The 118,083-nt window shown below is 46.1% G+C and overlaps 3 protein-coding genes, 3 long non-coding RNA genes, 3 other non-coding genes and 1 pseudogene across 9 annotated transcripts; 5 read left to right on the plus strand and 5 right to left on the minus strand.

Annotated features, from left to right (window-relative positions):
• Positions 1 to 14,753: 14,753 nt before the first annotated feature.
• trnal-aag (transfer RNA leucine (anticodon AAG)) lies at positions 14,754 to 14,835 on the minus strand. The gene has a single exon. It is a non-coding gene; the product is annotated as a tRNA-Leu (tRNA).
• A 12,208-nt stretch (positions 14,836 to 27,043) lies between these two features.
• On the minus strand, positions 27,044 to 30,830 carry LOC137302092 (probable G-protein coupled receptor 139). The gene is made up of 2 exons (XM_067971774.1): positions 30,761 to 30,830; positions 27,044 to 27,951 (listed from the first exon to the last, which is right to left on the minus strand). Exons 1-2 carry the CDS (start codon positions 30,828 to 30,830, stop codon positions 27,044 to 27,046), a joined length of 978 nt encoding a protein of 325 aa, XP_067827875.1.
• A 5,227-nt stretch (positions 30,831 to 36,057) lies between these two features.
• Positions 36,058 to 36,958, minus strand: LOC137302093 (uncharacterized). The gene is made up of 3 exons (XR_010958420.1): positions 36,840 to 36,958; positions 36,634 to 36,768; positions 36,058 to 36,546 (listed from the first exon to the last, which is right to left on the minus strand). It is a non-coding gene; the product is annotated as an uncharacterized lncRNA (long non-coding RNA).
• Positions 36,959 to 37,412: 454 nt separating this feature from the next.
• On the minus strand, positions 37,413 to 39,276 carry LOC137302256 (zona pellucida sperm-binding protein 3-like). The gene is made up of 4 exons (XM_067971906.1): positions 38,887 to 39,276; positions 37,877 to 37,992; positions 37,686 to 37,789; positions 37,413 to 37,594 (listed from the first exon to the last, which is right to left on the minus strand). The coding sequence occupies exons 1-4, from the start codon at positions 39,274 to 39,276 to the stop codon at positions 37,413 to 37,415; spliced, it is 792 nt and encodes a 263-aa protein (XP_067828007.1).
• Positions 39,277 to 43,028: 3,752 nt separating this feature from the next.
• trnad-guc (transfer RNA aspartic acid (anticodon GUC)) lies at positions 43,029 to 43,100 on the plus strand. Its single transcript has one exon. It is a non-coding gene; the product is annotated as a tRNA-Asp (tRNA).
• A 9,282-nt stretch (positions 43,101 to 52,382) lies between these two features.
• trnae-uuc (transfer RNA glutamic acid (anticodon UUC)) lies at positions 52,383 to 52,454 on the plus strand. Its single transcript has one exon. It is a non-coding gene; the product is annotated as a tRNA-Glu (tRNA).
• Positions 52,455 to 62,614: 10,160 nt separating this feature from the next.
• Positions 62,615 to 65,067, plus strand: LOC137302258 (zona pellucida sperm-binding protein 3-like; the record flags this gene model as incomplete). The annotated part of the gene is made up of 7 exons (XM_067971907.1): positions 62,615 to 63,014; positions 63,911 to 64,026; positions 64,114 to 64,217; positions 64,309 to 64,486; positions 64,575 to 64,701; positions 64,782 to 64,861; positions 64,944 to 65,067. Coding segments are annotated over exons 1-7 (915 nt in total), but the record flags the coding sequence as incomplete, so codon positions are not given.
• A 75-nt stretch (positions 65,068 to 65,142) lies between these two features.
• Positions 65,143 to 65,523, plus strand: LOC137302094 (uncharacterized). The gene is made up of 2 exons (XR_010958421.1): positions 65,143 to 65,272; positions 65,362 to 65,523. It is a non-coding gene; the product is annotated as an uncharacterized lncRNA (long non-coding RNA).
• A 2,989-nt stretch (positions 65,524 to 68,512) lies between these two features.
• On the plus strand, positions 68,513 to 75,278 carry LOC137302095 (uncharacterized). The gene is made up of 3 exons (XR_010958422.1): positions 68,513 to 69,183; positions 69,282 to 69,472; positions 75,195 to 75,278. It is a non-coding gene; the product is annotated as an uncharacterized lncRNA (long non-coding RNA).
• Positions 75,279 to 88,021: 12,743 nt separating this feature from the next.
• On the minus strand, positions 88,022 to 88,193 carry LOC137302590 (U2 spliceosomal RNA; annotated as a pseudogene).
• Between the last annotated feature and the right edge of the window lie 29,890 nt (positions 88,194 to 118,083).

Raw genomic sequence — 118,083 nt, forward strand, 5'->3', positions numbered from 1 at the left:
ATCTGAATCATAACTTCCACCCTTTGTATTCCAGCCCCTTGAGATGAAGGCTCACATTTCATTAATTATTTTTTGTACCTGTCGCTAGTTTTTAGTGATTTCTGGAGATGGACCCCTGAACCTCTCTGCTCCTCCATAGTTCCTAGTTTCTCGTCATTTAGAAAATACTCTGATTTATCTTTTTAAGTTTCTAAGTGGATTATATCACACTTCCCCACATTGAACTCCATCTGCCACAGTTTTACCCTCTCATTTAATCATCAATGTCCCTTCACTACTTCCTGCTCCCATCTACACTATTTACTGCGCCACCTAACTTGCTCGTTTCAGGGTGAAAACTGCCCTCCGCTTCACTGTAAGTGCAAGAGACAACTTTGTCGATGCCGTGCAGTGGGACAGACCGGCTCGTTGGACCTGCTCGTTTCATCTCATCTCATTTTCAGCAAACCGGAATATTCCTGAAATAGAGGATGGTGAATCACAGCTCGAGAAACCGATCCCCTCGACCAATGGGGACTGCGCCTTCCAACAAATAGGCATTGATGGGGCAAGGTGAGTCTGCTGCTCAGAAATAATACAGCACAGATCATCACTCGTGCAAGCTTCATACCCTTTAGTTTGGAAAAGTAAACTGATGGGAGACAGCTGCTGTCGTGAATGGGTTTCCAAAACTCAAATCAAATGGATTTGTCCTGTGTTGTGAATTACTATTTGTCTGATTCAGGTCATCAGAGCAGTGGGGACTTTTAAAAAAATTATTATTATTCGTTCACGGGATGTGGGCGTCGCTGGCGAGGCCAGCATTTATTGCCCATCCCTAATTGCCCTCGAGAAGGTGGTGGTGAGCCGCCTTCTTGAACCGCTACAGTCCGTGTGGTGACGGTTCTCCCACAGTGCTGTTAGGAAGGGAGTTCCAGGATTTTGACCCAGCGACAATGAAGGAACGGCGATATATTTCCAAGTCGGGATGGTGTGTGACTTGGAGGGGAACGTGCAGGTGGTGTTGTTCCCATGTGCCTGCTGCTCTTGTCCTTCTAGATGGTAGAGGTCGCGGGTTTGGGAGGTGCTGTCGAAGAAGCCTTGGCGAGTTGCTGCAGTGCATCCTGTGGATGGTACACACTGCAGCCACAGTGCGCCGGTGGTGAAGGGAGTGAATGTTTAGTGTGGTGGATGGGGTGCCAATCAAGCGGGCTGCTTTATCTTGGATGGTGTCGAGCTTCTTGAGTGTTGTTGGAGCTGCACTCATCCAAGCAAGTGGAGAGTATTCCATCACACTCCTGACTTGTGCCTTGTAGATGGTGGAAAGGCTTTGGGGAGTCAGGAGGTGAGTCACTCGCCGCAGAATACCCAGCCTCTGACCTGCTCTCGTAGCCACAGTATTTATATGGCTGGTCGAGTTAAGTTTCTGGTCAATGGTAACCCCCAGGATGTTGATGGTGGGGGATTCGGTGATGGTAATGCCGTTGAATGTCACGGGGAGGTGGTTAGACTCTCTCTTGTTGGAGATGGTCATTGCCTGGCACTTATCTGGCGCGAATGTTACTTGCCACTTATGAGCCCAAGCCTGGATGTTGTCCAGGTCTTGCTGCATGCGGGCTCGGACTGCTTCATTATTTGAGGGGTTGCGAATGGAACTGAACACTGTGCAGTCATCAGCGAACATCCCCATTTCTGACCTTATGATGGAGGGAAGGTCATTGATGAAGCAGCTGAAGATGGTTGGGCCTAGGACACTGCCCTGAGGAACTCCTGCAGCAATGTCCTGGGGCTCAGATGATTGGCCTCCAACAACCACTACCATCTTCCTTTTTGCTCGGTATGACTCCAGCCACTGGAGAGTTTTCGCCCTGATTCCCATTGACTTCAATTTTACGAGGGCTCCTTGGTGCCACACTCGGTCAAATGCTGCCTTGATGTCAAGGGCAGTCACTCTCACCTCACTTCTGGAATTCAGCTCTTTTGTCCATGTTTGGACCAACGCTGTAATGAGGTCTGGAGCCGAGTGGTCCTGGCGGAACCCAAACTGAGCATCGGTGAGCAGGTTATTGGTGAGTAAGTGCCGCTTGATAGCACTTTCGATGACACCTTCCATCACTTTGCTGATGATTGAGAGTAGACTGATGGGGCGGTAATTGGCCGGATTGGATTTGTCCAGCTTTTTGTGGACAGGACATACCTGGGCAATTTTCCACATTGTCGGGTAGATGCCAGTGTTGTAGCTGTACTGGAACAGCTTGGCTAGAGGCGCAGCTAGTTCTGGAGCACAAGTCTTCAGCACTACAGCTGGGATGTTGTCGGGGCCCATAGCCTTTGCTGTATCCAGTGCACTCAGCCGTTTCTTGATATCACGTGGAGTGAATCGAATTGGCCGAAGACTGGCTTCTGTAATGGTGGGGATATCGGGAGGAGGCCGAGATGGATCATCCACTCGGCACTTCTGGCTGAAGATGGTTGCAAACACTTCAGCCTTGTCTTTTGCATTTTGGACATTCCGAATGCCAATGCCCTGTCACGTGAGCCTGTCGTTCTGTTCCCGTTCCAAGTCCGCTTTTAAATTTCGATGACTTCCCAGAAATCTGCTTGGAGGACTGTTCGAATCGCAGTCTAGCCCTTCCCACTGTCGCATCCTCTAAATCTCCACCCAGGATTTTCACTGGTGCAACTTTCATCAACTTGGGCTACTTTTTAATTTCAAAAGCAAAGTGCTGCGGATGCTGGAAATCTGAACTATAAACAGAAAATGCTGGATACACTCAGCCGGTCAGGCAGCATCTGTGGAGCGAGTTCTGATGAAAGGTCACCGACCTGAAACATTCCCTCTGTTTCTCTCTCCACAGATGCTGTCTGACCTGCTGAGAGTTCGCAACATTTTCTGTTTCTACTTTTTGATTTGTTCTTCATATCAACTGTGCCGATCCGTTCCTCGACCCACTGCGCGGCATCTGGTGGTTCGGATTCGGGGCTCTCACCGCCGCGGTGTGGGTTCGATTCCCGGTTAATGAAATAATTTTCACAAACAATTATGAACTTTATTAAATGAACACACAAAACTGATGAAACTCTATGAAAGTTGAATAATTGTTGTACTCGCCATTAATGAAGCGATAACTTTCTGCAGACTGACTGACGGAAATACTAACACGGTTACCGAGTGACAGTGACACGTGGGGAAGTTATTGTGTTTTGCATGTGATGAACTTTCATCCATTCTCATTTTAAAGACTGTATTTTAAGAGTGTGGTTAAAATGTTCAGTGTTTATGACACCAGAAATGTGGTTCAGCCGTTGTTAAATTTAAGAGGAAAAGCCAATTATCGCCCCCTTTGTCAAAGGAGAAGAAACTCACCCTGGAGATTCACCTGGAGCAAATTCCCAAATAATGTTCCGACACAGGATCGAACCGGGGACTTTTCATGTGTGTGGCAAACATGACAACCGCCACACTACGGTAACCGCTGCTCAATTTCTGGCATCGTGTGGCTTCTCCGTTAAACAACATCACTTCTGTCCCACACTAAAAGCTCTAAATCCTTCTCTTTCACAAACATTTCACTGATCAAAACTTCAGAAGTCACACAGGAAAAAGTCTTAATTTCCAAATCATTGAACTCCCGAAGGAGCTGCGGGGACAGACTGAGCAAACCTGCGTTCAGTCGGCAAAGGCGGTGTGTGAAGGGTGTGGGTGTGTTGTCATCCTGAGAGACAGCGACAGGCCCGTGACACAGAGCGAAGGCAGGAACTGAGAAATGTGGCCATTCAGGTCCATAAGTTGGCAGACACTTAGTCCCAGTCATTCATTCCGACACACGGTCCGGTAGTTAGTCAGTCAGTCGGGTCGGGAGGCCTGCAGACAGCAAACAAAGAGCCAGAGAATAAAGCAGAGACTCAATCAGACGGATAAACCGGGAGACAGACAGACAGACAGTGAAGCGGGCAGGGACTCAGCCCTGCAGATAAGCAGACTGTATCCTTTGCCTTTGACCCTGATTTGTCAGTAATAATTTAAAACCGCTTCTGGTTCGGTCCCTTCCTTTAATCCTGGACAGCAGCAGTGACAAAAACTTTGTGGATTTGAGGGTTGAGCCGAATCCGAGTCAGTTCCCGGTCCCCGGGAGAAATTCCCTCATTCCTGGGCACTTTGTATCAAGCAGCAGTTAGCAGCAAAAGGTGTTATTAATGGGAGTAGTGGGACTGAGAAATACTTAAACAGCCGACACCCTGTAAAACAGAGCTCCAAGTATCGGTTTAAATAAAGTCCTGCACTGACAGAGCGGAGGGCAGATGAGGATTGAATTAAATCCCAATTCACTGAATCTAAACAAGGTTTAAAGAAGTGAATCTGTCCGGAGTGGGATTCCTGGGCCTGTGTGTGAGCTGCACCTGGATCGGTCCCGTTCAGTAAAGAGAGACCGGCAGGCGGTTCCCAGACACGGCTCAGGCCGGGACCGGCAGCTCTCCGCCGGCAGCGGCTGGATTAGAGAGCGGGGATCCTGAGCTGCTGTTGAGGCGGTCTGGCTGCTGCTGCTTCCGCCTCTCGCCCTCCGAGAGTCCCGGCAGCGGTCGGTACCGATCTCCCTCCTCTGGATCCGAATCCACCTCGTGCCACAACTGACAGCGTCTGATTCCCGATCAGAAAACTGCGAGTTCGAATCAGGTCGGGATCACAGCATTTTCACAGCGGCTCAGGGTCCTGGGACTGGTTTTATATCAGTGTTTGAGGGATGGGCTGTTCAGGTTTTATGCTATAATAATGATCAGAATTAAGTTTGATGGATTAAAATGTTTTTTTTTCTGTTACTTTCTATTTACACACTCACCAGTTTCAGACAGAAACGGGTAACAATGTTTAAGGGATGTGATGTGCAGCCTCATCTCCCATCCTTTAAGTCCAAGCTCGCAGACTTGAACGTCTATGGCGGACAACTGGTTCAGCCATTCATCGCCAGATCTGGCGGGAACACTCAAAGCACCATCAGGTCCTGCTCTCTGCCAAAACTGCTCACTATTCCAGGATCATCCTGGAATGTAAAGATAACCCCCGGCTTCTCTTCACTACAAACCATCTTCTTAAACCACTCTCCCCTGCCCACTCCACCCTCAACTCCAACAAGTGCAAGGAGCTCATGGAATTCTTTGTCACTAAGACTGAGACCATCCGTGCAGCTGCCTCTGCTGCTTCTCTCCCTTCCCCGAGCCCACAAGCCAAACTTCCCCTAAGGTTCCCCCTGCCCTAGCCCTGAACTCACATTTTTCTCTAGTTTCTCTCCTATCCCCGCCTATGCCCTCTCTGAGCTCATCTTCACCATGAGACCCACCCCCTACTCCTTCGACCCGATTCACACTAAACTTTTGACACCCCAACTTCCCTTCTTGGCCAGCATGTCAGCCCAATATTGTTAACGGTTTCCTCTCCTCAGGTGCTGGCCCCCTCCCCTTCAAATCTGGCGTCATTACCCCTTCCTCAAAAAACTCACCCTTGACCCCTCGGTCCTTGCAAACTACTGCCCCCATCCCCAACCTAGTTGAAAAGTGGGATCATTATATCAAATCTAGATACTTATCACATCACCCTCCAAATATTCAAACCACCGTTCAGGAGGAGAACCCCTCTGTTCGCTGACCTACATTGGCTCCCAGTCCACCAACATCTCAAATTTTAAATTCTCATCTTCGTGTTCAAATCCCTCCATGACCTCGCCCCTCCCTATCTCTGTAACCTCCTCCACCCCTCCAACCCTCCGAGATCTCTGAGCTCCTCCAATTCAGGCCTCTTGCGCATCCACGATTTTCATCGCTCCACCATTGGCGGCCGTGCCTTCAACCGACTGGGCCCAAAGCTCTGGATTTCCCTCCCTAAACCTCCCCGCCTCTCTACCTCTCTCTCCTCCCTTAAGACACTTAAAACCTACCTCACCTGTCCCAATATCTCCTTATGTGGCTCCGTGTCACATTTTGTTTGATAATCGCTCCTGTGAAGCGCCTTGGGACGTTTTACTCCGTTAAAGGCGCGATATAAATGCAAGTTTTTGTTGTTGTTGGGGTGGAGAAAGGGTTTTCTTTCTTTTTATGACTCTTTTCTATCTCTCTATTTCTTTCCTTTCTCGGACTCTGTTTTCCGGGTCTGTTTACTGACACACATTACAATCTGTGTCACTCGGTGTCTAACAATGTGAGGCAATGTGTTTTATTCCCGCTGTGTTATCTCTCTGGCGGTTTGCTGATAAATGTTTAACTCGCGGCCTGTTCCCGTAAATGGTCACAAGCAGTAACAGACAGACAGAGCGTGTCTGACCGCCCTGAGATGTGGAAAAGGCATCAGTTTAGGACAAATGCTTCAAATCAAATGTTCATCGGGCACCGAGAGAGACAAAATCCAGAGGGAAAGGCAGAAGGAAATAGCGAAATAAAAGCTAAATACAGACATCCTTGATGTCACTCTATTCCATCCCCAACCGTTCAGTGTCGGGTAAAAATGTCAGTGTAAATAAATGTTCGAGAATCGGACCAAAGAAGAAGAAACAAAATAACCCAAAACTGCCGAAACCCGGGATCTTGAGATCTTCAGTCGAACGCTCTCCCAACTGAGCTATTTCGGCCCCACATCAAACTGGCCTTTGGGTCATCCTGTTGGAATAAAATATAACCCCGGGTGGAATTGCCCCTCCCGCTCATTCCTCACTTCGTGAGAATGAGACCGACCATCAAGGAGAGATTTTCTGATTCTGTCGGTGAATCTCATTTATATTAAACATTCCTTGAACTCTCTGCCGGGGGGCTTCAGAGCTGGGGTTCGCCATGAACCAGCTTCCCCTCAATTCCCAGCTTTATCAGTGAATCGACCAACAAACGCTCGAAGGAGCTCAGGTTATATTAATAATAAAAACAGAAAATGCGGGAAACTCTCAGCAGGTCAGGCAGCATCTCCAGCCTGTACTGAGTGAGCTGATCTCACGAGGTGTGCTACTGAGCCACGGAGCAAGAAAAGCCGAGGCTCAGCCCCGGGCCTGAGCCGAGTGAGCTGACTCAATGTGTTCCTGGTAATTTTCATCAACATCTTTGAATGTGGCAGCACGATTTGTTCAAGCCGTTAAAACAGCATATGTTTCCTTGGCTTAATAATAGAGAAATCGAGTACAAAAGCAAGGAAGTGATGTTAAACGTTTTCAATCATTGTTCAGGCCTCATCTGAAGTATTGTGTCCAATTCTGGGCACGATAATTTATTAACGATGTCAAGGTCTTGGAGAGGATGGAGAGGAGATTTCCCAGAATTATACCAGGGATGGGGTTTAGTTGTGTGGAGAGACTCGAGAACCTGGGATTGTTCTGCTTCGAGCAATGAAGGTTAAGGGTAGAAGTAATCCACGTGTTCAAAATTAAGAGGGGTTTTGATCGAGTGAATAAGGAGAAACTTCACCCACTGGCGGGAGGGTCGGCAACCAACGGACGCAGATTTAAGATAATTAGCAAAAGAACTAGAAGGGAAATAAGGAGATTTTTTTTACACAGCGAATTGTTATGATCTGGAACGCACTGCCTTAAAGGATGGTGGAGCTCGATTCAATCGTAACTTTAAAAGGAGAATTGGATAAATACTTGAGTATCTCCCCACAGATACTACCTGACCTGCTGACTGTTGCCAGCGGTTTCTGGGTTTATTTTTGAGCTTTCACTATCGCAGTTTTCCTGACAACCTGCAACTTGCCTCAAGGGCGCAGCTTCAAGCACAACTTTCTTGTGCTCTTCTCACACACAAGATCGCACTTTACTTTCCTACACACGCGCTTTAAAATCTGCCGTTTCCGCACACAGCGTCCTGCGGCACGAGAATTTGAAAGACCTTTCGCTCATGGCCTGTAATCGCTCCTTTTTGGCCACAGGCGCTCTTTACATTTATCCTCTACTCGATTCAATCGCACGCTTCAATGGAACTATTAAGATCAAGGCGGAACACTTCCGATCTTACTGCACCGCCCCAACTTGTAAATTTGCACCTTTCAACCGCCATTCGCAGCTCTGTCGCGCTGCCCATCGCTCACGCAACTCAACTGCTGAGAGAAAAGAGCCAACAAGCATCAAAACAAAAACCAGTTCTTCAGTTACCATCCCCTGGATCACAAGATTCCCCAAGTAAATTGCGTGAACAATCGGGCGGCTGTCTTTCCAGAGACCAGCCCTGCTTTCGTCGTGTTTGTCTGTCGAGCGGTCACGCAGATCGAAATGTATCGACTGGTTTCACGGCACAAATGAACAATGGGACATGTGCCCAATAGAAACAGCGGTCGGAGCAGAACAAACTTAAAGGCGTGAGATCGTGAAAGTGAATGTTAGAGTCGGCAATGCTGCAGGAAAGTGTCCATGAAATGGGAGGAGGAAAGTAAAGGCGGCCTATTGATTGTGGAAGGAAGAAAAAGCTGGGAGAAGAGGCGGGTTTGAACTGTGGAACATCAAGCACAGGCATGTGAGAGTGCTGGGATTTGATGGAATAAATAGGTTTTCGCCACCAACAAAAAATATTTTTTATGTGTGAAAGATTAATATATTATTACATTATATTTGCAAGCGCGGTCGAGAACAAAAGAAGCAGAGTTCACTATGCCGTGACTCGGATTCGAACCGAGGTTGCTGCGACCACAACGCAGAGTACGAACCACTATACGATCACGGCGCCACACCTCAGCTGTGATAATTACTCCCGAACCGCAGCAATAGCACGCACCGCACTGCTTTATAAAGAAGGATTTTGGTGTCAAGGCCAAAACAAGCAGCGCCTCAAATTGTGTCAGAATAGCGGTCCAGCCCCTCCCACGGCCCATCCTTTAAATATCCACCCAGCAATTTCACCAGTGCTGGTTTCATCAACTTGTGCTTCTTTTTAATTTGTTCTCGGTATTATCTGTCCTGACCCTTTACTTGGCCCACTCGAATCCCAGAATCATAGAAAGGCTGCAGCACGGAAGAGGCCATTCGGCCCATCGAGTCCCCGGCGGCTCCATGCAAGAGCAATCCAGCTGGTCCCACTCCCCCGCCCTGCTCCGGTAGCCCTGCAATTCTTTTCCTTTCAAGTACTTATCCAGTTCCCTTTTGAAGGCCATGATTGAATCTGCCTCCACCAACCCCCTCGGGCAGTGCATTCCAGATCCTAACCACTCACTGTGTAAGAAAGTTTTTCCTCATGTCACCTTTGGTTCTTTTGCCAATCACCTTAAATCTATGTCCTCGGGTGCTTGACCCTTCCCCCAATGGGAACAGTTTCTCTCTATCGAATCTGTCTGGATCCTTCATGATTTTGAATACCTCGATCAAATCTCCTCTCCACCTTCTCTGTTCCAAGGAGAACAGCACCAGCTTTTCCAGTCTGTCCACGTAACGAAAGTCCCTAATCCCTGGAATCATTCTTGTAAATCTCTTCTGCACCCTCTCTAAGGCCATCAGATCTTTCCTAAAGTGCGGTGTCCAGAACTGGACACAATGCTCCAGTTGTGGCCAAACCAGTGTTTTATAAAGGTTCATCATGACTGCCATAATTTTTTCTCGATGCCTCTATTTATAAATTCCAGGATCCCGTATGCTTTTTTATCGGCTTTCTCAACCTGCCTTGTCACCTTTAATGATTTGTGCACATATACCCCTAGATCTCTCTGTTCCTGTACCCTTTTTAGAGTTGTGCCCTCTAGTTTATTTTGCCTCTCCTCGTTCTTCCGACCGAAATGAATCACGTCGCATTTTTCTGGGTTAAATTTCATCTGCCACGTGTCCGCCCATGCCACCAGACTGTCTATATCCCCTTGAAGTCTATCACTATCCTACTCACTGGTCACTCCCTTCCAGCTTTTGTGTCATCTGCAAATTTTGAAATTGTGCTCTGAACACCCAAGTCCAAGTCATTAATATATATCAAGAAAAGCAGTAGTCCCAGCACCGACTACACGGCATCTACAAATTTGTCCAATGGCCCTAGAGTGAAGCGGGATCACTTTTCACTCGTAAACCAGCAACCCTGATGTTAAAATCATCTGCCAGAGAAAGACGTGATTTCAGCGCGGTGACACTGGGCCAGAGTAAAGTTCAGTTAATGTGATTGCCGAGTGGCGAGGGAGTCAAAGGATATGGGGAAAAGGCGGAAAAGTGGAGTTGAGGTAAAAATAAGATCAGCCATGATCTCATTAAATGGTGGAGCAGGCTCGAAGGGCCAAATGGCCGACTCCTGCTCCTATCTCTTATGGTCTTATGAACTTCTGGTGGGGAGAGGGTGGATTTGGAACTCCTGTGCAGCTGCTTTGCGCAGGTAACACGACTTGTTACAAACTAAACCATTAATTCACCGAGCTAAAGTTTGAGGTTGTAGCGACAAGAACCTGATTACATTAATTACAGGAAACTAATGAAACTCTGTAAAAGATGAATAATTGTTGTAATCGCCATTAATCAACCGATAACTTTCTGCTGCAGACTGACAGAAACACTGACATGGACACTGGGTGACAGAGAAACTTTAATCAGTTTCAACAACAACAACTACTAATACAACGTCCATTTATATCACACATTTAACGTCGTGAAACGTCCCAAGGGGCTTCACAGGAGCTTTTTTAAACAAAATTTGACCCCGAGCCACAGAAGGAGATATTAGAAGCAAAATACTGCGGATGCTGGAAATCTGAAATAAGAACAGAAAATGCTGGAAATAGTCAGCAAGTCAGGCAGCGTCTGTGGAGAGAGAAACAGAGTTAACGTTTCAGGTCGATGACCCTTCGTCAGAAATGGAAAAAGTTGAAGATTAAACAGTTTTTCAGCAAGTACAGAGTCAGGAAAATGGATGGGGGAGGAAGGGGAGGGGAGGAAAGAACAAAAGGGAAGGTCTCTGATAGGGTGGAGGGCAGGAGTGATTAAATAACAAAAGGGATGATGGTGCAAGTCAAGGAGGGTGGTAATGGGACAATTAAAGAAACAAAAGATGGGTCTAGAGGAGCTGTAAATGGCAACATTAGAACCATAACCAGCACTTGGTCTCCGAAAAAATGTGAGCAGTGTTTATGTTCTCGAGTTGTTGAAATCAATGTTGACGTCAGAAGGTTGTAAAGAGACTAATCGAAAGATGAGGTGCTGTTTCTCGAGCTTCCGTTGAGCATCATTGGAACAGTGTAAGAGGCCGAGGACAGAGAGGTCAGAGTGGGAGTGGGACGGGGAATTAAAATGGCAAATGACCGGCAGGTCAGGGTCAAGCTTGTGGACTGTGCAGAAGTGTTCAGCAAAGCGATCACCCAATCTGCGTTTGGTCGCCCCAATGTAGAGGAGGCCGCATTGCGAGCAGTGAACACAGTACATTAAATTGAAAGAAGTACAAGTAAATTACTGTTGCATCTGGAAGGAATGTTTGGGGCCCTGGGAGGTGGGAAGGGAGGAGGTGAAAGGGCAGGAGTTGCATGGGAAGGTGCGGTGGGAGGAGAGCGGGTGTTGGGGGTGATGGAAGAGTGGGCCAGGGTGTTGAGGAGGGAGCAGTCGCTTCAGAATGTTGAAAGGGGAATGGAGGGGGTGTTGTGTTTGGTGGTGGCATTCCGCTGGAGGTGGTTGAAATGGGGGAAGATGGTACGTTGAATGTAGAGGCTGGTGGGGTGGAAAGGAAGGACAAGAGGAACCCTGTCATGGTTCTGGGAGGGAGGGGGTGAGGGCAGAAGTGGAGGAAATGGGACGGACACGGTCAAGGGCCCTGTTAACTACAGTGGAGGGGAATCATCGGTTGAGGAGAAAGGAAGACTTATCGGAAGCACTGGTGTGGAAGGCGGCATCGTCAGAACAGATGTGATGGAGACAGAGAAACTGGGAGAAGGGAATAGAGTCCTTACTGGAAGCGGAGTGGGTGGAAGTGTAATCAAGGTAGCTGTGAGGGTCGGTGGGCTTATAATAGATATTGGTTGACAGCCTATCCGCGGAAATGGAGATAGAGAGGTCGAGGAAGGGAAGGGAAGATTCGGAGATGGACCGTGTGAAGGCGAGGGAAGGGTGGAAATTGGAAGCAACCTTGATGACATTTCCCAGTTCAGGGCGGGAGCAGGAAACGGCATCGATACAGTCATCAATGTACCAGAAAAAGAGGTGAGGGAGGGGAGCTGAGTAGGACTGGAACAAAGAATGTTCCACGTATCCCACAAAAAAGGGAGGCATAGCTGGGACCCATAAGGGTTCCCATAGCAACACCTTTTATTTGGAGGAAGTGAGTGGAGTCAAAGGAGAAGTTGTTCAATGTAAGAACAAGTTCAGCCAGGCAGAGGAGGGTGGTGGATGGAGACTGGTTGCGTCTTCGTTCAAGGAAGAGGCAGAGAGCCCGCAGGACGCCCTGGAGGGAGATGGAGGTGTCGACGGACTGGACGTCCACAGAAAAAAAGGAGACAGTTAGGGCTGGGCAACTGGAAACTGTTTAAGTGGCGGAGGATGTCGGAAGAGTCATGGATGTAGGTCGGAATAGACTGGAGGAGGGGAGAGAAAATAGAGTCGAGATAGGAAGAAATTGGTTCCGTGGGACGAGAACAGGCTGAGACGATGGATCTACCAGGGCAGTCCTGTTTGTAGATCTTGGGAAGGAGGTCGAAGTGGGCTGTGCGGGGTTGGGAGACTGTGAGGTTGGAGGCCGTGGGGGGAAGATCTCCAGAGGAGGCGGTCAGTGATGGCTTGATGTTCGGTGGTGGGGTCATGGTCCAGGGGAAGGTAGGAGGAGGTATCGGAGAGTTGGCGTTCAGCCTCCACTCGGTCGAGGTCCATTCACCTCACAACAACAGAGCCGCCCTTGTCAGCAGGTTTAATGACAATGTCAGGATCGGACTCGAGAGAACGGAGTGCTGCGAGTTCAGAGGGAGGGAGGTCAGAGTGAGTGAGGGGAGTAAAGAAATTGAGACGGTCGATGTCACGCTGGCAGTTCCCAATGAAAAGTTCAAGAGAGGGTAAGAGGATAGAGGGAGGGGTTCAGGTGGAACGGGAATTCTGAAGATGGGAGAAAGGGTCCGCTGTGCGGGGGGAAGACTCCTGGCCAAAGAAATGGGCGCGGAGGTGAAGGTGATGGAAGAAGAGCTCAGCATCGAGTCCAGCTCAAAACCCATTGAGGTGGGGGCGTAAGGGGATGACGCTGAGGCTTTTACTGAGGACTGACGTTCGGTGTCAGAGAGGGGAAGGTCTGGGGGAATGGTGAAAACACGACAAAGAGATTGGAGGGAGGGATGGGGTCAGAGGAAAGTGAAGGGGAAGAAGGATCGGGAGAGGTGTTGGTATCTAAGAGATGTTGAAACTTGCGGTCCTTGACACCTGAAAGGAAGGAAAAAAGTTTTTTTCATTAAAGCGCCGGATGAGGCGAAGGATGAAATGGAACTGCGGACCAGGACAGCTCTGAAGTAGAGAGTGTCGGTGCTGCTGAAGAGAGAGTGTTTGATCAGGTTTCTACTAAAACTCACTTTCACAGACACATCTCCTTCCTCAGCAACTGTGTCCGGCTCCGACTTATTCCACGTGGATTCCAACTTAAATCCCACCCTTCATGTTTCGGATCCGCCCATGATTCCAGATATCTCCATGATATTCAGCGTTCCTCCAACCACTGCTCCCGCCGCTTCCTGAGATCCACGCTCAACGCCACGCACCGTCACATGCTCACTCTCGACCTCTCTCTCCACGCATGGTTTTTATCCCATCCGCGATATTATTGCATTTACCGTTTGATGTGTTGGTTCCTTCATTATATTCATCCAGAAGTCCTGGGTTTCAGTCCAATCCGAAGCCACGGTGGATGAATTTTGCATTGCCCGGTGAAGTCTGCTCAAATCAGCAAAGTCCTGATTGGTGCCCGGAGGTGTTGCGAGTGTAAGATGTGAATAACGTGAAGTATCAATCAAAGTGCACAATAACGCCCCGGTAATGCGAGTATCTCTCATCGGACATTACTGCACCGCCCCAACTTGCCAAATGTGCACCTTTCAGCCACCATTCCAAGCTCTGCAGCGCTGCCCGTCGCTCACGCAACTCAACTGCTGAGAGAAAAGAGCCAACAAGCATCAAAACAAAAACCAGTTCTTCAGTTACCATCCCCTGGATCACAAGATTCCCCAAGTGAATTTCGTCAACAATCGGGCGGCTGTCTTTCCAGAGACCAGCCCTGCTTTCGTCGTGTTTGTCTGTCGAGCGGTCACGCAGATCGAAATGTATCGACTGGTTTCAAGGCACAAATGAACATTGGTGCGAATGGGACATGTGCCCAATAGAAACAGCGGTCGTAGCAGAACAAACTTACAGGCGTTAAATTGTAAAAGTGATTGTTCGAGTCGGCAATGCCTCAGGATGTGCCCATGAAATGGAAGGAGGAAAGTAAAGGAGGCCTATTGATTGTGGAAGGAAGAAAAATCTGGGAGAACAGGTGGGTTTGAACTGTGGAACATCAAGTGCAGGCATGTGAGAGTGCTGGGATTTGTCAGAACAAATAGGTTTCCGCCAGCAACAAAAAATATTTCTTTCATGTGCTAAAGATTGATTTCTTGCTGCATTCTATTAGCAAATGTGGCAAAGGATGAAAGACGTAATTGAAACAGAATCGAAACTCGTATTCGAGCCGAAATTACTGCGATCATAACGCAGAGAATGAACCACGATAGGATCACGGCAACAAACATCAGGTGGGGCAGTCGTGCCCGAACAAGAGCAATGTCGCGCACGGTGCTGCTTGGAAAAGAAGGATGTTTGGTCATCTGGTTAAAAAACATGCACTTTAAATTCTGGCAGTGGTGGGATTCGAACCCACGCCCCCGAAGAGACTAGAGCCTTAATCCAGCGCCTTAGACCGCTCGGCCACACTACCACCTAATACTGATGTGTTCAGCATCTGCTATCTGGTGATTGAAATGTGGTTTTCTTGCTTTTTGACCTTTGAATCCAGGATTTTCCATTGAACGAATAAAATAAATGGGCTTTCTGAGCAATGTTCATTCGACGAGGTGGCCGAGTGGTTGAGGTGATGGTCTGTTTATCCATTGTGCTCTGCACGCATGGTTTTGTATCCCATCCGCGCCATTATTGCATTTACCGTTTGATGTGTTGGTTTCTTCCTTATATTCAATCAGAAGTCTTGGGCCTCGGTCCAATCCGAAGCCACGGTGGATGAATTTTGCATTGCTCACTGAACTCCGCTCAAATCAACAAAGTCCTGATTGGCGCCCGGAGGTGTTGCGAGTGTCAGATGTGAATAACGTGAAGTATCAATCAAAGTGCACAATGACGCCCCGGTAAAGCGAGTATCTCCCCATAGATACTGCGATTTATTTATTTATGCAACTGTCATTTGCAAAAGAAACAAATGTATTTTTTGTATATCTTTACAAGTAATGAAAACCCCATTTTGACCAATTCCTTGTCACTGTCGTGCTGAGTATCCCCGCCTTTCCCCTGGGAGACTGGTGTTCCATTCTCTGATGAGGATGTTATTGCTGCCTTGAAAAGTTTCACTTTCATTTATCTGTACTATAGGATGTGGAAAATACAATGAAAAACTGACTCGGCCTTGCCCACTTCCAAAATTTGATTTCACAGCGATTTTCAAATCTGCTCTCTGCCTCACTTTTCAGCTCGATGTGAGAACCACAGTAATAGGCAAGAAATAAAACGGAGAATCGCGCTGTGAACAGACCGGGTCTCAGTCACCAGCCCGAAACAGAGAGAGGCGGACCGACAGAGAGAGGAACGGAGAGAGACAACCATCTTCAGCCAGAAGTGCCGAGTGGATGATCCATCTCGGCCTCCTCACGAGATCCCCACCATCACAGAATCCAGTTTAACATCGAGGTGAAGAGTGACGCAGAGAGCAGATTTTAAAACCGCTGGAACATCAGCAAAATTAAAGTGAGGCAAGTGGGAGTCAACTCTGAGTCAGTTCCACACTGTATTTTCTGCAGATAAACAAAAGTGAAGCTTTCAAATGCGATAAAGTTATCAACTCCTCATCGGGGAATTGAACCCCGGTCTCCCGTGTGACAGGCAGGAGATACTCACCACTATACTAACGAGGAATTGCTATATTGAATGTACACTCATCCCAGATGGTGTTCGACATGCTTCATGTGTCAGTGCATTTCTTTTCACTGTTTATTTGATGACAGTTTGTTTAATTGTCCACGGGCCACTGTTGTAAGAACCTTTCACATTTCCATCTCTTTGTTAGACAACGAACAACTGACTCTGTCTTTCTTCTGTTCTTTCTTTCTCTCTTATCGTGGTGAGTTGCCCTGCCTTCGTCCGGGGTTTAATTCCCCGACAGGGGGGAAGCATTTTTAAGACGCCAACTTTTAATTTTATGTCCTCGGCTGTCTTCTTCTTACAAAACTACAGAGAAAAATAGAACAGAAAAAAAAATAAACAGGTGATTGTCACTATCAGAATATGATTGAACGGAGACGGCTGGATGCACGCTGTGTTACCGAGCGATCACTCATTGCGATTTTAACTGAGCAGTGGTTGAGGTGATAAATTTTAAATCCATCGTTAGATTTGCACCTTCACCGAGTTTAAAATGGGTTCCTCCGTGATATAAATAAACCGATAACAACCCCGAAACCCCAGCGGGTATATTTGTTCCAATACTGAGTGACGGTCTCAATTTCCATTGAAATTTTCAATCAGCAAATCCCAGCGGTCGTTATGAGTTTGACAAACTAATTTATGTACTTGACTTTTTCCTGGAAATGATCAAAATGGGGTTTTCCTTACCCATACAGATATATAAATAAACACATTCGGTCATTTCGCCAATGACAGTTGGATAAATAAATAAATCGCAGTATCTGTGGAGAGATACTTGCTTTCCCGGGGTGTCATTGTGCACTTTGATTGATACTTCACGTTATTCACATCTTACACTCGCAACACCTCAGGACTTTGCAGATTTGAGCAGAGTTCAGCGAGCAATGCAAAGTTCATCCACCGTGGCTTCGGATTGGACCGAGGCCCAGGACTTCTGGATGAATACAAGGAAGGAACCAACACATCAAACGGGAAATGCAATAATGGCGCGGATGGGATAAAAGCCATGCGTGCAGAGCACAATGGATTAGGAATCCATCACCTCAAACACTCGGTCACCTCGTCGCATGAACATTGCTCAGAAAGTCCATTTATTTTATTCGTTCAATGGAAAATCCTCGACTCAAAGGTCAAAAAGCAAGAAAGCCGCATTTCAATCATTAGATAGCAAATTATGAGAAAAAACTATCAAATGGTAGCGTGGCCGAGCGGTCTAAGGCGCTGGATTAAAATCCAGTCTCTGTAGAGATATGGGTTCCGATCCCACCGCTGCCAGAATTTAAAGTGCTTAATACTTTGACCACATCACCAAACATCCTTCTTTTCCATCCAGCACCGTGCGCGACATTGCTGTTGTTCGGGCACGACTGCCGCAGCTGATGTGCGTCGCCGTGATCGTATCCTGGTCCACACTCTGCGTTGTGGTCGCAGGAATCCGAGTTACAGTACAGTTTTGTTTACCGCTTTTGTCCTCTGCCACATTTGTGAATAGAATGCAGCAAGAAATCAATCTTCAGCACATGAAAGAAATTTTTTTTGTTGCTGGTGAAAACCTATCCATTCCTTCAAATCCCAGCACACTCACATGCCTGGACTTGATGTTCCACAGTTCAAAACGGTCTGTTCTCCAGGCTTTTTCTTCCTTCCATAATCAATAGGTCGGCTTTCCTTTCCTCCTGGCATTTCAGGGACACTTTCCTGCGGCATTGCCGACTCTAACATTCACTTTCACGATCTTATTTGTTCTGCTACGACCGCTGTTTCTATCCCATTCTCACAGTTTTTCTTTCTCCGTCGCGTCTGTTCTGACGATGCCACTTTCCACAACACTACTTCTGATATGTCTTCATTTTTCCTCAACAGAGGATTCCCCTCCACTGCAGTTGACTTGGCCTCGACTGTGTCCGTCCTATTTCCTGCACTTCTGTCCTTATCCATTCCACTCCCTCCCAGAACCACGGTAGGTCCCCTTGTCCTTACCTTCCACCCCACCAGCCTCCACATTCAACGTATCATCCTCCGCCACTTCCACCATCACCACAAACATCTTCCCCTCCCCTCCCCTTTCAGCCTTCCGAAGGGACCGCTCCCTCCAGGAAACCCTGGTCCACTCTTCCATCACCCCCAACACTCGCTCTCCTCCCCTCGGCACCTTCCCATGCGAGTGCAGGAGATGCAACACCTGCCCTTTCACCTCCTCCCTTCCCACCTTCCAGGGCCCCAAACATTCCTTCCAGGTGAAACAGCGATTTATTTGTAATAGCTTTGCTGAACACCTCCGCTCAGTCCACAAGCGTGACCCTGAGCTTCCGGTCGCTTGCCATTTTAATTCCCGGTCCCACTCCCACTCTGACCTCTCTGTCCTCGGCCTCTTACTCCGTTCCAATGAAGCTCAACATAAGCTCGAGAAACAGCACCTCATCTTTCGATCAGGCTCTTTACAACCTTCTGAACTCAACATTGATTTCAATAACTTCAGATCATAAACACTGATCACATTTTTTCGGACAGCAAGTGCTGATTGTGGTTCAAATTTTGCCATTTACAGCTCCTCTGGACCCATCTTTTGTTTCTTTACTTGTCCCATTACCACCCTCCTTGCCTTGCACCATCATCCCTTTTGTCATTTAATCACTCCTGCCCTCCACTCTATCAGAGTCCTTCCCTTTTGTTCTTTCCTCCCCTCCCCTTCCTCCCCCATCCCTTTTCCTGACGCTGGACTTGCTTAAAAACTGTTTAATCTTCAACTTTTTCCATTTCTGACCAAGGGTCATCGACCTGAAAAGTTAACTCTGTTTCTCTCTCCACAGACGCTGCTTGACTTGCTGATTATTTACAGCATTTTCTGTTTTTATTTCAAATTTCCAGCATCGGCAGTATTTTGCTTCTGATATCTCCTTCTGTGGCTCGGGGTCAAATTTTGTTTAAAATCTCCTGTGAATCGCCTTGGGACGTTTCGCTACGTTAATGGTGCTATTTAAATAGTTCGGGCAGAGTCTCACCCACTGACATGTGGTGCCGTGATCGTATTGTGGTTTAGTACTCTGCGTTGTGGCCGCAGCAACCTCGGTTCGAATCCGAGTCACCGCATAGTGTGCGCTGCTACTTTTGTTCTCTCCCACGCTTGCGAATATAATGCAACAATATATCAATATTTAATACATGAGAAAAACATTTTTTGTTGGTGGCGAAAACCTATTTATTCCATCAAATCCCAGCACTCTCACATGCCTGTACTTGATGTTCCACAGTTCAAACCCGCCTCTTCTCCCAGCTTTTTCTTCCTTCCACAATCAATAGGCCGCCTTTCCTTTCCTCCTTCCATTTCATGGACACTTTCCTGCTCCATTGCCGACTCTAACATTCACTTTCACGATCTCATGCCTTTGAGTTTGTTCTGCTCCGACCGCTGTTTCTATTGGGCACATGTCCCATTCGCACCAATGTTCATTTGTGCCTTGAAATCAGTCGATACATTTCGATCTGCGTGACCGCTCGACAGACAAACACGACGACAGCAGGGCTGGTCTCTGGAAAGACAGCCGCCCGATTGTTCACGAAATTTACTTGGAGAATCTTGTGATCCAGGGGATGGTAACTGAAGAACTGGTTTTTGTTTTGATGCTTGTTGGCTCTTTTCTCTCAGCAGTTGAGTTGCGTGAGCGACGGGCAGCGCTGCAGAGCTGCGAATGGCGGTTGAAAGGTGCACATTTGGCAAGTTGGGGCGGTGCAGTAAGATCGGAAGTGTTCCGCCTTGATCTTAATAGTTCTGTTGAAGCCTGCCATTGAATCGAGTAGAGAATAAATGTAAAGAGCGCCTGTGGCGAAAAAAAGGGGTGATTACAGGCCATGAGCGGAAGGACTTTTGAATTCTCGTTGCGCAGGACGCTGTGTGCGGAAACGGCAGATTTTATAGCGCGTGTGTCGGAAAGTAAAGTTTGACCTTGTGTGTGAGAAGAGCACAAGAAAGTTGTGCCTTGAAGCTGCGCCCTTGAGGCAAGTTGCAGGTTGTCAGGAAAACTGCTCTTGTGAACGCCCAAAAATAATCCCAGAAATTGCTGGCAACACTCAGCAGGTCAGGAAACATCATTACACGGGCGTCATTGTTCACTTTTATTGATACTGAAGACCCGTACAAGATGGACGGGTTGCACCTCAACGGTGCTGGGACCAATGTCCCCTCAGGGATGTTACCCTTGACTTATCAGCGAGCAATGCCGACCGTAATAGGGCCTTAGCTATTTACAATCTATATTAGTGTAATGTATTGAAGATCTCTGACGATACAAAGCATCTGTGAGGAGGACACAAATAGTCTGCAAAGGTTTATAGACAGGTTAAGTGAATGGGCAAGAAGGTGGAAGATGGAGTATAATGTGGGGAAATGTGAGGTTATTCACTTTAGTAGAAAGAAATAGAAAAACAGAATATTTTTAAAATGATGAGCAACTATTAAATGTTCGTGTTCAGAGAGACTTGAGTGTCCTGGTATAAGAAACACAAAAAGTTAACATGTAGGTACAGCAAGCAATTAGGAAGGCAAATGAAATGTTGGCCTTTACTTCAAGGGTTTGGAATACATGAGTAAGGATTTTGTTGCAATTGTACAGGACTTTGGTGAGACCACAACTGGAATTACAGTTTTGGTCTCTTTATTTAAGAAAGGGTTCTCAGGACGTTTCGCGTTCACCACGGTCTGACGGCCTTGTGTTCGAAGGGGTTACTCCTCAGGAACTTCTACACCTGGGACAGATAGCGGGGAAAGGTCCAGCTCGACGGGACATCCTGCACCTGCTCGGCCAGCACAGCCAGACCCAGCCTTCTCAGTGTGTTGGCCAGGTAGAAACTCAGCACCTAGTGACACTTGGTATCTGCGTACTGGGGCTCTACACATATCCTGAGGCAGCCACACACAAAGGTGGCTGTCAGGATCAGAGCAGCATTGTAGACGCTCTTTCCCCATTTGTCTGGAAGCTTGTACATGGTGACCCTGCGGACACATTCTACCTTGGACCTCCAGGGAAAGTGGAGGATATCTCGGGTGACTGTGACGGCGGAGATTTGGGGAACGGGCCTGTGCTGGGTCATGTAGAGCAACACGGTGAGTACCTCACACCTTATCACCAGGTTCCTGCCGGTTATGGAGAGGGATCGCCCCACCCACATATCAAGCTTCTGTTTGGCCTTAGTGATCCGCTCCTCCCAGTTCTTTCGACCGGCCAGGGGCCCCTTGAACCAGATCCCCAAAACCTTCAGGTAGTCGGATCTGACAGTGAAGGGGACAAAGGACCGGGTCTCCCAACTGCCAAAGAACATGGCCTCACTCTTACTTTGGCTCACCCTGGCCCCCGAGGCCAGCTCGAAATGGATGCAGATGCCCATCAGTGTGTGGACCGACTGCTGGTCGGAGCAGTTGAAGTGAATTTAATAACGAGCGGTCAATCTGCAAGGCCAGTTTTACGCCAGCTCGCCAAGCAGAAAATGTACCCAGAGAGTCTGCAATTATTCGTTCTGGGAACTGAAGTATATAGAAATTCAAGAGAATAACTTTTCTGAATTCAAACATTTCCAGTGACCAGAACCCCGACCACCTCCTGTGGAACAAACGGATTTGTGTTAACATTGCAGAGAATCCATTGGAAATCCACATTTTGAATTGACACATTCAGCATTGTACAAATTACGGATTGGTGTCGGTCATTCAAACATTACCTCAGACACTCGCTTTATTTCATCTTATTCATCTCTCCCCCACCGTGAGATAAATATCTAACCCTCTGACACCAAAATCAATGAGCGACATATGTTTTCATCACGTTCATCGCTAAGAACTAAGAGATCAGCATTAGTACAGCTGATTCAGACACTCTAAGAGGTCTCTTTTGGGCCTCTGTGAATGATCAATAAATGGATTGAAAAGGGCAGGTCAGTTAAAATCTGATTTTTTTCCCGTATTAACAAACAGCCAAGTGATTAGGAGATTCTAATTGCCAGTTTAGTGCAGATACCATGTGATGAGTTCAGCACTCACTCTTAAGCAAACTGAGAGCTGGTCTGTTTCTGGCTCTGTGATATTGGAAGGAGTGACTGGTTGTGTTTCAGAGGTCTGTGCTGTGCTGATGACTGGTGCAGAAAAAAACATCTTTGGGCTGAAATCTACACGTGATTCTTTGATGCCTCGTGCTTTTGAGCCTTTTGAACATCTGCTTTGCTCAGACAGCCTGTCATTGTTCTTTTTAGAGAACCAAATATATGGAAAATATACAATCCTAGAATCTCACAGCATGGAAGGAGGCCATTCGACCCATCGTGCCAGTGCCAGCTCTTTGAAGGAGGTACCCAATTACTCCCATTCCCGTGCTCTATAACCATAAACTCTGCAATTTTTTCCTTTTCAAGTATTTATCGAATTATCCTTTTAAAGTTACGATTAAATCTAGCTCCAGCATCTTTTACGAAAATACGAGTAGGCCATTCGGACCCTCGAGCCTGCTCTGCCATTTGATAAGCTCATGGCGATCTGATTGTGATCTCAACCTTACTTTCCCGTCTACCGACCAGATCCTTTGACTCCCTTGTTAAACAGGAATCTATCTTACTCAGCCTTAAAAATATTCAATGACCCTGCCCCCACCGCTCTCTGGGGAAGGGAGTTCCACAGATTTACGATCCTGTGAGAGAAAAAAATGTGTCCTCATCTCCGTCTTAAATGGAGACTCTTTATTCTTAAACTGAGGGCCCTCGTTCGAGACTCTCCCACAAGGGGAGATATCACCTCAGCATCTACCCCTTCTAGTCCCCTGAGATCACCTCTCGTTCTTCTAAGCGCCAACTCCAACAGGCCCAACTTGTCCAACCTTTCCTCATAAAATAACTCCGTCATCCCAGGAATCAATCGAGTGAACTTTCTTTGAACCGCCTCCAAAGCAATTATTGTCCTTTCTTAAATAAGGAGACCAAAATTGCATACAGCATTCCAGATGTGATCTCACCAATGCTCTGTACAACTGTCGCAAAACATCTCTATTTTTATATTCCATTCCCCTTGCAATAAATGACAACATTCCATTTACCTTCCCAATCACTTGCTGGACCTGCAGTCGAACTTTTTTTGATTCATGTACTAGGACACCCAGATCCCTCTGTACCTCAGAGTTCTGCAATCTCTCTCCATTTAAATAATATACTGCTTTTGAATTCCTCCTGCCAAGTGGGCAAGTTCACATTCTCCCACATTGGACTCCATCTGTCAATTTTTTGCCCACTTACTTAACCTATCTGTATCCTTTTGCAGACCCCTTATGTCCTCTTCACAACTTACTTTCCTATCTACCTTTGTGTCATCAGCAAATTTAGCAATCATACATTTGGTCCCTTCATCCAAGTCATTGATATAGATTGTAAATAGTTGAGTCCCAAGCACTGACCCCTGTGGCACTCCACTCGTTACATCTTGCCAACCTGAAAATGACCCATTTATGCCTGCTCTCTGTTTCCTGTTAGCTAACCAATCCTTTATCCATACTAATATGTTACCCCCTACACCATGAGCTCTTATTTTGTGTGGTAGCCTTTGATATGGCACCTTGTCAAAAGCCTTCTGGAAATTCAAGTACACCACATCCACAGGATCCCCTTTATCCACGTTGCTTGTTACTTCCTCAAAGAACTCTAATTAATTAGTCAAACACGATTTCCCTTTCACAAAGCCGTGTTAACTCTGCCTGATTGCATTGAGATTGTCTAAGTGCCCTGCTATAACCTCCTTAATAACAAATTCTAACATTTTCCCTATGATAGATGTTAAGCTAACTGGCCTGTACTTTCCTGCTTTCTGTCGCCATCCTTTCTTGAATAGAGGAGTTACATTCGCTAATTTCCAATATGATGGGGACTGGAGAAAGGCAGATGTTACTCCTATTGTTAAAAAGGCAGCAAAATTCACTGAGGAAACTACTGAGCAGTGAGTTTAACGTCCATTGTGGGTAAAGTTATGGAAATCCTTATTAAAGGTAAGTTCAAGGAGCTTGTGAATAGAAATATAACCTTAAAAGATAGACAATTTGCATTCATGAAAGGGGAAGTCTTGCCAATCTAGCTCACTAGTTTTCTTTGAATGTGTGGCAAAGGAGCGTGATCTGGGTAAGGTAGTGGATGTGGTGTGCTTGGATTTCAGGAAGGCCTTTGATACAGTTCCTCTCGAAAGGCTGGTACTGAAAACAAAGAAAGCGGAAATCAGTGGAAATGTTTTACAATGGATGTGTAATTTGTTCACCGATAGAATCCAGAGGGCAGTGGTAGAGGGATTGTCATCAGCTTGCAAGAATGTTACCAGTGGGGTTCCACAGTGATCTGTTTTGGACCTCTTTTGTTTAATATCTTCATAAGTGATCTGGAACTAAGCGTAAATTTACAGATGATGCAAAGCTGATGAAGGTGGTAGACTGCAAAACTGAACAGGATAAGCTACAGGAGGATTTAAATACTTGGGCATCGGACAGACAGGTAGCAGATGAAATTTAATGTAGAGAAATGCAAAGTGCTTCACACGGGGACAAAAAAAACCAGGAATGAACTATTGCAACAACAACAAAAACAACGTCCATTTATAGATCACCTTTAACACAATAAAATGCTTCATGTGATGGTTATCAGACAAAATTTGACACCGAGCTACATAATGAGATATTAGGACAGGTGACCAAAAACTTGGTCAAAGAGGTAGGTTTTACGAAGCGTGTTAGATGGGAGGAGAGAGAAGTGGAGAGGTTTAGGGAGGAAGTTCCAGAGCTTAGGGCTGAGACAACTGAAGCCACGGCCACCAATTGTGGTGCAATGGAAATCGGGCTGCACACGAGACCAGAGTTGGATGAACGCAGAGTTCTTGGTGGGCTGTAGGGCTAAAGATAGGAAGGGGCGAGGCCATGGAGGGATTTGAACATAAAGGTGAGAATTTTAAATTTGAGGTGTTGCCGGACCAGGAGCCGATGTAGGACAGCGAGCACAGGGGTGATGAGTGAATGGGAGTTGGTGCGAGTAAGGATATGGGCAGCAGAGTTTTGGATGAGCTCAAAATTACGGAGGGTGGAAGCTGGAAGGACAGCAGTGATAGCATTGGAATAGTGGAGCCCAGATATAACTAAGGCATGGATGAGGATTTAATAGCAGATGAGCTGAGGCAGGGGTGGAGACGGACAATTTTACAGGAGGTGGAAACAGGCGGTCTTGGTGATAGAGAAGATATGTGGTCAGAAGGTCAGCTTAGGGTCAAATAGGACGCCTGGGTTGCTAACAGTCTCGTTCATCCTCAGAGAGTGGCCACGGAGAGAGATGGATTTGGTGGGGAGGAAACGGAGTTTGTGACAGGGACTGAAGATAATGGATTCGGTCTTCCCAATAATTAATTGGAGGAAATTTCTCCTCATCCACTGCTCGATGGTGGACAAGCAATATGACAACTCAGAGGCAGTGGAGGGGTGGAGAGAGGTGATGGTGAGGTAGAGCTGTGTGTCATCAGTGTACATGTAGAATCTGATGTCGTGTTTTAGGATGATGTCGGCGAAGGGCAGCATGTAAATGAAGAATAGGAGGGGGCCAAGCGTAGATCACTGGGGGAATCCATTACTTAACTGGAAAGAAAATAATGTCCATGGCAATGAAAAAGATCGGGGGGAGTAGATTGATAATAAATTGAAGCTGTCGCATCAATGCTCGGCGGCAGTGAGTAAAGCAAATCAGATGCTGAGATGCATTTAAAGGTCAATATTGAGCCGAAATAGTTTGGGAATCCTGCTACTGTAAAATTATAGGTGCAATCGCACTTACAATGCTGTGTACAGTTCTGGTCACCACAGTACAAAAAGCATAATGCAGCTATTGAGAGGACAGAGAAGAGAGCAATCAGAATGATTGAGCGGGTGGAGGGATTGAATTATGTTGAGTGATTATGTAAATTGGGCATGTTCTCACTGGAAACGGGAATGTTTAGAGGTGATACTATTGCTGTTTTTAGGTTTCTAAATCGACTGGATAATGTAGACTGTGACAAAATATTTCACCATGTCCAGAAGAGTAGAACCAGAGGAGACGGCCTGCACTTGAAGCCAGGTAAATTCAAAACTAAGCTCCATAAAGAATATTTCAGTGAGCAAGTGGTCACTCTATAGAACAGGTTCCCCAGGGAGGTGGTGAAAGCAGTTCATATTGAATCATTCAAATGCAAATTAGATAGAATCTTACAGAAAATAACATTTCTCATTTCAGTATATGAGTAATTTGAGACATGACATGTGGTAAGTGTCACATGTTTGGGAGGAACAGGTGCCTTTGGGCCTATGGTTCCCAATGGTCTCGATGACTGGGGGATTCCTGGCCTCGTGTCTGGGTCTGTTGTGGATTCATTGATAGAGATTGATTGCAACGATTAGTCAACAACCCCATTGTCGTTGTATCATGTGACTAACCGGATAGTGGAAGGCGAGCTGGATGGACCTTGGTCTTTTTTCCATCCAGCAATTCTTATGTTTATGGACACACGAGTGTGGCTGTGGGGCGGTGCCCAGTGAGTGGAGAACAATGGGTGGGCACAGTGTGTGCTGCCATTTCAGAGAGTATACTATCCTCAAAATCCAAACCATTCCCAGGGGGGATATTGAAGTCCCTTCATTAAACAGTTAAACTTGATATCCAACAACAGATCAGAGCTCGGACTCTGTCTCCCACATGAATGTGGAGATACTCGAGGGCCCTCGGGGCTGGTGGGAATGCACCAGGCCTGAGTCAGCACCGACAAGAGAACTGGAAACTAACAGAACAGGAAACAACACTGAATTGTGCAATGATGTAGTTTTCCTTATACTTTCGTAAATTTACAGTGGGAAAGGATCTCAGAGTGAGTGACTGTGTATCTGAGAGGGCAGGCAGTGTGTGAGAGGAACGAGAGGAGTATAGGATGGAATATAAGGAACAATTGAGGCTGGATTTTACTATTTTCATTATTTAAATAATTTAACAATTAGAGTCAGTGGATATTTCACCATATTCTTTAACTCGTCTCTGAATTTACTCTGGGTCCCTGCATAAATAAACGGGTTTAGGCAGGAACTCAAAAGCTGAAGCATAAATCCGCTTTCCTCCAGAATAAAATTTGAATCATCGAAATTGGAACCTGAGAAATAACTAACGTTCGCAATTCGCACATAGAGGAAAGTTATAAGAAACAACAACCATAACAGGATGAGACTGCCCGAGATACAGAAGAGCAAAACGATGGATTTCCTCCGGTTCTCCATCTCTGGGTCACTCTGATTCTCAACGTTGCTGCGGACCTGGAGTCTTCTGCGGATTCTAATGGCCGCTAAAATGTGTCTGACGGTCTGAGCATTGAGCAATAAAATCACAATGAATGGGAGACAAGGGGTTAAAATGCGGTGAATCCAGTCAAATGCAGCCCATGCGGGTGAGGTGTAAAATATTAACTTGATGTTGCAGAACCAGGGTATGTTGTTAATTGTATACAAAGGTTCATATATAAAATACCAGAATGTATTTTTTAAACAGCTCAGGACACAGACCGTTCCGATAACCACAGCCGCCGTTTTCTCGGTGCAATATTTTGTTTTCAGCTTCTGGCAGCAAATGGCTACAAATCGATCAAAGGTGAACACGACCGTTACCCAGACAGAACTGTCTCTGATTGCATAAATTAACACAAAACTGAGAGAACAGACCGGAGTGATGGACAGGAAACTGAATGGGAAATAAATACCAACAATGCGGTTTAATATCACAGCCGTGATAATGACCAGGAGATCCGTCACCGCCATGGACACCAGGTAGGAAGTGATACATCTGGAGAGACCGCACCTTCCTCGGGACAGGATCACAATCACCGCCAAGTTAGCTGTAAGAGAGAAGGAGAGAGACAGAGCATGTGTACGTGTGTGAGAGAGAACAGGAGCGTTAATGATCCGACTCCCAGAAAAATAATCCAATTGACAGGATTCTGTGTGAAACTTATAGCTTTGACACTTGATCCTGAGTTGAAAACCGATCCTTACCCTCTGGACACCTGTATCTGTGCTAAAATAATCATCCGCATTGAAATCAGACAGGCCAAAGACTTCAGAATGTAAATGAATATAATAAAACATAATGGGAACAAGAAACCCATTAAAACCAATGCGGGAACGTCAAATAGACAAGAAAAGAAACAAATCTTAAAGAATCAGTAAAATGGTTCATAATAAATGCGAAGATTAGGTGACAGGAAAATAAACGTGTTACAGAAGATTTTTTAAGAGAATAAATAATAAAAGAATTGACAATGAAACTGGAAACAACCAATAACGTACAAAAAACTTGCATTTAAAACCGACCATGTCCTGTCGGAGCCCAAATCGCTCTCATCCGATGAATTCATAGAATCAGAGAAAGTTACTGCACAGAAGGAGGCCATTCGGCCCATCATGTCCGTGACGACTGAAAAAGAGCTATCCAGCTTTATCCCCCTTTCCAGCACTCGGTCTGTAGCCCTGTAGGTTACAGCACTTCAAGTACACATCCAAGGACTTTTTAAATGAGTTGAGGGTTTCTGCCTCTCCCACCCTTTCAGGCACTGAGTTCCAGACTCCCACCACCCTCTGGGTGAAAATAATTTCTCCTCAGCTCCAGTCTAGCCCTTCTACCAATTACCTACAATCCAAGCTGTCAAATTATTCAATGTTGGAAGCACAAACACAGTGCGGTCTAAGTTTGGAGCAAATCCAGATTCATTCATAAAACGGACACTTGTTACATTGTTTATATTTTTGTCAATAATTGGCTGCCCAATAATGTCCCTTCAATCAAGTCAGTTATTAAATTCAGTCGGGAATTATTTAATCACTGAATAATCTCAATCGATAAAGAACTTGTTGAAATTATTCCGTGCTGTAAATAATTATCAAAACGAAGACAAGTAAATGAATCATTTAATAAACCCAGTCAGTAATGAATAAATCCAGAGATTAAATTCAACCAGTAGCTTCACGATTATACAGTTACGTCTGTAATTGGTTGAATTATTAATACATCCAATCAGTATTACATATTTTTGATTTAATTTGCTTTAATTAATGAAACCGTAACTATCAGTGAACCATCCTGTATTGGTGCCTGGAATGCTGGCATCAAACGCAGAGAATTTTCACCCTGATGTTGCTGTTTAGCGGATCGCCAGCGGTTCCACTTCTTATTCATCTGTAGAGGCTCCGATATATCTTCAGGGGCAACTTCACAATTAGAGTGGAAATACACTGAGTAAAAAGGAATGGTCACGGTACCCGAGGGTTGAGAGCGTCTGTAGAACCGAACCCCACCACCAGTCAGTCTGCAGCAAGGAACAAAATAATTTCCTACATATCTTATAATAACGTGATAATACCACTCACAACACAACGGCAGCAATACAATATATTCTCTGATATAACAGAGTACACCTTCCACAGTGCAGCACCAATAAACACAACATAACTACATATACACCGGAATAACAGTGGGATAATTCACCCACAGTAATAATGTTCATAACACAATAGAACTACATCTACACGGTGAGAACAGTGTGACAATTCACTTACAATAACACAATAGACCTACATGTACACCGTGATAACAGATGAAAACATTGTCTTCCTTTCAGCCACAAACTCCATTCCCTCGCCATCGACTCCATCCCTGTTCCTGGCCATTTTCTGAGGCCGAACCAGACTGTTCACAATCTTGGCGTCCTATTTGACTCTGAGTGCAGTTTCGGACCCATATCCTCTCCACCACCAAGGTCACCTCCTTCCACCTCCGTAACTACTGGTCTCTGCCCCTGCCTCAGCTCATCTGCTGCTGAAACCCTCATCCATGCTGTTGTGACCTCTAAACTCAACTCTTCCAATGCTCTCCTGGCTGGCCTCCTGCCTTGCACCCTCCGTAAACTTGAGCGCATCCAAAATTTTGCAGCTGGTATCATAACTCGCAACAAGTCCTGTTCACCCATCACCCCTGGGCTCACTGATCTACATTGGCTCCCTTTCCGACAACACCTCAATTTTAAAATTCTTATCCTTGTACTCAAATACTCAGCCTCGCTCCTCCCTATCTCTGTAGCCTCCTCCAGCCCTACAATCCTCCGAGATCTCTGCACTCCTACAGTAACAGGGCCAATAACACATCAGGTAGTGGTACTGGTAAAGCCGAGAAGCGCACAGTTAAAGGGGAGAAACGAAACAGTTAAAGCAGAGAAATGATACCGTTTAAGGAGAGAAATTATACCATTGAAGGGGAGAAATGATACCATTAAAGGGATAAATTACACCGGTAAAGAGCAGAAATGATATCATTAAAGGTGACACATAAAAGGCAGATATTTATACTGTTGAAGGGGAGAAATTACACAGTCACAGGGGAGAAGTGATAGTAAAAGTGGCGAATTTATACATTTAAAGGGGAGAGATTGCACTATTATAGGGGAGAAATATTGGTAAAGGGGAGAAATTATACAGTTAAAGGAGAGAAATTATACTGTTAAAGAGAAGAAATTATACCGGTAAAGGGGAGAAATTATATAATTAAAGGGGAGAAACGATACAATTAAAAGGGAGAAACGATACCAGTCAACTAGAGCAGTGATACAGTTAAACAACGATTTCCATAACTAATAATTAACTACATTACTTTACCTGGAACACTGATAGCTGCAAGGATGGGATAATAAATGGCAAATAATAGTCCTTTTGGTGAACCGTGCATTTCTATAAGAAGCTCTGCTCTACATTCAAGGGTTGACACTTTTATACCTGATGTCAGCCTCCAGGGAGACAATTCGGTGCTTTGGTCTTTTATATTAATTACAGTAATTGATACAAACAGATTAGTGCAGCCGTTGCCAGGCTCGTGTTTTTGTTTTGATGAAATTGGATCTGACACAGCTCTAAAGTGAAATACCGAGAAACCACAGTATGATCCCGATTACATTTCTTCAGAAAAGATAATGAAAAGCTTGACAGGCAGCTGCCATTGGTGAGGGTGAGCCTTGTACACGAGGAAGACCCCGGGTTTAAACACCTCTTAATGCTGAATTAACAGATCTCAGCACAAGGTATAACTGATCAGAGACACTCTCCTTCTGCAACCGGAAAACGCAGCCAATTTCTCGATCCTGGTCGTACACCCACTTTAACCCACATCTCTGCGTATGATGTGGACAGGTCCAGTTCAGCACGGTTACATTCAGTGTGCAACGTGCCCAATTCAGCCCGAGCCATGTGCATTAACTCTACCTCCACTACCTGTGTGTGGTCAGGATACTTGTCCGACATCCAATCTTGGATGAGCCCCAATTTCCTTCAGTTTAACATTGCGAAGACTGAAGCCATCGTGTTCAGCCCCGCCACCAACGCGTATCCTCACCACCATTTCTATTCCCCTCCCAGCTACTTTCACAGGCTGCATGGAGCTTTGGTCAGACCCCATCTGGAGTACTGCATTCAGTTTTGGGCACCACATCCTCGGAAGGATGTGTTGGCCTTGGAGGTGGTGCAATGCAGATTCACCATAATGATACCCGGGCTGAGAGGGTTAAGTTATGAGGGCAGGTTGCATAAACGTGGCTTGTATTGCGTTGATATAGAAGTTTGAGGGGCGATCTAATTGAGGTGTTTAAAATGTTAAAATTATTTGATAGATTAGATTGAGAATCAATTTCCTCTGATGGCGGAATGAAGAACGAGGAGACATAATTTTATAAATTAGTGCTCAGTCATTCGAACAGATTCGGATGTGACGCCAAATGGTAATCAATGTCTTCTCTTTTAATAGTCAAATCAAACATGTGAAAGTATCCAATATTATAAGACAGTAATAATAGAGTGAAGTCACTTATCATACAGATATTAAAACAATATCACACCGTTTGGTCTCTGGGCAGAGTTTGTAATTAAGTTGGCGGTGTAATCCTCTCAAGTCTTCTGACAGTTTCGAAGTCTTTTTACAGCTTGGTCGATCTCTGGACAGAGGTTGTAGTCTTCTGACAGCTGGGTGAACTTCGCTAATTGCTCTGCACCGTCCTCTCCCCTGAGCTCAAAAGATGTTGGGTTTTTAAAGCTCCGTGGTAGGAGCCTCACAACATATACGGCGTTCTTATTCATAAAACTCTTCTAGATTTATGAGGTTATTTGACCACAAAATATAATGTTGCCAGCTTGACCCATCCGGTCACAAAATCCTCCGAAAGAAAATTTTTTAAAAATAGAATTTAAGTGGTCAGCTTAACTCATCTTGTCACAAAACCCTCTGCAAAATGATTTGTCACAGAGGCCAAGTGACCACTGATTGCTCCTCATACATCGAGCTGCCTGCCCGCATTGTGTTCTTATCACCATCCCTGCTGCTTTTCCTGAGTCATTGTCCATAGCTGTCTTGCCTTACAATGGAAATGGTCAAGGTCAGTTTTTTTTTGTTCGGTCATCGGATGTGGGCGTCGCTGGCGAGGCCGGCATTTATTGCCCATCCCTAATTGCCCTTGAGAAGGTGGTGGTGAGCTGTCTTCTTGAACCGCTGCAGTCCGTGTGGTGAAGGTTCTCCCACAGTGCTGTTAGGAAGGGAGTTCCAGGATTTTGACCCAGCGACAATGAAGGAACGTCGATATATTTCCAAGTCGGGATGGTGTGTGACTTGGAAGGGAACGTGCAGGTGGTGTTGTTCCCATGTGCCTGCTGCCCTTGTCCTTCTAGGTGGTAGAGGTCTCGGGTTTGGGAGGTGCTGTCAAAGAAGCCTTGGCGGGTTGCTGCAGTGCATCCTGTGGATGGTACACACTGCAGCCACTGTGCACCGCTGGTGAAGGGAGTGAATGTTCAGGGTGGTGGATGGGGTGCCAATCAAGCGGGCTGCTTTGTCCTGGATGGTGTCGAGCTTCTTGAGTGTTTTTGGAGCTGCACTCATCCAGGCAAGTGGAGGGTATTCCATCACACTCCTGATTTGTGCCTTGTAGATGGTGGAAAGGTTTTGGGAGTCAGAACGTGAGTCACTCGCCGCAGAATACCCAGCCTCTGACCTGCTCTTGTAGCCACAGTATTTGTATGGCTGGTCCAGTTAAGTTTCTGGTCAATGGTGACCCCCAGGATGTTGATGGTGGGGCTTCGGTGATGGTAATGACGTTGAATGGCAAGGGGAGGTGGTTAGACTCTCTCTTATTGGTGATGGTCATTGCCTGGCACTTGTCTGGCACGAGTGTTACTTGCCACTTATCAGCCCTAGACTGGATGTTGTCCAGGTCTTGCTGCCTGCGGGCTCGGACTGCTTCATTATTTGAGGGGTTGCGAATGGAACTGAACACTGTGCAATCATCAGCGAACATCCCCATTTCTGACCTTATGATAGAGGGAAGGTCATTGATGAAGCAGCTGAAAATGGTTGGGCCGAGGACACTGCCCTGAGGAACTCCTGCAGCAATGTCCTGGGGCTGAAATGATTTGTCTACAACAACCACTACCATCTTCTTTTGTTCTCGGTATGACTCCAGCCACTGGAGCGTTTTCCCCGATTCCCATTGACTTCAATTTTACTAGGGCTCCTTGGTGCCACACTTGGTCAAATGTTGCCTTGATGTCAAGTGCAGTTATTCTCACCTCACCTCAGGAATTCAGCTCTTTTGTCCATGTTTGGACCAAGGCTGCAATGAGGTCTGGAGCCGAGTGGTCCTGGCGGAACCCTAACTGAGCATTGATGAGCAGGTTATTGGTGAGTAAGTACCGCTTGATAGCACTGTCGACGACACCTTCCATCACTTTGCTGATGATTGAGAGTAGACTAATGGGGCAGTAATTGGCTGGATTGGATTTGTCCTGAGACTGTGACCCCTGGTTTTGGGCTCCTCAGCCATGGCGAACATCCTCCCTGCATCTGGTCTGTCCAGTCCTGTTCGAATTTTATATGTTTCACTGAGATCACCTCTCATTATTCTAAACTCGAGTGAATACAGGTCTAGTCAACCCAATCTCTCCTCATAAGTCAGTCCTGCCATCCCAGGAATCAGTCCAGGAAACCTTTGTTGCACTTCCTCCTGGCAAGGACTTCATTCCTCAGATAAGGAGACTAAAACTGCACACAATACTCCAGATGTGGTCTCACCAAGGCCCTGTATAACTGCAGTAAAACATCCCTGCTCCTATACTCAAATCCTCTTGCAATGAAGGCCAACATACCATTCGCCTTCCGAACTGCTTGCTGCACCTGAATGCTCGCTTTCAGCGACTGGTGTGCAAAGACACCCAGGTTTCGTTGCACCTCCCCTTTTCCCAATCTATCACCATTCAGATAATAATCTGATTTTACAATCAAAGTGAATAACTTCACATTTAACCACGTTATACTGCATCTGCCATGTTTTTGCCCACTCACCCAACTTATATAAATCATATTGGAACCTCTTTGTATCCTCCTCACAGCTCACATTTCACCCCAGCTTTGGGTCGTGTACAGGGACCTTGGAACAGAGGAACATTAAAGTGGACGAGGAGCAAGAGGATAGTCACCTGTTTCTGTCCTGTAAGATCCTAAGCTTCATTGAGAATGAATTCATGAAGCATTTCTACATCGTATTTTTTGCAACATTGTAAAATAGCCCAAAGTAGATCTCTTGCCCAGTATATCCAGTTTGTAAAATCTCCCTGAAATATTTACATGTAAATCAAACAGTCAGAAGAGGGTAGGATGGACCTACACTACACTTGAATGTATTGTCATCTATTGGGTTTAAAGTTTCCGAACACTATTTGTCAATAGTGTGAGGAAGCTCAGAGTGAAAGTGAGGAGGGGCCGTCTGACTGCAGTTTCCACTGGAAGAAAATTCACCTTCAGTGTGTACAGTGAGCAGAAATGAATTGCTATTGTTAAAAGTTCCCACTAACTTGTTATTCTACTTTAACAGAACAAGCCTGGATCTCCTGCTATGTTTAAACACTAAACTTCAGTGGTTATAGCTTAAGTAAAATAATACTATGATTTGATTTAAATGGAGGCGTGGTTTCCACCTGCCAAAGAATGTTGTCTGAAGCGAGGGTGTTTACTGCTAACAGCTCCCATCCTGTTTAATAGACCCCCTGAATGTCTGATTTACCAAAAAGAAACCCAGCTTTGTAAAGTTAAACATTCTCATTAATCGGAAGAACATTTTATGAACAAATTTCAGTATTTCATAAGGCAAGGGTGGCCCAGACATGGATTGTACCCAATTCAGTGTAAAGTTATGAAAACCACAGCCAGTTTAGCGACCAGGGGACATAACCTTAAAGTTAGAATTATGACTTTCAGGAGTGAAGTGAAGAGACACTTCGACACGCAAAGAGTGGGAGAAGTTAGGAACACTCTTCCACAAATGGCAGTTGATGCTAGCTCAATTGTTAAATCTATTATCTCAGATTAAAATTGTGACCCAAAAGGTAAGGGATATGACGAAGGCAGGTATATGGAGTTATGTCATGGATCAACCATGATCTCTTTGAATGGTGGACCAGGATCGAGGGGCGAAATGACCTTCTCCTGTTCCTATGATCACTCTTCAAATACAGTGAATGATAATAATGTAAATAGTTCATCCTATTTTCAAATTGCAATAAAATCTTCAGGGCCTGTCGTGAGGGGAAGCTGAAGATGAGAAACTTCTGTCTGCTCACAAGACAGGTGAAATTCAAATCCAACAGAGTTAAGTCACAACCTCTGGGCTCCCCATCCCTCGCCCTCTCACTGTGCCTGTACCCAATAGGCACATCATTGCCCCCTGTGTACATTAACCTTTACACTGAGCATTTGAAATCTACCTGGAGCCCCACCCCCACTAAACAAGAATCTTTACATCAGGGGCAGGGATCTTCAATCTTGGAGGAGAGTTCCAAGTCCACCGACTCTCAATCCGATTGGTGTTTGGACAATTAGCTCCAAAAGGGAGAGTTTAACTGGAGTTTGGAGCACGTGTGGGGATTCGAGTGATCAATGGCTGCGGAGCACCAAGGGAGAGATTGGGCCGTCAACCAGCCGGCACCAGTCCCTCAGGCCAGTCCCACTGTTCCTTCAGAGCTCATTTACCTGCACAATGAGGGCCGGGCAAGCCTTCACCCATTGCTGCAGCCATCCCTGGACTGGGCCTGGATACATTATTACCAGCCAGTCTGCCACGACTTACATGGACCCATTAAAACCCATTTCACTAACAGGAGGAACTGTGGAGGAGTGCAGAGTGTTACGAACAGTATTGAGCACTCATTGCATGCTGATTGGAGCCAGATAATGAAAAATGAGCAACCAGCCATTAGAAGATACAAGTAGTCACTGCTTTATTGGTCATTTGATAACTAGTTGAACTGGGTTTGCTTGTGTTTCCTGTACAGGAACAAGGCGATCAAAGAAGCAGAGATCAGAGAGACAGCGGTCACAGTCAGGGCCAGAATTAGGACCACCTCAGACTCCACACCTAAAAAAATAGAACAAGAAACCAAAGGTCAGAGTGAGTGAAGGAAATACTGAGGGGAAAATGGAAACCAGCAGTCAGCGAACTCACCACCCGGAGACCTCTGCTGCATCCTTTGCTCAACCTCATTAAGGGGCTCAATTGCCAGGTCTGTCACATCAGGATCCAGAATGACTAGGGGTCCAAGTAAGGCCTCACCCTCCCACTTCAATTCAGCATCACTCTCTGCAATATCAAACATTCCAGTTAGAGAGAGTAAAGGGTGACCTCCAACATATAGAGGATCAATGTCCTACCAGGTCCAGATATAAGATCCCTCCTTCCTCTGGAATCAAGTCGGAATTCCCTCGTGGCACTGCAGGTACCCAGATGACAACAGGCACACACGTCATTGTTGGATTCTTCCAATGGGGTCCAGCTAAACCAGAGAATCCGTTTATCAACCAGGTTGTCCATCACCCTTTAATACAACACATCCCTGAGCAAGAGGGGGAACTTACATATTCTGGAAAGTACAAGCTTTGTTCATGGAATCTCTCCGATCCACTGCAGCAACTTTCAGGTGACAGGTGATGAAAATCTGAGGGACACATTCAATACAAGTTGTTATTGAGTGACCTCCTCCCAACATGGGGAACCCCAATGTTTGGCTTCCTCTTACCAAGGAACGGTCATCTCCAAAGAAGCGGAACGCATCCAGGTCAAACTGGAGTTTGTCCAGCTCACGTTCACCTCTTGGCAACACAAAGGTTGAAAAGGAGTCCTCAGCTTTGCTGTCCAGGAGGCAACTGAAGATAGATTAAAAAAGGGACAAAGTGAATTTAGTGAACCCATTGAGACATAACCAGCTGGAGAAAGCAGAGAGCTCCTTACCCATGGTAGTCAATGATGTTGTATCTTGGGGTGGAATCCTTGTCTGGGCTCAATGTAGCTGCACAGCTGTCAATGTAGAGCTTCAAGGGCATGTGGTTGGTCATTGAAACAGAGGCCTCAATGTGAATGAGGTCACCCAGGTAGTAGACAGTCGAGGTGCGCTCTGTAAGCCAGTCATCTGAAGTACAAGAGGACAAGGGTTGGAGACAGTGGGTGAAACTCCCAGTGGGAGACGACAGAAAAGCACTCCCCATCCACCCATCACATACCGTTCATAAGACGCAGTGAGAATGACAGAAGCCCTTCTCCAGACTTGGTCGAGCTGAATGGGATCCAGGTGGGCTTGATAGGATCACTGCTCACATTGCCCTTCCTGGAAGGACAGGAGAGTAATTTCAGGACAACTTCAGAGAACTGCACCTGCTGTAGACCTTATTTGCCACAGAGTAAAGTTTCTTACCTAAAATAATGGCACTCAATGGGAATGATAGCTCCATTCGTTCTCACAATGACAGATCCATGAGCATTTGGGGTGTGGTTCAGATGGGTGGTGTAGACCAGGAAATCTCCAGCCATCTGAAAGACATCAGGTTCAGGAATGAAGAGATGGTCTCATTGGACAAAAGCTATTTCTGGTCATTTTCCTGCCCTGTTAAGCAGCAGTTTGAGGGGTTTCAGCTGTTCCTCAATGACACATGATTGAAGCAGCTCCACCATTGGTTGAAGTTGCCTCGAGCTGCCTCTGTTACTCTGCTCAGTCCACCTTCTGCAACAGGGGACTTCAGGCCTGCAGTCAGAAACCCTGAAATGATTGGCACTGCCAGATTTGATGAGCATTATTTCCCACATAGAATAGAGCTTTCACCTTAAGGGGCTTCAAGTTAACCCTGATATGGAGCACAAAACAACATCACTTAAATCTCATCTGTGTCCGTGGAATCAAGGGGATTGGCAGGAGTAATAACCAAAAGTGGAGTTCCCCTTTAATACATTGTATCCCAATTATTATTCCACTTGTTTCATTTTTCAAGAGAAGTCTCAACAGGAACTTCCACATTGAACATTCATTGACCACAAGTTGAGGCAACAGGCCTGAATATCCACGAGAAGGCAAGGAAAAGATAAATCAATTGAGGCACAAAAGAACAGACTGGTTTGGAGGAATGTCGGTAAAGGTTCAAGGTCAATAGAATTGAATCTCAGAGTTAGAGAGTGGTAATGACCCATTTAAGAAAGATGCAGTCCCTCAGTGACAAGTTGAAGTTCATTTTAAATATAAAGCTAAGATTAACAGGTCAATATAAAGTAGTTGTTTCACACAGGGTGATATTTAACAGTGGGCAAGAATTTATACACTGATTTCATTCAGGGATCTCCTCAGTGGCTGGAGTTTCAGCCGACGTTAATGAATTCAGAGTGGGCAGTAAACTACACAGTGAAATTGGAGCAAGAATTGAAGAATCACATTACCTGCAATCTGCTGCCACATTCATGGAGCCCATAGTCAAAGAGGACAGTGTGGTTCTGAGAGTGGATCCCAGTTGGCCGACAACCTGCTGTCCCCAGGGTCAGGTCAGTAGCTTTAATCAGGTGCCTGGTTCCAAATAAATCCATGTCTACCCTCACCAGCAGGTTCTGCTCTCCACACTGCACCATCACAGTCTGCAGTGGAGACAGACTTCTCCCCTCAGACACACTGAAATGGGAGGCACAGGGAGAGGGACTCTCTGGGGCACAGGGGTGGGTTTTACTCCTCCATGGAAATCTCTGGCCTCTAAACTGTTCCCAAATATCAGAGCAACAAACCACTCCAACGAACACCAACACCGAGAACAAAGCTCTCACTACAAAATCCCCCATGATACCAAACAACTCAACTATTCCTTTACCCACCAACCAACACCTTTTATACACTGCAGTCACCTGACTCCAATTCAATGAGTCGATGTTGTGATACGATTGGATGTCTTTCAGAAAAAAACTCAATATCTTTCTGATCCTGCTTTCATTCAATCACTTCCATTGTCCTATTTCATAAGTTTCTTTCGAAAAATAAGAAAAAAAGAAAAGAAAAAAGACGGAGGGAGAGCGCGGTGCAACTGAGTACAGCGATACAGAGAGACACCAGCAGAGGGAGGTAGAGAGCGGTGTAACTGAGTACAGAGATAAAGAGAGACACCAGCAGAGGGAGGTAGAGAGCGGTGTAACTGGGTACAGAGATACAGAGAGACACCAGCAGAGGGAGGTAGAGAGCGTTGTAACTTAGTACAGCGATACAGAGAGACACCAGCAGAGGGAGGTAGAGAGCGGTGTAACTGTGTACAGAGAGACACCAGCAGAGGGAGGTAGAGAGCGGTGTCACTGGGTCCAGGGATGCAGAGAGACACCAGCAGAGTGTCCAGGAAACCAACCTTTTATCTGAAATCTGAGGCGAGATCTCAACTGCACAGTGTTGAGGAAGCATTATTGTGTATCTAACCCGTGTTGTACCTGCCGTGTGAGTGTTTGATTTGACAGTGTAGAGGGAGCTACATCTGCATATAACCCGTGCTGTACCTTCCCTGGGAGTGTTTGATGTCACAGTGTGGAGGGAGCTTTGCTCCCTATCTGACCTGGAACTGCCCTTCTGCAACTGGAAAGTTTCTCCTTCTTTACTCTTTGAAAACCCTTCACTATTTTGAACACCTCTATCACATCTCCACTTTATGTTCTCTGTTCCAAGGAGAACAGCCCCAGTTTCTCCAGTCTCTCCAGAGAACTGAAGTCCCTCATTCCTGGCACCATTCTAGTAAATCTCCTCTGCATCTTCTCTAAGGCCTTGACATCCTTCCTAATGTTTGGTGCCCAGCATTGAACACAATACTCCAGCTGAGGCCTAACCAGTGTTTTATCAAGATTTTGTATCAATTCCTTCCTTTGTATTCTGTGCCTCAATTAATAAAGCCAAGGGCCCCACTTGCTTTTTTTAACAGCCTTCTCAATTTGTCCTGCCACATTCAAAGATTTGTGTAACTACACCCCCAGGTCTCTCTATTCGTCCACTCCATTTAAAATTGTTCCATTTAGTTTACATTACATCTCCTCATTCTTCCTACCAAAATGTATCGCTTCACAATTCTCTGTATTAAATTTCATCTGCCATGTTTCTACCCATTTCACCAGTCTGCCCATGTCCTCCTGAAGTCTGTTACTATCCTCAACATTGTTTATTACATTTCTGAGTTTTGTGTCATCTGAAAACTTTGAAATTATACCCTGTACACCCAAGTCCCGGTCATTAATATATATCAAAAAGAGCAGTGGTCCTAATACCGAGCCCTGGGGGACACCACTGTATACTTGCCTCCAGTCTGAAAAACAACCGTTCACCACTACTCTCTGTTTACTGCTACTTAGCCAATTTTGTATCCACGCTGCCATTGTCCGTTTAATCCCATGGGCTTCAATTTTGCTGACAAGTCTATTATGTGATACTTTATCCTCCCTTAATCTCTCACTGCATAGAAACTCCCCGACCCATATTCATGGCCACCCCCTCGACCTTGCCATCTCACGTGGCCTCTCTACTCCCATCGTCTCAATCATGGATAAGGCCATCTCCGATCACTTCCTTGTAACCCTCTCCACCCAAATGGATTCATAGAATCATAGCAAGGTTACAGCACGGAAGGAGGCCATTCGGCCCATCGAGTGATTACCGGCTCTATGGAAGATCAATCCATGCAGTCCCACTCCGCCAATGCACATCACAGAATGAACTCAGGAATCCCACCCCACTTTCTATGGGTCGGGGAGTTTCTATGCAGGGAGAGATTACGGGAGGATAAAGTATCACATAATAGACTTGTCAGCAAAACAGGCTGCGGTTATGGTGCAGACTGGGATCCAGGGCTGAGGCTGTGGTCATCAGTTAGTCTGGGAGTGGCACAATCTGGTTCATGACTAGCCGGGTGTGAGAGTAACACCAAGGAGTCAGGCTGGCGTTTAGAAGGGTGTGGATTCCAGCTCCCAGTGTTTCCAGAATGTTCTGTGTGTGTTTCACTGAGACTCGGGCTTTACAGTAAATAATAAAAGGATTGTAGACAAATACTTGGCCATGAGCTGCTGAGTGACCTGTCGGGAGATTGTTGCTTGCTTCCCTTCAGCTTGTGGGACTGTGTTTTTGGTGCATTGTCCCTTTAAGAGCTGTGGTCTGCCTCATTTCTCAGTGTGATTGTGGGACTGACACAGAAGCGAAGGAGGAAGCAGCAGCCATAGCTCGGACTGCAGGCAAATTGGGAGGCTGGGATTAAAAGGCTGTTATTCCTACACCGGGAGTTGAACCCACGCCACCTGCAGGAAAACCAGGAATCCTAACCACCAGACCACATGGGAATGGAAGGAGGAATCAACAGGGCACTGAGACAACACCCAGAAGGTTAAGGCGCGATTTAATGTAGGTGTTCACAATTATGAAAGGTTTTGACAGACGAAATAAGGAGAAACTGTTTCCAGTGATGGGAGGGTTAATAACCAGAGGACACAGATTAAAAATAAATGGGAAAAAAAAGCCACGGGCGGGAGGAATGAGGAGAGATTTTTTTACGCAGCGAGCTTTTATGATCGGGAATGCACTGCCTGAAAGGAAGGTGGAAGCAGGTTCAATAGTAACTTTCGAAAGGGAATTGGTAAATACTTGACCGGAAAAAATTCACAGGGCTGTGGGGAAAGAGCCGGGGAGTGGGACTAACCCACTTCCTTCTGTGTTCATCCCTGGAAAAAACTCTCCCCCCAAGTCACTTACAACGGCACTTTCAAATTCCCAACTGTCCATTCTTTGGCCATTCATCGCCAGATCTGGCTGGACCACATAAAGCACTATCGGGTCCTGTCTCCTCTGACAAAACTGCTCACTATTCCAGGATCATCCTGGAATGTAAAGATAACCCCCGGATTCTCTTCACTGCAAACCATCTTCTTAAACCCCTCTCCCATCCCCTCTCCACCCCCACCTCCAACAACAAGTGCGAGGAGCTCATGGACTTCTTTGTCACTAAGATTGAGACCATCCATTCAACTGCCTCTGCCGTTCCGCTCCCTTCCCCTAGCCCACCAAGTTTCTCTCCTATCTCCCCTCATGCCCTCTCTGAGCTCATCTTGACCATGAGACCCACCTCCTGCTCCCTCGACCCTATTCCCTCCAAACTTCTGAATACACAACCTCCTTTCCTGGCCCCATGTTTGCTGACATTGTTAACGGTCCCCTCTCCTCAGGTACTGCCCCCTCCTCATCAAATCTGCCGTCATCACCCTCCTTCTCAAAAGACCCACCCTTGACCCTCTGTCCTTTCAAAAGACCGCCCCATCTCCCACCTCCCTTTCCTCTCCAAAGTCCTTCAATGTGTTTTTGCCTCCTAAATCCGTGTCCATCTTTCCCACAACACCATGTTTGAATCCCTCCAATCAGGCTTCCACTCCTGCCACAGTACTGAAACGACCCTTGTCAAATTCACAAATTACATCCTCTGTGACTGTGTCGAGGGAGATTTCATCTTGATCGAACCCTTGATCGAACCAGATTCACTGAAATGTGAAGCATCTGTGGTGAATGTACGTTAAAAGCCTGCACCACTTCCTCGTTAGTATAGTGGTGAGTATCCCCGCCTGTCACGCGGGAGACCGGGGTTCAATTCCCCGACGAGGAGGTTATTGCTGCTTTTGAAGCTTCACTTTCATTTATCTGCAATATTGGATGTTGAAAATACAATGAAAAACTGACTCGGCCTTTCCCACTTCTCCAAATTGATTTCACAGCGATTTTAAAAATCTGCTCTCTGCCTCACGCTTCAGCTCGATGTGAGAACCACAATGATGGGCAAGAAATAAAACGCAGAATCGCGCTGTCACCAGCCCGAAACAGAGAGAGACAGGTCTCGGAACAGGCGCAGACATGAAAGATCTCACATACAGCAATGAAAAGGATGCATGTTTCAGTGAATCTATTTTAACGACTTCTATGATGACAGTTTATTTAACTTTCCACATGCCACTGTTGAAAGAAGACTTACTTTCTATCTCTTTGTTAGTCAAGGTCCAGAGAAAAATTATGTGGGGAACAGGGAAAAAGTGACAGAGAGAAAGAAAGAGAGAGACACCCAGAAACGGGTAGAAAAAGTGAGACACACGCAGACATATTCACACATACACAAACACACACATTCATAGCTACATACACACTCACACACAGACACACCGCATGTACACACAAACACACACCCACCAATAACCTGAAAGTAACACAGGACGACTTGCCAAACAGCAGAAGCAGCATGCTGCAGACAGAGCTAAGCGATCCCACAAACAACGGATCTTCTGCAGTCCTGCCACACCCAGTTGTGAATGGTGGTGGATAATTAAACAACTAACGGGAGGAGGCTCTGTGAACATCCCCATCTTCAATGATGGGAAAGCCCAGCACGTGAGTGCAAAAGACAAGGCTGAACTGTGAGCAACCATCTTCAGCCAGAAGTGCCGAGTGGATGATCCATCTCGGCCTCCTCCCGAAATCCCCAACATCACAGAAGCCAGTCTTAGATCGAGGTGAAGAGTGACGCGGAGAGCAGATTTTAAAACCGCTGGAATATCAGTTCATTTAAATTGAGGAAAGTGGGAATCTCCGAGTCAGTTTCACACTGCATTTTCCACATCCAATGTTACAGATAAAAACTTTGACAGGCGGCGAAAATTTAACGTCCTCGTCGGGGAATTGAACCCCGGTCTTCGGGGTGACAGGCGGGGGATACTCACCACTATACTAACGATGAATTACTGCATTGATTCTACACTCACCCTTGTGTTAAAAATGCTTCATGTGTCAGTGAATTTCTTCAACGATTTATTTGATGACAGTTTGTTTAATTTTCCACGGGCCACTGTTGAAAGAACCTTTTACATTTCCTTCTCTTTGTTAGACAACGAACAACTGACTCTGTCTTTCTTTCGTTCTTTCTCTCTATTATCGTGGTGAGCATTTATAAGACGCCAACTTTTAACTTTATGTCTTCGCCGAGCTTCTTCCTAAAAAAAACTACAGAGAAAAATAAACAGCTGATTGTCGCTTTCAGAATATTATTGAACAGAGACTGTTTGGAGACTGGATGCAGAGCGATTGTGATTTTAACTGACTCGTGGTTAAGGTGATCGATTAAAATTTCATTCATTTTTCTCGCACAGGTTCGAATCTGAGAGACTTCAGATCCCGTCATTTATCAACGTGTTCATCTCTGCGTTTCAAAATTCAACAAGTTTCTTGTGGAATTAATAATTCTGAAGTGAATTAAAATTCCACAGCATTGAACACCTCGAGTTTTATGCTCATTGATCTGTGAGATTTCACGAAATCTACGACAGAAATAGAACAAAAATCAGCCAAATTATCCATGTTCTGTCTCTCCATATTTCTGAGTCACTCCATGTGTATGCGTGTCTGTGTCTATCTGTCTGTGTATGTGCGTCATATTTTCTATGTTTTCTTGAGTGGGTCTTTCTCTGTCTCACTCTGTCCCGCGCTCCCCACATCATGATCCAACATGAGACGGAAAAGTGGTCGGTAAATCTTCTTTCAACAGTGGTCCGTGGAAAGTTAAACAAACTGTCATCAAAAGAATAGCTGAAACAGATTTACTGAAACGTGAAGCATCTGTGGTGAACGTACATGCCCTTCCGGCACCAGTTCCTCGTTAGTATCATGGTGAGTATCAGTGTCTATCACCCTGGAGACTGGGGTCAATTCCCCGACGGGAAGGTTTGCCTTTAGAAGCTTCACTTTCATTTATCAGCAACATCGAATGAAGAAAATACGGTGAAAAACTGACTCGGACTTTTTCACTTTCTACGATTTAATTTCACTGATCTCCGAGCAGATTTTAAAATCCTCACCTCGATATCAGAACCACAATAATGAGGAAGAAATAAAACGCAGAATCGCCCTGTGAACAGACCCGGGCTAATTCACCAGCCCTAAACAGAGAGAGACAGAAAACTGCTCATTATTCCAGGATTATCCAGGAATCCAAAGATACCCCCGGTATCTCTTGTCGACCACAAACCGACTTCTTGCACCCCCTGCCTCCTCCACCCTCACCACAAAATTTGCGAGGAGCTCCTGGACTATTTTGTCACAAAGATTGAGACCATCCGTTCAGCTGCCGCTTCAGTGGAAAACTCTCCAGTGGGTGGAGTCAGAAGGAGCACAAAAGAAGATGGTAGTGGTTGTTGGAGGCCAATCATCTCAGCCCCAGGACATTGCTGCAGGAGTTCCTCAGGGCAGTGTGTTTGGCCCAACCATCTTCAGCTGCTTCATCAATGACCTTTCTCCCATCATAAGGTCAGAAATGGGGATTTTTGCTGATGATTGCGCAGTGTTCAGTTCCATTCGCAACCCCACAGATAAGAAGCAGTCCGTGCCCACATGCAGCAAGACCTGGACAATATCCAGGCTTGGGCTCATAAGTGGCAAGTAACATTCATGCCAGACAATTGCCAGGCAATGACAATCTCCAACAAGAGAGAGTCTGACCACCTCCCCTTGACATTCAACGGCACTACCATCGCCGAATCCCCCACCATCAACATCCTGGGGGTCACCATTGACCAGAAACTTAACTGGACCAGCCATATAAATACTGTGGCTACACGAGTAGGCCAGAAGCTGGGTATTCTGTGGTAAGTGACCCACCTCCGGACTCCCCAAAGCCTTTCCACCATCTACAAGGCACAAGTCAGGAGTTTGATAGAATACTCTCCACTTGCCTGGATGAGTGCAGCTCCAACAACACTCAAGAAGCTCGACACCATCCAGGACAAAGTAGCCCACTTGTTCGGCACCCCATCCACCACCCTAAACATTCACTCCCTTCACCACCGGCGCACTGTGGCTGCAGTGTGTACCATCCACAGGATGCACTGCAGCAATTCGCCAAGGCTTCTTCGACAGCACCTCCCAAACCCACGACCTCTAACATCTAGAAGGACAAGGGCAGCAGGCACATGGGAACAACACCACCTGCACGTTCCCCTCCAAGTCACACACCATCCCGACTTGGAAATATATCACCGTTCCTTCATCGTCGCTGGGTCAAAATCCTGGAACTCCCTACCTAACAGCACTGTGGGAGAACCTTCACCACATGGACTGCAACAGTTCAAGAAGGCGGCTCACCACCACCTTCTCAAGGGCAATTAGGGATGGGCAATAAATGGTGGCCTCGCCAGCGACGCCCACATCCCATGAACGATTAAAAAAGGCAGTAATGGCGCGGCTGGGATACAAAACCATGCTGGCAAAGCTCAATGGATTAGCAGTCCATCACCTCAACCACTCAGCCACCTGGTCGCAAGAACAGTGCAAAGAAAGCCCTTTTATTTGATTCTTTCAAGGCAAAAATCTTGGACTCAAAGGTCAGAGTCGGAAAGCCGCTTTTCAATCACCAGTTCCGAGATTCTGGACAACACTCTTGTGAAGCGGTAGCGTGGCCGAGCGGTCCAAGGCGCTGGATTTAGGCTCCAGTCTCTGCGCTGCCATAATCTGAGCTGTTGAACATTTTAGCCTCATCACCAAAATCTTTCTTTTCTCAGCAGTGTCATGCGTGCCATTAATGTTGTTGGGGCACAACTGCCACACCTCATGTGCTGCGTCGTGATCGTTTTGTGGTTAACACTCTGCGTTGTGGTCGCAGTAACATCGGAGCGAATCCGAGTCTCCACAGAGTTTCATTTACCGATTTTTTCCTTTGCCACATATGCTGAGAGGATGCAGCAAGAAATCAATCTTTAGAACATGAAAGGAAAATGTTTTGGTGAAACCTTTCAATTCCGTCAAATCCCACCTCTCGCACATGCCTGTACTTGATGTTCCACAGTTCAAACCCGCCTCTTCTCCCAGCTTTTTCTTCCTTCCACAGTCAAGAGGCCGCCTTTCCTTTCCTCCTTCCATTTCATGGACACTTTCCTGCGGCATTGCCGACTCTAACATTCACATTCACGATCTCACTCCTTTAATTTTGCTCTGCTACGACCGCTGTTTCTATTGGGCACATGTCCCATTCGCACCAATGTTCATTTGTGCCTTGAAATCAGTCGATACATTTCGATCTGCGTGACCGCTCGACAGACAAACACGACGAAAGCAGGGCTGGTCTCTGGAAAGACAGCCGCCCGATTGTTCACGAAATTTACTTGGGGAATCTTGTGATCCAGGGGATGGTAACTGAAGAACTGGTTTTTGTTTTGATGCTTGTTGGCTCTTTTCTCTCAGCAGTTGATGTGCGTGAGAGCTGCGAATGGCGGTTGAAAGGTGCACATTTGGCAAGTTGGGGCGGTGCAGTAAGATCGGAAGTGTTCCGCCTTGATCTTAATAGTTCTGTTGAAACGTGCGATTGAATCGAGTAGAGGATAAATGTAAAGAGCGCCTGTGGGGAAAAAGGAGCGACTACAGGCCATGAGCGAAAGGTCTTTCAAATTCTCGTGCCGCAGGACGCTGTGTGTGGAAACGGCAGATTTTAAAGCGCGTGTGTCAAAAGTAGTGTGACCTTGTGTGTGAGAAGAGCACAAGAAAGTTGTGCATGAAGCTGCGCCCTTGAGGCAAGTTGCAGGTTGTCAGGAAAACTGCGATAGTGAAAGCTCAAAAATAAACCCAGAAACTGCTGGCAACACTCAGCAGGTCAGGTAGTATCTGTGGGGAGATACTCAAGTATTTATCCAATTCTCCTTTTCAAGTTACGATTGAATCGAGCTCCACCATCCTTTAAGGCAGTGCGTTCCAGATCAGAACAATTCGCTGTGTAAAAAAAAATCTCCGTATTTCCCTTCTCGTTCTTTTGCCAATTATCTTAAATCTGCGTCCGTTGGTTGCCGACCCTCCCGCCAGTGGGTGAAGTTTCTCCTTATTGACTCGATCAAAACCCCTCTTAATTTTGAACACGTGGATTACTTCTACCCTGAACCTTCATTGCTCGAAGCAGAACAATCCCAGGTTCTCGAGTCTCTCCACACAACTAAACCCCACCCCTGGTATAATTCTGGGAAATCTCCTCTCCATCCTCTCCAAGACCTTGACCTCCTTAATAAATTATAGTGCCCAGAATTGGACACAATACTTCAGATGAGGCCTGAACAATGATTTATAAACGTTTAACATAACTTCCTTGCTTTTGTGTTCTATTTCTCTATTATTCAGCCAAGGAACCGGATGCTGTTTTAACGGCTTCACCAACTTGTGCTGCCACATTCAAAGATGTTGATGAAAACTGTCGAAACTTAACACTATGCAAATGCATTAACACCCAAACAAGTAGTACAAGGAGAAACTTTATTGAACCCCAATTTGTATACAAGTGGAAGTGCACCTCAAACAATGGTTGAGGGTGCAACTTCGCCGAGTCAATGAAACAGCTCATGTTTATACAATTCATTAGGCAACGCCCACCTGTTACAGAATATGGGCGTACACGTACATTCTTTATTGGCTCAGGTAGTTGGTCAATCAAGTAGTGAGCCAGCCCCCGAACATCCAGAGCCATCACGTCGGCCTGAGCAGATGTCAGCTATTTTCTTTCTCTCTACATTCCTGTTCCTTGTTATCAGTAAGGCTGGAGCCAGTCTCAAGGCTTCATGGCCATTCATCAGCTCTATTATTATTATATTCTGTCCTTATCTCAAGGAAGGCCAGGCTGTGCTAGGCCTAATTATCAACATACCAAGGCTCAAACGCAATTACACAATTGTGCTTACTTTGTGTTTGTGGCTAATCCTATCATGTGAGTTAATAAAGAGTTAATATGGTCAAGTATCCCTTCATGCACTTCCATAAAATTAACAGCAACACATTGGGTGAGAACGGATAACACAGCACAGGCCAGGATGGCGGAGAGAGACAGAGACGCCTGTTGTGATCTGTAACTTTTTATAAACACTTCAGTTTATTTCACTCCGTGTCCAACACCGTGCGATCTCCCCTGGTGTGTCAGCTTTCTGTGTTTATACAGAGTGTAATGTATTGAATTTTCTCTTGGATCACACAGAGTGGTAGACGGGGGTCTGTGTGCGGAGGGTTCGGGGGGTGAGATCTGATTCCCGCCCTCTTCTGGATTGAAAGGAGAAAAGAATGAATGAGAGAGAGAAGCGATGTGGGAGAAGGGATGATGGAAGAATTTGTCCATGAACCTGATTAAAAATGCCAAAAACAAGATAATATTAAGATATCATCAGCAGAACATTAATACAAGCTGTAAAACAAAAGCAAAATACTGCAGATGCTGGAAATCTGAAATAAAAACAGAAAATGCTGGAAATACTCAGCAGGTCAGGCAGCATCTGTGGAGAGAGTTCTGATGAAAGGTCATCGACCTGAAAGGATGTTTCTCTCTCCACAGATGCTGCCTGACCTGCTGAGTGTTTCCCGCATTTTCTGTTTTTATTATTAATATAACCTGAGCTCTGTCGAGCGTTTGTTGGTCGATTCACTGATAAAGCTGGGAATTGAGGGGAAGCTGGTTCATGGCGAACCCCAGCTCTGAATCCCCCCGGCAGAGAGTTCAAGGAATGTTTAATATAAATGAGATTCAACGACAGGATCAGAAAATCTCTCCTTGATGGTCGGTCTCATTCTCCCGAAGTGAGGAATGAGCGGGAGGGGCAATTCCACCCGGGGTTAGATTTCATTCCAAGAGGATGACCCAAAGGTGTGTTTGATGTGGGGCCGAAATAGCTCAGTTGGGAGAGCGTCAGACTGAAGATCTAAAGTTCGATCCCGGGTTTCGGCAGTTTTGGGTTATTTTGTTTCTTCTTTGGGCCGATTCTCGAACATTTATTTGCACTGACATTTTTACCCGACACTGAACGGTTGGGGATGGAATAGAGTGACATCAAGGATGTCTGTATTTAGCTTTTATTTCTCTATTTCCTTCTGCCTTTCTCTCTGGTTTTTGTTTCTCTCGGTGCTCGATGAACATTTGATTTGATGCATTTGTCCTAAACTGATGCCTTTTCCACATCTCAGGGCGGTCAGACACGCTCTGTCTGTCTGTTACTGCTTGTGACCATTAAAGGGAACAGGACGCGAGTTAAACATTTATCAGCAAACCGCCAGAGAGATAACACAGCGGGAATAAAACACATTGCCTCACATTGTTAGACAACGTCCCAAGGCGCTTCACAGGAGCGATTATCAAACAAAATGTGACACGGAGCCACATAAGGAGATATTGGGACAGGTGAGGTAGGTTTTAAGTGTCTTAAGGGAGGAGAGAGAGGTCGAGAGGCGGGAGGTTTAGGGAGGGAAATCCAGAGCTTTGGGCCCAGTCGGTTGAAGGCACGGCCGCCAATGGTGGAGCGATGAAAATCGTGGATGCGCAAGAGGCCTGAATTGGAGGAGCTCAGAGATCTCGGAGGGTTGTCGGGGTGGAGGAGGTTACAGAGATAGGGAGGGGCGAGGTCATGGAGGGATTTGAACACGAGGATGAGAATTTTAAATTTGAGATGTTGGTGGACTGGGAGCCAATGTCGGTCAGCGAGCAGAGGGGTTCTCCTCCTGAACGGTGGTTTGAATGTTTGTGGGGGCGGGGCTGTGATAAATATCGAGATTTAATATAATGATCCCACTTTTCAACTACCCCGAATTATTACAATGCTGACCTGGAACAATCTAGAACATACCGCAAAACAGGACATTAAGATCAATGGTCACTTTAGCAAGGAGTTTAAAAGATTCTTCTAAGAAGGAGAAGGCTCAAGAAACGGACTGTGACCATTTCATGATGGCCGATTTATTTGTGTCCAGGGAGAGGGATGAGACACATGAAATGTTTCACACATTTCAAATCTCCGCGGTCAGACTGGCGATTGTTTATTGATCAGGAAGATGGCTGGTAATAATCTGAGACCCAGTGAAGAGGTGAGAACAGAGCAGCAGGGAATGATCCCAGAACAATAGGAGCCAGCAGCTCACCGTCTGGTCCCTGTGTCAGGGACAATACACAACACCTCAGCTCCAGACCAGGAACAGAGAGCTGCTGTTAACGTTGCCCAGCCCTCGCTAACTGCTGGAACTGTGGGATGGAAATCAGACTTTGGGTCTTGGAGGCTGCTTTAGGGGCTCAGTGGCTCATCGAAAGAATGATTTCTATTAAAGAGCAGGGCTCTGATCCATCACAGACTGATACTGTACAGTACATGGCAGAGTAAAGCTCCCTCTACACTGTGTCATCAAACACTCCGGGGGCAGGTGCATCAAGGGTTAGATCAAGATTAAATCTCCCTCTACACAGTCACAGAAGATGTCATTTGTGACTTTGACAAGGGCCGTTTCAGTACTGTGGCAGGAATGGAAACCTGATTGGAGGGATTCAAACATGGTGTTGTGGGAAAGATGGACACGGATTTGGGAGGCGACAACACTTTGGAGAGGAAAGGGAGGTGGGAGATGGGGTGGTAGTTTGCAAGGACACAGGGGTCAAGGGTGGGTCTTTTATGAAGGAGGGTGATGATGGAAGATTTGATGGGGAGGGGGACAGTACCTGAGGAGAGGAGACCATTAACAATGTCAGCTAACATGGGGCCAGGGAGGGAGGTTGTGTGGTCAGCAGTTTGGTGGGAATAGGGTTGAGGGAGCAGGAGGTGGGTCTCATGGTCAAGAGAGCTCAGAGAGGGCATGAGGGGAGATAGGAGAGAAATTTGGTGGGCTAGGGGAATGGAGGGGAGCGGCAGAGGCAGCTGAATGAATGGTCTCAATCTTAGTCACATCCACCCATGACTGTCTTTCAAATTATCTTAAATCTTTCTCTTCTGGTTCTTAACCCTTCCATCACTGGAAACAATTTCTCCTTACATACTCTGTCAATACCTTTCATAATTGTGAATACCTCATTTGAATCGTCTGTTAACTTTCCGGTTGTAGTCTCAGTGCCCTTCCTGCTAGTCTGTCTTTCAGTTCCCATATGGTCCAGCGGTGAGGATTTCTGGTTTTCATCCAGATGGCTCGGGTTCGACTCCCGGTGTGGGAATAGTAAACTTTTAGTCCCAGCCTCCCAATTTGCCTGCAGTCCGGACTGTGGCTGCTCCTTCTGAATTCGCACCACAATCACACTGAGAAATGAGGCAAACCACAGCACTTGAAGGGACAGTGCACCAAAAACCCAGTCCCACAAGCTGAAGGGAAACAAGCAACAATATCCCGACAGGTCACTCAGCAGCTCATGGCCAAGTGTTTGACTGCAGTCCTTTTATCATTTACTGTAAAACCCGAGTCTGAGTGAAACACGCACAGAACAATCTGGAAACACTCAGCGTGTCGGGCCCCATCTGCGGAGAGAACGGACCAATTAACTGAGAGTCTCAATGAGACGAGGAAAGAGACACGGCCCACTGTGAGAAACAAGGAACTTGCATTTGTATGGCAACTTGCACATCCTCAGGACATCCCAACGCACTTCACTAGAAGTTCAGTCACTATCGTTTTATAAGAGAACGTAGCAGCCAAGTTGTGTACAGCAAGATCCCACAAACAGTGATGAGATATTGAGCAGATCGCCTGTTTGTTGGGTGCTGATGGTTGTGGAAAGAATATTGGCCAGGACACCGGGAGAACTCCCTGTTCTTCACAAATTACCACGGGACATTTAAAACCTCGGAGCAGAAAGAAGGGACCCCCATTAAACACCTCATTCAAAGGACAGCACCTCTCACGATGCAGCTCCCTCTCAGAACGACACAGTCAGTCTGGATCCTGTGTCCCAGTCCTGGAACGGGAGCTGGAACCCACACCCTTCTAAACACCAGCCTGACTCCCTGGAGTTACTCTCACCCTTGGCTGGTCATGAAACAGACTGTGCCACTCCCAGAGTAACTGATGACCACAGCCTCAGCCCTGGGTCCCGGTCTGCACCATAACCGCAGCCTGTTACCGTTCATAGAAAGTGGCGTGGGATTCCTGAGTTCATTCTGTGATGTGCATTGGGGGAGTGGGACCAGCTGGATTGATCTTGCATAGAGCCGGTATGGACTCGATGGGCCAAATGGCCTCCTTCCGTGCTGTAACCTTTCTATGATTCTTTGATTCGATGTGGATGGAGAGGGATACAAGGAAGTGATCAGAGATGGCCTTATCCATGATTGACACAATCGGTAGTCGAGAGGCCACGTGAGATGGCAAGGTCGAGGGGGTGGCCATGAATATGGGTCGGGGAGTTTCTATGCAGGGAGAGATTAAGGGAGGATAAAGTATCACACAATAGACTTTTTGGCAAAATTGAAGCCCATGGGATTAAACGGACAATGGCAGCGTGGATACAAATTTGGCAAAGGAGCAGAAAACAGAGAGTAGTGGTGAACGGTTGTTTTTCAGACTGGAGGCAAGTGTACAGTGGTGTCCCCCAGGGCTCGGTATTAGGACCACTGCTCTTTTTGATATATATTAATAACTGGGACTTGGGAGTACAGGGTTAATTTCAAAGTTTGCAGATGACACGAAACTCGAAAATGTAATAAACAATGTGGAGGATCGTAACAGACTTCAGGAGGACAGAGACAGACTGGTGAAATGGGCAGAAACATGGCAGATGAAATTTAATACAGAGAATTGTGAAGTGATACATTATGGTAGGAAGAATGAGGAGAGACAATATAAACTAAATGGTGCAATTTAAAAGGGAGTGCAGGAATAGAGAGGCCTGGGGGTATAGTTACACAAATCTTTGAAGCTGGCAGGATAAGTTGAGAAGGCTGTTAAAAAAAGCAAATGGGTCCCTTGGCTTTATTAATTGAGGCACAGAATACAAAAGCAAGGAATTGATACTAAACCTTTATAAAACACTGGTTGGGCCTCAGCTGGAGTATTGTGTTCAATTCTGGACACCAAACATTGGGAAGGATGTCAAGGCCTTAGAGAGGGTGCAGAGGAGATTTACTAGAATGGTGCCAGGGATGAGGGACTTCAGTTATGTGGAGAGACTGATGAAAGTTCACTCTGAACTGCCCCATCAAACACTCGCAGGACAGGTACAGCACGGGTTATATGCAGAATGAAGCTCCCTCTGCACTGTCAAATCAAACATTCCCAGGGCAGGTACAACACGGGTTAGATACACAGTAATGCTTCCTCTCCTCTGTGCAGTTTAGATCTTGCCTCAGATTTCAGATAAAAGGTTGCTTTGCTGCACAGTCTGCTGGTGTCTCTCTCTTTCTCTGTACTCAGTTACACCGCTCTCTACCTCCCTCTGCTGGTGTCTCACCTGACGAAGGAGAAAGTCTCCGAAAGCTTGTGATTTTCAAATAAAATTGTTGGACTATAACCTGGTGTTGGAAGATTCTCTGCATTTCTCTGTACTCAGTTACACCGCTCTCTACCTCCCTCTGCTGGTGTCTCTCTGTATCTCTGCACTCAGTTACACCGCTCTCTACCTCCCTCTGCTGGTGTCTCTCTGTATCTCTGGACTCAGTTACACCGCTCAGTCTGTCCCCGCAGCTCCTTCGGGAGTTTAATGATTTTGGAATTAAGTCTTTTTCCTGTGTGACTTGTGAAGTTTTGATCAGTGAAATGTTTGTGAAAGAGAAGGATTGAGAGTTTTTCGTGTGGGACAGAAGTGATGTTGTTTAATGGAGAAGCCACACGATGCGTTATATTGAGCAGCGGTTTCCACATTTACCACACACGCAAAAGGTCCCCGGTTCGATGCCGGGCGGGAACATTATTTGGGAATTTACTCCAGGTGAATCTCCAGTGTGAGTTTCTTCTCCTGTGAAAAGGGGGCGATAATTCCTTTTCCTGTTAAATTTGGCAACGGCTGCACCACATTCCTTCCAGGGAGAAGGGATGATGGAAGAAAGTGCCCATGAACCTGATTAAATGAGGCCAAACACAAGATAATATTAAGATATCATCAGCTGAACATTAACATAACCTGAGCTCCGAGATCTGACCGGGTCCCATTCCCCCAGAGTGAGGAATGAGCGGGAGGGGAAATTCCACTCGGTTTATATTTTTGTCCAAGGTGATGTCACAAAGTTCAATTTCCAGTGGAGCCGAAATAGTTGAGTTTGGAGAGCGTGAGATTGAAGATCTAAAGGTCTCTGGGTTTGATTCTGTGTTCGGTAATTTTTGTTGCTTTGTTCTCGTTCTTTGAGTCGATTCTCGCATTTATTTACACTGAAATTTTAACCGGCACAGAAAGGTTGGGGAAGAAATAGACAATTGTAAACAATTTTACAACACCAAGTTATTTTCATTTCCACACCACTTGAAGAAGGAGGCAGCCTCCGAAAGCTTGTGCAATTAAAAATAAAATTGTTGGACTGTAACTTGGTGTTGCAAAATTGTTTACAATTGTCAACCCCAGTCCATCACCGGCATCTCCACATCAAGAAATAGACAGGCATCAAGAATGGGAAATATTGATAGTGTCTTTATTGAGCTTTTATTTCTCTTTTCTCTTCTGCCTTTTTCTCTGGAATTTGTCTCTCTCGGTGCCGGGAGACCATTTGATTTGAGGCATTTGTCCTAAACTGATGTCTTTTCCACATCTCGGGGCGGTCAGACCCGCTCTGTCTGTTACTACTTGTGACCATTGACGGGAACAGGCCGCGAGTTAAACGTTTATCAGCAAACCGACAGAGAGATAACACAACGGGAATCAAACTCATTGGGCATGATTTTATCGGGGGGGGGGGGGGGGTGTCATGGGAGGTGGTCAGGGGTCATGGGTGGGTCAGTCATCGGGGGCATTGACGGGTCAATCATCGGAGGGAGGGCTCAGTCATCGGGGGTCGGGGGTCATCGCGGGGGTCGGAGATCATGGGGTTCGTAGTTCGTGCAGGGGTGTCGGTGATTTGGAGGGGGTCGGCCGATCGCCTGTGTGGGATCACGGCAGGTTGGCTTGTTGGGCCTGGGGGAAGCACTCCTGCTCCTCCGGGCCCACAAGCTGTGCTATAAAGGCATTTACCTGCTGTTTCGGGCCTTCTCGTCTCCTCTCATGTGGTGTGAAGGAAAAGGCCCAGGAATCCCGGCCCCCAGGAGTTAAAAATAAAAAAGCTGTGAAAATGGAGGCCCACAGCCTCCTTCAAAGCTTTCACTGACCGACCCGCCTCCGTTAAAACCAGGAGTGGGCGGGTTGGGGTCGGGTTTTAGTTATTTTTACTATTTTTACCTTCCCAACCCACCCATTCGTGGGGTTAAAATTTCAGCCCTTTACTCTGTTTCTTTCTCCACAGATGCTGCCTGATTTGCTGAAGGATGTACTTGCCATTGAGGGAGTGTAACGAAGGTTCACCAGACTGATTCCTGGGATGGCGGGATTGTCCTATGAGGAGAGATTGAGTAGACTGGACCTGTATTCTCCAGAGTTTAGAAGAATGAGAGGTGATCTCATTGAAACATACAAAATTCTTACAGGGCTCGACAGGGTAGATGCAGGGAGGATGTTTCCCCTGGCTGGCGAGTCTAGAACCAGGGGTCACAGTCTCAGAATAAGGGGTCGGCCATTGAGACTGAGATGAGGAGAAATTTCTTCACTCAGAGGGTGGTGAATCTTTGGAATTCTCTCCCCCAGAGGGCTGTGGAGGCTCAGTCATTGAGTACATTCAAAACAGAGATCGATAGATTTCTCGATATTAACGACATCAAGGGATATGGGGATAGTGCAGGAAAATGGTGTTGAGGTAGAAGATCAGCCATGATCTTGTTGAATGGCGGAGCAGGTTCCAGGGGCCGGATGGCCCACTCCTGCTCCTATTTCTCATGGTTCTTGCTGAGTATTTCCAGAATTTTCTGGCTTTCTGGGGCGAAGGTATATCAAACATTGTAATGGTTGTTATTGAAAAAAATATTCCCCTTGACTTTCTGTGTGGATTTGTTTGTTTGTAAAGTCTGGTGTTTATTAGCTCCATGCTCTAACCAACTGAGCTAACCGGCCATGTAGCAGATTTATGCTCATGGGTTGGAGCCCTGCGTTAGGCGGTCTGTGTTTTATTTCTCACACTGAGTGACAGAGTTATTGAACAAACCACATCCCGGAAACATTGTTACTTGTTTCTGTATAAAACTGGTGAGGATGTAAATCGAAAGTAACAGATAAAGAGCAAGTTAAGATATCAAATGTAATTATTTGATGAACCCACAACACGCCATAAATTAGGTAGCGGTTTCCGGAGTGTAACGGTTATCACTGTTCGCTTTATGCGCGAAAGATTCCCGGGCGGGAACTTTATTTGGAAATCTCCAGGGTGAGTTTCTTCTCCTGTGAAAAGAATTGGCTTTTCCTGTTAAATTTGACAACGGCTGCACCACATTCCTGGTGTCAAGAACATTTTAACCAGTCTCTGGAAATACAAATGAGAACGGATGAAAGTTCATCACATGCAAAACACAATAACTTCCCCACGTGTCACTGGGTAACCAGGTTAGTATTTCCGTCAGTCAGTCTGCAGAAAGTTATCGCTTCATTAATGACGATTACAACAATTATTCGTCTTTTACAGAGTTTCATGTATTTATTAAATAAAGTTCATAATTGTTTTGGACAAATTATTTCCCTCACCGGGAATCGAACCCACACCGCGGCGGTGAGAGCCCCGAATCCAAACCACCAGATGCCGCGCAGTGGGTCGATTGAAAGATCGGCAGAGTTGGAAAATTAAAAAAATTAAAAAGTAGAAACAGAAAATGTTGCGAACTCTCAGCAGGTCAGACAGCATCTGTGGAGAGAGAAACAGAGGGAATGTTTCAGGTCGATGACCTTTCATCAGAACTCGCTCCACAGATGCTGCCTGACCGGCTGAGTGTATCCAGCATTTTCTGTTTATAGTTCAGATTTCCAGAATCCGCAGCACTTTGCTTGTGAAATTAAAAAGTAGCCCAAGTTGATGAAAGTTGCACCAGTGAAAATCCTGGGTGGAGATTTGGAGGATGCGACAGTGGGAAGGGCTGGACTGCGATTCGAACAGTCCTCCAAGCAAATTCCGGGGAAGTCATCGAAATTTAAAAGAGGACTTGGAACGGGAATAGAACGACAGGCTCACGTGACAGGGCATTGGTATTCGGAATGTACAAAATGCAGTCCCCACTGCTCTGATGACCTGAATCAGACAAATAGTAATTCACAACACAGGACAAATCCATTTGATTTGAGTTTTGGAAACCCATTCACGACAGCAGCTGTCTCCCATCAGTTTACTTTTCCAAACTAAAGGGTGTGAAGCTTGCACGAGTGATGATCTGTGCTGTATTATTTCTGAGCAGCAGACTCACCTTGCCCCATCAATGCCTATTTGTTGGAAGGCGCAGTCCCCATTGGTCGAGGGGATCGGTTTCTCGAGCTGTGATTCACCATCCTCTATTTCAGGAATATTCCGGTTTGCTGTAAATGAGATGAGATGAAACGAGCAGGTCCAACGAGCCGGTCTGCAACACTGCACGGCATCTACAAAGTTGTCTCTTGCACTTACAGTGAAGCGGAGGGCAGTTTTCACCCTTAAACCAACAAGTTAGGTGGCGCAGTAAATAATGTAGATGGGAGCAGGAAGTAGTGAAGGAACATTGATGATTAAATGAGAGGGTAAAACTGTGGCAGATGGAGTTCAATGTGGGGAAGTGAGATATAATCCACTTAGAACATTAAAAAGATAAATCAGAGTATTTTCTAAATGACGAGAAACTAGGAACTATGGAGGAGCAGAGAGGTTCAGGGGTCCATCTCCAGAAATCACTAAAAACTAGTGGACAGGTACAAAAAATAATTAATGGAATGTGAGCCTTCATCTCAAGGGGCTGGAATACAAAGGGTGGAAGTTATGATACAGATGCATGAAGCTCTGGTTAGACCACTTCTGGAGAACTGCGTTCAGTTCTGGACACCGTACCCCAGGAGGGACATATTGGCCTTGACTGGGTGTAGAACAGATTCACCAGAATGATATCGGGGCTAAAAGGGTTAAACTATGAGGACAGGTCTTGCAGACGAGACTTTTATTCCCTTGAGTATAGGAGGTTGAGGGGTGATCTAATTGAGATGTTTAAGAAGATAGGGGGGAGGGGAGTGTAAGAAGATGGTTTGTAGTGGAGAAGAGAAGCCGGGGGTTATCTTTACATTCCAGGATGATCCTGGAATAGTGAGCAGTTTTGTCAGAGGAGAGCAGGACCCGATAGTGCTTCATGTGGTCCAGCCAGATCTGGTGATGAATGGTTAACCAGTTGTCCACCATAAATGTTCAAGTCTGCGCGCCCTTGGGCTCACAGGAGTGAAAATGAGGGCAGTACAAGGAGGATCGACCAGGGTGAGAGAAGAGTAATGGTTTTAATGGGGAGAAGGGCATCAAAGATGGAGGTGAGGGTCTGATCGAGCAGATGGGTGGCTGCAGAAATGTCGTGGTGAATGGAGGGCCAAAGTCCAGACAGTTAGGAATTTGAAAGTGCTGTTGTAAGTGACCTGGGGGAGAGTTTTTTCCAGGGATGAACACAGAAGGAAGTGGGTTAGTCCCACTCCCCTGCTCTTTCCCGATATCTCTCCAAATTTTTTCATGTCAACGAGTCACTCAATTCCCTTTTGAAAGTTACGATTGAACCCACTTCCACCGCCCTTTCAGGCAGTGCGTTCCCGATCATAAAAACTCGCTGCGTAAAAAAATCTCTCCTCATTCCCCCGCCCGTGGCTTTTTTGCCCATTGATCTTAAATCTGTGTCCTCTGGTTATTAACCCTTCCATCACTGGAAACAGTTTCTCCTTATTTACTGTATCAAAACCTGTCATAATCGTCAACCTCCATTAAACCTTCTGGGTGTAGTCTCAGTGCCCTTCCTGCTGACCATCCCTTCAGTTCTCATGTGGTCTGGCGGTTAAGATTCCTGGTTTTTACCCAGGTGGTCCGGGTTCGACTCCCGGTGTGGGCATAACAGCATTTTAGTCCCAGCCTCGCAATTTGCCTGCAGTTCGGGCTGTGGCTGCTGCTTCCTCCCTCGCTTCTGTGTCAGACCCACAATCACACTGAGAAATGAGGCAGACCACAGCTCTTGAAGGGACAGTGCACGAAAAGCAACAATGTCCAGACAGATCACTCAGCAGCTCATGGCCAAGTGTTTGACTACAATCCTTTTATCATTCACTGTAAAACCCGAGGCTCAGTGAAACACTCACAGAATATTCTGGAAAAACTCAGCGAGTCAGGCCGAATCTGTGGAGAGAACAGACCAATTAACTGAGAGTCTCAGTGAGACAAGGAACGAGACACGGCTCTTCACAAATTGTCACGGGATCTTTTACACCTCGGAGCAGAAAGAAGGGACCCCCATTAAACACCTCATTCAAAGGACAGCACCTCTCACGATGCAGCTCCCTCTCAGAACGACACAGTCAGTCTGGATCATGTGTCCCAGTCCTGGAACGGGAGCTGGAACCCACACCCTTCTAAACACCTGCCTGACTCCCTGGTGTTACTCTCACCCCGGCTAGTCATGAACCAGACTGTGCCACTCCCAGAGTAACTGATGACCACAGCCTCAGCCCTGGGTCCCGGTCTGCATCATAACCGCAGCCTGTTACCGCTCATAGAAAGTGGCCTTCGAGACACACGACAACGCAAAATCGTTGAGCAGAAATTGATAGCCAAGTTCCGCACCCATGAGGACGGCCTCAACCGGGATCTTGGGTTCATGTCACGCTACACGTTACCCCACCAGCGAACAAATGTTATCTGTTTTTAATATAATGGGTCATTTGCTGGCTCTCTCTGCCTTCCGGATGTTTCTGCCTCTCTCTGTTTTTTTTCTCTGTTTTTTTTCCCTGTTTGTTTTTTTGTTGAATGTGTATTCGGGGGTTCTGCAGGTGACACCTCTCTGTCTGAACACGGTGATTGCCTTGGGAACGGGCAGTTGCAGGGGCAGTCTGTAAACACCATGTATTGTTCTATATGTATAAATGCGTAGGCTTCAAGGAGCTCCTGAAACATTTACCTGAGGAAGGAGGAAGTCTCCGAAAGCTTGTGAATTTAAAATAAAATTGCTGGACTATAACTTGGTGTTGTAAAATTGTTTACAATTGTCAACCCCAGTCCATCACCGGCATCTCCACATCTCTGTACTCAGTTACACCGCTCTCTACCTCCCTCTGCCGGTGTCTCTCTGTATCTCTGTACTCAGTTACACCGCTCTCTACCTCCCTCTGCTGGTGTCTCTCTGTATCTCTGTACTCAGTTACACCGCTCTCTACCTCCCTCTGCTGGTGTCTCTCTGTATCTCTGTACTCAGTTACACCGCTCTCTACCTCCCTCTGCTGGTGTCTCTCTGTATCTCTGTACTCAGTTACACCGCTCTCTACCTCCCTCTGCTGGTGTCTCTCTCTATCACTCAATCCGCTCTGTTTATTTTTTCATTTTTTTCTTCTTTTTTTTTCTTTTTTTTTCTTTTTTTTCCTTTTTTTTACCGCAATTTAAGGCAACAGCTGAATATCCACGAGAAGGCACGGAAAAGATAAGAGAAAAAGGTTTTTTTTTTTCTTTTTTTTTCTTTTTTGTTGAGAGTCCAGACCGCGGGGTCAATCCTTTTTTTTTTGTTTTCTTCCAAATTAGGCCCCCCTTTTATAAGAAGGGGGGTGTGGGGTGTGCTTACAAACTAAAAACCCAAAGAAACCAAAACCAATTTTTCAAATTAAAACTTTATTCGCCTCGTCCAGGATGCACTCCAGCCCCTGCGGTGCCCACCGGTCGCGGAAAGCCTCGAGCGTACCGGCAGACACCGCGTGCTCCATCTCTTTTTTTTTTTTTTTTAATTTTGTTAGGCCCCCCTTTTATAAGAAGGGGGGGTGTGGGGTGTGCTTAAATACTAAAACCAAACAAACCAAAACCAAATGTTTAAATTAAAATTTTATTCTCCTCGTCCAGGATGCACTCCAGCCCCTGCGGTGCCCACCGGCCGCGGAAAGCCTCGAGCGTACCGGCAGACACCGCGTGCTCCATCTCCAGGGCCACCCAGGCACGGAGCATTCCGCGGAAGAGAGGCAGACAGGCCGAGCGACCGCCCCCGTGGACCGCAAGCATCCTGGACCTGTGGATATCCAGGATGCACTCCAGTTTCGTCTAGTTTTCTCGTTTATCCTGGGACAATTGGAGTCAGGTGACTGCAGGTTTTGTATAAAAGGTGCTGGTTGGTGGGTAAAGTGATAGTTGAGTTGTTTGGTATCATGGGGGATTTTGTAGTGAGAGGTTTGTTCTCGGTGCTGGTGTTAGTTGGAGTGGTTTGTTGCTCTGATATTTGGCAACAGTTTAGAGGCCAGAGATTTCAATGGAGAAGAGTTAAACCCACCCCTGTGCCCCAGAGATTCCCTCCCCCTGTGCCTCCCTTTGGTTCCCATTTCAGTGTGTCTGAGGGGAGAAGTCTGTCTCCACTGCAGACTGTGATGGTGCAGTGTGGAGAGCAGAACCTGCTGGTGAGGGTAGACATGGATTTATTTAGAACCAGGCACCTGATTAAAGCTGCTGACCTGACCCTGGGGACAGCAGGTTGTCGGCCAACTGGGATCTACTCTCAGAACCACACTGTCCTCTTTGACTATGGGCTCCATGAATGTGGCAGCAGATTGCAGGTAATGTGATTCCTCAACTCTTGCTCCAATTTCACTGTGTAGATTACTGCCCACTCTGAACTCATTAACATCGGGGGAAACTCCAGCCACTGAGGAGATCCCTGAATGAAATCTGTGTATAAATTCTTGCCCACTGTTAAATATCACCCTGTGTGAAACTACTTCTTTATGTTGCCATGTCTATCTTAGCTTTACTTTTAAAGAACTTCAACTTGTCACTGAGGGACTGCATCTTTCTTAAATGGGTCATTACTTCTCTCTAACTCTGAGATTCAATTCTATTGACCTTGAACCTTCACTGACATTTCTCCAAACCACTCTGTTCTTTTGTGCCTCAATTGATTTATCTTTTCCGTTCCTTCCTGTGGATATTCAGGCCTGTTGCCTCAACTTGTGGTCAATGAATGTTCAGTGTGGAAGTTCCTGTTGAGACTTCTCTTGAAAGATGAAACAAGTGGAATAATAATTGGGATACAATGTATTAAAGGGGAACTCCACTTTTGGTTATTATACCTGCCAATCCCCTTGATTCCATGGACACAGATGAGGTTTAAAAGTGATGTTGTGTTTTGTGCTCCATATCAGGGGTAACTTGAAGCCCCTTAAGGTGAAAGCTCTATTCTATATGGGAAAGAATGCTCATCAAATCTGGCAGTGCCAATCATTTCAGGGTTTCTGACTGCAGGCCTGAAGTCCCCTGTAATAGAAGGTGGACTGAGCAGAGTAACAGAGGCTGCTCCAGGCAACTTCAACCAATGGTGGAGCTGCTTCAAACATGTGTCATTGAGGAGCAGCTGAAACCCCTCAAACTGCTGCTTAACAGGGCAGGAAAATGACCAGAAAAAGATTTTGTCCAATGAAACCAGCTCTTCATTCCTTAACCTGATGTCTTTCAGATGGCTGGAGATTTCCTGGTCTACACCACCCACCTGAACCACACCCCAAATGCTCGTGGATCTGCCATTGTGAGAACTAATGGAGCAGTCATTCCCATTGAGTGCCACTATTTTAGGTAAGAATCTTTACTCTGTGGCAAATAAGGTCTACAGCAGGTGCAGTTCTTTGACGTTGTCCTGAAATTACACTCCTGTCCTACCAGGAAGGGCAATGTGAGCAGTGACCCTATCAAGCCCACCTGGATCCCATTCAGCTCGACCAAGTCTGGAGAAGGGCTTCTGTCATTCTCACTGCGTCTTATGAACGGTATGTGATGTGTGGATGGGGAGTGCTTTTTTGTTGTCTCCCACTGGGAGTGACATCCACTGTCTCCAACCCTTGTCCTCTTGTACTTCAGATGACTGGTTTACAGAGCGCACCTCGACTGTCTACTACCTGGGTGACCTCATTCACATTGAGGCCTCTGTTTCAATGACCAACCACATGCCCTTGAAGCTCTACATTGACAGCTGTGCAGCTACATTGAGCCCAGACAAGGATTCCACCCCAAGATACAACATCATTGACTACCATGGGTAAGGAGCTCTCTGCTTTCTCCAGCTGGTTATGTCTCAATAGGTTCACTTAATTCACTTTTTTCCCCTTTTTTTAATCTTTCTTCAGTTGCCTCCTGGACAGCAAAGCTGAGGACTCCTTTTCAACCTTTGTGTTGCCAAGAGGTGAACGTGAGCTGGACAAACTCCAGTTTGACCTGGATGCGTTCCGCTTCTTTGGAGATGACCGTTCCTTGGTAAGAGGAAGCCAAACATTGGGTTCCCCATGTTGGGAGGAGGTCACTGAATAACAACTTGTATTGAATGTGTCCCTCAGATTTTCATCACCTGTCACCTGAAAGTTGCTGCAGTGGATCGGAGAGATTCCATGAACAAAGCTTGTACTTTCCAGAATATGTAAGTTCCCCCTCTCTCTCTGGGATGTGTTGTCTTAAAGGGTGATGGACAACCTGGTTGATAAATGGATTCTCTGGTTCAGCTGGACCCCATTGGAAGAATCGACCAATGACGTGTGTGCCTGTTGTCATCTGGGCAAGTGCAGTGCCACGAGGGAATTCCGACTTGATTCCAGAGGAAGGAGGGATCTTGTATCTGGACCTGGTAGGACATTGATCCTCTTGATTGTTGGAGGTCACCCTTTACCCTCTCTAACTGGAATGTTTGATATTGCAGGGAGTGATGCTGAATTGAAGTGGGAGGGTGAGGCCTCACTTGGACCCCTGGTCATTCTGGATCCTGATGTGACAGACCTGGCAACTGAGCCCCTTAATGAGGTTGAGCAAAGGATGCAGGAGAGGTCTCCGGGTGGTGAGTTGGCCGACTGCTAGTTTCCATTTTCCCTCCGTATTTCCTTCACTCACTGACCATTGGTTTTTTTTTTGTTCCTTTTTTTTAAGGTGTGGCGTCTGAGGTGGTCCTGATTTTGGCCCTGACTGTGACCGCTGTCTCTCTGATCTCTGCTTCTTTGATTGCCTTGTTCCTGCACAGGAAACACAAGCAAACCCAGTTCAACTAGTTATCAAATGACTAATAAAGCAGTGACTACTTGTATCTTCTAATGGCTGGTTGCTCATTTTTCATTCTCTGGCTCCAATCAGCATGCAATGGGTGCTTAATACTGTTAGTAACACTCCGCACTCCTCCACAGTTCCTCCTGTTAGTGAAATGGGTTTTAATGGGTCCATGTCAGTAGTGGCAGAATGGCTGTTAATAGTGTATCCATGCCCAGTCCAGGGATGGCTGCAGCAATGGGTGAAGGCTTGCCAGGCCCTCATTGTACAGGTCAATGAACTTTGAAGGGACAGTGGGACTGGCCTGAGGTTCTGGTGCTGGCTGGTTGATGGCCCAATCATTCCCTTGGTGCTCTGTGGCTATTGATCAGTTGAATCCCCACACGGGCTCCAAACTCCAGTTAAACTTTCCTGTTTGGAGCTAATTGTCCAAACACCAATAGGATTGAAAGTCAGTGGACTTGGAACTCTCTTCCAAGATTGAAGATCTCTGCCCCTGGTGCAAAGATTCTTGTTTAGTGGGGCTGGGACTCCAGGTAGATTTCAAATGCCCAGTGTAAAGGTTAATGTGCACGGGCCAATGATGTGCCCAGTGGGTACAGGCACAGAGTGCGAGGGACAGCGAGCCCAGCGGTTGTGATTTAACTCTGTTGGATTTGAATTTCACCTGTCTTTTGAGAAGACTGAAGTTTCTTTATGTTCAGCTTCTCCTCACGACAGGCCCTCGGGATTGTACTGTAAGTCGTTAGTCCTATTTTCAGATTGCATTGTTTCATTCACTGTATTTGAGGGGTGGTCATAGGAACAGGAGTAGGTCATTTAGCCCCTCGAGCCTGGTCCACCATTCAATGAGATCATGGCTGATCTGTGACATAACTCCATATACCTGCTTTAGTCATATCCCTTACCTTCTTTGCATAACAAAATTTTAAGCTGAGATAATAGATTTAACAATTGAGCTAGCATCAACTGCCCTTTGTGGAAGAGTGGTCTTAACTTCTCCCACTCTTTGCGTGCAGAAGTGTCTCTTAACTTCACTCCTGAAAGTCCTGATTCTAATTTTTAGTTTATGTTCCCTGGTCGCTAAACTGGCTGTGTTTTTATAACTTTACAGTGAATTGGGTCCAATCCATGTCTGGGCCACCCTTGCCTTGTGAAACACTGAAATTTGTTCATAAAATATTTAGATTAATAAGAGAATGTTTAACTTTACTGAGCTGGGTTTTTCTTTTTGGTAAATCAGACATTCAGGGGGTCTATTAAACAGGATGGGAGCTGTTAGCAGTAAACACCCTCGCTTCAGACAACATTCTTTGGCAGGTGGAAACCATTCCTCCATTTAAATCAAATCATGGTAATATTTTACTTGAGCTATAATCACTGAAGTTTAGTGTTTAAACATAGCAGGAGATCCAGGCTCGTTCTGTTAAAGTAGAATAACAATAAGTTAGTGGGAACTTTTAACAATAGCAATTCATTTCTGCTCACTGTACACACTGAAGGTGATTTTTCTTCCAGTGGAAACTGCAGTCAGACGGCCCCTCCTCACTTTCACTCTGAGCTTCCTCACACTATTGATAAATAGTGTTCGGAAACTTTAAACCCAATAGATGACAATACATTCAAGTGTAGTGTAGGTCCATCCTACCCTCTTCTGACTGTTGTCTGATTTACATATAAACATTTCAGGGAGACTTTACAAAGTGCAGACACTGGCCAGGTCACCAGGAGAACTACTTTGGGATATTTTTATAATGTTGCAAAAAAAATACCATGTAGAAATGCTTCAAGAATTCATTTTCAATGAAGCTTTGGATCTTACAGGACAGAAACAGGTGACTTTCCTCTCTCCCCTCATCCAATTTAATGTTCCTCTGTTCCAAGGTCCCTATACCACTCCCATTTAAAATAATTCATGGAGTCTGTCTGAACAACACTTTCAGGCAGAACTCTACATTGTTTCTTCCCTCTCTGGAAAGATTTTTTTGGAACCATAAACATGTATCTTTTGCCATGTCACATTTGACCCTAGAAGTTATAGAATCATAGAAATTTACAGCACAGAAGGAGGCTATTCGGCCCATTGTGTCTGTGCCAGCTGAAAAAGAGCTATCCAGCCTGATCGCACTCTTGGTCTTGGTCCGCAGCCTTGTCGGTGACGGCACTTCAAGTGCACATCGAAGTACTTTTAAAAAGCGATGTGGGTTTCTGCCTCTACCACCCTTTCAGCCAGTAAGGTGCATACCCACACCACCCTCTGGGTGAAAAAATTTATCCCCAGTTCCCCTCTAATCCTTCCACCAATTACTTGAAATATATGCCCCCTGGTTATTGGCCTGTCTGCTGAGGGAAATAGGACCTTAATACCTTTAAAAAAAAATTGTTTATGGGATGTGGGCGTTGCTGGCCAGGGCAGAATTTATTGCCCATCCGAAATTGTCCTTGAGAAGGTGGTGGTGAGCTGCTGACTTCTTGAAGTGATGCAGTCCGTGTGATCCCCAAAAATTTTATACACCTCAATTAAATCCCCCCCTCAGCCTCCTCTGTTCCAATGAAAACAACTCCAGCCGATCCAATCCTTCCTCAAAGCTAAAATTCTCCAGTCCTGGAACATCCTTGTAAATCTCCTCTGGACCCTCTCTGGTCCAATCCCATCTTTCCTGTAATGTGGTGACCTGAACTGGACACGGGTTAAATTTATTAGTCCGCCTGTTCCCACAGGTCCCAGTCGAGTTTCTTCATTCCTTTCCTTGGTTCAATCCGTCATTCACCGATTGGGTTTATGACCGGTCACCACCTCCTGTGATTTCCCCAATTGGCTGCCCCTCTTCTCAGAGATTCTCTCGCTCCACAGACCACCTGCACTCTGTCGGTTCCACCAATCCGGGAAGCTTCACCTGTGATTGGATGAACTCGGTGACCCGGGCCCGTCATGGCGGCCGCATCTCCCACAATGCAGAGCGGCGGAGAAAAGGCCCCATCTGTGAGACGGGCCGCGCTGCACTCTGGGAGAATGTTCGCACATGCGCACATCACCCGCCGGATCAGTGACCGCTTCCTGTTGTGTCGCGAGACAAACTTTCCGTTTTTTCGGTTGAGAACGAGCGGTTTTTATTGTGACGGAAACTGACGTCACTTTTCCTTTGAATCGCGCGGTTTGATTTAAATAAACGGCGCACATGCGCAGTGTGGCGCGTCCCTCTTAAAGGGCCCTGGACCGGCCGAGAGTCCCCGAGCCCGGGGACAGGACCGAGAGACGGGCAATGGGATTAGAGCGGAGGGCGGCCCCGGGGAGGGGGAAACTTGCATTTCTCCAGCGCCTGTCACATCCTCAGGACGACCCAAAGCCTCGCAGCCAATGGGGGGCTTTGGAAATGAGGTCACTGTTGTAATGTGGGCAGCCATTTTGTGCACAGCAAGATCCCACAAACAGCAATGTGATAAATGACCAGATAATCTGTTTATAGGTGTTGGTGGAGGATTAAATATTAGCCAGGACACCAGAGAGAACTCCCCTGCTCTTCTTTGAATCGTGTCGTGGGATCTTTTACATCCACCTGAGGGGCCGGACTGGTTTAACGGCTCGTGGAAAAGACGGCACCTCTGACAGTGCAGCACTCCCTCAGTACTGCACTGGAGTGTGAGCCGAGATTTTGTGCTCAGGTCTCTGGAGGGGAGCTTTAACCCGCAACCTTTATGATTCTCGAGGTGAGAGAGTGCTACAAATGAGCCAAGGCCGACACCGAGTACTTCAGAAGGGTCATTAATTCTTCTGTCCCGTAACACGATGTGACTTTCTTCCACAGGAGAACTCATGCCTGAACTTCCAGGAGTTTTGAGGAAAACTGCAACGGATTTGAACAATTTGCTGGAAAATACTTGAGGCTGACTGGAAACCTCTTTGGATGTTCACACGGCCGGGAGGCACCAAGACAATTCGATGAGACTGTGAAGGATGTCAAGTGAAATCAGGGACATGGCGAGCAACGGTGTGAAGGTAACTGGGGGATCCCCGGGGTAATGCCCAGTCTGTTCAGGTGGGCCATTTAAAAGGAAATGGAACAGTGCGGGGAGAAAGTTGTCTGGGGACCGGAAACAGAGGGTCCGGGTTAATGGGAGTTGCTGAGATTGGAGAAGGGTTGGAAGTGGTTACCCCAGGGGTCAGTGCTGGGCCCACTTTTATTCTCCGTATTTATGGACTATTTGGAATTACATAGAATTTACAGCACAGAAACAGGCCATTCGGCTCAACTGGTCTGTGCCGGTGTTTATGCTCCACACGAGCCCCTCTCACACCTCTCTTCATCTGTCCCTATCTGTATATCCTTCTGTTCCTTTCTCTCTCATGTACTTATCGAGCTTCCCCTTAAAGGCATCAATGCTATTCACCTCAACTACTCCATGTGTTAGCAAGTTCCACATTCTAACCACTCCTTGTGTAAATAAGTTCCTCCTGAATTCCTTACTAGATTTATCAGTGACTATCTTCCATTCATGGCCCATAGTTCTGGTCTCCCCCACAAGTGGAAACATCTCTATGTCGACCCTATCAAACTCCCTCATAATTTTAAAGACCTCTATCAGGTCACCCCTCAGCCTTCTCTTTTCTAGAGAAAAGAGCCCCAGCCTGTTCAGTCTATCCTGATAGTTATAACCTCTCAGTTCTGGTATCATCCTTGTCAATTTTTTTTGCACCTTCTCCTGTGGCTCTACATCCTTTTTGTAACATGGAGACCAGAACTGTGCACAGTGCTCAGTGTGGTCTAACCAAGGTGCTAGACAAGTTTAACATAACTTCCCTGCTTTTCAATTCTATTCCTCTGGAAATGAATCCCAGTGCTTTGTTTGCTTTTTTATGGCCTTATGACCCTGAGTCACTGCATTTAATGATTTGTGTATCTGTACCCTGAGACCCCACTTTGCTCCTCCATCCCATTTAGACTCTTATTATCCAGGAAGTATGTGGCCTCCTTATTCTTCCTACTAAATTTGTACCACCTCACACTTATCTATATTGAAATTCATTTGCCAATTACATGCCCATTCTGCAAGTTTATTAATGTCTTCCTGTATTTTATCGCAGTCCTCTTCACTATTAACTATATCCCTCAATTTGGTGTTGTCTGCAAATTTTGAAATTGTTCTTCCGATTCCCAAGTCCAAACCGTTGATGCAAATGGTGAACAACAGTGTTCCCAGCACTGATCCCTGTGGAACACCACTTCCCACCTTTTGTCAGTCTGAGTGACTCTCATTAACCCCTGCTCTCTCTTTTCTGTTTTGTTATCAGCTTGCTATCCATTCTGCTACCTGTCCCCTGACTCCACAAGCTCTGACCTTGGTCATGAACCTACTATGCGGTACCTTATCGAAGGCCTTTCAAGATCTTTCATCTTTTCTTCTTCAGATATTGATTCACTTCCCTTTTAAATTCTGCTTCCCTCATTGTTTCCGGTCGGACATTCCATTGTCCTAACAACCCTCTACATCAAAAAGAAAACCAAACTCTCTTAATTTGATGCCCTCCAGTTACCGACTCACGAACTGGGATGTGGGCGTCGCTGGCAAGGACAGCATTTATTGCCGTTCCCAGTTGCCCTTGAGAAGGTGGTGGTGTGCCACCTGTCTTGAACAATTGAGTGACTTGCTGGGCCATTTCAGAGGGCAATTAAGAATCAGCCACATTGCTGTGGGTCTGGAGTCACATATAGGCCAGACCGGGTAAGGACGGCAGGTTTCCTTCCCTAAAGGACATCAGTGAACCAGATGGGTTTTTACGACAATCCGGTAGTTTCATGGCCACCATCACTGATACTAGGTTTTTTTTAAATTCCAGATTTTATTTAATTAATTGAATTTAAATTTCCCAGCTGCCGTGGATTTGATCTCATGACTCCGGAATATTAGTCCGAGCCTCTAGGATTACTAGTCCAGTAACATAACCACTGTGCTCCCGTACCCGTACTAGTGGAAATAGTTTTCCCTCATTAACTTTATCAAAACCCCCTCATAATTTTGATCCCCACTCTCTGATCTTATTTGAACTTCTCTGCTGTCATGAAAAGTTATGTCAAGACTCTCATCCTTGGGATCATCTTAGTGAATCTCTTCTGCCCCTCTCCATGGCCGCGACATTCTTACTGAAGTAATGCACCAAAAACTGGACACAATATTCTGACTGTGGCCTGACCCATGATTTGTCCAGGTGTAGCATTAACTCTTTCCTTTTATACTCTATGCCCCTATTTATAAATCCTAGGATCCCATGGGGGTTTTTGCAAAACAGCTTTATCAACTTGTCCTCCCACTTTTTTAAAGATTTGTGTATCTGAATCCCTAAATCTCTCTGCTCCTCTACTCCTTTTACAGTTTTACAGTATAGTGTCTATTTCCTCTCCTTATTCTTCTCACCTCACATCTCTCCCCATTAAATTCCATCTCACATCTACCTGCCCAAACTGCTCACCTGTCTGCCTCCTCCTGAAGTTGTTGACAATCCTCTTCATGGTTAATCTCACTCCTTATCTTTGTGGCAGCTGCAAATTTTGATATTGTGCCCCTTACACCCAGGTCCAGATCATTTCTATCCACAGATATTGAGAAAAGCAATGGTGCCAACACTGACCCCGGGGATCGCCACTGTTTAAATCCTTCCAGTGCAAGAAACATCTGTTAACCACAACTCTCAGTTTTCTGTCCTTTTATCCATGCAATCTCTCATTTCTCTCCAACTTCTCACATTTCTATCCCTTCGTTCTCATGCACAAACAGGCTCTCTTCCCCTTTCCTCTCTCTCTTGCACACAGACTGTTTCTCTTTCCTGTCTCCAATATTCTCTCTTGCCCGTTCTCACAAACCCTTTCTCCCTCTCCATCTCCCTCCCACTCTACCTCTCAGACTCTCCTTCATCCAGATGCAGACTCTCCGAGACACACTCTCAGACTCTCCGAGACTCATTCCCTCTCTCACACAGACTCTCTGTGACTCACTCCCTCTCTCACACAGATTCTCCGAGACTCATTCCCTCTCTCACACTATTTTACCCACTTTTCAGAGAAACTTACAGAACAGAAGGAGGCCATTCATCGTGCCTTTGAAAGAGCTGTCCAATTTAGTCCCACACTCCAACTCTTTCCCCATAACCCTGCATATTAGTCCTCTTCAAGTATATGTCTAATTGCCCTTTCAAAATTCCCATGGAATCTGATTCCACCACCCTTTCAGGGAGTGCGTTTCAGATCTTAACAACTCTCTGTATGAAGAAAAACTTCTCCTCATTTCCTCTCTAGTTCTTTTGCCAATTATTTTAAATCTACCACCTCTGGTTACCGACCCGCTTGCCAGAGGAAACCGAGCAAGTAGGGAGAAACTATCAAAACCCCTCTTGATTTTGAACACCTCTATTAAATCTCCCCTTATCCCCGGCTCTAAGGAGAACAATCCCAGCTTCTCCAACCTCTCCACATAACTGATGTCCCTCATCCCTGGTACCATCCTGGTAAACCTCCTCTGTACCCTCTCCATGACCTTGACATCCTTCCGAAAGTGCGGTGCCCAGAGTTGTCCACAATACTCCAGCTGAGGCCTAACCAGTGATTTGTAAAGGTTCAGCATGACTTCCTCGTTTTTGTATTCAATGCCCCTATTTACAAAGCCAAGTTTCCCATACCCTTTCTTAACCATCTTATCAATTTGCCCTGCCACCTTCAAAGATTTGTGACTATGTACCCCAGGTCCCTCTGTTCTTGCACTCCCCTCAAAATAGTCCCATTTAGATTATACTGCCTGTCCGCTTTGTTCCTCCCAAAGTGCATCACTTCACACTTGTCCGTCTTAAATTGCATCTGCCCTGTGTCTGCCCATTTTACCAGTCTGTCTATGTCCTCCTGAAATCTGCTACTATCCTCCTCACTATTTACTACGTTGCTAAGTCCTGTATCAGTCGCAAACTTTGAAACTGTGCTCCCGAAACCCAAATCCAGGTCATTTTGATATAACAAGAAAAGTAATGGTCCCAATACTGACCCCTGGGGGACCCCACTGCATACTTCTGTCCAGTCAGAAAAGCATCCGTTCACCACGTCTCTCTGCTTCCTTTCCCCTAGCCAATTACGTACCCAAGTTTCCACCAATTTTTTCCTTTAATCCCATGGGCTTCTGTTTTCCAAATAAGTCTGTTATGTGATTCTTTATCAAATGCTTTTTGCAAGTCCATATATACAACAGCGACTGCACTACCTCCATCGACCCTCTCTGTTACTTCATCGAAGAATTCAATCAGGTTAGTCAGACATGGTTTGCCTTTAAGAAATCCGTGCTGGCTGTTCCTTCTTAACCCATGCCTCTCCAAGTGAGAATTAATTTTGTCCTTGACAATGGTCTCTAGTAGTTTTCCCACCACTGATATTAGACTGACTGGCCCGTAGTTACCAGTTTTATCCCTCTCTCCTTTTTTGAACAGGGGTGTAACATTTGCAATCCTCCAGTCCTCTGGCACCACTCCCATATCCAAGGAGGATTGAAAGATTGTGGTCAGAGCTTCTGCTATCACCACCCTTGCTTCCCTCAGCAGCCTGGGATGCATCCCACCTGGACCGGGGGACTTGTTAACTTTGAGTGATGCCAACCTATTTAGCACCTCCTTTCTATCTATTTTGATCCTATCCAATATCTCTACTCCCTCCTCCTCTACTGCGACATTAACTTCATCCTCTTCTTTTGTGAAGACAGATGCAAAGTCCTCATTCAGTACCTCAGTCATGCCCTCTGCCTCCACAAGCAGATTTCCTATTTTATCCCTAACCGGCCCCACCATTCCTTTTATCCTTTTACTTTTTATATTTTTATAAAAGTTTTTGGGTTCCCATTTATGTTACTTGCTAATCTTTTCTCATATTCTCTCTTTGCCCTTCTTATATCCTTTTCAATTTCCCCCTGCACACTCTCCTGGTTGTGTACTGTATTCTGTACCTGACAGTGGTCATAAACCTTTTTCTGTTTTATTTTAAGCTCTATTTCCTTTGTCATCCAGGGAGCTCGAGCTTTGGATGCCATATCTTTGCTCCTAATGGGAAAATCCTTGGTTTATACCCGAACTATCTCCACCTTGAAGACCTGCCATTGCTCATTTACTGTTTTTTGGCCAATCTTTGTTTCCAGTCCACCTGTGCTCGATCCCTTCTCAAATCACTGAAATTGGCTCTCTTTCAGTTGGATATTTTCACCTTTGATTTTTCTTTGTCCCTTTCTGTAATTACTTTAAACCTAATTATATTATGATCACTATTACCCAGATGTTCTCTCACTGAAATACACTCCACTTGCCTTACATCATTCACTAAAACTCGATCCAGCACTGCTTCCTTCCTCGTTGGGCTAGAAATATACTAATTAAGAAAGTTCTCCTGTACAAATTTTTCAAATTCTTCACCCTCTCTCCCTTTCAATTACTATAATCCCCTGCGTCTGTCTTTAAGGGACCACATTACTCTGAGTCACCTTCTTTCTCTTAATATACTTGTAAAAACCTTTAGTGTTGTCCTTGATATCCCTCACAAACTGGAGTTGGCAGCTGATATTGTGACTGAATTTAATCCATGTAAAGAGCGGAAAGAAAAGAACAATTTAATGTTAAAGTAAATCAATCAAATGCCATTAATGACAAATATATTCAAATTAAATATAATCATCTTCTCAAAAATAGTCCTGTTGTATTCCAGTGACAGATTCTGGAATCTAATCAGCCGCGAGGAGATGTCGGACAGCTGCCCAGTGAGACTCGGCCTGTGATGGTTCCTCCCTTCCTCAGGGTAAGCACCTTGGCCAATATCGCCTTTAATGTAGTAAAACACCCTCAGGTGATTCACAGGCGTGATTATCAATCAGAATTTAACACCGAGCCACATAAGGAGGTATTAGGACAGGTGACCAAAAGCTTGACCAAAGAGATAGGCTTAAGGGACGTCTTAGAGGAGGAGAGAAAGAGAAGGAATTCCAGAGCTTAGGATCAATGCAGCTGAAGACACGGCCGCCAATGGTGGAACGATTAAAATCGTCGATGCGCGTGAGGCCAGAATTAGAGGAGCGAGGAGATCTTGGAGGGTTGTAGGGCTGGAGGAGGTCACAGAGATAGGCAGGGGCGAGGCCATGGAGAGATTTGAAAAGAAGGATGAGAATTTTAAAATCAAGGTGTTGCCGGACTGGGAACTAATGTAGGTCAGCGAGCACAGGGGTGATGGGGTGAACGGGACTTGGTGCGAGATAAAATACGGGAGTTTTGGACGAGCTGAAGTTTATGGAGGATGGAAGATGGGAGGCCAGCCAGGAGAGTATTGGAACAGTCAAGTCGAGAGATAACAAAGGCATGGATAAGGGTTTCAGCAGCAGATGAGCTGAGGCAGGTGTGGAGACGGGCGATGTTATGGAGGAGGAAGTGGGCGGACTTCGTGATGGAGCGGCTATATGGTCGGAAACTCATCTCAGGGTCAAATAGGACACCAAGGTTGTGAATGGTCTGGTTCAGCCTCAGACAGTGACCGGGGAGAGGGATGGAGTCGGTGACGAGGGAACGGTGTTTTTGGTGGGGACCAATTGAGCCAAGTGTTACTGTGGACGCTGCACGTGATCTGCTACAGAAAATGGATCAACTGATTTAGCAAATGAGATCACCTACAATTCAACATAATAAATGCCCTGAATCTCAATAAAATGAATAATCTGTGAATCAAAATAGCTGAGATAATCTTAAAGAATGGCTGACCTGCAGCATGAACACAGCTGTCTGTGGGCCTGTCTGTCTATCTACCTGTCTGTCTCCCTTTCTGTCTCCAACCTGCCTGTTTGCTTCACTTGCTCACTCACGGTCGGTCTGTCCCTTGACCTCTCTCACTATTCCTGTTTCCCCTGCTTTTGTGCCGCCCAGTCTCTGCATGCTGGTTTCTCTCACTTCCTCCTTGTCCCATTTCACTTGCTCCGCATCCCTCTCCCTTGCTCCCCATCTCCTATTCTCTCCCAACCGAGTTCTCATCTCTGCGTCCACCTTACTCTGTTTCCTTACCCCTCCCTCTCTCCATTCCTTCTCATCCCTCTCTGTCATCCCCATCAATCGCTCTTTACCCTCTCTCTTCCCTCCCACTCCGTCCCCATCCACTTTCTCTCTGTGCCTGACCCTGCTCTCCTTTTAATTTCTCGGACACATTTTCGACACAATCCCCGTGTTTTGCCCCGTCCCTAGATCTCTCTGTCTGCAGTCCATCCCTTTCTGGAGGAGGGCCAATTTCAGTGGGATGAGAACAGATCTGGCCCGGGTTAATTGGAATCATAGATTGGCAGGGAAAACTGTAATTGAACAGTGGGCGGCCTTTAAAGAGGAGATAATTCGGGTACAGACAAAGTACATTCCAATGAGGGAGAAAGGTAGGGCAACTAAAGCCAGAGCTCCCTGGATGACAACGGAGATAGAGAATAAGACGAAGCGGAAAAAAGTGGTGTATGGCAGGTATCAGGTTGATAAAACAAGTGAGAACCAGGCAGAATATAGAAAGTTCAGAGGGGAAGTGAAAAGGAAATAAGAGGAGCAAAGAGAGAGTATGAGAATAGACTAGCGACCAATATAAAAGGGAATCCAAAAGTCTTCTACAGATATGTTAACAGTAAACAGGTAAAACGAGGAGGGGTGGGGCTGATTATGGACCATAACGGAGATCTACTCATGGAGGCAGTGGGCATGGCTGAGGTATTAAATGAATACTTTGCATCTGTCTTTACCAAGGAAGAAGATGCTGCCAGAGTCTCGGTAAAGGAAGATATTGTTAAAATACTGGATGGGCTAAAAATTGATAAAGAAGAGGTACTAGAAAGGCTGGCTGTACTTAAAATAGATAAGTCAACTGGTCTGGATGGGATGCACCCGAGGATGCTGAGGGAAGTAAGGGGGGTAATTGCAGAGGTACTGGCCATAATCTTCCAAACAACCTTGGATACGGGAGTGGTGCCAGAGGATTGGAAAATTGCAAATGTTACACCCTTGTTCAAAAAAGAGTGAAAGGATAAACCCAGCAATAACAGGCCAGTCAGTTTAATCTCGGTGGTGGGGAAACATCTGGAAACAATAATACTAGACAGAATTAACAGTCACTTCGACGAGTGTGGATTGATCAGAGAAAGCCAACATGGATTTGTTCAAGGCAAATCGTGTTTAACTAACCTAACAGAGAGGGTAGATGAGGGAAATGCGGTTTATTTTGTGTATATGGACTTTCAAAAGGCGTTTGATAAAGTGCCACATGGTAGGCTTGTCATCGAGGTTGTGGCCCATGGAATAAAGGGGGCAATAACAACATGGACACAGAATTGGCTAAGTGACAGGAAACAGAGAGTAGTGGTGACCGGTTGTTTTTCGGGCTGGAGGGAGGTGCATAGTGGTGTTCCCCAGGAGTTGGTTCTGGGACTACTGCTTTTCTTGATATATATTAAGGACTTGGACTCGGATGTACAGGGCACATTTTCAAATTTGCAGATGACACGAGACTTGGAAGGGTAGTGTACAGTGCAGAGGATAGTGATAGACTTCAAGAGGATATAGACAGGCTAGTGGCATGGGCGGAAACGTGGCAGATGAAATTTAACCCAGATAAATGTGAGGTGATACATTTCGGTAGCAACGAGGAGAGGCAATATAAACTAGAGGGCAAAATTCTAAAAGGGGTACAGGAAAAGAGAGATCTGGGGGTATTTGTGCACAAATCGTTGAAGCTGGCAGGGCAGGTTGAGAAAGCGGTTAAAAAAGCAGATGAGCCCTGGGCTTTATAAATAGAGGCTTAGAGTACAAAAGTAAGGAAGTCATGATGAACCTTTATAAAATACTGGTTCGACCACAACTGGAATATTGTGTCCAGTTCTGGGCACTGCACTTTAGTAAAGATGTGAAGGCCTCAGAGAGGGTGCAGAAGAGATTTACTAGAATGATTCCAGGGATGAAAGACTTTAATTATGTGGATAGACTGGAGAAGCTGGGGTTGTTCTCTTTGGAACAGAGAAGGTTGAGAGGAGAGTTGATAGAGGTATTCAAAATCATGAAGGGTCCAGAGAGAAACTGTTCCCATTGGCTGAAGGGTCAAGAACCAGAGGGCATAGATTTAAGGTGATTGGCAAAAGAACTGAAGGTGATATGATGTAAAACGTTTTTACACAGCGAGTGGTTATGATCTGGAATGCGCTGCCTGAGGGGGTGGTGGAGGCAGATTCAATCATGGCCTTTAAAAGGGAACTGGATAAGTAGTTGAAAGTAAAAAATTTTCAGGGCTACGGGGATAGGGCGGGGGAATGGGACTAGCTGGATTGCTCTTGCACAGAGCTGACATGGACTGGATGGGCTGAATGGCCTCCTTCCATGCTGTAATCTTTTTATGACTCGAAGAGTAAACCGTATGACTCTGCCTAATCATATTTTGATTTTCTAGGTGCCCTGTTACTACGTCCTTAATAATAGATTCCAGCATTTTCCCTAACTATTGATGTCAAGCTAACTAGCCTATAGTTCCCTCTTTTCTCTCTCACTCCTTTCTTAAATGGCGCGGTTACATTTGCTGCCTTGCAATCCACGGGGACCATTCTAGAATCTGGGGAATTCTGGAAGATCACAACCAATGCATCCACTATCTCTGCAGTCACCTCTTTTAAAACCCGAGGATGTCGGCCATCAGGTCCAGGGGGTTTCTCGGCTTTTAGTCCCATTAATTTCTCCAGTACTTTTTCTTTACTAATATTAATTACTTTAAGTTCCTCACTCTCATTAGGCCCTTGGTTCCCCACTGTTTCCGGTATGTTTTTTGTGTCATCTGCTGTGACGACAGATACAAAATATTTGTTTCACATCTCTGCCATTTCCTTACTCCCCATTATAATTTCTTCTGTCTCTGCCTCTAAGGGACCCACGATTACTTTCACTCATCTCTTCCTTTTCACATACTTGTGGAAGCTCTTACAATCTGTTTTTATATTTCTTGTTGGTTTACTGTCAGATTCAATTTTCTCCCTCTTTATGAATTTTTGGTCATCCTTTGCTGATTTCTAAAACTCTCCCAATCCTCAGGCTAACTACGCTTTTTGACTACATTGTAAGCCTCTGCTTTTCATCTAATATTATCCTTAAATTCTCTAATTAGCCACAATTGTACCACTTTTCCCGTGGAGTTTTATTCCTCAAGGGAATGTATATTAGTTGAGAATTATGAATCATTTCTTTAAATATTTGCCACTGTTTGTCTGCCGTTATATCTTTTAATCTAATTTCCCAATCTACCTCAGCCAACTCGCCCCTCAAACCTACATAATTGGCTTTGTTTGTTTCAGACCCTAGTTTCGGACTTAACCACATCACTCTCAAACTGAATATGAAATTCTATCGTATTATGTTCACTCTCCCCCAGAGGATCCATTACTATAAGTTTATTAATTAACCCTGTCTCATTACACAATACGAGATCTAAAATAGCCTGTTCCCTGGATGGTTCCTCTACCAATTAAGTACTTTTAAAGTCCAGTTGCTGCTTTACTGTAGGAAACACGGCAGTACATTGAACACAGTAAGGTCCCACAAACAGCAATGTGATAATGACCAGATCATCTGTTTTAGTGATGTTGGTTGAGAGATAAAAATTATAATTGAATTTAAAAGACCGGTCCAGCAGTAAGATACGGGTTTTCACCCACCTGCAATGTTTCTAAACCCGACCTTACCACTGGGGAAGATACCAAGCAAAGGCTGGGCCAGGGAGGCAGGGACTCTCCACAGGTGGTGGGGGGAGATCAAGGGAGAATTGCCCAGGTTGCTCTGACACCCTCTTCTAGTGGCTGGATTCAGACCAGCAATGGTGGAGGTCGAAGACCCAGAGAAGGGGAGAAACGGCCTCAGATATAGAAATGACCGAGGCTCAGTGTTCATCACTGTGGAGTAGTTTACAATTCAGCAAATATATTGTCCATACGGAGAAAATTGTCCACCACAGCCAACTTATCAGGCGGGTAGAAGTGAACTCTTCGAGGAGTCGCGTTTCCCTTAAAAACTCTCCAGCCAAATGGTAATGTCCCTTTAAATTTACAATCCTGTCACACCAGTCATCGCCAGCTTGAATGTGTTGTGTCAGATCCTCTATCCAAGCAGTTTTCTGCTCCTGTCACTGTGACTCATTTCTGTTACACACCAGAGAGAGAGAGAGAATGTACTGCAAGTCTATTTATAAATCTCAGCCCATCTCCCCATCACTCACTGAAACATTGTCGGTGCAGAGGGGTGATTAAGCAACACATATTTCTCCCTGTACCTTTCTGCCAGCTGAAATGTGTCCATTATAATGAGAACAGGTGATGTGCCACATAAGTCCAGTGCCTGGCATGTGATCCTTGGCACATTTATACACAGAGGCACCCTCAGAAAAGGTGGCAAATACCATGGCACTATTTTGGATGGAGAGGGCCTGAGGCTTAATTGCGACAGGCCTTTCCCCACAATATATGTGTGAGTGACAGGAGACACAGACGGAGACACGGGAGAGACAGACGGGGAGAGAGAGACAGACAGACATGGGAGAGACAGACGCAGATATTAAAACGTACCCTTGTTTTAGATGGAGTATGACTTAAAAGCAAAGTAATGCATTGTTTCATTGACTAGTAATGTGGTGAATAGTTACGAATAGACCCGAACTCATTCATAACACCTGCAAGAATAACTTGCAGTTATAGCTTTCCCTCCAGTGGCACATGTGGACTATCATGCAATGTGAAACAGGGTGATTTTAACTCTCCCTGATCGCAGGAGCAGTTAAAATGGAGCAGCTCCATTTCCTGCTCCATTCCCGTCAATCGGCCGTTTTAACGCCACTCATCTTGGCTTTTAACGAGTCTCCCGCTGGACTCCTCGGTCACATCATAACCCCTGAAATTTAACCCACTTCTGAGCAGGAAGGCCACCCCGCAGGGGGAACCTGTCGAGAAGCCTGCAAGACACACTGAGGTAAGTTTAAAAAATAAACTGACCTTTGAGTAAATAAGGAGAAATTGTTTCCACTGACAGGAGGGTTGATAACCAGAAAAAAACAGATTGAAGATAATTGACATCTAATCCGAATACATTGGGCCCGGTGTTACCAGGGCTGCGGGTTCTCGGCGGGGGGGCTATCGGGCACGTGGGTAACGCGCCCGGTGAAATCAGTCAGCTCCCTGCGCGATCGGAGCATAAATGGATCCACTGACCTGGTCTTCCGGGTTCCCCACTGCTGATCTGCGCGTCGGGCGGACTGCGCGTGCACAGTCAGATCCGTCAGCTGGAGGAGCTCTATTTAAAGGGGCAGTCCTCCACTGACAGATGCTGCAACAAATAGAAAAAATTACAGCATGGAGCAGCCCAGGGGGAAGGCTGCTCCCAGTTTAATGATGCCTCACTCCAGGTATCAATACATGGGGTGAGGTGAAGGGGGAGGACCGAGATCGACCCCCCCCCCCGCCCCCCCGGCGGGCGGGAGGAAGCGGCCTGCCTCTGCCACCAGGAAGGCCTGGCTCGAGGTGGCAGAGGAGGTCACCAGCACCACCAACATATCGCCCACCTGCATACAGTGCAGGAGGCGCTCCAATGACCTCAGTAGGTCAGCCAAAGTGAGTACACTTACTCATTCCCCTACACTCCATCTGCCACATCACTGCCCCCACCCCACATCTCCTTCTGCACTGCCAACACTACTCTGTCACATCACCCCTCATACCCACTCAAACCTCATCCTCATCTTACCTGCACCTACTCACCTCGCCAGTACTCATCCCGCCACTACCACTCAACCCAATCCTCATACAATCTCATGGCTCTATCTCATACTCACCCTCTCATGCATCTCTTTCACAGTCAGCCTCACTCAACCTGCCACTACCTGTGCTGCAGCCACAGGGCATGCATCACATATGTGCAGCAGGAAGCGTAAGGCAAACGTGTCGTGAGCATGAAGGGGATGCACAAGGGTGTTTGAGGGTTTGTCATGGTGTTTACCTGTATTTAATTTCTGAGCAACTCACATCACAGATTATATTGGCACCACTGCTGCCATGTCTTCGCGAATCTTGTCTGGTTTGTGCAATAATGCCCTTTCCTGAGGATCACTATGAAGACCCACAACTGATGCCACCCATTGTGTCACTGCAGAGTGGGTGTAGGTGTATTTGCAGGGCTCTTTTGTGCAGACGGCTGAGAGACGTCAGCGATGTCCCCGGTTGCACCCTGGAAGGATGCGGAGGAGAAGTTGTTGAGGGCAGTGGTGACTTTGACAGCGACAGGTAAGAAGATGGTGCTCGGGCCAGCCAGGAGCAGCTTGGCATGAAGGAGGCTGCAGATGTCCACGACTACATGTCGAGTGACTCTGAGCCTCCGTGTGCACTGCTGCTCAGAGAGGTCCAGGAAGCTGAGCCTCGGTCTGTGGACCCTGTGGCGAGGGTAGTGCCCTCTGCGACTCATCTCTATCTGCGGTAGCCCTCCCTCCTGCTGTACAGGTGGACGTGTCACAGCGCACTGTTGTGGAGCTCCACGTGTCAGAGGTGGACGGTGAGGCTGGTGATGCTGTTCGCCCTCCGAGGAGGTCATGACTGCAGCTACGGCGGCCCCCATCCGGAAGATGTACATCTGAGGGGGTCCGCAAGGTAGGTACATATCTCTGGACCCCGGGGTAAGTGTGCAAGTTGGTGACTTTGGTTGTCAGGAGGAGGGTGGTGGAGGCCAAACTTTGTCCCAAGTGACTGAGTGGCCTCCTGCAATGGGTGAGGGTCTCCCCCACCCCCAACCTGTCAAATGGACCTTTGCTGCTGCCACAGGCTGACAGCTGCAACAGGTCCATTTGAACTGGGAGTGTTTCCCCCAGTGCGGGAAACAGTCCCAGTTTCCTTTAAAATCCCACCCCTCCTCACATAATCCCTGAATCAGGTCAGTTAATGACCTGAACAAGCAAAATAAATACGTTCAAGTGGCATCCCGCTGGCTATAATTGCCTGTGGGATTCCCACCAGCGGGGGCTGCGCGCGCACGCCGGCGCGTTAGTGGGGAACCCGGAAGTGCGTGGTCCCACTCCGGGATTTCCCGATTTTCGGGGCCCCCCCGCCAGGAACGCACCCGATAGCGGGTGCTAAAATGCTGCCCATTATATACAAGATGGGTAAAAAGAGTTAAGATACAGATTAGCCATGATCTAAATGAATGGCAGAACAGAATTGCGGGAATGAATGATCTACTCCTGAGGGTGAGCGTGCAGTTCAATGGGCCCTTCCTCTCACTTGATTCAGATCTATGGGCGCCTACAGTCACTGGGGGACAGTTCCATGGACCCTGACAGTCACTGGGGTACAGTTCCATGGACCCTGACAGTCACTGGGGTACAGTTCCATGGACCCTGACAGTCACTGGGGTACAGTCCCATGGGCGATGATTCTCACTGGGGTACAGTTCCATGGGCGATGATTCTCACTGGGTACATTTCCATGGGCACCTACTCTCACTGAGGTACAGTTCTGTACACTCTGACTCTCACTGGGGTACAGTTCTGTGCACTCTGGCTCTCACTGGGGTACAGTTCTATGCACCCTGACTCTCACTGGGGAACAGTTCTATGCACCCTGACTCTCACTGGGGAACAGTTCCATGCACCCTGACTCTCACTGGGGAACAGTTCCATGAGGACCTACTCTCTCAGTTCCATGGACATTGTCTGTCACTCGAATACTATTCTGTGGATCCTGACACACTCTGCGAACAGTTCCATGAACACTGACACTGGGATACAGTTTCACGGACACTGACTCTCACTGGGATACAGTTCCATGGACACTGACTCTCACTGGGATACAGTTCCATGGACACTGACTCTCACTGGGATACAGTTCCATGGACACTGACTCTCACTGGGATACAGTTCCACGGACACTGACACTCACTGGGATACTGTTCCACGGACACGGTCTCTCACTGGGATACTGTTCCACGGACGCTGTCACTAATAATGAAATACCATGGATGAATAAAGAGATAAGATCAGAATTGAAACTAAAGAAAAAGGCATACACTCAGCACCTGGACAATAAAGAAGAGGATGACAAAAGGGAATACGAAGAGGTTAGGAAATAAGTTTAAAAAACCTATTCGGAAGGCAAAGAGGAATTACAAAATTAAATTATCAAAAAATACTTTTTAAAAAGTAAAGTATTCTACAGACACAGAAATAACAAAAGGAAAATCATGATAGGGGTAGGGCCACTAAGGGATGCACAAGGTAAACTCACAGGTAACGGCAGAAATGTGGAATCATTACTTTGCCTCAATATTGACACTAACAAGATGGATAAGACATTAGAAGCAGAAATCAAAAATGTTGTAAAGACATTTATGATAGAAAAGGGGAGATAATTGATAAATGAGTCAAACATAGAAAAGAATAGAAGGATAAGCTGATAGGTTTAGATGAAGTACCTGAACTATCTCCTCCTTGAAGGCCTCCCTTTGCTCTTTAACTGTTTTACCTGTTAATCTTTGTTCCCATTCCATAAGGGCCAGATCCCTTTTCAACTCACTGAATTTAACCCTCTTCCGGTTAAGTATCTTCAACTTTCATTGTCCTTGTACTTTTCCATAATTACTCTAAACCTAATCATATTGTGATCACTGTTTCCAAAACACTCTCCCATTGAAACCTGCTCCACTTCATTCCCCAGAACTAGATCCAGCACTGCTTCCTTCCTCGTTAGGCTGGAAACATGCTGATCAAGAACCTCAGACATTTACAAAAGCTTAAACTATCCCAGCAGCTCAATCTAATACAGCACCTCCAACTATCCCAGTAACTTAAGCTAAAACTGCACTTGCAGTAAATAGATTACCTCAAACTTAAGATGCTGCCCTAAGTAATCCAGCACCTCAACATAATCTAATACCTCAAGCAAAAACAGCACCTCAGACCAGCCCAGAACCTCAAAATAACCTAATACTTCAAAATAATACAGCCTCCAAACTAATCCAATACCTCAAGCTAACCTAGCACCTCAAGTTAGTCCAGCACCTTAACCTAACCTAGCTCTTCAAGTAGTACAGTACCTCTAACTGGCCCAGCACCTCAAGCTAATACCATGTATCTCTGAAACTGACCACAGCACCCTGAAACTGACTCTGGTACTGCAAACTGGGTTCAGGGACCATAACTGAGGCAGTGTTCAATGACTGACTATCCCATCTCCCCAAATGAGTCAGCATCCTAAAGTTGTCCACAATATGCCCCAAACCGATCACATCATCCGCAAAAAAACACAATACCCAGAAACTGACCCAGCCCCCACACACGTACCTCACCATCCACACATTGATCAAACACCCAAAGCTAACGATCGCATCACACATTGGGCTTCTGCATCCTGTAAAATGATAACTGCACTGTCACAGCAAACCACAGCATCTGTAAACGGACCTTAAACAGTGCACATTACCCCAATATTGAGCAGAGAAACCCCAAACCACAACACCCACAAACTGACACAGAACAACAAACATAGACAACGATCTCTGATGACTCAACACGCCCAGACTGATGCCAACACTGAGGGATTGTAGAAATCTCTGACGCTCAGCCTTCGGTCTCAGCCTTGTCATGTGGGTTCATTCTGGGTTCGAGATATGTTTCGTGCGTTGAATATTTTTAGGCTGATGAATCAGTGTAAGACTTTGGTTCAATCTTGGATTCTGGGCTTGTTTTCAGTTTCAACACAAATTTGGGTTCTTGGCTTTTCTTTATGTTTATAATTCATTTTACATGAGTTGGTCACTTTAGAATTGGGATTGGTTCAGGGTCCCAGTTCAGTTTTATATTCTGGGTTAGTTTGGTCAATTTGAGATTCTGTGTTGTTTTGAGTTTCTGGCTCAGTATCTGGTTGTAACATGCTGCACACAAACTGACCATAAGAGCTCCAATTAACTCAGGACCCTCAAGACTAACATTCTCCACGCATCCAAAAACACCCAGCACTGCAAAATATTCCACAGGACCCCGGCAAAGACTGATACTCACAGACTGATCTCGATGATCCCTAACATTACATCATATCTCAAAAACAGCAGAAGAGCCTGAAACAAACGACAGAACTAACAAGTGAACCAGTGGAGTCAGCTAGGGTTCTGGGCCAGGTCGGGTTTCCAGGTCTGCTTGGTGTTTCGGGTCTGCTTTGGGTTTGCTGTATTTTAATATTCTGAGTCCGTTTAGGATAATGGATCAGTTTAGGGTTTAGATCAGCCTGTGATTCTGAGTTGGTTGCAGTTTTGCTTTGGTTCCGGGTTCCAGGTCAGTTTAGGATTCTGGAACAGTTTAACGTTCTTCCACTCTGAGAGGGAAATCCAGAGGACCGGAGCTCTTGGATTGACTCGAGTTTCTTTGGAACTGCAACAATTTAGGCGACGGAAAGTGTCAGTATGAGGGTCTGGGTCAGTTCATGTTTCGGTACAGGTTTAGGGTTTTATCTTCGATTTAGGGCTCTGGATCACTGGGTTTTGGGATGTTTAGGGTATCCAGTCATTTCAATTTACATATTAATTTGGGGCTTAATGTGAGTTTGGAATTGTGGGTTACTTTGTAGTTATGTTGAATGTAAGATTCTGGATCATTTTCAGGTTCTGACTCAGTATTTCGTTGATGGTCAGTTTAGGGTACCTGTCACTTTTGGGATTCTGGATCAGTTTCGGGTTCCAGGTCAGTTTAAGTTTCTGGGTCACTCGGGGTTCGTGAGCTGATTTAGGGTTTTGTGCAGCTTAGTGTTTTTGGTCTCTAAAGTACTTTGGATCAGAGGGTCTCAAGAAGGGCAGAGGGCTCTTGTTCACAGGGAGTTCTGTGTATGTTCAGGATTCCAGGGCACTTTTATGTTCCAGATCAAGTTGAGGTTGTTCAGAAGTTTGGGCATTCATGTTCAATTCAGTTTAGTTTGGGTTCAGGTAGGGTTTGTGTCTCTGGGTCATTTTACAGTTCCTGGTTTATTTGAGGTTTGTATGTGAGTTTAGGGTCTTCCAGTGTTGGGCACCGTGTTGTTTAGGTTTGAGGATCAGATTGAGAGTTGTTGCTTGTTTTGTTCAGAGTCATTGTTGGGTTCTGGTTAAGTTTAGGTTTGTGACTCGCTCTGGTTCTGCTTCAGTTTGGGGAAATGGTTCAGTGTCTGATTAAGGGTTAGTTTGGGGATTTAGGTCAAGTTATGTTTCAGTGTCAGTTTTGGATTGTAACATTGTGTGTTTGCCTTGTCGTGCAAGTGTCTCCAGAAGATTGGGGTTCTGGGTCACTTTGTAATTCTGGTCAGTTTAGGTTTCAGGTCCAGTTTGGAAATCTTCAATATCATTTCCACCTCAATATTTATCTAGTTAATCTTCACAGCTTTAATTGAGGATTTATTCCACATTTTTTTTCAGTACAAAATATCAACTTTATTCTCAGTAATAATACATACAGAGACACTGGAAAAACCTGTTTTTCATTTTGAATATCTCCCCACAGGGAGGTGCACCGTTCCCAGAGACACTGCAATACTGGGTCGATGCGTGGAGTGGACGGAGCAAGCCCCTATTCCATCTCCCTGTTCCAAAAATCAAATTAATATACGGTCCCCAGATAAGGGACGTATCAGATATTAAACTGATAAGAACAGATTTTTTTTTCAAAAAATATACTTTATTCATAAAATTTGTAACAATACATACAATACAGTTGTCATATCACATTTCAAACATACACAATACAGAATATACTTTTTGCAAGATACATAAAGTACAGTTCAATTATGATTCCAACAATACAGTTACACATTGTTCATAATTACAGTTCATGACACTCTAGGGTGCCTTATTGCATTACAATCAATAAGCTTATTGATTACAGATTCATTACAGGTACATTACATTTCATTACATAAATTTGTATTTTACATTCTGCCCGAGGTGGGTTTTCCCTGATTGCAGCCCCTCGGTTTACAATGGCGGGAGAGCTCTAAACAATAGCCTTTCCCCACAGAGCCTTTGCGGCGGCCGCACCCAGCTTCAGTGCATCCCTGAGCACGTAGTCCTGGACCTTGGAATGTGCCAGTCTGCAACACTCGGTCGAGGACAGCTCCTTGCGCTGGAAGACCAGCAAATTTCGGGCAGACCAAAAGGCGTATTTCACCGAGTTGATGGTCTTCCGGCAGCAGTTGATATCTGTCTCGGAGTGCTTCCCTGGTAACAGCCCATAAAGCACAGATTCATGTGTTACAGAACTGCTCCCTTGTGGGAGAAACTCGAACCAGTTTAAAAATAAGGGGTCTCCCATTTAAGATGGAGATGAGGAGAAATTTTTCTCTCAGAGGGTCGTGAGTCTGTGGAACTCCCTTCTCCAGAGAGCAGCGGAAGCAGGGTCATTGAATATTTTTATGGCTAAGTTATATAGATTCCTGATTAACAAGGGAGTCAAAGGTTATCGTAGGTACATGGGAAAGTAGGGTTGTGGTCACAATCAGATCAGCCATGATCTTATCAAATGGCAGAGCAGGGCTCGAGGGGCCGAATGGCCTACTCCTGCTCTTAATTCGTATGTATGAACCTGGACAGATACCACTGCATCTCTCTCCAGATCTTCTTTGCAAAGGGACATTCCAGGAGGAGATGGGTGACGGTCTCGTCCCCATCGCAACTTCCTTGGGGACAGCGCGTAGTGGCACTGAGAGGTCGGGAGTGCATGAAGGATCTGGTGGGAAGGGCCCTTCTCACCACCAGCTAAGCTACGTCTTGGTGCTTGTTTGAAAGCTCTGGCGATGAGGTGTTCTGTCAAATGACTTTGGCAGAAAGCCTCATCGCTACACAATGGGGGAATCCTTCCAATCGAACACGAAGGATTGTTAATGTTGTATCCACATCACATACTTCTGTGCCCCAATAGTTTGTTGTGACACACAATCCATTTCTCTTGTTGTATTTTACACTATTACCGTGCGCGTTTCTGTTCTTATGGAGGTGTCTGTGGGTTCCTGTGGGCTTGATGTTGGTAATTTCAGCCTCCAATGCCTGTGTTTGAATACAGCCCACACTGACAGGTGGTAAATCTGTTTCACCTGCTGCTTGTAAGGATCCCACATTAAATCAGTCTGGGCAGCATCAATCCATTACTTACTGGGAATGGGCCCACCGCAAATATTGTATTTAATTAATGATCTCACTCAGATAAGATCAGAGCAGGTGGAGTCAGGACAAAGAGCAGAATTATTCGCAAGCTGGGTACAAAACAGAAAACAGAGAGTAAGTGTTAAAGGTCGTTACTCAGACTGGCAAAAGGTCTGAGTGGTGAATCACAGGGATTGGTGCTGGGACCACTGTTCTTCACCATTTATATAAACGATTTGGACTTGGAAATTGGAAGTATAATTTCAAAATTTGCGGACAACACCAAACTGGGGGGTATAGTTAATACTGAGGAGGAGTGCAACACAATACAGGAAGATATAAATAAATTTGCACAATGGGCGTGTAACTGGCAAATGAATCTCAATATAGATAAGTGTGAGGTTTTAAATTATGATGGGAAGAATAAGTGGGCCACTGCTTCAATAATGGGGTAAAGGAGCAGAGGCGTCTCGGGGTACAGATACACAAATCACTAAAAGTAATGACACAGGTTAATAAGGCCATTAAAAAAGCAAACCAACACTGGGGTTCATTTCCAGAGGAATAGAATTGAAAAGCAGAGAAGTTATGTTAAACTTGTATAGAACCTTGGTTAGACCACACTTGGAGTACTGTGAACAGTTCTGGTCTCCATATTATAAAAAGAATATAGAGGCCCTCTATAGAGTAGGTGAAAAAAAGATTTACGAGGATGATACCAAAACCGAGAGGTTATGCTTAACAGGAAAGATTGAACAGGCTGGGGCTCTTTTCTCCAGAAAAGAGAAGACTGAGAGGTGACCTGATGGAGATCTTTAAGATTATGAGAGGGTTTGATAGAGGAGTCATAGAGAAGATATTTCTACTTGCGGGGGAGACCAGAACTGGGGGCCATAAATATAAGATAGTCACGAATAAATCCAATAGGGAATTCAGGAGAAACCTATTTAACCAGAGAGTGATTAGAATGTGGAACTCGCTGCCACAAGGAGTAGTTGAGGCGAATAGCAGAGATGCATTTAAGGAGAAGCTAGATCAGCAGTTGAGGGAGAGAAGAATAGAAGAATATGCTGATAGGGTTCGATGAAGCAGGGAGGGAGGGGGCTTGTGTGGAGCATAAACACCGGCATAGACCTGTTGTGGGGAATGGCCTATTTCTGTGCCGGACATTCTATGTCAGATAGGCTGCAGCATGGCTGGTGTTAAAAGTGAATCAGTGTCAAACTGGTGAAAATGTCGGTGCTATTGGGGTGTTGGGGCCGCATCACCTTCCTTAGAATTAATAATAATAATAACAAAACTTCACTCATTTAATCTTCTAATATGCAGAGCATATCTTTGCTTAGTTCGTGAATAATGAACCTAGGCCCTGCGAGTACAATTGCAACTGACTGTCCACAAAGTTTAATGGAAACTGAGCAACTTGTATTGATGTATCACCAGCCTGAAAATATAGGGCTCGATTTTAAAAGTAAAGAACAGGTGGGTTGGGGGTGGGGGTGCATTGAAAATTGTCACCATTTCAGACCCGCCTCCAACCCGCTCATTTCCGGTTTTCACGGGGGTGGGCGAGGGGCGGGCGACCAACCCGCTCCCAGGGGGCAGGGCGGGCCTTAAAACCTTTCAAGGAGGCTTCAGGCATCCAATTTTTACTAATTCCAGATTTGAACCCCGGGGGGCTCATTCAGGATTCCTGGGCCTTCTATTTTACTCCTTGTGAAAGGAGGTGAGAAGGCCCGAGAGTAACAGGTAGGTGCCTAGAAAGGCACAGTTTGTGGGTCCTGAGGAGCAGGAGTGCTTCCCCTAGGCCCAACAAGCCTAACTGCACCGACACCCCACCCCCCCGCCGATCACTGATCCCCGACCCTGATCCTCCCCCTCCGACCCCGATCCTTCCCCTCCAACCCCCGCCCCTTTCCCTCAACAATCGCTGACCCCTGCAATGACCCTTGATCCCGCACCCCCCCACCATGACTGACCCCCGATCCCATCCCACATGACTTGCGACCCCCGTGCCCACCCATGCCCATCCGTGCCCTCCCATCCATGCAAACAAAGATGTACCTGGAGACGTCCTCTCCTTGGCTGGTTTCCTGTCCCACAAAGACCAGCCTGTCAATCAACCGGTCAGTCAGACAGGAAACTGACAAAAAAAAATAAAAGACGTCCTTCCGTCAAAATCATAAGGACATCCGGGAAACCCGTCCTCATGGGTTTCCTGACCTCAAATTGACCCCCGCCCCTTTCCCGGCTCCGTTTTAAAATCACCCTCATAATCTCTGAACATCAACCATGGAGTGGAGTGAACAAATAGGTGGCAGCTGCAGTTAAAGGCAGAGAAATGGAATATATAGAGAGAGATGGGTAGTGAGAGGGAGGGATGTGGAGAGAGAGAGAAAAGGAAATTCCGAAAGAGGGAGGGTGGATAAAGAAAAGGAGTGACTTAAACAGAGAGGGGTGGACGGCAGACAGAGAGATCCAGGAACGGGGCAAAATGTGGGGATTGTGTAGAAAATGGGTCTTCAAAATTGCAGAGAACAGGGCTAGGCACAGAGAGAAAGTGGATAGGGACAGAGTGGGAGGGAAGAGAGAGGGTAAAGAGCGATTGATGGGGATGATAGAGAGGGATGAAAAGGAAGTGAGAGAGTGAGGGGTAGGGAAACAGTGAGGTGGACTCAGAGGTGAGAACTCGGTTGGGAGAGAATGGGAGATGGGGAGCAAGGTAGAGAGGGGTGCGGATCGAGTGAAAGGGACAGGGAGGAAGAGAGATACACCAGTGTGCAAGGAGTTGGAGGCAAATACGCAGGGCAGCAGGAATAGTGAGATAGGCAATGGGAGATAGAGAGGGATGAAGACAGATACAGACCGTGTCAGAGAGAGAGAGAGAGACTCGAACGGGAAGGTGGGAGACAGAGAGACAGGCCCACGGACAGCTGTGTTCGTGCTGCAGGTCAGCCATTCTTTAAGATGATCTCAGCTATTTAGATTCACAGATTATTCATTTAATGGAGATTTCTTACAGTAAAGAGAGAGCAGGTCCCCAGTGACACCAGGACCAGAGTTTTATTAACACAGCACATGGAGATTTCTTACACAGTCCAACCACTTACTGGCAAAGTCACACATTGTACAAAAGGGATCCAACAAACTCCTGAAATTTGTCACAGTTACAAAGAAGGTTATTCATATATTAGTGATAACACCCTGTGTTAAACTTGCTGTCTGCAGGAACTGAGCTAACTGGAGCTATGTTTACTTTTTAAAAAAACTGTGTCCCCGACCCTGTCTCCCCGTGTGTCCCCGACCCTGTCTCCCCGTGTGTCCCCGACCCTGTCTCCCCGTGTGTCCCCGACCCTGTCTCCCCGACCCTGTATTTGGCGTTTTCCCCTTTCACTGTCTCTTTCTCTTTCTGACTGAAACTTGTCTGATGAGTGGTAACACTGTCATACAAGGTACTTTCTGAATCCTCACTGCCTGTCTGTACAATTCACCTTCTCCCCCTAACCTCTGTGGTGTTGCCGTGGATTTCTTCCAAACACACATTGGCCTCACCCCTTCCTGCTTTGTCAACTTCTCTTCCTTTGAGCATTATCTCTGGACTCCTCCTTTTCGATCACCTCCCTGCCGATCCCCATACCCCGCCCTCCCATTGCTCCACTGATCAGATCTCATTGACCTCCATTGGTTTCCTGTCCCTCAACACATTCCCTATAAGTCCCTCCAAGGTTTGCCTGTCCTACCTCTGCAAACGCCTCCATCTCCATGTCCCACACTCTTTGATCCTCCAACACTGGCCTTCTGTGTATTCACTCATTCCTCGGTTCCCCTTCTGCGGCAGTGTCTCCAGCTAACCCGGCTTTACTCTCTGTTAATCCCTTCTGACTGACGGAAACTTCATCTAATCCTGTTAAATTCCTCTCTTGACTATTCTAACTGAGTCATAAGTCATTATTAAAAAAATATCAGGCTAATCGGCCGTTTTAAAACAGCAACGGACCTTCTGCGACCTGGATGAGTCCGTGTTTCATGTCTACAAGGAGTGTGAGAGGTTGCAGCCCCTGTTCCACTATTTAAAGGGGCTACTCCTCAACTTCTGGCTGCGCTTCAGTCCCACGCTCCTCGTCTTTGGCCACCGGGTGAGGAGGAGGGCGGGTCAGTCGGAGGATCTGTTCCCGGGCCCGGCCAAGGTGGCCATCCACAGGTCCAGGTTAGACCTGGCCCGAGGGGGTGGTAGCTCCGACTGTCGGCCTCTCTTCCGTGGCCTTGTCCGCCCCAGGGGGCCCTGGAGAAGGAGCACTCGGTGTCCGCCGGTTGCTTGAGGCGACCGGTGGGCACCGCAGGGGCTGGACCGTACAGTCAACATCAGCAACAACTTAATGATTTCATTAAATAAGTTTCTTTTGTCCTTCTTTGTACGATTTGGGTTTAATTAGTTGTGCCCCTTAAAAAAAACAGCGACTGAATGTGGAAACATTCCTTCACTGTGATCAACACCAGTCATTCCCAGACTATTGAGGACCAACGGCTGTTAAAATATCAGACACGGAGTTACAGGAATGTTTTAAGGGGGCCCAGAAATAGTTAAAAGAGAGAATTAACCCCACAGATGCTGTAGGCGGGCTCGATTATTAGTCCAGTCCAGTCCCCGACCCTGTCTCCCTGTGTGTCCCCGACCCTGTCCCCCCCGTGTGTCCCCGACCCTGTCCCCCCCGTGTGTCCCCGACCCTGTCCCCCCCGTGTGTCCCCGACCCTGTCCCCCCCGTGTGTCCCCGACCCTGTCCCCCCCCGTGTGTCCCCGACCCTGTCCCCCACGTGTGTCCCCGACCCTGTCCCCACCGTGTGTCCCCGACCCTGTCCCCCCCCGTGTGGAAACTAATATCCAGTCGCTAATTCACAGCCCTTCCTCCGGACAATTACATTTCGGGTCAGACTCCCTGAGGACGTGTTCAAAAAATGATCTGAATACAGAACATGTTTTGATAATGTTACTGTCTGTTGCTTTTGCTCATTTTATGTCGGGTGCTATTAAATTTAATTTTGATCTAACTTATGACAACAAATTAGTTTAAAGGAGATATCGATGGCCCTGATGCTGAGTCCCTTTGGTAAATTGAGGTGATAATTGTGATCTGGAATTGAGTTGTGATGTTGGGAAGTCAGTTCCCGCTTCACTTCAGCCGTTTTCCTCATTTGACCAATTTACCAATTAGAGTAAACGGATATTTAATCACATTGAGCAGCTCCTCTCTGAACTTACTCTGGGTCACTGTGTAAATGGCCGTGTTCGTGCAGGAACTCAGAAGCTGAAGCATAATTCCCGCTTGTTCGAAGGTTGCAAAAGGGTTATAGAAAGATCTGTGTTTAAAGATGCTTTTAATTCGATAACATAAAAAATATACGACCGTTGTCATCCAGAGCAGGATAAAACTGCCGGATATGGCAAAAAGTAAAACGATGGACCTTCTGCGGTTCTTCATCTCAGGGTCCTTGTCATTCTCACCATTGCTGAGGTCCCGGAGGCTCCTTCGGGCCCGACTGGCCACTAAAATGCGTCTGACGGTGAGAGCATTAAACAATAAAATCAAACAGAATGGAAGCAACGGGGTTAACAGCTGTTCAATCCAAGAAAATGCGATCCATGTGGGTAGATTATAAAACTGTGATGATACAAGGCAACCCCACGGTATATTGTTAATTGTTACATACGGATACGAATTATACACGAAGGGCCGGGGAATGTTCTTTAAACCGAACAGCGCGCTCAAAGTCACGATAATCACAAGTGAAGTTTTCTCGGTGCAATATTTTGTTTTCAGCTTCTGACAACTAATGGCTACAAAACGATCAAAGGTAAAAGCGACCGTTAACCAAACAGAACTGTCTGTGGCAGTAGGAGCCAGGAAGAGAATGAATCTGCAAACAGGAGTGTAGAGCAGGAAAGTGTCCCCCCAATAAAGATGAGCAATCCGATATAAGATCACATTACAGGCAATCACCAGGAGATCCGCCGTCGCCATGGCCACCAGGTAGCGAGTGATACATTTGGAGAGACTGCACTTTCCACGGGACAGGATCACAATCGCCAGCAAGTTCACTGAGAGAAAGAGAGAAACAGAAACAGTGAAATCACTAACCGGGCTGATCAATGAGCTCTCAGTTTAACCGATGTACATGGGCTATGATTGTGTTTATTTATTGGTTTTGCCCCTTGGCTTCTGCCTTCTGTTCCGAAGGAGCAGCTCATTCTGGGAGGTTCCTTTCGGGTGACGGTGGCCCCGGGATCCCTCACCCGACAGCTGAGTCCTCACTTGTGATCCTTGAGATTAAGTTTATTCAGTCGATTCCGACACTGGGAGGTCCACGGGACAGGACGTCAACAAATTTGAAAGCAAATGCGACAAGATAATTTCCCGTAAATTAGGCAGACAGGCTGGTGGAATGGGCGGGACATGGCAGATGAAATTTAATGCAGAGAATTGTGAAGTGATACATTTTGGCAGGAAGCATAAGGAGAGGAAATATAAGCTAAATGGTACAATTCTAAAGGTGGTGAAGGAACGGAGAGATCTGGGGATATATGTGCACAATTCTTTCCAAAAGGAATTGGATAAATACTTGAAAGGAAAGAAAATTGCAGGGCTGCGGGGAAATGGGACTAACTGGATTGCTCTGACAAAGAGCCGGCACCGGCTCGATGGGCCGAATGGCCGCCTCTGTGCTGTAACAACTCTATGATTCTCAGAGATGGATCCCAGAAGCCGCGCTATATAAGAACAAATGACCGCCAACTCTCATTCATGTTCTCCAGCTAAACCCCTCTTGAATTAATGCCAAGTCTGGTTTCCCCCACTCTCCACAATAACATACATGGGCAGCAGCATGCAGTCATTAGTACATAAGTACATAAGAACATAAGCAATAGAAGCAGGAGTAGGCCATCCAGCCCCTCGATCCTGCTCCGACATTCAATAAGATCATGGCTGATCTTCGACCTCAACTCCACTTTCCCGCCCGGTTCATTCTCTTGGAATCTAAAAATCTATCGATCTCAGTTTTGAATATATTCAATGACTCAGCATCCACAGCCGACTGGGGTGGAGAATTCCGAAGATTCACAACCCTTGGAGTGAAGAAATTCCTCCTCATCTCAGTCTTAAATGTCTGACTCCTTATCCTGAGTCAATTATCTCTAGTTCTGGACTCTTCAGCCAGGGGAAACAGCCTCACAGCATCTACCCTGTCAAGCCCTCTCAGAATCTTACATATTTCAATGAGATCACCTCTCAATCTTCTAAACTCCAGAGAGTATAGGTCCATTCTACTCAATCGCTCCTCACAACCCTCTCATCCCAGGAATTAATCGAGCGAACCTTCTATTTATAAGCTATAGTTCAATTGGGAGCACTCTCGCCTCTGAGTCAAATGGTGGTGGGTTCAAAGCCCCATTCCACGAAAGTTGCACCAACAATCTCGGCCGATCTTCCAGTGTCGGACTGAGGGTGTTGCTCTGTCAGTAGATACTGTCTTTCAACCAACATCACTAAGAAATCAAATTATTTGGTGATTATCACATGGCTATTTGTGGGACTGTACTATGAGCAAATGAGCTGCTGTGGTTCCTACATTACAACAGCAGCTACACTTCAAAAGTACTTTATTGGTTGTAAAGCGCTTTGGCAGGTCGGGAAAGGCGTTAGGTAAATGCAAGACTTTCTTTTCTTCATTGCATCCCCTCGAAGACAAGTATATCCTTCCTTAGGTAAGGAGACCAAAACTGTACACAGTATCCAGGTGTGGTCTCACCAAAGCCATGCACAATTGCAGCAAGACTTCCTTACTCTTGTACTCCAACCCCTTGCAATAAAGGCCAACATTCCATTTGCCTTCCCAATTGCTTGCTGTAACTGCATGTTAACTTTCTGTGTTTTGTGTACAAGGACACACAAATCCCTCTGAACATCGACATTTAATAGTTTCTTATCATTTAAAAAAAATCTGTTTTTCTATTCTTCCTACCAAAGTGAATAACCTCACAGTTCCCCACATTATACTCCATCTGCCACCTTCTTGCCCACTCACTTAACCTGTCCATCTCCCTTTGCTCACTCTTTGTGTCCTCCTCACAGCTTACTTTCCCACCTAGCTTTGTATCGTCAGCAAACTTGGATACATTACACTCGGTCCCTTTATCTAAGTCATTCATATAGATTGAAAATAGCTGTGGCCCAAGCACTGATCCTTGTGACACCCTGCAAGTTACAGCCTGCTAACCTGAGAATGATCCGTTTATTCCTACAGTCACCTTTTTTCACCAAGCCCTTACAATACTTTAAACATCAAATGCATAAAAGTCCTGTAAAGTCATTGCAGGAATATAATTATGATCTGAGAGGAACATTTGATGGGAATACAAGATTGTACCTTCAACTCAGGAGGACAGTTTCTGTCACATGTTTTATTTATCTGATGCGTATTCCATTTGTTCCCTGTCCTTCTATCCTGAAGACACTGACTCATGCCGGGATACACAGCCGCAATCTGCTCTCCGGAACCCCAGGCGATCGGTCCTCGGGAAACACGACAATCTCACCCGGTCCTTCCTCACCCGATCTCCACAACAGGCGCGCTTTCCACCAGGAGGTAGTGGATTACACTCAGGACTGTGCGCCCTGCCTGTTTTACCCCTGCCTGGCCAGGGAGCACCAAGGACACATTTAGACCCCAGACTCGACAGGTCAGCACAGAGCGAGGGTGAGTTACTCGGTGCATTGACCAATGGGATAAGAATGAAAGTTTTAGCTGTATCACAAAACTTTGCAAAATAACATTCCATGTTTACCAGACTCAGCGTTGAAATAGTTCAATGTTCTGTTACTTACACCATACGTGCTGATAATGACCTACCAGGTAACCCAATTGCTGCGAGAATAGGGTAATAAACTGCTTCTGTCTCCGCAATTGCAGGCACATGCATTTCTCTGTGGAGACGATTAATTTCGATGCTGTAAAGAGGTATGCGGACTTCAATGTCAGGTAACGAAGTTAAAGCAGCGAGATACTTATAGTTTAAGTAAACCTCTCATGAGACAATTAGATCGCATATCTGCTGATATTACTTACAGACTCTTGAACAAACAGGTTTTGGTCCCATCTGACCTTTGACTATCACAATCATTAAGGTGACGGAACATGACACATCGACCAGCTGAGTAACCTTTTGGAACAATGAATTGTACAAAGGCAGAGCCACAATTTCTAAGTTAAATATATTAAATGAAGATTCAAACCACAAGCACACCGTGCAAGAAATATCGAAACTCAGTTCACCAATGTGAAAGTTCTACTTGAATTTTCTGTATTCCCATTGCCAGCCTGGTCCGACTATTCCCTCTATCGCCACCGGTAGTTTGTGAATTGTAATTCAGTTTAAATGGAAAAAAACAAAATTAACCTGGAACAAAAAGTGACCACGAAGCTGTCAGGTTATCCTAAGTGGTTCACTATTGTCGTTTAAGGCAGGAAACCTGCCGTGCTTACCGGTCTGGCCGATACGTGATGATGAACTGCCCTCTGAAATGGCCAAGCAAGACACTCAGTTGAATCAAACCGCTATAAAAAAGGTTAAGAAGAATGAAATCGGACAGACCACTTGGCTGCCTCCTAAGCATCGAATTCGGACATGACAAAGGCACACCCAGCGCAGTCGAGCATGAAAACTCTTCCAACATCTGGGGACTGGCGCCAAAGTTGGGACAGCAGTCCCACATTCTAGTCAATCTTACAGAATCAAAGCTATCAGCAAAAGTCCCACCATCATCCTTGGGTACATCCTCCCCCACCGGCAGGCCTGACCCACCTGAAGTGGATATACAGTGTGGTGCGAGTGACCCTGGAATTCTTCAACATTGACTCTGGACCACATGAAGTCTCAAGGCCTCAGGTCAAACATGGGCAAGAAAACCTCTTGCTGATTATCACCTATCACCTCGCCTCAACTGATGAATCAGTTCTCCTCCATGTTGAACACCACTTGGAGGAAGCACAGAATATACTTTGGGTGGGGATTTCAATGTCAATCACCAAAAGTGGCTCAGTAAAACCACCATTGACAGAGCTGGCAGAATCCTGAAGGATATAGCTACTAGACTGGGCTTGTGACAGTGAGTGACAGAAACAACATAAGGTAACAATCTACTTGACACCGTCCTCACCAATCCACCTGTCGCCAATGCATCTGTTCATGACAGTATTGGTGGGAGTGACCACCGCACAGTCCTTGTGGAGACCAGGTCCCAACGAGGAAGCCCTCTATCGTGTCATGTGACATTCTCAACTTGCTAAATAGGAAAGATTAAGAACAGATCTAGCAGCTCATAACTGGGCATTCACGAGGCACTGTTTTGCCATTGGCAGCAGCAGAATTTTAATCCACCACAATCCGTAACCTCATGTCCCGGCATATCTCTCACTCCTCCATCACCATCAAGCCAACCCTGGTTCAATGAGTAGTGTAGAAGTGCATCTCTGGATCAGCATCAGGTGTAGCTGAAAATGAGATGTCAACCTGGTGAAGCTTCAACACAGGACTACATGCTAAACAGCGGAATCAGTAGGCGATAGACAGAGCTAAATGATCCCATAACCAACGTATCTGGTCCAAATTCTGCAGTCCTGCCATATCCAGTCAAAAATGGTGGCGGAGAATTAAGAAATTAACGGGACGCAGAGGCTCCCTGAACATCCCCATCCTCAAAGGTGGTGGAGCGCAGTATGTGAGTGCAAAAGACAAGGCTGAAGTGTTCGCAGCCATCTTCAGCAAGAAGCACCAAAGGGATGATCCTTCTCGGCCTCCTCCTGAGGTCCCCACCATCACAAATGCCAGTCTTCAGCCAATTCGATTCACTCAACAAGATATCAAGTCACGGATGAACGCACTAGACACAGTAAAACTATGTGCCCCAACAACATCCCAGCTGTAGTGCTGAAAACATATGTTGCAGAACCAGCCAAGCTGTTCCACTACATCGACAACACTGGCATCTACCAGCAGGAAGAATAAGGAGGCCTCACACTACTTGGATAATAAAAGTCCAAATTGGATGGAGGACCAAATGGTCTAGGGGTACAGATACACAAATGACTAAAAGTAGCGACGCAGATTAATAAGGCCATAAAAAGGCAAATCAAGCACTGGGGTTCATCTCTAGAGGGAAAGAATTCAAAAGCTGAGAAGTTATGTTAAACGCTTATAGAACACATGGAGTACTGGTCACAGTTCTGGTCTCCATATTATAGAAAGGATATAGAGGCATTGGAGAGGATGCAAAAAAGATTCACAAGTATGATACCAGAACTGAAAGAATATATGATGTGGAGATGCCGGTGATGGACTGGGGTGGACAAATGTAAGGAATCTTACAACACCAGGTTATAGTCCAACAGTTTTAATTGAATATCACAAGCTTTCGGAGCTTTCCTCCTTCGTCAGGTGTGTGAAGGTTTCCATAAAAGCTCCGCATATATAGTAACAGAACAATGCCTGGTGATTACAGATAATCTTTCCAACTGCCTGTTATCACACCTCTGCATGGATGGTGTTCAGACAGGGGAACATTACACCCAAGACCACTGAATACGCAAGCGGTCAGATTACAAAGACATAAGAACATAAGAAATAGGAGCAGGAGTAGGCCAATCGGCCCCTCGAGCCTGCTCCGCCATTCAATAAGATCATGGCTGATCTGATCCTAACCTCAAATCTAAATTCATATCCAATTTCCTGTCCGCTCCCCATAACCCCTAATTCCCTTTACTTCTAGGAAACTCTCTATTTCTGTTTTAAATGTATTTAATGATGTAGCTTCCACAGCTTCCTGGGGCAGCAAATTCCACAGACCTACTACCCTCTGAGTGAAGAAGTTTCTCCTCATCTCAGTTTTGAAAGAGCAGCCCCTTATGCTAAGATTGTGCCCCCTCGTTCTAGTTTCACCCATCCTTGGGAACATCCTTACCGCATCCACCCGATCAAGCCCCTTCACAATCTTATATGTTTCAATAAGATCGCCTCTCATTCTTCTGAACTCCAATGAGTAGAGTCCCAATCTACTCAACCTCTCCTCATATGTCCGCCCCCTCATCCCCGGGAAAAAAAGAGACAGAGAGAGAGACAAAGAATGGCCAGTTGTATTAAAAACAGATAAGTTTTTTTTTTCTCTCCCCCCCCCCCCCGCCCGCGGTGGGGTTACATGTAGCGCGACATGAACCCAAGATCCCGGTTGAGGCCGTCCTCATGGGTGCGGAACTTGGCTATCAATTTCTGCTCGATGATTTTGCGTTGTCGTGTGTCTCGAAGGCCGCCTTGGAGAACGCTTACCCGAAGATCGGAGGCTGAATGTCCTTGACTGCTGAAGTGTTCCCCGACTGGGAGGGAACCCTCCTGTCTGGTGATTGTTGTGCGGTGTCCGTTCATCCGTTGTCGCAGTGTCTGCATGGTCTCACCAATGTACCATGCTCCGGGGCATCCTTTCCTGCAACGTATGAGGTAGACAGGCACCTTAGCCAGTGCGTGCAGTTTCTCCTTATTTACTCTATCAAAACCCCTCTTAATTTTGAACACGTGGATTACTTCTACCCTTAACCTTCATTGCTCGAAGCAGAACAATCCCAGGTTCTCGATTCTCTCCACACAACTAAACCCCATCCCTGGTATAATTCTGAAAATCTCCTCTCCATCCTCTCCAAGACCTTGACCTCCTTAATAAATTATAGTGAGATGAACTAACATATCACAGGCCGGGGATCCAACTTGCCCTGTGGGGCTCAGTACCACACGGGTGAATCCCGGTAACTTAGCTCAGGCCGAGGACTGAGCCTCGGCTTTTCTTGCTCCGGGGCTCAGTAGCACACCTCGTGAGATCAGCTAACTCAGTACAGGCTGGAGATTGAACATGTGCCCATCCTGCTCTGTGTGGGACTCAGTACCACACCAGTTGAGATCAGCTCACTCAGCACAGGCCGGGATGGCGGAGAGAGACAGAGACACGGGTTGTGATCTGTAACTTTTTATAAACACTTCAGTTTATTTCACTCCGTGTCCAACACCGTGCGATCTCCCCTGGTGTGTCAGCTTTCTGTGTTCATACAGTGTAATGTATTGAATTGTCTCTAGGATCACACGGGGTGGTAGACGGGGGTCTGTGTTCAGGGGGTGAGCTCTGATTCCCGCCCTCTTCTGGATTGAAAGGAGAAAAGAATGAATGAGAGAGAGAAGCGATGTGGGAGAAGGGATGATGGAAGAATTTGTCCGTGAACCTGATTAAAGTGGCCCAAAAACAAGATAATATTAAGATATCATCAGCAGAACATTAATACAAGCTGTAAAACAAAAGCAAAATGCTGCAGATGCTGGAAATCTGAAGTAAAAACAGAAAATGCTGGAAATACTCAGCAGGTCAGACAGCATCTGTGGAGAGAGTTCTGATGAAAGGTCATCGGCCTGAAAGGATGTTTCTCTCTCCACAGATGCTGCCTGACCTGCTGAGTGTTTCCCGCATTTTCTGTTTTTATTATTAATATAACCTGAGCTCTGTCGAGCGTTTGTTGTTCGATTCACTGATAAAGCTGGGAATTGAGGGGAAGCTGGTTCATGGCGAACCCCAGCTCTGAATCCCCCCGGCAGAGAGTTCAAGGAATGTTTAATATAAATGAGATTCAACGACAGTCTCAGAAAATCTCTCCTTGATGGTCGGTCTCATTCTCCCGAAGTGAGGAATGAGCGGGAGGGGCAATTCCACCCGGGGTTATATTTTATTCCAAGAGAATGACCCAAAGTCTAGCTTTCTGGGGGGCCGAAATAGTTCAGTTGGGAGAGCGAATCTAAAGTGTTCCTGGTTCGATCCCGGGTTTCGGCAGTTTTGGGTTATTTTGTTTCTTCTTCTTTGGGCCGATTCTCGAACATTTATTTGCACTGACATTTTTACCCGACACTGAACGGTTGGGGATGGAACAGAGAGACATCAAGGATGTCTGTATTTAGCTTTTATTTCTCTATTTCCTTCCGCCTTTCTCTCTGGTTTTTGTTTCTCTCGGTGCTCGATGAACATTTGATTTGATGCCTTTGTCCTAAACTGATGCCTTTTCCACATCTCAGGGCGGTCAGACACGCTCTGTCTGTCTGTTACTGCTTGTGACCATTAACGGGAACAGGCCGCGAGTTAAACATTTATCAGCAAACCGCCAGAGAGATAACACAGCGGGAATAAAACACATTGCCTCACATTGTTAGACACTGAGTGACACAGATTGTAATGTGTGTCAGTAAACAGACCCGGAAAACAGAGTCCGAGAAAGGAAAGAAATAGAGAGATAGAAAAGAGTGATAAAAAGAAAGAAAACCCTTTCTCCACCCCAACAACAACAACAACTTGCATTTATATCGCGCCTTTAACGGAGTGAAACGTCCCAAGGCGCTTCACAGGAGCGATTATCAAACAAAATGTGACACGGAGCCACATAAGGAGATATTGGGACAGGTGAGGTCGGTTTTAAGTGTCTTAAGGGAGAAGAGAGAGGTCGAGAGGCGGGCAGGTTTAGGGCGGGAAATCCAGAGCTTTGGGCCCAGTCGGTTGAAGGCACGGCCGCCAATGGTGGAGCGATGAAAATCGTGGATGCGCAAGAGGCCTGAATTGGAGGAGCTCAGAGATCTCGGAGGGTTGTCGGGGTGGAGGAGGTTACAGAGATAGGGAGGGGCGAGGTCATGGAGGGATTTGAACACGAGGATGAGAATTTAAAATTTGAGATGTTGGTGGACTGGGAGCCAATGTAGGTCAGCGAGCAGAGGGGTTCTCCTCCTGAACGGTGGTTTGAATGTTTGGGGGGCGGGGCTGTGATAAATATCTCGATTTAATATAATGATCCCACTTTTCAACTACCCCGAATTATTACAATGCTGACCTGGAACAATCTAGAACATACCGCAAAACAAGACATTAAGATCAATGGTCACTTTAGCAAGGAGTTTAAAAGATTCTTCTGAGAAGGAGAAGGCTCAAGAAATGGACTGTGAACATTTCATGACGGCCTATTTATTTGTGTCCAGGGAGAGGGATGAGGCACATGAAATGTTTCACACATTTCAAATCTCCGCGGTCAGACTGCCGATTGTTTATTGATCAGGAAGATGGCTGGTAATAATCTGAGACCCAGTGAAGAGGTGAGAACAGAGCAGCAGGGAATGATCCCAGAATAATAGGAGCCAGCAGCTCACCGTCTGGTCCCTGTGTCAGGGACAATACACAACACCTCAGCTCCAGACCAGGAACAGAGAGCTGCTGTTAACGTGGCCCAGCCCTCGCTAACTGCTGGAACTGTGGGATGGAAATCAGACTTTGGGTCTCGGAGGCTGCTTTCGGGGCTCAGTGGCTCATCGAAAGAATGATTTCTATTAAAGAGCAGGGCTCTGCTCCATCACAGACTGATACTGTACAGTACATGGCAGAGTAAAGCTCCCTCTACACTGTGCCATCAAACACTCCGGGGGCAGGTGCATCAAGAGTTAGATCAAGATTAAATCTCCCTCTACACAGTCACAGAGGATGTCATTTGTGACTTTGACAAGGGCCGTTTCAGTACTGTGGCAGGAGTGGAAACCTGATTGGAGGGATTCAAACATGGTGTTGTGGGAAAGATGGACATGGATTTGGGAGGCGACAACACTTTGGAGAGGAAAGGGAGGTGGGAGATGGGGTGGTAGTTTGCAAGGACACAGGGGTCAAGGGTGGGTCTTTTATGAAGGAGGGTGATGATGGAAGATTTGATGGGGAGGGGGACCGTTCCTGAGCAGAGGAGACCATTAACAATGTCAGCTAACATGGGGCCAGGAAGGGAGGTTGTGTGGTCAGCAGTTTGGTGGGAATAGGGTTGAGTGAGCAGGAGGTGGGTCTCATGGTCAAGAGAGCTCAGAGAGGGCATGAGGGGAGTTAGGAGAGAAATTTGGTGGGCTAGGGGAAAGGAGGGGATCGGCAGAGGCAGCTGAATGAATGGTCTCAATCTTAGTCACATCCCCCCATGACTGTCTTTCAAATTATCTTAAATCTTTCTCTTCTGGTTCTTAACCCTTCCATCACTGGAAACAATTTCTCCTTACATACTCTGTCAATACCTTTCATAATTGTGAATACCTCATTTGAATCGTCTGTTAACTTTGCGGTTGTAGTCTCAGTGCCCTTCCTGCTAGTCTGTCTTTCAGTTCCCATATGGTCTAGCGGTGAGGATTCCTGGTTTTCATCCAGACAGCTCGGGTTCGACTCCCGGTGTGGGAATGGTAAGTTTTTAGTCCCAGCCTCCCAATTTGCCTGCAGTCCGGACTGTGGCTGCTTCTGAGTTCGCACCACAATCACACTGAGAAATGAGGCAGACCACAGCACTTGAAGGGACAGTGCACCAAAAACCCAGTCCCACAAGCAGAAGGGAAGCAAGCAACAATGTCCCGACAGGTCACTCAGCAGCTCATGGCCAAGTGTTTGACTACAATCGTTTTAACATTTACTGTAAAACCCGAGTCTGAGTGAAACACGCACAGAACAATCTGGAAACACTCAGCGGGTCGGGCCCCATCTGCGGAGAGAACGGACCAATTAACTGAGAGTCTCAATGAGACGAGGAAAGAGACACGGCCCACTGTGAGAAAGAAGGAACTTGCATTTGTATGGCACCTTTCACATCCTCAGGACATCCCAACGCACTTCACTAGAAGTTCAGTCACTATCGTTTCATAAGAGAACGTAGCAGCCAAGTTGTGCACAGCAAGATCCCACAAACAGTGATGATATATTGAGCAGACCTCCTGTTTGTTGGGTGCTGATGGTTGTGGAAAGAATATTGGCCAGGGCACCGGGAGAACTCCCTGCTCTTCACAAATTACCACGGGACATTTAAAACCTCGGAGCAGAAAGAAGGGACCCCCCATTAAACACTTCTTTCAAAGGACAGCACCTCTCACGATGCAGCTCCCTCTCAGAACGACACAGTCAGTCTGGATCATGTGTCCCAGTCCTGGAACGGGAGCTGGAACCCACACCCTTCTAAACACCTGCCTGACTCCCTGGGGTTACTCTCACCCTTGGCTAGTCATGAAACAGACTGTGCCACTCCCAGAGTAACTGATGACCACAGCCTCAGCCCTGGGTCCCGGTCTGCACCATAACTGCAGCCTGTCACCGCTCATAGAAAGTGGCGTGGGATCCCTGAGTTCATTCTGTGATGTGCATTGGGGGAGTGGGACTACATGGATTGATCTTGCAGAGAGCCGGTAAGGACTCGATGGGCCAAATGGCCTCCTTCCGTGCTGTAACCTTTCTATGATTCTTTGATTCGATGTGGATGGAGAGGGATACAAGGAAGTGATCAGAGATGGCCTTATCCATGATTGACACAATCGGGAGTAGAGAGGCCACATGAGATGGCAAGGTCGAGGGGGTGGCCATGAATATGGGTCGGGGAGTTTCTATGCAGGGAGAGATTAAGGGAGGATAATGTATCACACAATAGACTTGTTGGCAAAATTGATGCCCATGGGATTAAATGGACAATGGCAGCGTGGATCCAAATTTGGCTAAGGGGCAGAAAACAGAAAGTAGTGGTGAACGGTTGTTTTTCAGACTGGAGGCAAGTATACAGTGGTGTCCCCCAGGGCTCGGTATTATGACCACTGCTCTTTTTGATATATATTAATGACTGGGACTTGGGAGTACAGGGTTAATTTCATAGTTTGCAGATGACACGAAACTCGAAAATGGAATAAACAATGTGGAGGATAGTAACAGACTTCAGGAGGACAGAGACAGACTGGTGAAATGGGCAGAAACATGGCAGATGAAATTTAATGCAGAGAATTGTGAAGTGATACATTATGGTAGGAAGAATGAGGAGAGACAATATAAACTAAATGGTGCAATTTTAAAGGGAGTGCAGGAATAGAGAGACCTGGGGGTGTAGTTACACAAATCTTTGAAGGTGGCAGGATACGTTGAGAAGGCTGTTAAAAAAAGCAAATGGGGCCCTTGCCTTTATTAATTGAGGCACAGAATACAAAAGCAAGGAATTGATACTAAACTTTTATGAAACACTGGTTGGGCCTCAGCTGGAGTATTGTGTTCAATTCTGGACACCAAACATTGGGAAGGATGTCATGGCCTTAGAGAGGGTGCAGAGGAGATTTACTAGAATGGTGCCAGGGATGAGGGACTTCAGTTATGTGGCGAGACTGATTAAAGTTCACTCTGAACTGCCACATCAAACACTCGCAGTACAGGTACAGCACGGGTTATATGCAGAATGAAGCTCCCTCTACACTGTCAAATCAAACATTCCCAGGGCAGGTACAACACGGGTTAGATACACAGTAATGCTTCCTTTACTCTGTGCAGTTTAGATCTTGCCTCAGATTTCAGATAAAAGGTTGCTTTGCTGCACAGTCTGCTGGTGTCTCTCTCTTTCTCTGTGCTCAGTTACACCGCTCTCTACCTCCCTCTGCTGGTGTCTCACCTGACGAAGGAGAAAGTCTCCGAAAGCTTGTGATTTTCAAATAAAATTGTTGGACGATAACCTGGTGTTGTAAGATTCTCTGCATTTCTCTGTACTCAGTTACACCGCTCTCTACCTCCCTCTGCTGGTGTCTCTCTGTATCTCTGTACTCAGTTACACCGCTCTCTCCCTCCCTCTGCTGGTGTCTCTCTCTGCATCTCTGTACTCAGTTACACCGCTCTCTACCTCCCTCTGCTGGTGTCTCTCTCTGCATCTCTGTACTCAGTTACACCGCTCTCTACCTCCCTCTGCTGGTGTCTCTCTGTATCTCTGTACTCAATTGCAAACAATTTTACAACACCAAGTTATCGTCCAGCAATTTTATTTTAAATTCACAATCTTTCGGAGGCTACCTCCTTCGTCAGGTGAACGATGTGAAAATGAAATCCTCGAGATGAAATCGCATTTATAATTCACAGAACAATGCTTGGTGAGTACAGACAGTTTTTTCAACTGCCCGTTGCCAAGGCAATCAGTGTGCAGACAGACAGGTGTTACCTGCCAGGTCTCACAGAATATACAAATCACCAAAAAAAAAACAACAAACAAAAAAAAACAGAGATAGAGAGGTAGAAACATAGAAAAGACAGCAACTGACCCGTTATATTAAAAACAGATAACATTTGTTCGCTGGTGGGGTAACGTGTAGCGTGACATGAACCCAAGATCCAGGTTGAGGCCGTCCTCATGGGTGCGGAACTTGGCTATCAATTTCTGCTCGACGATTTTGCGTTGTCGTGTGTCTCGAAGGCCGCCTTGGAGTACGCTTACCCGAAGGTCGGTGGATGAATGTCCATGACTGCTGAAGTGTTCTCATTACTCAGTTACACCGCTCTCTACCTCCCTCTGCTGGTGTCTCTCTGTATCTCTGTACTCAGTTGCACCGCTCAGTCTGTCCCCGCAGCTCCTTCGGGAGTTTAATGATTTTGGAATGAAGTCTTTTTCCTGTGTGACTTGTGAAGTTTTGATCAGTGAAATGTTTGTGAAAGAGAAGGATTGAGAGCTTTTAGTGTGGGACAGAAGTGATGTTGTTTCATGGAGAAGCCACACGATGCGTTATATTGAGCAGCGGTTTCCACATTTACCACACACGCAAAAGGTCCCCGGTTCGATCCCGGGCGGGAACATTATTTGGGAATTTACTCCAGGTGAATCTCCAGTGTGAGTTTCTTCTCCTGTGAAAAGCGGGCGATAATTCCTTTTCCTGTTAAATTTGGCAACGGCTGCACCACATTCCTTCCAGGGAGAAGGGATGATGGAAGAAAGTGCCCACGAACCTGATTAAATGAGGCCAAACACAAGATAATATTCAGATGTCATCAGCAGAACATTAACATAACCTGAGCTCCGGGATCTGATCGGGTCCCATTCCCCCAGAGGGAGGAATGAGCGGGAGGGGAAATTCCACCCGGTTTATATTTTTGTCCAAGGTGATGTCACAAAGTCCAATTTCCAGTGGAGCCGAAATAGTTGAGTTTAGAGAGCGTGAGATTGAAGATCTAAAGGTCCCTGGGTTTGATTCTGTGTTCGGTCATTTTTGTTGCTTTGTTCTCGTTCTTTGAGTCGATTCTCGCATTTATTTACACTGAAATTTTAACCGGCACAGAAAGGTTGGGGAAGAAAGAGACAGGCATCAAGAATGGGGAATATTGATAGCGTCTTTATTGAGCTTTTATTTCTCTTTTCTCTTCCGCCTTTTTCTCTGGAATTTCTCTCTCTCGGTGCCGGAAGACCATTTGATTTGAGGCATTTGTCCCAAACTGATGTCTTTTCCACATCTCGGGGCGGTTACTACTTGTGACCATTGACGGGAACAGGCCGCGAGTTAAACGTTTATCAACAAACCGACAGAGAGATAACACAACGGGAATCAAACTCATTGGGCATGATTTTACCGGGGGCGGGGCGGGGGGGGTCATGGGAGGTCGTCAGGGGTCATGGGTGGGTCAGTCATCGGGGGCATTGACGGGTCAGTCATCGGAGCGAGGACTCAGTCATCGGGGGTTGGGGGTCGGTGGTCATCGCGGGGGTCGGAGATCATGGGGTTCGTACCTCGTGCAGGGGTGTCGGAGATTTGGAGGGGGTCGGCCGATCGCCTGTGTGGGATCACGGCAGGTTGGCTTGTTGGGCCTGGGGGAAGCACTCCTGCTCCTCCGGGCCCACAAGCTGTGCCGTAAAGGCATTTACCTGCTGTTTCGGGCCTTCTCGCCTCCTCTCATGTGGTGTGAAGGAAAAGGCCCAGGAATCCCAGCCCCCAGGAGTTAAAAATAAAAAAGCTGTGAAAATGGAGGCCCGCAGCCTCCTTCAAAGCTTTCACTGACCGACCCGCCTCCGTTAAAACCAGGAGTGGGCGGGTTGGGGTCGGGTTTTAGTTATTTTTACTATTTTTACCTTCCCAACCCACCCATTCGTGGGGTTAAAATTTCGGCCCTTTACTCTGTTTCTTTCTCCACAGATGCTGCCTGATTTGCTGAAGGATATACTTGCCATGGAGGGAGTGTAACGAAGGTTCACCAGACTGATTCCTGGGATGGCGGGATTGTCCTATGAGGAGAGATTGAGTGGACTGGACCTGTATTCTCTAGAGTTTAGAAGAATGAGTGGTGATCTCATTGAAACATACAAAATTCTTACAGGGCTCGACAGGGTAGATGCAGGGAGGATGTTTCCCCTGGCTGGCGAGTCTAGAACCAGGGGTCACAGTCTCAGAATAAGGGGTCGGCCATTTAGACTGAGATGAGGAGAAATTTCTTCACTCAGAGGGTGGTGAATCTTTGGAATTCTCTCCCCCAGAGGGCTGTGGAGGCTCAGTCATTGAGTACATTCAAAACAGAGATCGATAGATTTCTCGATATTAACGACATCAAGGGATATGGGGATAGTGCAGGAAAATGGTGTTGAGGTCGAAGATCAGCCATGATCTTGTTGAATGGCGGAGCAGGTTCGAGGGGCCGGATGGCCCACTCCTGCTCCTATTTCTTATGGTTCTTGCTGAGTATTTCCAGCATTTTCTGGCTTTCTGGGGCGAAGGTATATCAAACATTGTAATGGTTGTTATTGAAAAAAATATTCCCCTTGACTTTCTGTGTGGATTTGTTTGTTTGTAAAGTCTGGTGTTTATTAGCTCCATGCTCTCACCAACTGAGCTAACCGGCCATGTAGCAGATTTATGCTCATGGGTTAGAGCCCTGCGTTGGGCGGTCTGTGTTTTATTTCTCACACTGAGTGACAGAGTTATTGAACAAACCACATCCCGGAAACATTGTTACTTGTTTCTGTATAAAACTGGTGAGGATGTAAATCGAAAGTAACAGATAAAGAGCAAGTTAAGATATCAAATGTAATTATTTGATGAACCCACAACACGCCATAAATTAGGTAGCGGTTTCCGTAGTGTAGCGGTTATCACTGTTCGCTTTATGCGCGAAAGATTCCCGGGCGGGAACTTTATTTGGAAATCTCCAGGGTGAGTTTCTTCTCCTGTGAAAAGATTGGCTTTTCCTGTTAAATTTGACAACGGCTGCACCACATTCCTGGTGTCAAGAACATTTTAAGCAGTCTCTGGAAATACAAATGAGAACAGATGAAAGTTCATCACATGCAAAACACAATAACTTCCCCACGTGTCACTGGGTAACCAGGTCAGTATTTCCGTCAGTCAGTCTGCAGAAAGTTATCGCTTCATTAATGACGATTACAACAATTATTCGTCTTTTACAGAGTTTCATGTATTCATTTAATAAAGTCCATAATTGTTTTGGACAAATTATTTCCCTCACCGGGAATCGAACCCACACCGCGGCGGTGAGAGCCCCGAATCCAAACCACCAGATGCCGCGCAGTGGGTCGAGTGATGGATCGGCAGAGTTGGTGTATAAAAAAAATTAAAAAGTAGAAACAGAAAATGTTGCGAACTCTTAGCAGGTCAGACAGCCTCTGTGGAGAGAGAAACAGAGGGAATGTTTCAGGTCGATGACCTTTCATCAGAACTCGCTCCACAGATGCTGCCTGACCGGCTGAGTGTATCCAGCATTTTCTGTTTATATTTCAGATTTCCAGAATCCGCAGCACTTTGCTTGTGAAATTAAAAAGTAGCTCAAGTTGATGAAAGTTGCACCAGTGAAAATCCTGGGTGGAGATTTAGAGGATGCGACAGTGGGAAGGGCTGGACTGCGATTCGAACAGTCCTCCAAGCAAATTTCGGGGAAGTCATCGAAATTTAAAAGAGGACTTGGAACGGGAATAGAACGACAGGCTCACGTGACAGGGCATTGGTATTCGGAATGTCCAAAATGCAGTCCCCACTGCTCTGATGACCTGAATCAGACAAATAGTAATTCACAACACAGGACAAATCCATTTGATTTGAGTTTTGGAAACCCATTCACGACAGCAGCTGTCTCCCATCAGTTTACTTTTCCAAACTAAAGGGTGTGAAGCTTGCACGAGTGATGATCTGTGCTGTATTATTTCTGAGCAGCAGACTCACCTTGCCCCATCAATGCCTATTTGTTGGAAGGCGCAGTCCTCATTGGTCGAGGGGATCGGTTTCTCGAGCTGTGATTCACCATCCTCTATTTCAGGAATATTCCGGTTTGCTGAAAATGAGATGAGATGAAACGAGCAGGTCCAACGAGCCGGTCTGTAACACGACACGGCATCGACAAAGTTGTCGCTTGCACTTACAGTGAAGCGGAGGGCAGTTTTCACCCTTAAACCAGCAAGTTAGGTGGCGCAGTAAATAGTGCAGATGGGAGCAGGAAGTCGTGAAGGGACATTGATGATTAAATGAGAGGGTAAAACTGTGGCAGATGGAGTTCAATGTGGGGAAGTGAGATATAATCCACTTAGAACCTTAAAAAGATAAATCAGAGTATTTTCTAAATGACGAGAAACTAGGAACTATGGAGGAGCAGAGAGGTTCAGGGGTCCATCTCCAGAAATCACTAAAAACTAGTGGACAGGTACAAAAAATAATTAATGGAATGTGAGCCTTCATCTGAAGGGGCTGGAATACAAAGGGTGGAAGTTATGATGCAGATGCATAAAGCTCTGGTTAGACCACATCTGGAGAAATGCGTTCAGTTCTGGGCACCGTACCCCAGGAGGGACATATTGGCCTTGACTGGGTGTGGAACAGATTCACCAGAATGATACCGGGGCTAAAAGGGTTAAATTATGAGGACAGGTCTTGTGGACGAGACTTTTATTCCCTTGAGTATTGGAGGTTAAGGGGTGATCTAATTGAGATGTTTGAGAAGATAGGGGGGAGGGGAGTGTAAGAAGATGGTTTGTAGTGGAGAAGAGAAGCCAGGGGTTATCTTTACATTCCAGGATGATCCTGGAATAGTGAGCAGTTTTGTCAGAGGAGAGCAGGACCCAATAGTGCTTTATGTGGCCCAGCCAGATCTGGTGATGAATGGTTAACCAGTTGTCCACCATAAATGTTCAAGTCTGCGTCCCTTGGGCTTACAGGAGTGGAAATGAGGGCAGTACCAGGGAGATCGACCAGGGTGAGAGAGAGTAATGGTTTTAATGGGGACAAGGGCATCAAAGGTGGAGGTGAGGGTGTGATTGAGCAAATCGGTAGCTGCAGAAATGTCGTGGTGAATGGAGGGCCAAAGGCTGGACAGTTGGGAATTTGAAAGTGCCGTTGTAAGTGACTTGGGGGAGAGTTTTTTCCAGGGATGAACATAGAAGGAAGAGGGTTCGTCCCACTCCCCTGCTCTTTCCCCACAGCCCTGTGAATTTTTACACGTCAAGTATTTATCCAATTCCCCTTTGAAAGTTACGATTGAACCTGCTTCCACCTCCCTTTCAGGCAGTGCATTCCCGATCATAACAGCTCGCTGCGTAAAAAAATCTCTCCTCATTTCCCCGCCCGTGGCTTTTTTGCCCATTTATTTTAAATCTGTGTCCTCTGGTTATTAACCCTCCCATCACTGGAAACAGTTTCTCCTTATTTACTGTAACAAAACCTGTCATAATTGTGAACCTCCATTAAACCTTCTGGGTGTAGTCTCAGTGCCCTTCCTGCTGACCATCCCTTTAGTTCTCATGTGGTCTAGCGGTTAGGATTTTTGGTTTTCACCCAAGCGACCTGGGTTCGACTCCCTGTGTGAGAATAACAGGTTTTTAGTCCCAGCCTCACAATTTGCCTGCAGTCCAGGCTGTGGGTGCAGCTTCCTCTCTCGCTTCTGTGTTAGTCCCACAATCACACTGAGAAGTGAGACGGACCACAGCTCTTAAAGGGACAGTGCATGAAAAACCCAGTCCCACAAGCTGAAGGGAAGCAAGCAACAATGTCCCGACAGGTCACTCAGCAGCTCATGGCCAAGTGTTTGACTACAGTCCTTTTATTATTTACTGTAAAACCTGAGTCTCAGTGAAACACACACAGAACACTCTGGAAACACTCAGCGAGTCAGGCCGAATCTGTGGAGAGAACAGGCCAATTAACTGAGAGTCTCAATGAGACAAGGAACAAGACACGGCTCTTCACAAATTGCCATGGGATCTTTTACACTTCGGAGCAGAAAGAAGGGACCCCCATTAAACACCTCATTCAAAGGACAGCACCTCTCACGATGCAGCTCCCTCTCAGAACGACACAGTCAGTCTGGATCATGTGTCCCAGTCCTGGAACGGGAGCTGGAACCCACACCCTTCTAAACACCAACCTGACTCCCTGGTATTACTCTCACCTCCGGCTGGTCATGAAACAGACTGTGCCACTCCCAGCCTCAGCCCTGGGTCCCGGTCTGCACCATAACCGCAGCCTGTTACCGCTCATAGAAAGTGGCGTGTGATTCCTGAGTTCATTCTGTGATGTGCATTGCGGGAGTGAGAAGACATGGATTGATCTTCCAGAGAGCAGGGATGGACTCCATGGGCCGAATGGCCTCCTTCCGTGCTGTAACCTTTCTATGATTCTATGATTCCATGTGGGTGGAGAGGGATACAAGGATGTGATCAGAGATGGCCTTATCCATGATTGACACGATCGGGAGTAGAGAGGCCACGTGAGATGGCAAGGTCGAGGGGGTGGCCATGAATATGGGTCGGGGAGTTTCTATGCAGGGAGAGATTAAGGGAGGATAAAGTATCACATAATAGACTTGTTAGCAAAATTGAAGCCCATGGGATTAAATGGACAATGGCAGCGTGGATAGAAAATTGGCTAAGGGGCAGAAAACAGAGAGTAGTGGTGAACGGTTGTTTTTCAGACTGGAGGCAAGTATACAGTGGTGTCCTCCAGGGCTCGGTATTATGACCACTGCTCTTTTTGATATATATTAATGACCGGGACTTGGGTGTACAGGGTATAAGTTTGGAGATGACACGAAACTCAGAAATGTAATAAACAATGTTGAGGATAGTAACAGACTTCAGGAAGACATAGACAGACTGGTGAAATGGGCAGAAAGATGGCAGATGAAATTTAATGCAAAGAATTGTGAAGTGAAACATTTTGGTAGGAAGATTGAGAAGAGGCAATTTAAACTAATTGGAACAATTTTAAATGGAGTGGGGGAATAGAGAGACCTGGGGGTGCACTTACACAAATCTTTGAAGGTGGCAGGACAAGTTGAGAAGGCTGTTAAGAAAGCAAATGGGGCCCTTGGCTTTATTCATTGAGGCATTGAATACAAAAGCAAGGAATTGATACTAAACCTTGATAAAACACTGGTTAGGCCTCAGCTGAAGTATTGTGTTCAATTCTGGACACCAAACTTTTGGAGGGATGCCAAGGCCTTAGAGAGGGTGCAGAAGAGAATTACTAAAATGGTGCCAGGGATAAGAGACTTCAGTAATGTGGAGAGACTGGAGAAACTGGGGCTGTTCTCCTTAGAGCAGAAAACATAAAGGGGAGATTTGATAGAGGTTCAAAATCATGAAGGGCTTTTGTTAGGAATCTTACAACACCAGGTTATAGTCCAACAATTTTATTTTGAAATAAAATTGTTGGACGATAACCTGGTGTTGTAAGATTCCTTACATTTGTCCACCCCAGTCCATCACCGGCATCTCCACATCATGGCTTTTATTAGAGCAAAGAAAGAGAAACTTTCCAGTTGCAGAAGGGCAGTGACAACACGGGTTAGACAGAGAGCAAAGCTCCCTCTACACTGAGACATCAATCACTCCCAGGGAAGGTACAGTATGGGTTATATGCAGATAAAGCTCCCCCTAAACTGTGAAATCAAACACTCCCAGGGCAGGTACAACACGGGTTAGATACACAGTAATGCTTCCTCCACACTGTGCAGTTTCGATCTCGCCTCAGATTTCAGATAAAAGGTTGGTTTCCTGGACACTCTGCTGGTGTCTCTCTGTGTCTCTGTACTCAGTTACACCGCTCTCTACCTCCCTCTGCTGGTGTCTCTCTGTATCTCTGTGCTCAGTTACACCGCTCTCTACCTCCCTCTGCTGGTGTCTCTCTGTATCTCTGTACTCAGTTACACCGCTCTCTACCTCCCTCTGCTGGTGTCTCTCTGTATCTCTGCATTCAGTTGAACCGCTCACGACCTCCATCTTTTTATCTTTTCTTTTTTTAATTTTTTTTCGAAAGAAACTTATGAAATAGGACAATGGAAGTGATTGAAAAAAAAAAGATTCTAAAGACATTGAGTTTTTTTTCTGAAAGACATCCAATCGCATCACAACAGCGACTCATTGAATTGGAATCAGGTGACTGCAGTGTATAAAAGGTGCTGGTTGGTGGGTAAAATGATCGTTGAGTTGTTTGGTATCATGGGGGGTTTTGTAGTGAGAGGTTTGTTCTTGGTGTTCGTTGGAGTAGTTTGTTGCTCTGATACTTGGCAACAGTTTCGAGGGCAGAGATTTCTATGGAGAAGAGTAAAACCCACCCCTGTGCCCCAGAGAGTCCCTCCCCCTGTCCCTCCCTTTGGTTCCCATTTCAGTGTGTCTGAGGGGAGAAGTCTGTCTCCACTGCAGACTGTGACGGTGCAGTGTGGAGAGCAGAACCTGCTGGTGAGGGTAGACATGGATTTATTTAGAACCAGGCACCTGATTAAAGCTGCTGACCTGACCCTGGGGACAGCAGGTTGTCGGCCAACTAGGATCTACTCTCAGAACCACACTGTCCTCTTTGACTATGGGCTCCATGAATGTGGCAGCAGATTGCAGGTAATGTGATTCCTCAACTCTTGCTCCAATTTCACTGTGCAGATTATTGCCCACTCTGAACTCATTAACATCGGGTGAAACTCCAGCCACTGAGGAGATCCCTGAATGAAATCTGTGTATAAATTCTTGCCCACTGTTAAATATCACCCTGTGTGAAACTACTTCTTTATGTTGACATGTCAATCTTAGCTTTATATTTGAAAAGAACTTCAACTTGTCACTGAGGGACTGCATCTTTCTTAAATGGGTCATTATTACTCTCTAACTCTGAGATTCAATTCTATTGACCTTGAACCTTCACCTACATTTCTCCAAACCACTCTGTTCTTTCGTGCTTTAATTGATTTATCTTTTCTTTGCCTTCCTGTGGATATTCAGGCCTGTTGCCTCAACTTGTGGTCAATGAATGTTCAGTGTGGAAGTTCCTGTTGAGAGTTCTCTTGAAAGATGAAACAAGTGGAATAATAATTGGGATACAATGTATTAAAGGGGAACTCCACTTTTGGTTATTACACCTGCCAATCCCCTTGATTCCACAGCCACAGATGAGGTTTAAAAGTGATGTTGTGTTTTGTGCTCCTTATCAGGGGTAACTTGAAGCCCCTTAAGGTGAAAGCTCCATTCTATATGGGAAATGATGCTCATCAAATTCAGCTGTGCCAATCAGTTCAGGGTTTCTGATTGCAGGCCTGAAG

This window comes from Heptranchias perlo, chromosome 35 (assembly GCF_035084215.1).
Source record: "Heptranchias perlo isolate sHepPer1 chromosome 35, sHepPer1.hap1, whole genome shotgun sequence".
NCBI lineage: Eukaryota > Metazoa > Chordata > Chondrichthyes > Hexanchiformes > Hexanchidae > Heptranchias > Heptranchias perlo.

Bases quoted from the DNA above. Each gene is read 5' to 3' on its own strand.
- LOC137302092 (XM_067971774.1), bottom strand. From the start codon at position 30,830: ATGCACGGTTCACCAAAAGGACTATTATTTGCCATTTATTATCCCATC. The intron at 27,952-30,760 runs GTAAAGTAATGT...TCTCTCTTACAG, and splicing joins TGCAGCTATCAGTGTTCCAG to CTAACTTGGCGGTGATTGTG.
- LOC137302256 (XM_067971906.1), bottom strand. From the start codon at position 39,276: ATGGGGGATTTTGTAGTGAGAGCTTTGTTCTCGGTGTTGGTGTTCGTT. The intron at 37,993-38,886 runs GTAATGTGATTC...GATGTCTTTCAG, and splicing joins AATGTGGCAGCAGATTGCAG to ATGGCTGGAGATTTCCTGGT. The intron at 37,595-37,685 runs GTATGTGATGGG...CTTGTACTTCAG, and splicing joins CTCACTGCGTCTTATGAACG to ATGACTGGCTTACAGAGCGC.